We start from the raw sequence: 140,783 nt of genomic DNA, 5'->3' as shown, positions 1-140,783 counted from the left end.
AGGCACATATATCTTTACCCGTCTGGTCTCACAGCATCCCATGTCCTTCCACCCCGGCAGAGGATGCAACAGGCAAATGGTGGAAGGTGAACCTCGCGGCCAGGAAAATAAGTCTGATTGTTGTGTGATTAGGATCTCTGGGGTTCGGGGGTCAACGGGGTGTGGTGATCCATGCGTTACAGAGAGCAACACTATCAGCTGTAAATCTGAATGTTTGACATCAGTAGACACACTGAGGCGACGGGTGTGGCCTTACACCGCTAAGTACTTTTATTACAACTCACCTCAGCCTGGGATTACTCCCTTAAATTGCAGCCTGATGCCCATATTTTAACGTAGCCAAATTCTATGTTAAATAAGGAATCTGAGCCTGAGGAATGTATTCCTGAGCAGTATAAAAGCACTTATGGGTATACACACACTTCTTCAGTCCTTTAAAGACAAACACCTGTTGGCAGTTTTAAAAGCCCCCCCCAACTAAAATTTGAGTGGGATGCCCTTGTCTGAAATTTGTTGTATGCTGTTGCTGTATGTCCTTAACATTTGAACCAACTCCATTTGTTGATGCCCTATTATGTGTAAAAATATCCTATATTTATCATGAAGAAGCAGTCCGTTGATGATTTGAGCTGACGTGAAGGTTAAATCTTTGTTAAATACATGGAATTTCTTGCTGCCGCACAAAGATAATGCATTTGTTTATAGAAGGACAATCGTGCCACCAAATCGTATTTTCAAACCATCTAATATGACCCAGAGGAACACTTGACACATTAGCGCCCCTAGTGGCCGGAGATGTCACACAGCTGTAATATATTATCTCTAAACTTCTAATCAGTCTCCAATTCACCCAACACCAATTTATTTACCATTAACAGTCACATATAAAGATATTTTCACCCTGAACAGTTCCCCTATGTTTATTCACAAATATCCTCATGGTTTTTAGAAACCCCTAGTTCACTACATATACCAGCACCAATAATGATTTTTGTTTTAAAAAGCTAACCGTAGCTTCAATAAGCTGCTTGCAAGACAGTGGGATCATTTCTGTGTTGGACCGTCTCACACAACTCCATACTTCTCAAATCAGCCCAGACCGTTCCATTAGTGTGGGAAGAGAGGAGGGTGGGGTGACCTCACCGGTGTGTTTCTAATATCTCCCTCAGAATCCCTGCGGGCAGAATCGTCTTGTGTGTTCCAGGGTGGACTCCGGTGTTGTTATATTTAACAGGTTCCCAGAGCAGAGAGCGGCGAGAGGAAAGAAGAGAAAAAGAGAGGAGGACAGAAAACTGGGAGAGACACTACCGAGTATCTGCCCAGCCTGGAATGAGAAACACCTTCAGTGAGAGGCTGTGGGTAAGATTCTCGCTCTTTTTTCTCTCTCTTGGTGGGAGGAGAGATGTAGGTAATGAAGCTTAAGTGAGCCTGGTGTCTGGTAATGTAATATACACACAGCCCTTGTCAGGTCTGGATCCAATAATGTGTCATTTACCACGTCTGGAACAGATTGGCCCAGATGATCGGAGTGAACCTTTGCCCGGGTGAAGAGTATTCAGCATCCCTCGGCCTAGAGGCCTTACACATAGGTCACTGCCACACCCGTTCTTACAATCTTTCCCTCTCCAAACACATTGCTTCTTTTAAAATATTTCTTATTTGAATTGTAAGAAATGTCTATTCTTACAAAATAAAGTTCTGTTTTTGCCAGTGAACTCTAATCTGTTTTCTGATGACTCGGATGACAGTTTGTTCACAACTTTTAAAATCATTTTCACCAGACTGCATCTGGGTCTTAAATTTGGCTGAAATCAGAGCAGATGCCCTGGAAAATGGTTGTAAATGCAAAATCTGCTTACAGGTAAAAGGACTATTCTCTGGTTGTGGCCGATCACATTTCAACACACAAGTTCCACAAATTCTGCCTTTGGGGTAACTCAGGGCTCTATTCTTGGTCCCTTTTGTCAACATTTCAATCCAGCTATCTCCAAACAAGTTTTAAATTGATATTTAGAAGTTTGTCATCTATTATATTATATCATATCGCAGGCACCAGAGACAAAACACTTGCCTCTTTTTCCTTTCATGTAGTTCTTTTTCCACCAAATATGCATGTGGTAAATTCGGTCAAACGAAGACAAACAATGTTCAGATTAATAGCAATATAAACCCCAATGGATCGGACTTGAAGAGCAGCATTAAGGCAATCATGGCCAAGTATCCTGCAGTTAGTTCAGTGTTTTCACAGGCTCCGGGGGTTGGCACAACGTAGGAGATCATGTTTCTAATGACTGGTAGTGGTCTGTGTTGTAGAAAAGCAACTTATCAGCAAATTGTGGCTCAAGTAGAGTGCATGTGCTTACAGTGGTAATTAGAAAAGCAGGGGCAAATGGAGTTCCATGAGAGCAGCAAGCAAAGCGCTACAAGGGCATGCATGTGAATTTACCACTTTACTCCCCAGTCACCCCGGTCCCGGGCCCAGCCCCGGCCCACACAGAGAGCAGGGGAGGTCCACAGCTGGGGATGCTGAGCAGAGATGTGGGGGTCCAAGACGGAAGAGTGATAATTTCAATCTGTTCTTGTTTGTCAAATTTTAATGCTGTAATAAAAAATATGTGCTAACTTTTATGAAAATGAAGGAGAGAAAAATGTTTGGCTGCTAACAGAGAATTCCAAACATGAATGTGTTAAGCAAGGGGGAAAAAAATGGGAGAAAAGATTTCTGTCTTTAATATTCCCACACCTCACATTACATGCTCAAAATGTGCAATGCTGTGTCCACCCGGGTGGAGTCATTCTGGGAGCTTCTCAGGAGTATTGTAGGTCCCCTCTGCAGCACAGTCTGATTTAGTACTGTTAATAAAAATGATGTAGTGTTTATCACGATTGCTCAGACAGAACTTTTTTTTTTTCACCCCCCCCTTTTATTTTTGTATGCACAGTTTCATGCGTGTGCATGTGGCACTGTGATGCAGCACTGCACTATTGAGTTCAGCCCCTCCTGGCTTAAATGATTAAGCAGAGGACAGTGAAATTCTTATAAGACAGGTTTAGAACTGGTAAATTCCACCTCATTATCCAGAATTATGACGTAGCTGCATCTGAACCTGCTGCTTTTTGGAGGATGTCCACCAAAATCATTAGTTTAGAAGCTTGAGATAAGAGAACTCTGACTCGAGTTATATTTCATGTAATTAGCTTTCAAGATTATCATATAAATGCAAGCGCAATATAATAATATTAGTAAAATGGTTATTCTAATTCACTGTTCTGTATGTCATTCATAAAGGCAAACTCCTCCAGCATGCTGACAACACAGAGCCTATGGCCAGCCACAGCTGGCTCTCATTACATTCCCATACAGTAGCCATTCTTTTCCACCTACAGCCCCCCCCCCCCCAGCCCCCCTCCCTGTTTGGTGATGCTTATTAGAAATGTAACATACTGATCCAGCAGTTTGTTGCAGACTTGTGTTACAGGTGCCCCTTTAATCAGTGTCAGAGCTGGGCTGTTAACAAAGGGCTGGTTAATCTGTTTGTTTTTATCCAACTGTTTAGGGTTATTTTTGTCACCTAATATTATTGGGTTCTTTATCTGGGTGTGTTGTAGTCATCCAAGTTACTTGAAGGTTTCCTCCACCAGTCCCTGACAGGACACACGCATCATTCACACCTAGTGGTAATTTAGAGTCTGCAAATGTGTACGTTCAATGTTTTTGGTTTGTGGGAGGAAACCAGAATTACCTGGAGAAAACCCACATAGGAAAGGGGAAAACATGCAAACTCCCTATAGAGTTTCTCAGTGTTGGAATCGAACCCATAACCTTCCTGCTATATTCACCTCTTTTTTCATTCACTAAGATTATTAATAGGGATAATAGTTCCAAATATTCAAACATACACTATTTGAAACAATTACATTTGGTTAGATTTTTTTCATTATGGTTTTTCAGGAATATTATTGTCAAAAATAATTTAATTTGCACTATTCTTATTTCCTGTGACATAAGTGAGATTAAAGAAAATTGCCGACATACAGAATCTCACTCCTTGCAACGATAGGTGAATGATTTTCCAGAGCTGCCTCTCGAAGGGCCCTGACTGGTACCTGGTGTGTCTGCTGCCCATCTGTCAACACCAGATACCCTGAGCGTGAGGCTGTGCGCTGGCAGACTCTTTCACCCTGGATCTGCAGCAGTTGCCATGTGTGATCACACTGCAGCTCAGCGTGCATAACGAGGTCCTGAGTGACTCCTGACTCGGAGCAAAGGCTGACAAACTCAAGAAAGCCCTCTTGTCCGAGTTACACAACACGTGACCCAAAGGTGATGAGTTCACGGACTGACGTCTGGGCTGTAATCCCGTGTTCTGACGATGTCAGTGTTCTGTCTTTGCATGTGTCTTCAGGTTTCACGGGCTGTCCTACAAAAGTGTCCCTACCCTGCCCCTGTCTGGACTCCTCACTTTGTCTCCACGTTCAACTACACCTCTCCGGTTACTCGGCACCACACCTCCTGGTTGTTATCCCCTCAGCCGCTTTCCTTTGACTTCATCCCAACCCTCTCATGCTGAGGGACGGGACACCCAATGCCTTTAATGTAGCCTTGGCCCCATGTCTCCCTCCCGATGGCTGAACTGGGAGCATTGGTTCCCAGCTCCAGCCTGGGTGATTGATAGCAGGGATGCACTCTCCTCACACCCTCCACACCGCAAACCCATCTAGGAGGACAGCATAGCGTTTCATAAGCTCATCTGCGTGGCGCCCAGGAGCTGCAGCGCTCCTGTCTCGTTTTGCATGACTCCCTGGGGGACACAAAGCATGTGTGTCTGACCTGCCTTTACCCAGCCTGCAACCTCATCTGCACATAACCCTCCAGCACCCTCACCGCGCCGCAACTGTCTCCACGTTCAATCCCTCTGCTCAATTTAGTAAATTCCACGAGCCAGACCGTGTTTTACATTTTTAACAATGGTTTTTCTGCTAGCGTTGCTGTTTCAAGCTTTGTAAAACTACTGTGTAATCGGAGAGTTTGTATTTTGATGTTAGTGCCTTTATTAAGATGTGTTTTTGATGCAAAGATATAATAGTTCAGAGCTGATATCCAGTAGTAACACACCTCTGTTGACACCTGGGGGGGGGGGGGTCAGTGGAACACTTATGCATATATCAACACTATGTACAATATTTATATGCTGTACCTAGTTTTCTTCCTCAAACAATTTAGTTTTGTTTTTAGTTTCAAGTTTTCACTTTTGTTTGATCGTGTTTAATGGGTGGTGAAGATGCTTTAATGGATTTTTTTTTTTTTACGAGAAACACTGGCGATAAACCCAACTACCTTCACGTTGCCCACAGGAGGCCGAGAAAGACTGTTCCACTTATCTATCATTCCAAGAGGGAAGAAATCTGAGGACACGGTTCACCTAACCCCTCTAACTGAAGCAGCACCTGTCGGGCAGCCTCGCAGCACAGGGGGACTAGATCCAGATCGATTATTCCTCCGACGTCTCTCTCTCGGGCTGCTACGGAACAACCACTGGTCAGCTCACACAGACAAGCCAAGCGACAGCATTCAAGGCAAATTTATGTCCAAATCTCACAAGAAGTTACTGTCAGATGTTTGACTTGACTATGACTCTCCATGTCGTCACTCCATCAATATTATTACAAGTTTCTTGTTCTGAACAAATATGACAGTTTCCTGAAATCGCTGCCACGGCCTCGTTTGTGTGAGGGCACTGGCGAAGGAGCCACGTGACCCAAAGTGAAACAAGATCATTCGAGCAAGAAGAGAAGGACGTAAAACACAGTTTATGAAACCCGCCTGACAACCAATCAAATATCTCCGCCAGCTGTTCGCGAGGTGACCAAGGAGCATGCGGCGAGACTGAGAATGGGACGTAAATCATGCAGGAGGACGCTGCAGTTGCTGCCTGTGTCTGCATGTGGTAAAGACATTGAGATTTTTGCCATAGCTTCTTTCGAGAGCTTGGCTGTGATACATGCTGCTATTATTCTGTTTGCTCTTGGGTTTTGTAAACGTGTCTCTCAGTGTTAAAGAGCTCGCTACTGTACCTACAAGTCCTGATAGGAAAGAATAAAAAAAAAAAAATGCAAATATTGGTTCCAGACTGACCTGCTGGGTTTAACATTGACAGTATGTACACCAAATAGGCTGGTTTTAAACTGCTTATGCATTGCTTGGTTTCCTCTTGATAAATTATCTGCATTGCTGGAGGAATGAGATTGTTAATGTGGCCAGAGCAGGCCTATATTTTCCCCTCTTCCAAGGTTACTGAAACTAAACCAACCATTCCTTTAAATGTCTCAGATCCCTTACAGCATGGGCCGCAGCCGAATGCCTGACAGAAGAACACTGCTTTGCATGTAGCGTGATTATTATCTGCTACCCAAATTGCTAGCAGCTGGGTTGACAGTTCCATAGTTTATGTGTTGAAAATTGTTGGAATGTGGACAATTACCACTTTTACTTTCTCACCGAAAAAAAAAAACAACAATCCAGTTTACATAACTATTCTCTGGAAAATCCTAGTTTAAACAGCCCCGTGAGTTTTCATGGCTGTTTCAGGCTGATAAAGTATTTGCTTCCATTTCAAAGAGCTCTCTGGTAGCAAGGACAAACAAAGAAGACTTTTCACATAATAAGATGATCCCTATTCCCCACCAAATTTCAGACAGATCTTTTACAGAACTTCATGGAAGTTAAATGGGAAAGGGTTGGATTTTCTGTACCCGGATATAAATATTGGTCAAAACCCAACTGGACTCAAAGCTTCACGTGTTGTTTCTATGATGTAGCACACCGATAGACAAATGCACAAGTTCTACTGGTTTCAGTTAAATAAACCTGCCCTGCATGTGGAAAAAGTCCTTTTATTTGGACTCTTTCCTTCCACGGAGGTACGAACTGAAAGGAGTCAAGTTGTCGTGTTGTCTAAAGCCGGTGAGCACTTTTGGAGTGGCCGAACAGTTTAACCTATAATTACCACAATTAAAATAAGACCCATATTAACAAAGAAAAATTGCTTCCAAATGGTCTTCCACATGCACAAGAGAAGAAAAACAGGATTTTTGCAGCAGAGCATGACACGTCAGATCTGAATAATCGTGTATATAAATGATCGACTGCCTGATTTTTTGATACCTGCGACTGGACCAATTGCTACAATATGACAGATTTGCATTAGCGATGTTACTTAAAATGCTCTGTTTACCCTCCTCTTGGAGGTATGTAGCTGTTTTGTTGCTGTACTCTGGAAGACTGGAATCCCCCCTGTTCTCTGCGGGATGTGACCCTAAAACTCGATGGCAGGAAAAACAATGTTAATGTTTCTTAAATCACTGAGAGGATTCAGAAAGTTGTTCACAGACCACATAAGTAAAAGGTCAAACAGGGGAGTGGAAGACAAGACGGGGTGTGAACACTTCCCAACGTGCGTGTTTGGATTGAGGAGCTTCACGATTCTTTTTCCTAGTCTATCCTTCAGTTGTAGCAGTCTCTTGAGACTCAGTTTGGCACAACACGGTAAATACGGCACATACTGCACATGCCACCCCGGCGTGTCACAACCTTTTTCTGCAGGCAAATTGCAGAGGTTAACTTCAAAGTCAAAAGTACACCGTCAAAATCAAACTGTCAGCCGCACGCCCAATAAAAATCACTGGACCCCTCACTCGTGTGATGAAGAGAAACAATTGAGACTCCAAAGTCAACATAATTTTCTCCCTTTTCACAGAAATAGAGCCCACTCGCAGGTTTTGCCCCTTTGCTGCTCGTAGACTGAGGAACGCCGTTAAAGAGACCTCCAGTGGTATTACAGCTTGAAGATGTTTTTTTTCATTCTGGCAGCGACGCTCTCGTGTCCAGTAAGAGCCCTCCCAGCGACGCAGTGATGTATAGAGGTCTGTTTTGCTGAGGAGTGCGAGGGAGCGATCAGAGGAATCCTGCAGACTGAAATCTCACTGCTGACCCTTGATGTGAGTGATTAATGTCAAATGTGACCATGAAGCTCAACAGGGGTTGTTGTACATTTGATTTTATTGGCCACCATGTCAGGCTGACTGTTCTGTGGTCAAAAGAGCTGCAATACTTGAGTCTTTGTGGACACACAATGTGGAGGCTCAGCTGAACAATATAATGATATTTATGGTTAGTCATTCATCTGTGCACCTACTTGCACAATATACAGTAGAATCCCCTGTGACTGCTCTAAATTTTCTGATATTGTGAATACTGCACACAGAGACATTCAAACTTATGGGAACAAAAGAAAAACATATTCCTTTTGGACATTTTCATGTTATCTTTTGAAACCCGATTTACTAAACTTTAGTATTTATGAATAAACTGTGTAAATAAAGGCCATTTTTAATAATAAAAGAATAAAAACATGTCTTCATAGGGCTTTTTTTTCTTTTTCTGAACCACCTTCTTATATAATTCCAGTACTTTGCAATGGACAGAGCTCTTAATATCTCTTGAGTAAAACTGAATAACATGAATAAAACTGTTGCAATAATAGATTGCATTTAATACATGTAGGAATTATAGTTCCTTGAGAGCTTCGCTGTCAGGTCAAGAGTGATATACAAAGATTTTCTAAAGTATTTCCATCCATCTCCCACTGTATGATGACAAGTAACATACATGTGGTTCAGTCACTGGTGCCTCACAAGAGCCAAAAGCAGAAGATAATCTGACCCGTGCAGATCCTGATCAAAACCTGTGACTCCCAGTCGGTTCCGTGTCCTTTTCCTCTTTACCCAAAAGTCCACCTCCACCTTTTTCTGTGGAAAATTTTGATAGTAAAATATGTTGCGAGAAATGTGATTTGCCATAATCAGCCAGACTTAAGGCTCCATTTTACTCTCCTTGCCTTATATGAGCTGGAAGAGACTCTGTGGAGGTAATGAATCTAAACTGATTGTTATTCAGCAGAAAAGGCCTCATTCATATATGCATGTGGGATTACTGCAGAGACTGTATGAGTAAGGTAATGATGTAGAACCCCCCTCCCCTCACCGCTCAGCCAGAGCAATGAGGGAGACGTAAAAACCTGAATGCATTTTACTCCACATTTATGCATACTCAGAAAGGAGAGAAATGGTCTGGTGCTCTGCAACTCCCCAATTTTGCTGGAACTTTCATTAAAATGCAAACAAGCACAATAAATTCATTTTTAACTGCCTGCCTGGGATTTTAACCACATGGTCTAGACTTGAGGAACTCTTGTACTTTCATTAAAAATCACATCATCCCTCGTGAAAGCAACAATGTCCTTCTGATTCAGGCCGAAGGTGCGTCTGTAGTGAAACAGACGTGCTGAGGTTCATACTTGAAGGTAACGGGCCTGTGGGGTTTTCACCAGTATCTCTTCACGCTTTCTAAAATGTAGCTTTTTATTGCCGTGACGTTAATTAGCCTGCATATGGCTTCTCGTGTAACGTGGTGCTGTTTTACTTGCTGAGAGCTGGTGACAACGGCTGAACTAAAGACTCCCACTAATGATATTTTAATGCGGATCTGAGGAGAGGTGGACTAAATGAATTCTGAGGTTAAATGTACATGACCTTCAGATCTTCAGCCCTCTGATAATCACAAGAAAATTCAGAGTCTGTGGCCAAACAAATGTCCGTGTTTGACTTGGATTTATGCAGCTATATATTCATCCATCCATGTAGATTTGATCTGCGCTTCCTCGGCCCATTGTTCATAACTTTGTGGGATTTTACCAACATCCGGAAAACCAAACAAAAAAAAAGGCTGGTTGTCACTTAACCTCCATGACGGAGGTAACAAAACCATCAAAGACACGGAAAAAACCTGCAAACTCCCGACAGAAAGACCCCAGGGCCAGAATACACACTGGGCAGGTCACCCCCCCCACCATGGGACGCAACCATCTTTCACTTACATTTGCACTCTGAAGAGCAAGAGGGGGAACATGCAAAGCACAACTTTAACCTAAGGCTTACGCACAAGAGGGACACAACTTATACAAAATGTACAAAACTCAAAACAGGAAACCACCACAAACTAGTAACCCTAAAGTACGGGCGAACTAGATGACAAGACAGATGGAAGTCTCTAATTTGAAAGCGCTGGTTGGAAAAGGGCTACCCTGGCTCTCTTCTCATCACCTACAATTTTGAACGCTCTATGGAATCCACTAATAAATAATAAAATAAAAATGTCTGCTGGTTGCCTGGCTACTGCGAGAAAATAAATATTTGCATGCAACCACTGTCACTGTCATCTTTTCCTTTTAGGCTGACTAGGCTAATGGTTTCCAGCTTTTTTTCAACCTGTGCTGAGCTAATTGGCCGCAGTTTTATATTTACTGTGCAAATGTGTGGCACGCAGCAATCTCCCCCGCTAACTTGGCAGGTTGATTGAAAGTCAATCCTCAAGGCATTCCTTTAAATCCTGAAGTCATTTACAATCCACAAAACAAACATTGTATTTGTTCTCTATTAGCAATTCACTACAGCTTGCAGCATATCAATCAGCAATCTAGTCTTTCAACATCTGTGGTCTCTCCAGAAAAACATGGCGCGGCGAGCCAGCTGCAGCCAGCAGGGATTGAGAGAGACAACAGACTGGATAAGTGTGTGCCGGGGAACTCGAGAGGCACTGGGCCGTAATTTAAACAGGCGACGGTTCTTGCGCAGACAGGAAATGAGAGAAAGGCTACTTCCTGAGATGGGACTGAAATGGCTGTTTCAGACCCAGGCGAGTATCAGAAAGAGGAGGCTTATGTGACGCTGTTAGGAGTAACAGTAAGGTCATTGAGAGCAGCATTTCCTTTTCTGATCGTCGGCCGAGCTTGTCAGCTGCACTATCTCGGTTCCCACATCCCTCTCAAATCATTTCAATGGGCCGAATTCAAAGTCTGAAACTCAGGCCGGAGCTGCGTGAGACCTCCTGCTGCTGCGCCTGTTTATAAGCCCCGCTCTGCTCTTCTATGCTGGCTGCTTTGATATCGACTTTTAGGGCAGCTTCATCCGATGGAAGGAAGTCAAGTCGGGGGGGAAAAAAATTCAATATTACATCAAAAAACAGAATTAAAATAATACACATAGGACCGGTACAAGAATATCCAATGCAACTCTGCCTTTTTTTTTTTCCAGAGTGTGGTTTTGATTTAAAACAGACACAATGCCGTAGTCAGAACCCAAACGTTCACATGTCAGTGTTCCAGAGGAGCGAGCTGGCCTGTGCTGCTCTGGACTGTGTTACATTCAGCCATCTTGTGAGTTCTCACTGCTCAGCCTCATGAAGGGCAGAGTCGGGTGCCAGCTCGCCAGATTACTGCCCCTAATCAATCTGATTACCCTGCGAGGGCGGACACCCCGGCCCACATCTGGGCCGCATGCTCCAACTCCCTCGCTAGATTAGGCCGACAGCAGCGGAGCCAAGGCTTTCAGCTACACAGGAAGTCGATCCTGAGCGGTGACGTTGGTGGCAGCAGTCCTCATCTGTGGGTTTAAGAGTCGATCGGCCCGTCGTAAATGAAGTGAGGTGTGTGTGCAATCAGTGGACGGACTTTTTACCTGCGTACAGTTTTAGGTTGGGGGTTGATAGGTTTTATTATGACAGATGGCATGCTGGGAATTTAGGGAACATGCAGAAATGAGGTATCAGCACATTTAATGTGATCCCAGTGTAGCTGTCTGAAATAATTCATTTCTACAGTAAAAATTCATAGCGCTCCCTCGTGAGCTCATTTCAGCCATGTTCTAATGACACTGAAACACAAGGCCACACGTACCACACCACCCCCCCCCCCCCCCCCCCACCCCCACCCCCACAGGCAAGAATAACAGGCACGTAAGTCATTCCAGGCCCTCTATTATAAACAGGTGTCGCTTTAGTGATAAAAAATGACATCTTAATTCAGAGGCGAGGTGCTTTGTCAGAGCGGATTAACACATCACCACGAGCAATTTATTTTTATTGTGCCAGCGTCGTTCGGTTGGAGGTCGAGCGTGTCAGCACTTCTGGCCCCTGCCTCTCCCGGGGGGCATGTTGGAGTGACACGTTCAGCCTTGATGTTTCGTTGTGGAAGAGAAATGTCCTGAGGTGAGATCCACACAGATGAGAGCGTTTACTGCGGTTCTAAATGACAGTCAGGCAGCGATGCTTCTAATCACTGAAATGCCATTATGGAACTCAGAAAACTGTCAGGACAGGAGTGAAAATGACAAAGGCTTGTTTGTTCTCCAAACGTCCACCTGGTATGCAGTTACATTCAAAGACCTCCAATCAGGTTGATTTGGGCTATATTTCTATCAAATAATTCACAACTAAATCCCCATAAAACGTATTTTTAAGTTTTGTTTTGTTATACCTTTTGTTATCCGTCATATTGACATTACTAATATTGCATAAATTCCACTAAAATAGACCAGTAGGTCAGTAATTTCATCCCAACTTGCTTTATTATTACTGCTACTTTTTAAATTGCACAGCCATTGTTTCTGAAAAATAAGTTTTGTTAGGTGATTCTCCAGGTCAAACAGACAAACTAAAGTTCTGTAATACTTTAAATAGGTGGATAAAAACCACACACTCATGTATCTGTGGATTAGCTCAGCTTTTTTCCCCCATCTTCTGTCATCATAAATGTTTTAGAACACTCCATCCTGCGCCGTCTTTTAGCGCAGGGGAGCTGACATGCAGCGGTCTCCACAGACTTTCGCTTGCTGTGTTTATGAACACGCCCGGCCCTTACCGTCTGTTTCTTATAAAGGATATCAAAAGGAGAGCGCTGCCTGAGCCATGGAGCACCTGTTTCCGACACTTCCACAACATGTGTTGCTGCTGTGTTCAAAGACTCTTCGGAGGACGGGGACAACATTCGTGCTGCCTTCAGAACCAGTTTACATCCAAGCTGAATAACCTGCCGACTGTGGACAGAGTCAACATTAGTTTGACTCCTTTCTATCGTTTTTAAAACCTGTCTGGTATGAATGTACAATGTTCAAAAACAGCAGAATCCGGAGAGACGAGCTCCTGACAAACAAACGGCTAAACGTGCTCATTGATCCGTGTTATGATGACCCGGATGGTGGAGGTACAGACAATATTGTGGCTGCCACAGAGAGTGAGGCGAGCATGATAAGGACAGAGGGAAAACATTTTCAGGAAGAAGGTGAGATTTGTGTTTCTCACAGCTCCTGCTGTATAGATAGATACTGCCTTTTATCAACACACGTGTGAAGTGATAAAGCTGAGCCCATGGGAAGGAGAGGAAACGTGTTATCTCCCATGTTGTTGGTAACAGCAGGGGGTTTCAGGTAGGATGTGATTGCTTCTCTTCCCTTCTCACCCCCACTGTGATCACACCTCATGTACCATAAAGACCACTTTAAGAAGTCATATTTACAGATTCTCCAGCAGTCAAATGAAATGGAGTTACATGCATACAGGTGAAAAGGTGTGTGTGATGGACAGGATTCTAGTGAAAAAGCTCAGTCCGACCATGAACTTGTCCACTACATCAGCGTGCTCAGCTGGGCAGACCCTGCGTCTGCCAGCAGAATGGTCTAGAACACATGCATGTGCACACAGTTGCGGTCTGGAGGCAATTCCAGTCACAAATTTGCGGACCACATTACCACGGCGATCAAGCAACGTGCTGATCTGATGCAGAAACCCAACTGGACAGTTATTACCGTCGTGTCCGCTCGGCCGGGATCTTTGACGACAGATAGCTCTGAACTGCAGGAGATGTTTGTCATCTGGATGTCATCAGCTCTTTATTGGTTTGTCTCTGTCCACACGGACCCTGAACCATCTTCCCGCAGGCCTGGTGGTAGTTGTTCTGCGGAGACATTTACACACGCGTGCACACATGCAGCATGCATTTAATGCACATGTCTGTACACAGAACCATTCAGACAAACACACCCTGTTAAACAGCTACCTCCACTCATTTTCTCATTCCCTCTGCCCCCACCCCCCAACCCCTGAAACCCCAGTAATGAAAACAAGATGTTACTATTCTCCCAGGACAGAGGGTAGCAGCAGTGCAACTCAACTTAGTGCTCTTTCTCCCCTCCTCACCATGGAAGCTCCATAAATACTCTTACGACTTTTTTAAATATGTGACAAAAATACATTAACAGAGAGTTTATGGGTACAGGTTTGGCCAGTGAAGGTGAAAAGAATTGCGTAAGGCCAATTTCCACCAGCTTAGCAGAGGGGAGGAAATGGCTGAACGTTGCGGTTTTGCACCAGGAGATAGGAATAAAAAAGAGCTTGTGTTTCAATTTGAGTCAAATCGGTCAGAGGCGCCTTCAGCTGCAAAACTATACTTATAAGGTTGCACGCGGGTTGTATAGCAAAGAGTCACATTTCTGTTGTATTTTTCTTCTACCAATAGTAAGTTTTGGATTTAACACAATCGGACCATTATTTTCATGCAATTATGAAGTGCGACATTGCATTAAAATTTGCAGGGCTCTTTTATTTTGTAAAAGAACTAAATTGGAGTTGAGATGAAAACCTCCTCTCAGGTTTCAGAGCAGATTTGACCACCAACCTTCATTTCAGAGAAGAATCAGTGTGTAAAATGGCTGCAAATTGCTTCAGAGTCTAATATTCCTAAATTGCTGGTTGGTAAACGAGAAAGTGGTCCGCTAGGCCTGAGCCATGTCGTCCAGAGGAAGAGCCTGTTTATGAACAGCAGGCTTTGCTTTGTAACAGGCAGACCACCACCAATGGACTCCACCTGTTTTGGAAACCGAACACTGATACGATACAAAATTGGTGCAAATTTGTACCCATTAATCTTTCAAGAGGGGTCCATGTGTGCTCAATGAAGAACTGTAATGAGTACTTTTTTTCCCCCAACCAAGGTGAGTATTTCTACCAGACTCTGCATCTGATCATTTTAAATCTGATAATTGGACCAAATGCAAACGTAAACATGTCAGATATTCATCTTGTTAACATCAAAAGTTCCTAAACACGACTGTAAACACCTTGCTCGACCTTCCTCTCGAGCCCCCACACAGGGTCCCAACCAGGCTCAATTTGGCCTTGATCTGCTTCTTTTTCTGCTCTACATTAGTCCTAATCAAAGTCAATGCCTTGTTACAGTCACGCTGTTTGAAGCTAGCTATCTGACATCTCCCTGCATTGATTGTGTGATGAGGATGGATGGGAACTGCTGAGTGGAGCAATTTTATCAAAACCATATAGGATGTGGCCAGAATCTGTGACAGCCTAAACTGGATTTTCCCCAAACATGAGTGTGCAATTTAAATCGAGTGCATTTGCGCAAATTAAACGAGCAAATAAAGGGCTTTTCATGAAATGCTCGACAGTAGTGCTTCAGCGGCTATTATAGCCATTATAGGGGGAAAAGGAGGTAAAATTAGGTATAATAATATCCAGGCAAAGTATTTCTGTGATACATTTGCATTAAGGGTCTCTGTTTATTCACACTGGCTCCTCTAGACCCTCCATGTGAGAACACTTTAAACAGAGTTCATGTCAATGCATTGCTTTACTTTTTATGTCCTCCCACCAATCTGCCAAAGTGAAACTTTTTCCATCAGTGTCTCAGTGAAATCAATTGTTTAATCTCCCTCTATACAATGACAAAATGGCTTATCGATCTCCTTGTCCCATCTTGTTTAGGAAGTTTCAAGTGAAAGAATGTAAATGTGTGTTGTGATTGACATCTGTGTTTACATGGTTGTCGATCGAAGCACTTAAGGGCATCCCAGTTCCTCCAGGAAGGCTATTGTTTGGCGCTCCTACACATTTAAGCCTTGGTTTAATACAAGACACGATTTCTGTGTTTGGGAAAGCCATGATCTCAATCAGCAGTTCATTATCTTCACCAGGCAATTATCCACGCAGGCACTTTCGTATTTAGCCCTGTGAGTCTGGGGTCAAGGGTGACTGGTGTGTAACCCAAACCGCACTGTGGATGACTCCCTGGCCACTAATCTAAGATTCTTCCCAGTAACGCCCCCTCATGAGGGCTTTCCACAGCAGCCACTGGTTTATTGAGCTTTCATCAAGGAATTTGTTAAAAATATGAATTGTCATCATAAACTTGCAGTGCTGACATGAACAAGAAAACAGACCCAAACGCACAATTCTCACACTAACAGGCTTTCAAAAATAAATCTGCAGAGAAGGCCAAAATCAAACCCAATGGTAAAAAAAAAAACCCCATTAGAAACTACCAAAATAAGGCACTCAACAAATAGACCGACACAAATTGAACCGGAGTGCAGGGAGCACACAGACTATATATCCTGGGAGACAATTAGACACAGGTGCACCACATTAAGGTGTGGCCCGTAATCACACAGATGGGAAACCTGACTGGAAGTGGTCTGAATTAAGAGGAGTTTAGGCAAACTAAATCAGAAAAAAAAATCAGCAAATTTGTCTGAGCACAAATGTTTCATTAGGATTAGCAGGATTGGAATGAAGTGACATAAGGAGCCATCCTTGTTAGTGTAAAGTTTCTTTTTAAGTAACAAAGAGACAAAAGTTAAGGATCCATTGCAATCGAAAGACCAAGAGCTCAATAATGTTGCAGGTTGATGCAGTCACTTATATAATAAACTGCTCAAAAGAATTAGAGGAACACTTTTTAATCAGAGTATAGCAACCTATCAGTCAAACCTTTGGGATATTGATCTGGTCAGTTAAGTAGCAGAGGGGGTTGTCAATCAGTTTCTGCTGCTTTGTTGTTAATGAAATCAACAACAGGTGCATCAGAGGGGCAACAATGAGACAGCCCCCAAAACAGGAATGGCTTTCCAGGTTGAGGCCACTGATACCTTTTTCTCTCTTCATCTCTTTTGGCTGATTTTTTCCTGACTGACTTTCTACTGCTGTAGTTATTCATTTGGCTTGGATCAACATCTCTGTTGATAGCATGGTGCGGTACCTGGACGCTACAGGGGTTGCACAAGTAGTCCAACTCCTCCAGGATGGCACATCGATACCTGCCATTGCAAGAAGGTTTGCTGTGTCTCCCAGCACAGTCTCAAGAGCATGGAGGAGATTCCAGGAGACAGGTAGTTACTCCAGGAGAGCTGGAAAGGGCCCTAGAAGGTCCTTAAACCCTCAGCAGGATCGGTATCTGCTCCTTTGTGCAAGGAGGAACAGGATGAGCACTGCCAGAGCCCTAGAAAATGACCTCCAGCAGGCCACTGGTGTGAATGGTTCTGACCAAACAATCAGAAACAGGCTCCATGAGGGTGGCCTGAGGGCCCGACGTCCTGTAGTGGGCCCCGTGCTCACTGCCCAGCACCATAGAGCTCAATTGGCATTTGCCATAGACCACCAGAATTGGCAACTATGCCACTGGCGCCCTGTGCTCTTCACCGATGAGAGCAGGATCAACCTGAGCACATGCGACAGACAGTGAAGGGTCTGGAGATGCCGTGGAGACCATTATGCTGCCTGCAACATCATTCAGCATGACCGGTTTGGTGGTGGGTCAGTGATGGTCCTGGGAGGCATATCCCTGGAAGGATGCACAGACCTCTACAGGTTAGATAATGGCACCCTGACTGCTATTAGGTATCGGGATGAAATCCTTGGACCCATTGTCAGAACCTACGCTGGTGCAGTGGGACCTGGGTTCTTTCTGGTCCACGACAATGCCTGACCTCATGTGGCTAGAGTATGCAGGCAGTTCCTGGAGGATGAAGGAATTGATACCATTGACTGGCCCCCACGTTCACCTGTCCTAAACCCAATAGAACAACTCTGGGACATTATGTTTAGGTCCATCCGGCACCGCCAGGTTGATCCTCAGACTGTCCAGGAGTTCAGTGATGCCCTGGTCCAGATCTGGGAGGAGATCCCCCAGGACACCATTTGTCGTCTCATTAGGAGCATGTCCTGACATTGTCAGGCACGTGGGGCCACACAAACTACTGAGAATCATTTTAAGTTGCTACAATGACATTTTAGCAAAATGGACCAGTCTGCTGCATCATTTTTTCACTTTCATTTTTGGGGTGTCTTTGAGTTCCCCCCTCTGTAGGGTGAACATTTTCATTTCTATCAAATTATGTGGCATCATTTTGTTACTAATACATCACCAGTTTATATATTACTTATAGAAAAGTATATTTTAAATGGAAATACAGGCACTCAAAGAGATCAGCAGACTCAGAGGTCAGGTGTTATTACCCATTAGAGAACAGTTGCTAAAACAGAGTGGGAACTAAATATTGCAGTTGTGGTGGTGATGGTGCATGATGGGAAGTCCTGTCGCAGCTCACTCCCAGTTAACCCCACTGGCTTCATTTCTTCATGAAAATTTCAAGGTAATATTTAAGATAGACAAACGACAATCCGGCACAAATTTAAATGGCTGACTTCAAATACCTTAAGGGCTCTCATACTACAACTTGGCAGTTGCCACAGTCGGGGTTAATATCCGACTGCAGGCAGAAAGACCAACAATAAATAGCTCAAGAAGGGAAGAGGAACGCAGGTGGATTTAAACAAGGTACACGTGTTTCCATTTCCTCTGTTATTCAGTTCATGAATGAGGAGGATGAATTCAAATGTGTTCCAGTATGTTGTAATTGCACGTTTACATTCATACAGTGCATCGATGCATTCTTTTTTAGGCTTTTCTAGCTAAATGGGTGAATTCTTCAGGGACACAACTTTAAACCAGTTCCTATTAAACCCTACAAAAAGACATGTTTCCTATTTTAAGTCAATCCTTATGTTTCTCAGGCAGTGCATGTCCCAACCTTGGGAAAAAGCCCATTTCCTCCCAGTTCCAAATTCTCCTACTGCGGGACGACGTGTCCCTAAGTTCACTCTGCACCTCAGGCAAAATGAGGGGTGAAAAGAACAAGAGGTGGACCAGTACGAGAGCAACACTGAGCAGTGTGTGGGAGAAAATTGCAGGGTTAGTGACCTTACACGGAAATAAGGAAGGCTTGAGAAAATACTCAACAAGCAGGAGACTCAGTTGTCAGAAGATCAGTCATCTTCAGGTCACAGGGCCCTAAATATTATCTGAGTAATATGAAAGGCAGACTTACATCTTGCTTTTTTTGGGAAGGGTGGGGGGGGGTGACAACAGCAGTCCAGGCTTGGGTATGAGTGGTACTAATAAGGCACAGTATATTATTTTAATGATTTCTTTAGCATAGTTCTTGTAGATATATGGACTGAGGTTGCCTTTATAATGAGTAGTCACAGTTACACCCTAACCAGGGGTCTTCCCTAGAGAGCTATTTTTGTGTCGGGCAGGTTACAATCGCACCACCTATGATGACCATATAAGTACGTAATGTTCCTGAACTTTGCATTTTTATGAATACAGTGGTCTTGTACACTTATTATACGTTCAGAATACAAGCTTAATCCATGAGGTGGAGCACCCCACAGAGAAAGACAAAAATCTCTAGAGGAGATTTTGTCTGTATTTGTGTACTTGACCAAAAGCCTCCCTTGGTTCATATATGTGTAGAACTGCCTGAACTCTGCTGTTGGCCCACATATCTCTATGCTCTATTTCCATTTTCGTGAGTCAGTATGGACTGTGAATTTTTATAGCTTTCAAAAACAGCAGATGCCGGAGTTTTGCATGGCATTCCGCCAGCAAATGCGACTTTATATCGCATGTAGTAAATCATGTACCCGTTTAGACCAAACCCTCCAAAAAAATGCACCTTTTGCTGAAATTATTCCTGGCTCTTGCTAACACGCCAAGAAGGGTATCTACGGAGTAATTACAGTCTGTATGACACAGTGGGTATGATTAACAACTGCTGTGACATGTGAAACGGTTCCTGTTGGCTTCAGCTTTCAGGGAAGAACATTCCTTAGTCGCCAGACATTGATGAATAAATCCTTTTATATTGGAAACTGTGTGAACGAGACACTTGCGCCATCACTTAGGCGTATACCAACAGATGTGTGGTTGGCACCTCTGCCCAGAAACTGATTAGTAAAGGAGATTACAACAGCGTCTGGGCACATAGTGTGAACGAGCAGGACAGGAATGACAGACTTTGCCAAAGGCTGAGATAAAACACTCATGTGATTGATGGTTCTCCTTCTTCTAATGAAGCTCCTGTCTCATATTAGTCCAGACTGGGGGAAGCGAAAAGGGAGGGGAAGAAAAGAGGCTGCATTTGGAGCAGAGAGAGTTATCTCATGCTAACTTAGTTAGTTGATAGGCTCCAGGGATACAGGAGGAGAAGGGTCAAGACCCCTACCAACGTGCCCCAGGGGACCGTGGCAGAGAGAAGTCAACATTCCTGAGAAACTCTGAGACCTTTCTTCCCTGGAGAGATGGCGAGATGAGGGAAAAGAGCAATGAAAGAAGAAGGAGATGCAGAGAGAAAAGCCACAACAAAAGTTCGCCTTTACAACACGCAAATGCAAAAATGTTAACTTTTCTATCAATCACATCCATTTTTCCAGGCCTGGGGCAATCTCAGACAATATTAGAGACTCATAAAATCACACTGACCCCAATGCACTCATTGCTGTCATTATTTATGAAACATTTTTAGGCAAAGTCCTAAAATAATCTTGCTTTCCTCCTCTCTCCTCCCCTTAGCTAAGTCATTTACAGTGCAGTGGAGGTTGGCGCCTGCAGAAGTCTGAATAGCGAGAGGAATTCTTACAGCAGTCTGGCAGAGAGCCATTATTAGAATGATATAGAACACCGACTTTATCACTAAGATGTGCATGCAGAAATATTTTGGCATTTTAACATATCTTCACGTCTTTATGAGGTGCAGCTGACAGATAGTGTGCACGTGCAGACAGCAGATCTAGTTGGTTTTAGATAGACAGGGTGGCAGTTGAAGTTGAGATAAAATAAGGGGAGAAGCCATGAGAAGTGCATGAGATCCGCTTCTTGACAATTTCCCATTTATTACTCGTTATAGTAAAGTTATTACTAGGATTTTTGACATATTTCATTCCATTATATTTTAACTGTTTCTCATCTCACACCTATAAGCTTTGGCTGCATTGCTTGTGTATGGAGTAGCAATGAGGAACGCAATGAAACACTGAGGTTTCCAAATCATCTTAAGTCAAAGTGAATGCGACACTTCCGGCACTTCTCAGTTGAGCTGACATTATTTTTTCCCGTGTTCAGGCCCTCAGCTTTTTCCCAATTCATCGAGTACAGCAGAGCTTTGACAGCCCCCATTCTGCCCTCAATCCCGACTTGTTATCCTGATGTCGCTCCTGACAGCCCACACTGCAGAGACCCCATCAAAACATGTAAGAACATATGGGAAGTAAGGCTTCCTGGAATGCAACTGGAAATCGTTGCAAGTCAACAAAGGAACAAGAGAGCAGTCAGGAGCTTTTATGAAGGCATTCGACCAACCCGACAGCGTTCTTGATCACTCATCAATGGGCCTCTAAAGCATTAAGGCTCGCTGATGTGCAGTGAGAAAAACGTGAATGTAGCATTGCCAGTAATGACACCGTCTGTCTCTAAATAGGATCAGTCCCCCTAGACAACCCTCGTCTGGGCTGGAACCCGGCGATATCTGACAATCTCTGGAGCGCTGGTGTGGGACAGGATGGATATTTTAACTTTCGTCGCTGGTTATAAATAGTCTGCCCTCTACCAAAAAATGATGGCCCTGCTAAAAATCACAGCTTTGTACGGGCTGTTTGAAGCATCTGGTCTGAGAATGTGTCATTTTTTAGGAGGGGCCTGGGAAACTGTAGACACCACGCTTGGAGCTCACAAAAAAGAAGCCTGGGAATGATTGAAGGGGGTCTTTGTGTTTGTGTGTGTGTGTGCGTGTGTGTGTGTGTGTGTGTGTGTGTGTGTGTGTGTGTGTGTGTGTGTGGCGGCCACTGAACTAGAACTAGCCTGACTCCAGAATTGGACTCCCTTCCTCGCAGGCGAGCCAAGCATAAGTCACTCAGTCGCCGGTTTGCCAGAAACAGATGATTTTATGTTAACACATAAATGGTGGGGGACATGATGAGGTCAAGGAAATCGTGCACTTGGGAGGGATGTCATCTCTCAAGGGTCAGACTAAAGTCTGCTCCAGTGAGAAACTGCTTGAGTGTTTTGAGACATACCCATGCAACTAGATTAAAAATTACTCAATTACTAGATACCCGCATGACTCTTGGCCTATTTTTACTTATCTCGAATGGCCCCCCTGAAGGAAAAGTTGCACATTTTGGGAAAATTCTTACACAAAGATAAATGTGGACATTCACTCGCACATTTGTTTGCTATAACTTGGCAAACGATTAAATCTTATTTGTTTCTTTAAAACAGTCTTTCAACACTTTAAGGCTCTTACAGAGAACATCAGCAAGATGTTAAAACCACACATCTACACGAGCGCTCACTATTACTAGTTACTGGGGGTAATTTGTCCAAACAGCCTTGTGTTATAGATGTTACACTAATTAGGGCTATGTGGAGAAATAATTGGGGAGGACGAGTGTTGCTACTAGTGTGTAGGCCAGTTAAAGCAATAACAATATATGGCAGGGATATTTTTGTGATCTTCAGAGGGCTTTAATGCCATTTTAATACATTCTTTATAATTTTTGGTTTGCTATTGTCACATTAATATTGAAGCTGAAATCGTTCCGATTTTAAAAAATATTTTTACATTTTCAGTAATATCAAGTGCGGATGCTGCTGAAGTGGGGGTGGGTTGTATGTTCTGGTGACAGGACATAGATGTGTAACATGTGCAAACGCCCTCCTGCTGACAGTGACTTAGTGTGACTTAATGTGATGATATAAAATTATTTGAGGTACTTAAACTAGAATGTTGTCAGATCACACTGTCACACAGTTGAGACTCAACAGATACCTTGTTTTCACATATTTACTTGATACCAAGTTTACGTTGTTTCGTGTTGATATATTGCCTCGAATGACACAGCAATGAAAGTGTCAAAGTGCACATAAAGTATCACCCCCACGCTGCTATTTCTATATTATACAGAATGTGACAGGTGCACTGGTGTGAATTGCGAAGAATGTCGGCGGCTCTTAAACGAGACAGGAAGTGAAGACATGGCTGCTGTTAACTTGGCTAACAATTAGCCTTTATAACAGACAGAGGAGACAAAATGGTTAATGAGTGCCACCTGATGACTAGTGATGGTAAGTCAAAAGGAAGCCTTGAAATGGTAATGTGCACCTTTGCATGAGTTCTACATTACTAATCTGGTTCACCTTGTTGTAAAAATATTAATAAATTAATAACAGAATGGAAACATTTCAAGTGACTCACAAGTTGCTGCTCAATAAATCAGTTTATTATGGTCTTTACCAACTTTGACTTGCAACTATCTGACAAAAAAAACTTTTAACCTGTCAGTTATCGCTGGAGTTCCACAAGGCCAGCTCCTCAGAGTTATGCTGCTTCTAAATTGCGACAGTTTATCTTAAACAGAAAACACGGAGGATGTTTAGTCCATTCCAGCAGACACTGTCACAGAATTCCTGAAGACTCACAAGGGAAATAAATCACTCCATCTAAATATAGTTACCCAACCACTTTCAAATGGGAATATTAGCTGTAATTTTCTGTTATTTACACTATAAAGAGATTCTGTAAACTGGTGTGGTTTAACAGAGAGCCCAAATATTAGAAATATGTTTGAACTTTTGGAATTAATGCAAGTATAGTTTTAAAAACACAATATGTTTTTGCTACCTTGTCCTTTTTTAAGGCACTTATATAGTCTGCAGGGATTAATGCTTTATTATTGACAAATAGTTCCTTGAAAATATTTCCTACTTTAACATACAGACGAGTTTGGCGCTGAGTGTGTGCTCAAGCACGAGCATGAAGCAAGTGTGACCTTTATTGCAATAAAAATAAATTACATATAAAGTCTAAATGTGTTACTCCAAAGTTAGTGTATAACACCCAAAAGAGAGTAGAGAATAAAGTAGCAACTGAAATGAACACCTGATGAAATGCAAACTATATTCTGATGATTTCTTCTTCAAGAAACACATGTTTAAGTGACTTTTACTGCAGTTTTGTATTTTTATTTTCATTTTATTTGTTTTATTTCAGCACCAATGTCTGTGGCCAGAGGAGCTTCTGAAGACTGTGGTACAGTGAGGGAGCTCCATATTTGTCTTGGTAATCCTGTATCCACTTACTACCAATCACAGCTCCATTACTACTGTGTTTTAAGGCATTAGAGATGTCAACATTGTTAAGGCATGTGTATTGTTTTCACAGTCAACGAAAATTAGAAAATGAATTCCTCGGGGCTGAAGTGGAGCGTGCTCGTAAGGGACACGAGCGAGGGTGACGTGCGTGTGTGTGTGTGTGTGTGTGAAAGCAGGTCACAGGGTCCGTATGGTGAAGGGCGAGCCGGTGGGGTCGCCAAATTGTGCTCTCTCACCGGCAGATGATTTTAAACTGAGACAGCTGAATTGTGGGACGGCAGGACGTGTGGTACCATTTGCTTGAGCGTGCCACCGGCTTCACACCCCAAGGTGCTGAGGGAGGATGCAAACACACCACATTCTCTGGAAAACCCAGAATGCACAGAGGATCTCGTAGGACAAGTCATTTTTGCATCATGCAAAAATACTGGCATTGTATTTTAGGCTGTCGTCATGTGATGTATGATGTGATACTGATGCTTTGCCGAAAGCTCTGACCTGGTCTCTGAATAGGAAATGGCAGCTGGGGGGGGGGGGGGGGGGGGGGGGGGCAGTTGAGAGCAGCTAGGATAATGTGGTAACAGATGCATGTCTGGACCCTAAATGAGTGGACAAATTGTCGTGCAAGGAGTTGGGAGGGGCAGCAGCGGTGGCACATGTGAGGTGGCCCCTGCGCCGCCAGGCCTCCCTGTCATGCGAACAGGAAAGGTGTGTGAACTTTTGCCTCGTCCCACTCAGTCCATCATCCAGCAAATGGAGCACATCAACTGCAGGGAGAGAGAGAGAGAGAGAGAGCCCGCCAGAGGTGGGAGCAGGGAGGTGGGTGGCGGGGGTAGGTGAACACCTCACACAGACTCTCTTTGTGCTCTGGGCAGGAGTGCACATTACTGTGAAGGTGTGTGTATTGGGGGGGGCAAACTAAGGTGAGCGAGCCGGGGTATGAATACAAGAAGGAGACCTCACTGTTCCCACTTAGAAATGGTAATTGCCCCTCGCTCATTAGCATTCTCAAACGGATCATCATTTATCTTCTCATTTTGAGGTGTCACCTGCTCTTCAGTCTCCACCCAATCGTCATTCATCGAGCTGGGAGCTGCCACCAACAGAATTCAAGTACTTATCTCAGCAATAACTGCATTTCATGAGTTACTGATCCAGCTAACCAAACTTATCATTGGTTTTAAAATTCTAGGTTGGATGATTCCTGTCAGATGATTCTTCAATTTTACATCTTTCCTTTCATTTACTATTCTTTTTTGTTAAAACCATCAGGTTAGGTTTAGGTAATTGTGCCAATATTTTCCCATTTGCATTGTTTTGAATCTTTGTAATATCTATTTATTTTACATATACGATATATCAATTGAGACCATTAGATCGTGCAGTACCCAAAACGGCCACTAGGAAACATGGAAGCATGTCTTTGTCATGGGCAGCAGTTGTCATGGCTTCCGTGTAGCAAAAATAAAGTTGGATGATTAATTATGTACAGATGTGACACTGTTCATGATGAACATGAATCAGTTGTGTGGTACAAATAATATTAAAGTTTTCTTCTTTGCCTACATGTGGCGATCTGCCCTCCACCTCCTCTTGAGATTGTGGAGTCTTGTTACGACCTTTGGAAAAATGCTGCTTCCCCAGCGACTGGAATCCCGACTCTGACTCTAACTCCATTGTCGCTCTGGCTGGTCCCTCGTACACACAACCAAAACAGAACTTTTCCTATGAAGTGCAGAGGGTGGAGCCTCCGTCGGACGCAACACTTTTCATTGTCCTCGTATCCACCCGCCTGTTTACGTTCAGGCATCACATAAATGTCCTGCAAACCCAAATTTAACCAAACTCTTCGGAGATTTGGACAAATAAAATTGGCCTGACTGCTGTACTTCCTCTCAATGGGGGCTTCAAAAAGATTAATATTTTCGGATATGTTTATTTTTCCAGAATAGACCTCGGGATATTTCAGAGAATTCCCTAGAATGTGGGCTGTTGTTCCACTATCCTTCCTGTTTTCTCCTCTGGCAGAGCGTTTGTGACATTAATAGAGGATGTATCAATTATCAGTTCAATATTATGACTATAGATATTCATTTACCTTTTCATATGCAGCCTTACCTCAGTTAAGAGTAAGCCCAGGAGTTAGAAATTATAATAACCTTCTTTAAAATTTTTGTATTGCAAAAGAATGTTCTTTTCAAAGCTCACAGTCAAAAAAGGGACACAATCTCAGCACACAAACAAAAACCTGACTGAAATTTGGACATGTAATCTAATTAAGATGTCACTAAGTGGACAGAATATTGAAATGAAAAGCCACAGATTTTGTCAATCTCTCCCATTGATTTAATTAACTGCAAATCTCTCGCTGTGACCCCTATAATCCCATCATTTTTTTCTTTTTGCCTTTTTTCACCCGGTAAAAATTAAACTTTAACTATAAATAGAGGTGGATAATGCAGTTGACCCGAGGGGTTAATTCTCAGGCTTTGGGATGCTTTCATCCCCTGGAGGCCCTCAGTCTGCGCTCTCCTCAGGTTACATTGCCGTGAACTCAGCAACCACCACGAGGAAATGAGTTCATATGGAGAAACGAAGCTAGGATTTGATCTGCTCGGGCACCTTTGCAGGCACTCCTGAGATGAGAGGCGGGGAACAGGCTGGGCTTAAGTCCTCATTAATACCCTGAATCTACGCTACGTCATGAGATTCGGTGGGAATTCTTGCAATCAGGGAAATAGTGGAGCGAAGAGACGTGCTAGCTTTGTTAGCACAGCGGCTTCCATTTTCAACACTTGTCAGCAAAAGAGGCAAACTTACAAATTTGTGAGAAACTTGAAAATGTTCCAATTAATACCAGATGAAAGAGTTTGTTGAGTACAGCTACTCGGGGTCGATGAAAGCAGCTGACTAATTGTTCCTTTACAGAATTCTAAAATGTTTTAAAATAAACTCAAATGCTGTTTGCACGCAAAAAGAGTTTTACACTTTTCTAAATGACTTTATGGTGCCAGCAATAATATACACCCTTTGCAGGAGAACTAACTGTTGCAGCATTCTGTTTGCTCACTTAATCAAAATAGCGTTTAAATAAATAGATAAATGTGGCCTTAGCACACAGAGGTCAAACAGCGTCAACACATCCGTCAGTGTTTCTTTCATTTATTTGCCCGCTTTGGTGACACTTTGGACCTGAGGCTGTGGGATTTATGTCACGTTAATATATGCACCGTATTGCAACACTTCCAGAAGAAGAAGGTGGGGGGGGAATGCTCTGATTGCCTGAGCAGCTGAGCTAATCTGAGGTCTGGAAGCTCCATTTAAAAGGCTACTGTGGTGCAGCTCGAGGTAAAAGTGCCTCCTGGGGTGTTGATGTCTGCTTAAGAAAATACTAGACTTGTTACTGGATGCATTAAGTCACACATGTCTTCTTTGGCATTTCGCTTTCTAAAAATCCAGCTTATTATGTGTTCCATATAATATATTATTGCACTAAAATCATTACTGAACTCTCATGGAGGCGATCAAACTATAATGAACACATACAAATGTTTTTTTTTCCTCACTCATGACTGGTATCAGATCTCCCTTTACAAATGGACCAAAAATAGCTTGAGTTATGATATACCTGTATATGAGGCAGAGAAGAAGAATTTATTATTTCATTTGGTTGGAAGTTGGAAAAATGAAGATGGAATAAGAAGCCACAAGGTGGCAGAAGCCACAGGCAGGTTTTTTTTATTTAGAATAATGAATATTGTAAATGTGAAACTAACAAACTTTGTTGTTGATGCCAAATTAAACTGGTTGCAGCAGGGAGGTCACATGACCAGCCAGCACAAACGCGCCATCTCCATCTCCACAAGTTACCACATAAACACACTGATTTGTGGTTTGATTCAGTGATTAATGTGAAACCAGTTCTTTTTAGAAACAATTATTTTTCACTTTTATTGTATTTTTGCTGTTTATAAAACATAATGGATTAATTTATTTTTTTAAATTTATTCTGAGCTGCAGCCGTCAGTGATCCAAAATTTCATCAGAGACAAGAAGCCAGACCCTTTAGATGGTGTCTCCAGAAAAAATAATTCATTCTTTTTTCTTTTCTTTTTTTTAAAAAAAAGGAAAATTACAAAGTAAAAACTGACGGGTTGACTGTTGATTACCATGGTAGTTCCAATGGTTGTTCACGCAATAACACTCTGAACGTACACGGTTTTGGCACCGGTTTATGGTGGTTAATATTAAACGAATGCTTACTCATTTCCCTCCACTTTGTGCCTACCTTTCGACCCTGATAACGACGTAATGATGCGTCATGTTCTGAGATTCTGCTCGAGTGAAACCTTTTAGTCCCGCTCGCTCCACACTTTTGTACAGAACAGAAAAGGTGTTGAAACGATGCCTTCCTTGTCCTGGTCACAAACGAAACGCTCAGACTAATAAATGGGAACTCCTGTCAACAGCATGAACTTTGCTGCAGTGGAATGTTAGAACCAGAAGGTCTTGTGGCATTAGCATATAGCTCTCACAGAGCATTCAAAACAAAGAATAAATGAATGGGAATGTATCCACCTCCCACCTCAGGTGTGAGAATTCATTAAAATCGCTATATTAGATTAATTCAGTCCTTTTACTGACATGTTGCTCGTACGGTACGACAAATTTAAAGGTCTGGAAAAGTAGACGAGGGAAGAGTGATGTGAGCAACACCCAGTCCTCCGTGCAGGTTGGTGCGGTGGGATCCTGACAGTGGGAGATGAATGGGAGGGAATTATCTACTCACTGGGCCAGATAATTGCTCCATTTGGTCCCGAGTTAGAGAATAGCTTCTAATTAGCTCCCTGCAGTCTCCTAGGCCTTCACTCCTCCCCCAAAAGAAAACACTCTCACACATGTTGCAAGGTTCAACCAACTGGGTGACTTTGATGACACCTGAAATGCAGCAAACTCTTGGGCCACATGGCAGCAGCTCTGATTTCATTGATTTAACATTTTAAAGGACAGAAACACTAAACCCCGATTATCAATTTGGTGCTAGTTTACCTTCACACTCTTGTGTCATGTGAAGGCGTGGCTGGCTGGCCTCTGCATGAGGCTCTTTGGACAGTGTTTGTAGTGTGCTAATGAGTGAGGTGTGATTTAAAAGTGTGAGAAAATGAAACTAACTTCTTATTTAATAGAGATTAGGACGAGACAATCTGCCTTACACCATCGTGATGCCAAACAGGAAGCTCTAGGCAACAGATTCCAAAGTTTATCAATCACTCAGATGGTCAAACAGTTACAGACGCAGCATTCCAACATCCAAACGGTTAAAATCAACCTATAATACAGATAGTTTTTAACATAGTCTGCTGGGTAACTATTGACCCAAACACCCACTGTGAACCAACACAAGATGAGCTGTTTAACCTGGCAGCATGCTGCTTCGTTGGCTAAGTTTCTGGAAAAAGCAAGAACATTCAAGTTGGTTAACGTTGAGCATTTTTGGTTTGAACTCCAGGAATGGTGTCATTCTCCCCTTAGTGTCATAAAGAAGAAATTATTCATGATCAAAAATAATCACCAGTCATTTGGGGGAAAACAAATCCTCATTTTTACACCTCGTGCGATCATTCTACACCTTTAGTGCAATGTTCACGATGTGACTTTGGCTGTTTCGGTTTTTGGAGTTTTTGCAATTGTTTTTCAACATTTTTCAGCATTAAGCGTTAAAGAACATCTTCAGTGGGCCATAAGGTGGAGACCGCTTCAGAGCACACGCTCCCATCCCTGGTTGTGGACTTTACAGGGCGAGTGGCCCAGTACTGGTCTGCCCTCACGGTTGAGTGGGGACAAAGTGGGTGATGATGTCTGGAAAAGGACCAAAGGCTTGGTCAGCAACCGAGACAGCTACGGCTCCTTTAGCCTCAGATGTGACAGCCGACCAGGAGTGGCAGCGCGTTGCTATGAAGATTCAAGTATTGAAGCATCAGAGCGTTAACTCCCGCCCATCCCAACTTAGCATTCAGGGATTTTTCATGCTGGAGTCGAGCTCAGGTTCATATTTTCATAAACCAGGAATTCCATCTCATCTGTCAGCTGTTTGTTTGAAGTGATTTGAGATATCCCCATGTAACCACAGGAACTATGGGTAGTGGAGGTTTCATTCGCAAACGGGTGGGAATGTGGACAGCACCCTGGGAAAATAAATCACAGCCGCTGATCCCTGTGTGCAACCTAATCCTCCCTCAAACTCCATTGTTTATGGATATTGGGATGTCTCTCTTCAAATGTGTCATAGCTTTCACCCGCGGCTGCACATTCGCATCTTTTGCAGACTCTAGTGAGCAACAAGACAATTTGTACTCTGGCAAAAGAAATCTTACAATTCTCTGACAGGAAGGATGCACCCAAGTGCAGGCAAACACTTAAACCCAGGCGCGGCGGTATCGCTAACTGATGGAGGTTCAGCAGCGGCCCTCAGAGACAGCAGTATATCATTAAGTGATTAGTCATTTGCTTTGTTTGACAAGCAGGGATTTATCACTTCTGCTTTAGAGGAAAGTCAAGAAAATAAGGAGGGAGTGACTTTAAGATGCCTGTCAGGATAGGAAAAAACCTAATTACCACCACTAAGTCTATGGCTTTATGTAAATATATTAGCTTTCTTGGTTTTATATAAAAGTAATCAATAATTCTCCGACAGTAAATTACGCAGATTTGTAGAGTTCACTGTCGAATAAATCAGCCGGTAAACGGCAGTTCTGGTGAGTGGAGAATGCGTCACACATCACCTCTGAGAGAGCTAGCGCGGCAGAGCCCGGCGAGGTGCGCGGGGCTGATAAAGCTGGATTGTCTGGGCTTAATCAGAGCCAGATGCGGTCAGGCCCTCGCCATGGTGGTCCGACCACATCTGCATTGTCGGGGGTGGGTGGGGAGGAAGGGGCGGTGGGGGAGGAGGGGCCCACAGCTGGTTGACCTCTGACCCAGAGCAGGGAAGAACCACGAGCCAATGCTGACAGCTGCCATGGACGCGGCAGGCGACCTGCTATCATCTCTCTCGCTCACATGGTTTACGAGCTTTGAGACGCTGCCTTTTAAACGGAACCTTTAAACCACTTGTTGCATTTATTCAGCGTTTTAAAGTGGTTGCTGCACTCTCGCCATCTGACTTTTATTCATTTTTATTCACGTTCCTTTTCTGCAGCTTTGCCCATTCGTATTATGGGATAATAGCTCCCTATGATAGCGTCGATTGCACCAACCTCTAATCTGAAAAGATTTGAAGTTAGAGACAGAGGAAAGCTGTCATTGCACGGAATGAACGGACTGAAATGATCGGCCCAGTCACCGTTAATCCAGAGTCAGGAACTGCAGCATAATGATGGACAGCTCTGGTGTTGAAACATGCCCGGGGCTGTTAGCAGATCTTTGGGGAAGTGACTTTTCCCTTTGCTCTCCTTGAGAGAGGGAAAAAAAAGGGGGGGTATTGATGTGATGCAGCCGTCAAACAGGAAAAATATGATCGCTGCTGAGGTTAGATTCCTTTTTTTTTTAACCTTGATGGAATGTGAAGTCCCAGAAATGTAAACTCTGGATAGAATATTGAGCATTTCAGACAACTCTGACACTTTTATTGGGCGGTCACTTTTGATCTGTCTGATTCTATATCTGTAAACACTGAAATTGCAATAATTTTAACATTTGAAATACGATTCGCTCCACTCCGTTTGTCATTAACCCACACGCTACCACCAAATATTCTTCATCACAAATGGTCCTGTCACATGCTGCACGTGAAAGACAGGCAGCGAAGCGTAACCCGCTGGACCTCAGGCCTGTGCGATCCTGCGATAGGAGTGACTCTTCATCGTCATGGCAGCAGGTGCTCTATCTCCTGCTCCCGATGATTGAACAGCCATTTAAAAAAGTGATTTATCTGTCCTCACATGGCCGGAGATGAACGAGGAGCTGCATTAAGCACAGCCACGACGACTTTTCTTCTTAGTTTCACTGCTCCGGGTGCCTCATATTTCCTTTCCCTCGTTTTATTACAGTGAAGGTATGCGTTTATCAAGGGGAAACGGCCTAAATCATCCCTTGCACCCAAGCTAAAGGTTGGAATGCCTGAACACATTTCTGCGTTAGCATGCAGGCTGCCTTGCATGCATGTCTGTGCTCATGTGCAGTTTGTCTTGTTCTTAAACTCTGCCTTAAGCTTGGTACGAGCGATGGATCCTAACAAAGCTGCAGACGCCTCGACGACCCCGTCCCCCAGATCTTATTCATGCTGTATGGTTTCCCTCTGAAGCTATCTGAGGAGTCTGCGTGCTTGCCGTGACTTGTGCACCAACAGCATAAATGCTGTTAGATTGAGATTGCCCAACTTTAGACAATGTTCACAGTTCTGTTACACACGTGTTTGCATGTTTGTATGAAATGTCAACACTATTTTTAAACAAAGGCTGGTTTATTCAGGGAAAAGGTTTAAATCCTGGACCGTCACATTAACACTTCTGATTGTGGGAGCCTAAATCCATTTTCTTAGCTCTGCAGGCTGCTTCCTGTGTTTGATTGTAAAAATTACAACAATGTGTTAAATACACAAGTCACAACAAGCACACCGGATTGTTTACTTTTTACAGGGGAAAATTTATCCGATGACTGTCTGCTGAGCAGCCGTAGCTATGCTAAGCTAATAAGCATTAGGTGATTTTCTTTTCATATGTCTTTCACACACGTCGAAACAAGAGATCTATGTTCTTGTCTGGAGCAGGGGGGTACGGGAATAACTAAAGCCAAATATTGGTTTATCCTGTTATGTGTTTTATGATGTTTCGGAGGGAAATAAAACAGCCCAAACAAAATCCAATCCAACCTCTTAAAACACTAATTATTAATTTGGGAGGGAAGTTATGGCGTAGGAAAAAACATTATTGTAACCACAAATGAACTCATCAACCTTTCATGTGTCAAATTATAAATTGTCTTTCCCAAAGTTCTGATGCTGATTTTTTGTGAAGCATTCAAAACCACAGGGATATCCAGGGTGACACGTGTATCCTGGAAACAGTTCCAAAACAGTCAGCAGAGAACACAAACAGAGATATTCCTCAGCAAATAATTAAAGTAAACAACAATTTAAAAACCGGGCAAGTGATTATGGAAAAAGTTACATTTTTCTCTCAAATGCTTTTCTGCTTTTTCTTTTTTCCCCCACCCTCACTGGAGGGTTATGGTGCATCTGTCTCTAAGATGCCCCACTGGTGCCAGGAAAACAAAGCTCAGTTTGAGGAGGCACTTCATCTAATTCCTTCTGAGTTCCTGTTATCAGCACACAGCACTCCATTACATAAGGACGATAAGGCCCAGGACTGCTTGCTTAAAGCAACCAGGGGGAAAGTTGGAGAGTGCAGACACCTCCTTCAGAGCTCAGGCATTTCCTTCTGGGATATTCCCCTCTGGTGACCTCTGAGAGGAAAGGAAGGAGGAAAGAGTGAGCGTAAAAGATGAGCTGGACCCATTGGGCGTGTCCTCCTGAGCCTTGAAAGGTAACGGGCTACGCTGACCTTTAATGGGTTTGAGTGACAAGCGGTCGGCTCTGGACCAGGCGGCAAGGAGTGGCTGGAAAGAGGCCCTCTCGCTATTGTTCTCTCTGTGACGTCCTCTGCCACGCTTCACCGAGGGCAGGTGCTTTAGGGTGTCAAAATAGGAAGACGCGCTGGACAGGCTTGGCTGATGTCCATGCTGCTCTGACATTTGACAAAAGCTCCGCTCCCGTCGCAAATAACAAAAGGAGACTAGAAGTGAGAGCAGGTCACTTACAAAGAGTGTCTGGAGACTCTTTACGAAACGGGAACTAACCTTTGGACCCATGAGAGAGTGTGCTGGAAAATGTGGATCATATCCTGTGTCTTCTTTTGTGATATGGATATCAGAGCGATAACCGTCCACAGAAGGAGGAGACATGATTACCATCAACCATGCGTACTTGAACTCTGTGTCTCTCCCAACTCAGGGTGATAAAGATTCAGGCTTCACTTTAAAGGCATTTCTACTGCAATTTCAAAGGAACAGCGGGTTTAATGCCTGATAAATTAATGAAGTTACTGATAATGAATGGTGAATCATGGCAGGACGCCATCCAAATGAGGAGTAAAAGAAGCGTCCAAGCTGTTATCAAAGCCCCAGTGATTATTTTCCACAAGATTTTCCTGTCAGGATGTTATGAATGTCTCCGTGCTCAGTGGCCGGTGATAAATCGTGTCAGTTTTGCTGTGCTGATGTCATACAACAGCCTCAAGGCTTGACTTCCCCTCCAGTAAGTGTCAGCAGAAAGATGCATTCCCCGCGTCCTGTCCTGGACAAAAGCCGGCACATGTGTGCGGGTGTGTGCGGGTCTGAGTGTGTGCACAGGCGTGGATTCATTTTCCATATTTTGCATCGATGTGAGAGTTGTGTTTGTACTTTTAAAACAGAAGGCTGCGCATGTTTCTGCACAGAAGCCATCAGGTAGTTCAGACTGTTTTTTGCATGTAGAATGTGTAAAATAAGTGGACAAAAAATGTCATTAGAGCCACGTGGATGTTATGAGCCTCCCAAAATTGTGTTGGGCTGAAAGCAACACATCTCATCACACATCGTTTGCAGCAGATACCGTATGACTACGTGCATGCAAGTAAATACTTCAGCTCATTTTCCCCTTAACTTTATCTGCTCTGTCAGTTTTAGTGAGATTGCAGCCTAACTGCACTTTCCTGATGCCAGCGGAGTCTGCAGCCATTGTTCTGGCCTGTGACAACACCGCTGATTCCTTTGTGCTTCCTGTACAGACCCAGACGGAGCTCACAATTGGCCTCACCGCTCTTATCATGCATGTCACTGTGCCAGGAGGGAGGAAAAAGAAGAGAAAGCCAAGGGAGCTTTAAGAACAACAACAGGGGTTTTCCCCTCTCCTGCTCTCTCGCTTGAAAAGGCCAATATTTAATCTGAGCTGATGACAGACAAAGCAGAGTATTTGTTGCAGGTTGCTCAGTGTTCCTGTTGGAGGTGGAAACAAGTGACCACTTTGTCATTAAGGACAACAAGTTGCTAGATAGTTGCTATGGACACGACTGTTGCAGGTTTTAGCTGTGCAAAATAATAATAATAATAATAATAATAAGCTTTATGATGGCTTGCGGGCCCTTTATATGTTGGGTTTTTGACAGTCTGGAGACATCATTTGTCTTATTTGTTTCTTCCTGTTAAAAGGGAGTCTTTCCTGCCTCTGCTGCCTGGTCAGGCAATGCGTTTCTGTAAATCACCTAGAGACAGTTTTGATCAGAACAGGCGCTACGTAAATAGAGATGAGCTGAACCGAATTGAAGCAAGGGTTCAGTAGAGGCCAGAATCCTTCACGGCAGCATTATCCATCAGTATATGCAATGATCAGAAGTTTTGAACTATTTTCAACTTGGGAACTGTTTGGATGAATGCGATGCTCCAGAATAACAGATAGCCGAAGCAAACTTGGAGATGGTGGGAAACTTCACTTGTGATATTCCCCAGGTGATGACAGCACCGTGCAAAACCGTCAACTCACAAAGAATTCAGTTTAATATCAACACTCTTTAGAATTCATTTTTCATTGTGTATTCATATACATTAAATTAATGCTTTGGGCTGTTTTCCCTTCTAAAACCTCGTCTCACCTGTGACAGCCACTGGAATATTCAGCTGGGGCCTTTGTATACTTCAGAGCAGCCGGCTGTTCTGGCCCTTCAGTCTGAAGGAGGCGCTTCAGCCAAGTGGCTGTTTATTTCTGTGAACTGCTGACGACTGCAGCGCTGCACAGAGTCACACCGCTTTCATGTCCCCCATACGCCGAGCCCGACGTAATCGGCCCCCCCTCCCTGTTATGAGCATGAAGTAAACAAAACATTAGGTCATCGTAAATCACGGGCCAGTGACATGTCTGGAGCTGAGATCAGTCTGCACCAGCGGCGGAGTGTCGAGCATGGAAGCCGTGTCTCGCGCCCCGCAGCCCTGCAGCTCCTGCTTCCCTCCCAGGTCCCAATGTGTAAGATCATTATTAAAATTGGAGCCCAATTAAGATAAGGCAAAATTGCTTTTTCTGTCTCCCGCTTTGATGTTTGGGGGATTTTTCTACTTTCTACAGTTGAAAAAAGAGGCAATTTGAAGGAAACGCGAAGGGGGAGCTGGTCGGCGTGGGCACGCTTTGAAGTTGGAGCTGCAGCTTTGTGTGGGGTTTGTGTTGAAGACGTGCAGCCAAAGCTGCGTTTTCAAAGGTTTGAGCTCGAGTTCATCTCATTTGGTCAAATGCAGCAACCATTTGACTTTATGGCAGAATTAATTGGTATTTATATGCTCTGTAACTGCCCTTTTCCAGTGTGCACCGGTGTGCGTGCATGTACCGACTGAATGCTGCTAAAATCCCTGTATGACTGTATAAAAGGAAACAATCTGACTCTCAATCAGATCCTTCCCTTGAAGCATTGGAAATTTAACATAAGGTCCATTTCTTTTGATCTTCGGAGGCTCAAAACATTCGTTCTGACCATGCCGAGGAGTCAGACTCATAACCCATTGTTAATTCCCGCTCTCTTTGTCCTGAAGTTCACATATTTGCCTGACTTCTCGCTGTAAACACAATGGTAAAAACATCAGAGGGCCATGGGCTGGGGATGTTTATATGAGCTGGAGAGCCTGGAGATGGAACAGAGATATGAGTGCTGATCTGTGAAAGGAACCACCGCTGTATCGCCGCTGCTCGCCATCACACACAAACACCATCTGGCTGCCTCTCACCAGAAGGAGAAGACCTCACACCTGCACGGCTCAGCAAAACACGTGAAGACACTGTGTGAAATTGTCTTAAACCAAAGTATTTGGGTTGGATTTGGGTTCTTCTGATGCTTCGAACAATGCACTTATTGAAGTTCTATTTTGCAGATTTTACTGTTTTGTAACAAACATTTTTCAAATTTAGGAGTCTCACATGCTGCTTTGATGGATTGTTTGAAACCTTTAATTTTAGCGCATTATAATGTGCAGTTGGAGGGATTCCCTGATCCTCTTCATAACTTAACATCAGATCCTACTAACCCGTATTTTTCCCCATCCTTTCTTTCCACCCTTTTCCACTTTCTCCTCCTCTGTTTGGCCGTTCTTTGCCGTGCAGCCGAGCATGAAAACACATTGAAAGACGGCTTCAAGAAAATTAGTTAACTGCGTGAAGAGTAAACAAAGGATCTCTGAGAAAATAGACCGCTGGGAGGGATGGTTTTCCTTTCTGGGGTCAAAGGTTAGATTGTCCATTGACACAAGCTCAGACAGCTGATATTTCAGATCCATGTTGGATCGCTGCAGAGAGCTGCGTTCTGCCCCTCACGTGCCTGCAGACGGATTCTGATCGTTTTCAGATTTCATTTGTGTTACACCCTACGTCAGATCACAGGAAAAGTGACGCTCCAAATAGGGTCCATGTGCGTGGAAAACAACAATTAATCAGTATAATCCTCAGTGGTGTTACATGCCTTCATGTGTCATACAGGAAATGAAAGATTGTGTTGGTAATAAAAGAAAAGGATAATCAACAGTTACCGGTAATCCAAAGAGTTATAGTTTACAGATTTATAGCATGTGATTTACTCTGACTATTTAAAGCGCATTCAGTTGTTAAAATGTTCCCACCAAGCGAATACTGGATTATTTCTCCTAGGAGGGTTGATGCAGCGGTGACACTGTTGGCCAATCAGTTGTCTGCGATGGTTTACGTCAGATTTTAAAGCGGCCTCTACTCGCTTGGAGCTTCCACCCAGGAGCTACCGGAAAGTACTAGGTACTAGAATTTCACCCATATGAGACGAGAGGGGTGAGTTCAGCTCAGCGGAAGGGACGGGTCAGTTCAGCCCCTCCTGTGATAAGGACTAAAGATCCCCCAGACCTGGAGCACATGTGTGATGTGGGGACAAATCCGTCTATTTAGTAAAGATCAATTCATTTTAATTTAAACACACGTATAGTCCTAGTTTTATTTTATTACCGTGAGTGTTTGCCAAAGTTTTTAAACAGTTTTCAGCCAAGACAAAATAAAAAAGCAATAAAGCTGATATTTTAGAGAGCTTGTATCTGCCGTACGTTGATTTTCCACCCTAAAAATCCTCCCTAACTTTAAACCAATCCTCTCCACGGAAGCCTGAGTCTGCAGTTTTCACTGCCCAGTTGCCGCCTTGCACCATAAAATAAGATGAGACCCGCGAAAGACACAGACAACTGCTACTGTGGCTCAGATAGCAGAGTTGGACGGCTCTGAAGCAGTCACAAGCTGCGCACTTTGATCCCTTCTATCGGGAGAAATCTGCAACAGTTCTGCACGTGAAGCATTATTATTATTATTATTATTATTATTATTATTATTATTGGTGTTGTTGTCTAAGTCTCGGTGCTTTTTTTAGACTGTAGTAAAAATAAAACGCATGGATGTCTGTTAAATATTGATTAAATTTAATATTTGCAGTCGCCCTGTCAGAAACTATAAATAACCATAAATGTGTCTGGATATGATGTGTCGGCTTTTTATATAATCTAGCTTCTAGCTTTGCGACCCCAATTCACAATTGTCTTTGAGTGTGTGAAGTCTAGAAATGTGACCTTCAAGATTGTATTGATAAAATTAATCCGAATTTAACGCATATTATTGTATCCCTGGCTGCATAGTTGGGGAATTGTAGTGCTCGGTGCGCAAAAAGCAGCTATAATTAGTAACCGCAGATCGTAGCAGCAGAAAAGTGGCTTCTGTGCGAGTTGAAGGCAACTCTGTTCGCTTTTTAGATATCTCGCCAAGCCTTTCGGGTTATCCGTAGGTCGGCCGTTTCCCCCCGGGCCGAATTCACAGTAACACATTATCCCACCGTCCCAGGTTTGCGCCAGTTCAGTGCGTCTGATGTTAAGAAGCTGCGCAAGCTCCAGCTCATTATTTAACCCAGAAGCCTTGTTTATGCCTCATCGCTCTACCTGCTTTGACAAAAGCCCGGTGAATCATTTCATTGAAAATGATCATTTGTCTTTAAAATAGGACACGCAGGATAAGAGGCTACACGCCGTGGTTATTTTTGCCCTGTGGGAGACAAGTGTTGGACCTCCAACCTCTCACTCGTTTGGCCGCGTAGCAGAAACATTCTGCGTCCATATACTCTTAATTAGAAACAGATGGCGCTGAGCTCCGGTTGTGCACTCTAACAGTGAGGTGAAGCACAGTATTTTCCATTGTGGTCACTCAGACACACAGGTGCACCCAATCTGCACTGCCAGAAGCGTGAGACGTTTCCAGGTAGGCGCGCAGCCTATAGGAGAGTTCGACTTTACGCGCAGTCGCATGCGTTTTTACGCATGGCTTCCATTTACGATCTGTAAAATGGAAAAAATATTCTTAGATTACCAAAGATGGCGAGCATTATAAGCCCACGGTGACTGTTTTAAATCAACCTCTTACACTACGAGGGAAAAAAAACTCTTCTGTGTAGAAACTAAAAGTTTTACATGCTTGGATTTAATTTCAATCGAATCATCGTGAAGGACAGATTTATCATTATAAATATAGTTCCATACATTATCTGTACATGCTAATCATTATGTCACGAAAGCTCTAAAAGGATATATGTTTTAGGAAAATAATAATACAAAGGGCTACTTGAAATATACATTAATTTAAAAAATGTTTCTTATTTTTTTTATGTAAATCAATAATTACGCCATGTTATTTTTTGTTTGTTTTTAATATTTGAGCCTTTCAGCAAATATTTTCTGCCACACACTTTTTGCACATTATATCTAATTAGCAAGACAGGAGAAACAAAAGCAGAATTGTTACTATAGATTTTTTTAAAAACGGAGAAAATTTTCTGAATCAAAAGTGGTAAAAATTTGCTGATGTGTTTAATCAGGGTCTCGGGCAGCGTTCGGGTTTCGATGGGGTGAAGCCTCACACAGGCACAAAAAGGGGTCCCCAAATGTTTTAGGGGGCCTCAAACAGACACGGAGCCGAGATCGAGAAAGATTTATCAGTAATCACGATTGTTGTTGTTGTTGTTTACCGTGATCTGCGCCCGTCCATTGACATTATAAAAGCAAACTACTGAATTATTCTCTTTTATTTGTTTAATTTTTTATGAGAAGGGAAATGAAATGAAATTGGTATTTGTTTTGCTCTGGGACCCTTTGGGACGGGAAAAGGCTTCATGTTGGCTGCACCACCGCTCCAACCCCACTGCCAAGAGAACATATTTGCTTAATATTGCGCAACGGTTGTCGTTTTTAATTGCCCGTTATTTGCAATTTTTCATAATCTCTTTCTCTCTTTTCCCCCTCTCCCTCTCGCTCTCCCTCTCGCTCTCTCTCTCTTCACCCCCACCCCCCACTATATCCTGTTATACTGTTGATGGTGCTTGGGCGGCCGACATCCTCCTCGTTGACCTCCGTCTCCCTCTCTGCCTTTTCCGTCTCATGAAAAACGATTCCAGCTCTCTGATTGAATTTTATTCCTTCCTGACCTGCTCTATTCTGCGAGGGCGCCATCAATCTTTTGACTAACACGACGTTTGTTTATTAGACCTAAACTTGGAAAAGCGAGCGTGCCTCCACAGTCGCTGCCCTCGCTGTGTTCCACTGGAATTCAGCCGCACTTCTTTGCTGCCTTGTTCCTGAACACACACACTCACGCAGCATAAGAAAGGAGCTTCCTTGAGAAGACTTTAGATCTGTTTGTAATCTGCAGCTTTTTAATTTGGATTTCCGTGCACATGTGTAATAAATAGCCCGTTATTTCCGGCGCTTTGTATTACAAAGGCCCAAATGTGGAGAAAATGCCAACGGTGCATTTTTTTTTAAAATATTTAAAATGTACAGTCATGTTTTCGCAATGGCTGCAACGAGTGGCTGTCTGACGTCTGCCCCCTGTGAAGGAAGTTCTGGAAAATGAGGTTATTGCCGCAGAACATTGTTAAAATATTTCAAACTGTTATTACAGCTCGTTTGTTTTTTTCTGAATCATCACCACATAATATTGTTAGCCTTTATTTTCTAAAGAAATCTGTTATTTAAACCAGTTATTATTATTGTTATTATTATTGTTGTTGTTGTTGCTGCTGCTGATGTTGATATTGGGCAGCCGCGTTACGCATGCGGTCGGTTTGCATAATTGCAATTGAAATCGGGTTAATATTTTTAAATGTATATTAATGGTTTATAAAATATGAGGAATTGTCCCCAAGTTCAAAGAAAAACACAGATACTGGCTAAATAAATAATTGTTTACAACCGTTGACGTAACATAAACCCGTAATAAGTGTTTTTTATGAGCTGCAGATTGTGACGAATTGAATTTATTACCCAGTTAGAAATGTTGAGAGGCAACATCGATTACTTTTTTTTTTTTTTTTTTAGAAAATATAACAAAAACTATCACAACAAACCAATACTATTACATTTTAAATATATCCTGGATTAAATCTGTTTACCTACGCTCGTAAAATCAGCTTTTACTCTAATGGCTGTAAAAAAAAAAAAAAAACAACCCCCAGCCAAACGGTGTTGATCGCATGTTTGATGTGTTCAGAATGGTGAGAGTTCGGCCATCGGGGCCGAGGTGACAACGACGCACTCTTTGGCATGCGTGGCATGATATTAAGTAAGCGGTGGAATGCGTCAGTAAACACAACACAATCCAAAACAAAGTGGAGCAGGTCACAAGCTGGTCCCCGGGTCTGTAGGCCCCGGGTCAGCACCACCACTGCCTGTTTCTCCCCCAATAAAGGTGGAATAACTACGATGACGATTAATCCATTGGGGGTGGGGGGGCATGCGCTTTGTCAGATTTTTACTTATATTTCTGTAATTTAGTGGTGGAGAACCTCCATCTTTAGAACGAACCATATATAAACGATTTCAAGTCATTATATTTTTTTTCTGATAGCACAAATATTTAAGATCCGAAGCCGTGCAGCAGATTAGAATCTAAACATCCTTAATTCATTTTAAACACACGTGATGCATTCAAGGAAATGAATCTCAGGGGTCCAATCTGATAAATGACGGAGGCTTAAACCTCCAACAAAACAGCTAACACGGCGCTGACAGCCTGTAAAATGTCTGCATTCAGGTCTGCAAGAAACGAGGCGTTAAATTTAACTCACATAAAATGACAAATTTATTAACAAACAAACAAATCCTTCAAAATACTTTTCAACAAAAGAAGAAGCTTTGAAATAGTACGACGATATACACGTTCCTCTTTGTTGTTTTTATAATGGAACTTTTTTTGGAACAATTAAGGCAATTGATTTTAGAAACACTTTTTTCTGGTGTTTGGTCCATAATATCCGGCTACATTTTAGAAATAAATTACTATATGCAATTTACACGTCCGTGGAAAACTGACATATCTTAAATCATATAAAGCCACAAAAGCAAAGAGACTTACGTGTTATTTGCAGTAACACTGTTCTTTAGAAAAAGTCTTTTCTGATTGTGTTTCATTTTAGTCCATTTTGACGTGAGCATGGGAGGGGGGGGGGGGGGGTGTTATTGGATGATTCAAACACCGTGTGGGAAATTCTGAGCGGTTTCCTTCTTTTTCCTTTGGTCAGAACTTGCTGCAGTCATACACGAAAGCTCCCGAAGTGCGATAGATGGACTGGCTCGGTGGGAATGACATCTGACAGCTGTTATTCCCGTTCACCGGCGAGTTATTCAAGCCGATCCTCTGGGATTCGAACATCTCTCGGACCGAGTGGAAGTTCTGCTGCTGAGCTGGGTACGTTGCGCCCAGATGACTCAAGTCTCCAGCCTGGTTGAGGTACCATGAGGTCAGCCTGCCTTGGTGGGGATGATGGCCATCCTGCCCAGAGTTCAGATTAGCGTGGGTGAGGGACGATGAGGTGGTTGTGACGGAGTAATCTGGCAACGTTTCGTCCACGGTGGTGCTCGGGGCCAGATGGCCCGTTCTGTCCCCCGCGTATAAGCTCATGGCTTGCATGTTACAATGGTAGGTGGCGTTGGAGGTAGTAGAGTTTTGGTTACAAGTTGAGCTATAGACAGAGGTCTGACTCGGAGAATAGTTCAAGGACAACGACGGTGTTATACCTGTCCTGGTGGAGGCAGGAAGGCCGGAGGTTAACTCAGTGGCCCCTTGTGGAGACCCCCGGAGAGAGGTCATAATGTTGTCTACGCTGAAGCCCTGCGCCGAGGCCTGGCCGTGGTGCTGGTGGTGCTCAGAGTTTTCCATGCCTATGGACCGATTGGAGGGGATGCTGTGAGGGCTCCCGCTGGACATGCTGCTGCTGTCCGGGCTCTCAATTTTCGGCACGGCGTTTAAAGACGGGGAGTCGGCCTGTGGCGGCGTCACCGTCCCGTTCTCCGTCTTAATATCCTGGATCCTCACGGGCTTCGAGCCCTGCAACGGCTGCTCCTGCTCTCGGCCCGGCTGCCTCTGCAGGACATCCTTCTGCAGCCGCTCTTCCTTCTCTTTCAGCGCGTCCTTCTTTTTGAACCGTCGCCTCCTTCTCAAGAAGCTCCCGTTTTCGAACATGTTGTAAGAGTCCGGGTCCAGGGTCCAGTAGCTGCCCTTGCCAGGTTTTTTATCATCGCGGGGCACTTTGACAAAGCACTCATTCAGAGACAGATTGTGCCTGATGCTGTTCTGCCAGCCCTGCTTGTTGTCACGATAAAATGGAAACCTCTCCATGATAAACTGGTAAATCCCATTCAGGGTCACCTTCTTGTCGGGCGAGTTTTGGATAGCCATGGTGATGAGAGCGATGTAACTGTAAGGAGGTTTGACCATATCCTTGGGCTGAGGTTGCGGGGTGTACGGTCCATACGCACGCGCCATGCTGGCGGGGTATTGATCGTGCGCCGCATGAGAGTACATGTTCATGGGTGCTGGCATCCCGGTGTATCCGCCACCGGCTGCGGCCCGGTAGTAGCTCGGGTCGCTGCTGATGTACGGCACGACACCCAGAGAGTTGGGACTGGAGACGGAGTAGCGAGCCTGCATGTCTTCACTCTGATCCGGTTGCAATTAATGTTCCAAAATACGCAAGACGGAGAGCCCCGCTTCTCCTTCGCCTGAAGCCTGGGGCGCGCAAATCACAGCTCCTTCACTGCTGCTCTCTGTCCAAAAGTCAAAAGAAGAGGGGGACGTCTTGTGAGCGGTGCGGCGGTGCTGGCTCTCAGCAGTGCTTCCCCATCTCTCCGCGTTTCTGAGGAACTCACATTGAAAACGCTCTGAACTTTGAACATCCGTCACCACGCACAAGTTTTGCGCAGTTAAATTCTTTCCAGCTTTTTGCTGCCTGTGGGGCTCCTCCCTGAATGTGCAACAGTTGTCCAATAGGAAGTTAGGCCGCACAGGGGGGAGCGCAGGACTCCCTGCCGCACTCTGAAAAAGCGAGAGGAGGTGTCGGTAAATGCCAGCCCACTGCAGGCTCCAGACGTGACAGAGCAAGCCACCACAGAGAAGCTGCTTTCCCATCACACATCCTCAGGAGAACCAGATATATCATCTGCATATCCAAGTTTGGTTCACCGGAACATAGCAGAAAGCAAAACTCGCGCCTCATTACTTTAAACAATAATCAGGATATAATACTTTTACATTTCTATTCTTATTTGTGCCACCTTTGATAGATTATGCAATCAATTCAGTTATATTCCATAAAGTATTAGAAATAAACCACGTCTCAATTTACACGTTTTCGTCCGATTTATTGATCTATTTTACAATATTCTAAAAGATACTGATTGGTAGAAACGGATGAAAAGGGATCGAATGGGGCGGTGGGAGGTTAAAGCCAAATCTCACTACAGCGGGAATTAAAAGCAGTTTGGCCTAAAAAGGTGTGAGAAAAGCGTCTGCAGATCGGGGACCAAACGGGGGTCACACCTGGCATTTGGATGCGTGTCGCGACGCAGAAGACACATTTAATCGTCCTTAGTTTAGCCAAATAAAGTTAAAAAATAAGTTACATGCCTCAAGTTAATGTCCATCCCAATAATTTCTTAAATTTCCCTTTGGGTTTACACTGCGACTACTAAGACATCGCGTGAGATTTCTTGTGCTGTCATGGAATTTAAGGCTGAAGCTCGAAATAAATGATTTTTTCAGCAAAGAGAGAAGTTAAATGATCCAACCTTGAAGGCCTGCGAGCGCTCCTGCTGTCAGAGGCGACTGCGCATGCAATCATAAATGATCAACGTGAGGCAAAGTTACAGTTGCAATATCGCTGTAATCCTTTGCAGGTCGCCTTAATTAAATGTCCGTGCAGCAGCCTGGTGCTACGCCGGTTTCTCCTTACATGGACCCGGGCATGAACTTTTTCCACCACCCAGGGCTGTTTGTACAACTTACGACGGCGTTTTTTCCTACTTAATACCGCGGTCTGCCCCGGCAGCCCTCCTCAACGCGCAACTATTCAAGTTAAACCATTAATGGAAATCAAAACGATAAACACCAGGCAGATGACCGCTGCTGTCACTATTAAAAAATAATGGGTTTTATAAAAATATTTTTTTTATGTTTCAGTTGTGTTTCAGCATTCGTTTAACCTCTTTCTCAAATGAATGAGATAAAATCATTAGAATAAATCATAGAAAGAAAGAAAGGCAGAGAAAAGGAGAAGATAAGAGAAAATAGAAAGAGTTTTTTGAGGCAAAAACGTCATCACTGTGCTTGTAGCGCCCTCTATTGTTTAAATACAGCTACTGTTTTTAGCTTCAATTTAATTCCCCTCAACCCATTATTTCTCAAACAATTATATCTGGAGACAAAGAAACGCTTGTGGATTTACTAGAGAAGGTAAGAATCGTACTTAAACCCGTTATTGCTGCACTGACAGAGGAAAGTGAGGAGCCATAACGAGCTCACGTCCAACTATGTCCTCAGTCCTTAAAACAAAACTGAGGCAAAGCACATTTTTTATGAATGCATAGATTTAACTCAGTTTTAACCCCGGAAGTATTGTTTTTACTGAAGTGAGAAGAGTGAGAGTGAGAAGCTGCCCTTTCTGTGTCGTCATTGTTGTTGGTAGGTGTGAATGATCAACCACTAGAGGGAGCCAAATACCACTTTAAACCCCATGAAATAAAAACTGACGAAAGCGGCAACCAAAAGGCAATTTACAGTATCTAAGGTTACTCTTATTTAAAAAGAGATTAAACCTCTACAGCCAAATAGAGACAATGTCGGAGTCATTAAAGAAGCATTATTTATATTTTTCGAAGCCTTTGGAAGAGTTCAAAGAAATAAAAAGCTGGCAGGACCATGAAAAATGTTGATTGGATTTTGAAAGGGATAATCTGTCCTAGAAAGAACACTATGGTGTAATAAACTGATGGCAAAAACAAGTGAAAGCATCCCTGCAATTACCATTTTAAAAAAGCTGGTTTAGACCAAACTGTCCAGGATGAAGTTGACTTCAGTGACCGGCCTCACTGACAGCACTCATCAATAAGTGGGCATTTGTCAGTTCATTCATATTTAGAAACAATTACAGGAATGTATTTACTTTTAAAAACATAGAGTCAGTGTGCAACTACTCAAAAACGATGTCGGACTCTGTAGCATTCTCTGGTCCCCTCCCCAATCTGGCCAGCGATGAGATGTTTTGCCTCATGTCATCGCTCCGTCGCTGGCTGTCACGGTGGTGCCCCGAAAACCAGGTGGCCTTTGTAGACAATTGGAGCACTTTTTGGGGGAAAACCTGGTCTGATTAGGAGAGACGGTGTCCATCCCAGACGGGATGGTGCCTCTCTCATTTCTAGTAATTTGGCTAATTTTATTAGACCCAAAGTGATCTCAGAATCCAGGGTCCAGACCAGGATGCAGAGTTGTAGTCTTACACACCTCTCTGCTGCTTCCATAGAACCCTCATCCACCAACAATAACATATTTAACACTATAGAGGTAGTCTCTGTTCCACGGTTAAAAGTTCACCAAGCACAGAGCAGGGGAGCGGTCAATCACCATAATCTTATTAAAATTAATACCAAAGCACAAGTTGGGGAAACTAATATCCCAATTAAGTGTGGACTGTTAAATATTAGATCTCTTTTGTGTAAATCCCTGTTCGTGCACGACCTGATAGCGGATCATCACATTGATTTATTCTGTCTTACTGAGACCTGGCTTCAGGAGGAGGAGTGTCATGACCACTTGGCTCCGAATGACCACAACATAAACGGGAAGACCACTCTCTTTTAGGGATTTTAACAAAAAGGGATTTATTGAAAAAGTAAAGTGAAAAGTCAGTGGTAAAGGTGAAAGCGTGAGGTGCAACAAGGTATCACAGAATCCAACAAGGGTAATCCCAACGAGGCTTTAGCAACAGGACTGGCACTCTCAAGTGGACGCGTTCAGCAGGGTTTCCAATTTCGTCCGGCAGCAGCTGACCCTCAGCCCGATCAGACCCATCTCCTTCCTGAACACGGGTTTTTAACCATCACCTGGCTCATCAGGTTAATGAGCCCCACCTGGAGCGGTGGCCTCCCAAACAGCTCCAGACAGCTCCATCTGCAGACCAAGCACAGCCTAAGACACCATGTCCCACATATTGAACCCAGACGTGAGGCCACCTAGTGGGCCGTCACAGGAGTATGTTATCTTAAATGAACCTACTCCTCCTACCCATCTTAATGATCCCATTCCTCGTGTTACTGGTCGAGGAGGGGGAGTGGCAGCAATCTATCACTCCAAGTTATTAATTAATCCCAGACCAAAACATGGCTCCAGTTCATTTGAAAGCCTGACTCTTGGCATCACCCATCTGAACTGGAGGACAGAAAAGCCACTTTTGTTTGTAGTTGTATATCGGCCCCCTGCTGGGCCACATTCAGAGTTCCTGTCTGAGTTCTCTGACTTCTTATCTGACTTGGTCCTTAGATCAGATAAAGTCATTATTATTGGAGACTTTAATATGCATGTACACGTTGTAAATGGCAGCTTTAGAAATGACTTTTATTGACATTTTATTACTTGAGTCAGTTGGTTTAAACAGTTGGCATTTTTCTCTTTGATCTTAAGTTGGCCTTTTAGTCTTTGATCTCCTTTGTATCAAACACATCAGATCTATCTCTTTAAGCACATGCCTGAGGAGCTCAACACTCTTGTACCACACTGGTGACCAGCAGACGCATCGATGGCACAGCGAGGAACCCAGCAGCTGAAGGCAGAGCAAGAACCACTGGAATCATCAATGGAGACTTGGAGGGAAGAGGTCCAGCACCTTAGAGAAGCCCTGGCAGAGAAGGAGGAGCAGCTCAGCAGGGCAGTGAAGAGGCGGCACATGAGGACTGTGGCCCATATGGAGACCCTGACCCAGCTGAACACCTCACAAGCTGCTCTGAAGGAGAGCAACCTCAAATGTGCTTCTCTGGAGGAAACCCTCCACAGTCAGCAGCAGGAGAAAGAGGAGCGACACAAGAGAGAGCTGATGGAGCAGGAGGAAGGCCTGAATCAGAAGCTCCTTGTGAATGAGGAGGAGTTTGAGAGGAAGCTGGAGGAGGAGAAACATAGATTTGATGAAGAGAAAGAGGCCTTGAGGCAGCAGCTCTTTCTAAAAGAAAAAAAGTTCAACAAACTGCTGGAAGAAGAGCAAAATAAATATAACGAGATGATCGTTGATAAAGAGGAGTCAATGAAGCAGCAGCTGTTGACTCAAGAGGAGACGTATAACAAGATGCTGGCTGATGTTTGTCAGCGGTGGGAGACGACATCTCAAAAATGGGTCCAGATGAGGGAAGAGCTGGAGCAGAAGATCCTTGAGAGCCAACGGTTGAGGCAAGATGAGCAGGATAAGACCAAAGAGGATCTCCAGAGGCTCTCTGAAGCGATCCTCCAACTTGAGGTGAGATGCTTTCGCCTTTGTTCCTCTTCCAGAAGATTTCAGATGATGTTCAGTGAAATCTAAAACACAATCTCTCTTTTCTGCAGCTTCAAGTTTTAAAGAAAAAGAAGAAGAAAAGCTTCTGGAGATGGATCTCCAAAAAGATGAACTTCTGGAAAAGATGAAGTAAAGAACAATTCCGGAGCTCCCAAAGCCCTCCTCCTCCTCCTCCTCCTCTTTCTCTACATCCTGACTTCCACAGCGTCACATCCTGTCTTCATCAGTTTTATTTTAAAGTATAATCATTGTTTATATTCTATGTTTGGATCTGTGATGTCGAAACAATAAAACTCAAAGTAAACCACCAGATTGTAGATGTTGTCAATGGCAGCTTTAGAAATGGCTTCATTTCATTACTTGAGTCAGTTGGTTTCCTCCAGCAGATGAACCAACCAACTCATGGCTTCAACCACACCTTAGATCTAGTCCTGACTTATGGTGTTGAGGTAGAACATGTGTCAGTGTTCCCTCAGAACCCCCTCCTGTCAGACCATTCTTTGATCACTTTTACATTTATGATTAAGGATTCTTCTATCCTCAGAGCTCAGTCTGACTATAGCAGATGTCTCTCAGACAATGTTGTAGCTAAGTTTAAGGAAGTGATCTCGGTGGGTCAGGCCGTGGGATTCTGGAAAGTGCCTTGAAACAATTTTGATTGTAAAAGACGCTATATAAATTAAATTGAATTTGATTTGATTTGGGAAAAAAATTCTTACAAGTAGAAATGATTTTTATAGTCTTAACATCCAGCCTGAAAAGTTCTGATTATTGTCCATGTCTCCAGCTTGTCTCGTCTTTGGGAGGCTGTTCGAGCAGGTGCTTCAACTGACGCGCGGGTCGTGTCTACTGACCCCTGTCTGAAGTGATGGAACTCATCACTAATAAGCTTCTGGTATTTCAGTGTGAGCTGATAAAAGAGGACTGAAATGATTGATTGAGTTATGGAATTCCATCTTCTTAATAATCTCCAGTGAGATTTCAAACCACAAAAGAAGTTGTGCGTTTCACACCCAGTGGTCAGTATCGGTATTACACATTTAAACTAAGACTCAAGGCATTGAACTGCTTCGTTTCTGATTTATTTTTTACGTTATTTTCCTTTTTACTCGTCTTAATGTTGAGCAAAAGAGAACACAGCGTTCCAGGACAGGGGCCATTGGGGAACACTGCTTTTTAAATTGTGTAATAAAATTATTTAGATTATTAAATGCACAGACGTCCTGTCTCACGTCTAAGCTCTGTTTCCAATTGAATCATTTCTTTAAATTCTATTTTTCGATAACTGCAACCTTTCATCATTTAACTCTTGTTTTTTATGCACATCATCCTCATTAATATTATTAGGGGTATTGTTGATATCGTTGCTATTATTGTTAGTGGTTATTTGGAAACAACTATTTCTACTATTACAAGTAGTGCTTGTGATATCAGCTGTATTTGTCATTAGCACCAATCTACCAATAGATGGCAGCAGTGTCGCATGATATTTTATGCACTCCCGACCTAAAACATCTTTAAAATCGTGTTTTTCCTCAAATTGTTTGAAAGAAACACGTTAAACCAATAAAACAAGGGGGCAACTACTCATTTGAATTGTGTAGAATTTATATTATTATCTTCAATGTAGAGATTTCTGTTGATTTTTTTTTCTTACAATAGAATCAAGCATTTTGGGGGAGAAATAAACACATAAAATAAATAAAATAAAATACAAATAATATTTTGGTGTCGTAGTGGAATAATGATGTGCAAATATGAATGCAGTTGCAATTTTGTCGAAGAAAATCTGAACTTTTTAAGCATCAGTAATTCTCTTAATTCTTTTAATGTTTTACACAGAAAATCGGCAACAGTTTCATAAATTTCAGGAAAGAAAATTAGCTGGATAAAGCTTATTAATTCAAGCACCTCAATATGGGGATAATGTTTGATGTAATCAGGCAAAAAGCCTTATCTCCACTGGGGGAATAAAAGAATTGAAGTGTCTTGGCTTGTAAGGAAAACTTGTCTCAGAAATGTTGAAATCCTCCCGGATGAGGCTCGATTTGTCGCCGCTGTTGTCACATGACGCACGGCTTCACGTCCTGATAGACGCCCTGGTGACGGTGATGAAGCTGGTGGTAGTAAGACCCCCCGCTGCTGGCGTGAAGAGAGGCGATTCCGTTGAAATTCAGGAGGAATTCTTTCCGGTCACATGCGGGAACTGCGTGGCTGGAATATCGAGACAGTCCCACTGAAAGAAAATGACAAATAGTGTTGGTAGATTGATCCTGCAATAAATAATCCAATCCAATAAATAATAAATAGTATTGTTATTTTTCAAACTCTGATGAACGTGTCCAGCGTGTATTATTATTATTATTATTATTATTATTATTATTATTATTATTATTATTATTATGTTGTTGTTGTTGTTGTTGTGTCAGTCAAGCAACTCAATTCTAGGAACGTTTTATAGGAAGGGAAAAATCAGAAGGAAACATTTTCATAGAGTGAATTAAAATATAATCAATGATTGATCATATTATTAATAATCAGATCCACACAATGTGCATCAACGAAAAGCGCACAAACAAATTTAATAAAGAAAATAATCACAACAAAATTGGAGATTTTCAGAATGATGTAGTTTTCCTGTATTTTTTTAAGTTCTAGGATAAGGTTATGAAATTCCAGGCCTTGAATCCATGACGAACTTCGGACTGTTTTTAATGCTGGCACCACTTTTGACGCTGAACCTTCTTTTTTAAATGAATGTTTCTACAAATGTGTCTTTTCCTGTACAGCATGTGCACTGCAAAAGCAAGAAAATACACCAATGCCAGGAAATATGGACACATCTTTTTGACTTTTGCATGAGTTAGGCTGAAGCTGCCAGGCCCACATTTCTGGGCCTGCAGTTATCGCAAACACATGGGTGCAGCTTTGACGGGCATTTTCTCTCTTCCTGTTATGGTGCAATCGCGAAGACAAATATTCAAGTAACATATTGAGTCTTGCATACAATTCAATTCCTACCTGAGATGTCTGAACCTGAGTCCCTTGCGCTGTGGTGCAGGTAGCCCTGGTCCAGACAGTAGGATGACACCCCGCTGTGCGCAGCAGCAGAAGCGGGGCTGTTTGCTGACAGCGACTGCTGTTTAATGTAAGATGACATCCCAGGTGAGCTCCAGTGGGAGGCTGCATTTGCATACGGACTCTGGCAGTCCAACGTGCCCGCCATCGCTGGAGAGGATTGCAGGGGGCTGTTGCTGCTACTGTCCGGGCAATAATCCGCATTAGGGGCTATCTGACCGGCGGTCGCGTACGGTGGCCCGGAGCCCGTTGGCATATGTGTTACGTGATGTCCATCGAAGCCCCCTGCCATAGTATTCCCCATCAAATCTATGTTGTAGCTGTTGTGACACGACGGGGCCTGGAAGTCGAAGTTTTGCGGCAACATGGAAGTTCCGAATCCAATCCCGCTCATCATCCCGTAGAGAGGCTTCAGAGCCTGGCATTTTCTGCGGAACCCCCGCGGTCTGCGGCGAAATGAGCCCTCCTCGAACATGAACTCACTGCTTGGATCGATGGTCCAGTAGTGTCCCTTGCCTGGTCTCCCGAGGCCCTTGGGGAGCTTTATGAAACACTCGTTGAGAGACAGGTTGTGCCTGACCGAGTTCTTCCATCCTTGATACGAGCCCCTGAAGAATGGGAAGCGGGCCTGCAGGAAATGATAGATTTCACTCAAAGTCAGCCTTTTACTCGGCGAACTCTGTATCGCCATCACAATCAGGGCGATGTATGAGTATGGAGGCTTTTCGGGGCGTCTCAAGCCGGAATTTCCTTTTTTCCACTGAGTCGATGAGCCCTGTGTGTTCTCCATCACCGGCTGCGCGCTCTGCAGAGCAGCAGTCAGGACACCGGCCGCTGGACTGGAGTGCAAAGGATTATCCAGATGTTGCTTGGTGCTCGCCGTCGCCATGGCTGCGCCTCTGCTGTAAGAACTGTAGCAATTTTCTATTTCTGTTAATCACTAGTACAGATTCCCTGATAGCTAAAACACAACGAGACTATCTGCGATGCTGGTCGCGCCTGAAACCACGAAGATCAAGAAAAACACCAGCCGCTGCTCCTCTTTTCCTCTCTCTGTCCATTGCTGGCAATACTCCCACAAGAAAGGGGAAATAAACGTCTTGCAGTTTGCTTGCGCATATCCCACCGGCCAAGCAAAACGCGACCACCTATCAATTCTCAAATCTTTGTCTCTGCCCCCGGATCCCCCCCCTAAATCCCACCAAGAAATCGCCAGGAACTATAATTCCCTCCCCATCTGGTCCGGGTCCAGACTAGAAGCCGGACAGGGCGCAGCGGAGTAAGATAAATCTCCTCCCACGGCTCACTTTCCAAAACAATTGGGGAAAAGCCGAGACGCGCTCGAGGAGGAGAACTTTCGAAATCCGCGTTGAACAACTGACAGCTGCGCATGCGTCACAGAGCAGGTGTTATTTAAAAGGTTAATTCCTGCAGTGATAATTTGTTGGAATCTGGATTGGAAAGGATCGTGCCAGCCATCTGTGTCTCTTGTGTCTTAAATGGACCCTTAAAGCCCCCCCAAACCGAAAAAAAAAAATCGAACAACTGCCGTGCGTAATTTTGCGCATAAATAGGCATATCATCATGAAGGGCGTGAAATACTTTCTCATAGAATGTTGGAACACGTTCTATTCCGACATCAAACTAGTGAACCCGCTGCGTTCAGGATGCGCAGCTGCTTTAAAGGAAATTTACTTTCTAGCCCCAGAAGAATGGGGCTCGCATGGAAGACGTTTCTTCCTATTGTGGCTTCCAGTTGGCTTCTCTCGGGATATTTTGTACAAACCCCTTCCTCCGCGTTTGTGGTGACTGAGGCGGCAGCTATTTGCAGAGCCAGACACAAAACATAAATATCGGTTGCCTGTCCGGCTTTTCAGGAATACTGGAAAGTAAACACTGCATGTAAGTATGGGATGATTCCTGCGTCATTTATTAAATCAGAAAAAAAAGGTTACGGTGGCCTTTTTTCATCCAAAGCTAAATAATAAGACGAAGAGAGTTAGCAATAGTTTTTATTTTCTTGACAAGTCATGTTTGCGGTGACAGGAGTTAAAGTGCATGTCAACGAGTTCAGTAACATTTAGAGCATAAATTAATCAAACTTTGGTGACCGGAAATGGGTAGAGGTACGGAAGACAATTACGCATTCCCAACGCCTGCATTTCCATCAGTGCTCCGACTTCAGGTTAAAACATCGGAATAAAGAGTCTCAGTTCATTTCTGATGCGGTGACGTTGTGTACGTGAGGAGGCCACTGTTGCGAAGGTCTGACACACGCACGTCGTCAATTGCACGCGTTGGTTTGACGTTTGAAAAAGAGGCGTGCGCGCCGGAAGAGTTCATCATCGGTTCAAAGTGGCACCGCCAGGTGAAGGCAGATCGGGCTGACAAATGGCGTCCTAGTGGGTCTCTCTTGAAGGGCTTGCTGAGGATGCTGTCTATCGTGAATGAACTCGTAAACTTGCCGCACGCGTCAGTCTCTGGAGCAGGCGAAGAAGGCGGCGCAGCCTGCTGCTCTGCGCGCGACGACTCCGTCTTGAGTTTCTTGTCAATGCGCTTTCTCCTGCGCCGGAACACTCCATCAGCAAAGGTGTACTCACTGTTGGGATTCAGCATCCAGTAATTGTCCTTTCCCCAAGGTCTGGACGGGTCGCGCAGCACTTTGATGAAGCAGTCGTTGAGAGACAGGTTGTGTCGAACAGAGTTCCTCCAGCCCGTGTAGCTGCCTCTGAAAAAAGGAAACTTCTGCATAAGGTAGTTGTTGATCTCCGCCAGAGTCAGGCGTCCAGAGCCGGAGTCCCGGATTGCCATGGCGATGAGGGCGATGTACGAGAGAGGAGGTTTGGGTCTCCGTGTGTACGGTTTAGACTTGGTGTCCACGGTGCACGGAGTCACGAGCGACGGGCTGTGCGCCACGCAGTCCCACTCTGACACCAGGTCCTCATCGGCAGAGAGAGGAGAGCGCGCGCTCCCCCGCGCATCTGCGCTCACCTGGTGTTTTTTATTGTAGTGGCCGCCGCACAACACCTCCAGCTTCATGTTTAAGGACGATGTCCTCCTCTTTGGTGACGGCCCGCACAGTAGATCTGCGCTTACAAGGGTGGACCTGAAGTGCGCGTCAAGACTGCGCGAATCCTGCGACGCGCTTGTTCGGGAACATACCTGTGCAGTCACCTGAACCTGGCTCACCTACAGACGTGTGTCAGCAGATTTTTATAGCCGTCTCACCTCGGGACCAACCCCGGAGGGCGGAGTAACACTACTGTAACAGATCCAAAGCGTTTAGATCGCATCGAATCGAACACAATTAATTAAAAAAAAACAACAACAACACACATTCTTTTTCTAGACCTATTCAAAACTACATGGCGCTAGTTATATCTAGCTTCCAGATGTTTACCCGTGACTCCCTGCTAACATCTGGTAAACAACCGTTTCACCTGACACAACCAGATGGCGCAGGTTTGCTTTTTTACCAGGTGCGTGCGTGAGTGGATGGGTTATACGTGGGTACTGGTGCAGTGTGCGGGAAAAGATATTCTTATTGTAGTTTAGCTACACTTTTGTTTTGTAAATTCGACTCGAGCTACACATCTAAAGGCGTTTCTGTTATTAATAGTCAAGTATTCGAGCGTCTTATGGTAGATTATCCTCCATCTCCAAACCATCTGGTTCATTAAATTGTTATCTTAAATGACTCAAATATGGGCGCTTAATATTGTTATTTTCTCCTCCTTCTGTTGTTGATTGATTGTGTTACATCAGTGTCAAATAATGGGCTGTTAAAAACGTTCAAACTCCACCTGAAAACCAATTTAAATATAATTGTGGGGTGCTGCTGTGTAATGGTGGTTGAAATGGCTCTTAAGCTCTTCGTACCTTCTACTGTGCTGTCTCTGAATATGATATGAATATCTCAAACACACAAAAACAACACAGAGGTTAAATAAAATGCTCAGAGCACTGAAACATCTTAATAAAACTATATCTGTCAAGGCCTCACAGATTTTACGACCTGTGTCTAGAACTTTCCTAAAAGGAATATTAAGACGTGAAAGGCCTAATCAAAACTATGCGTTTTCATAAATATTATTGAATCTGGTAAAATTCCACGCTTAACATTCAATTATTATTAATTGTTGGGCAATCTCTGGAGTTATGCACATCTTAAAGAACATTCTTATCAAATAAAATCAACCACTTTGACATGAGTCAGTTAGTTATAAGTTATTAAGGCTGTAAAGTCTTCAGAAATGGAGTTAAGAATTAATATCCTGTTTAATGATTTACAGCTAAAGTTACTTTTCCTTCCCGAATTCTTTTATTCTGTCTAGTTATATAAAAACAAGCTGACCTTGAAGGTACCGGGTGACAGATGTTAACATCGAGTGACCTGAAGTCATTCAAGTGCTCCTGCCTTTGATTTCATCTCCACGTTGCTTTTCTGCAGCCGTGATCAGATTAAAACCGAACCCATCACCTCTGTAAGAGCCTAAGAATGTGGCAGCGCTGCAGTGATGCGGGAATCATCAGCTGTCAAGCACAGGAATCTTTAATCCTGACGTCCCCGAGTGGCTGCAGTCTCAATAATGTCAATCACGAAGTCCAACTAGGTTTAATCTCAAAACTACAAAAAGGAAAACCCAAAACAAAACCTCCCAATGGTCATCTGCTCATCCAAGGGGTTGATGTGCAGCAACAACAGGAATGTGTATCTTAGTAGTATTTTTGATATATTATATTATATAATGCTGAGCCTTCTTCCCCACTGAAGCAGTCGAGCTACAGGATTTATTCTCTATTTTGATGGAAGTTTTAGACGTGCTGCTGTATTTTGAGGGATCTGCATTAAAAGTAGGTCGTTTGGAGTGGATGTTTATATTTAAGACTCATGCAGAATTTCAGAAATGTAAACTGTTTCCACATACACACTGTGAACGCTCCGAGAAAAGCTTCTGCGTAAAGCAGTGAAGAACTCAAGCCGTTCCCTTTTTTTTTGCGCATGTGAGATTAACTTGAGGAGTGTGTGAAGGTCTTTAGTGGCGAATCCAGAGGTCAAGAATAGAATCAAAATTTCAGGTTGATTCCAACATTACATCAAACTTTTAATGACAACCATGTGTTTATTATTGCTTTGCTAGCAGCTAATTATAGTGCATTGTGCTCAAACAGCCTCTCAGGTTAATTATGGTTTTGCACCAACATGTGTGTCATCAAGAGTCTGAATAATTACTTAAAGGCTTCGCTTGTTGTGTCATGTGTATCTGCTCGGTGCTGAACGCGGCGTTCTCCTCATCTGAATGTGTTTCTGCTCATCTTGGCGTTTTCATTTCATCTCTGCAGACTCAGGATTTCACATACATGAGATGCAAATTAAAACATCGTAATCATCGTAATAAACAGGTTCTCATGTTCTTCATAAGGGGGAAAAGCGGCATTGGAAGGAGGAATGAAAGCAGGTCCTGGCATGTTCCTGTGTGGAAAGTTTCTATTTTTGTCTTGTATGTTCAGATTTAATAAAAAAACAAACCCCAAAAAAACACAATAACGTCCGAATACATGAGCAGAAACATACAGTTTTTGATATTTAAACTATATTTAAGTCAGGACCATAAAAAAAACAGGCAGTGTTTAAATGTTCTATTGTTTTTTCCATCCCTAACTTTTAAATATATCCCCATTTAGAGCAGAGAAAGTGACCATAAAGAATAATTCAATTTAAAAAAACAAAGACACAGCAACTGTAATAGTTATTTGTAAAAAACTGTCCTACCTTGAACAAACTCAAACATATATATATATTTTAAGGGAATTATGTGGAGTAATGAATAAATATATACTTAAAGGTACCCTTAAATAAAAAATATAAAATAGGAACTTTAATTTCATGGTTCAGTTGGGATCACTGTTGGTTATGAGACATCAGATAGTGAATATACATATATTCGTGTGTGTGTGTGTGTGTGTGGGCGCGTGCTTTATAAAAGCCACCTGTGTGAGGACAGGATAAAGAGAGGGAAACTGAGATGTTCTCCTCTTAGTGAAGCAGCTCTATATTTTTGGGATTAATTAAATCAACGACTTAATTCTTTATCTCATTTTGAGGCGGTAACTCAACATTTATGTTCACTGATGGTTTCAGAGAAAAAAAAACTGTGTTTTCTTCAATGATTCTAAATTTAAGGTTTTGAAACAATATTGGCGTTTGGGCATGATTCAAGAACTGATTGTCTGGAAAAACAGAATCATCAAAGTATGTTACTTAAATTTTATTATAATCGTAAGTGATGCATTGATTCAACATGAAATGTCGTTTAATACATGCATGTTCTTATTTTAAAGTCTGCCATCATGTTGGTGAACACCAGGCTCATCATGGCCTGCCCTTGTTCCCCAGTGGACCTCACAGTCGGTGCCTCCAGAACACGGCCACACTAAAGCAGAAGAAAAAAGAAGCCAAAGCTGTAAATAAACAAGTCGTGTTCTCTCTTGTCTCCTTCTGTGAGCAGCTTTTGTTGCCACAACAAAGACGTCTGTCAAATTTGATTCGCACGACATGCAGAAGTTCAAAAAGCACGCTCAGGCCGCAGTAATCAACGCTGGGGCGCAGGACGGGCTTAAAATACCAAGAAAACAGGGCGGTCTGCACACTGACTGAGCACCTTCTGTAAACTGAAACACGATATTTCACATTTATAGACGTATTTGCTAAGAATGTAGTGTAATTCTGCAGCTCTGCACCCTGATATTATGCCCTATATTATATCCCAAACATCTCCTCACTGGTCTCCGGTGGACCTGGTTGGCTTTATCGTTCCTCTCGTGTGACTTGAAAAGCTGGTTTTAATCAGACTGACACCCAAACTACCCAGGAGGACACATGTAAATCAGACAGCATAAACATTATGACATTACCCATAAGTCACTTCTTTAATCTGGGGCTGGGGGGGGGGCGTCCTCCCTGATTTTGGTTAGTTTAGACACTTTTGAACTATCCATTTCTCCAGGGCGACACAAGTTCAGCCCTTTTTCTTTATTAATGCTTGTTTTTTTTTGCTGAAACCTAAATACAAGAGAACCTCTTTCGATATTTTATGCGTCACAATGTCAGAAGCTGTTTTTCATACTTGTCTCTAACTCATATTTAGCAGAGGTGCAGATCTGCTGCCTCTGTCTAAACAACAGCATCCTTAAACACGTTGATGCGACCTACAACAGCCCGTTGGAGTTGAATATTCTGGGCCGCCGCTGCTCTGAGCATGCTCGACTCGTTTTTCCTGCCTTCACGCCTACATGCTTCATTTGTGGAGGGTTCAAAAAAAAAGAAAAAGGCCAAGCGTTCTCCGATAATATCTCTGTCAGCATGTCGGCTGGACCTGTTTGGGTTATGTTGAAATGGCAAAGAGAGTGAGAAAGATGACAAAGGGGCGTGCGTGCGGATGGGAGAAATACCTCCAGGTGGGTGCATGTGCAGTGCTGGCTTTGCACAAACACCACACAGGTTAATCAGTACACGCCTTTATTTCCACAAAGCCCTCAAAGAACACCTTGTCAGGGAGATTTAATGCGCTCCAGATAATGCTCATAATCTTTATCTCAGCTGGTGTAATAGGTTTTACCACTGTCGGCCTTATCGGTAAAACTCGGATGGAGCTGCCGGCCAATAACCTTACCATAACTCCGACATACATTTATAATTGTTTACACCCGCGGGAACTTTATAACCTTTGTTTCTGGACAGTAAAACTTTTGGGAGATAAATCAATGGAGTTATTGAGAAGTTTTCAGGGTTCTCTTCATTTTTTTGTGTGGTCTCAGTCAAATTCCATAAACACGTCTCCCAGGTGGTCCATGTGTGTGTGTGTGTGTGTGTGTCTTGGTGAGTGGCGGTTTAAGCCTGTGAACGTGTGGGTGCTTTCAAGAAGAGAGAGAGTGCACGAAGGCAGCCACCGACGTGTCCCACAAGACAAAATGCAATTTGACAGCTGAGTTACACCATATTTATTTCCCAGCCATGTGCTCCTGGTCAGAGCTCCTCTGAGCTGTGGCTCACACACCGGAGCTCTGGTTGGCTCACACCACGACTGGTGGGAGAAGAATCTGATGAAAACGGTCACACAAACTCATATTCATGAATAGCTGACACAACCCCCCCAGAGAGAATAACGCTTTATTGGCTTTGTTGATTAAAACTTATCTTAAGATGTTTCAGCTAATTTCCAATCTGCTGTTCTATTATTTATTGCACCCTTCAACGTATTATGTAACAGCCTGATATCCAGTGCCTGTTGACCTGTCAACCGCTGATCTTGCATATGTTAACGGAGATCAAGTTGAGCCTGTATTTCATTTCGGAATGTGCTGCGCTCACTGTGGTCACCATCTTTTTTTAGTGCGAGCTCCCAGTGGTCCAACCAATGTCGCGGTGATGTTCAAGTCAAGAAAAACACACGAATCACAACAGAAAAGCAGTTACCAAGTTGTGGGTTTGTGATCCAGTGCGTATCCGATGGCCTACATTAGTGCAATTAAACCGTTATATCCTGATTTTACAACATTATATGATCCTGATTTCCAAGTCAAAGTTTGAAACCATCACAACACAACAACAGTTGTTTCACTACAGCAGTAAAAGTTGGGGGTGTGCCACCGTGCCGGGGCCAGATCCTGATAGTGAGTCTGTGTCAAGGGTAAGGTAGCTGGTTGTTTTTATGGTCTGGGACACCACGGCATCCACAGGAGGTGGCCCAGATCCCAGAGAGCCCCCACAGTCCATTTTGTAAAGAAAAATAATAAATTTGCCATTTATCAATAATAAATTAACAGTACAGCAGCGTGTGTTAGTGGTGCGTTTATGACCGTGCTGAATGAGTAAACTCATAATGAAACTAAAATAACAGTGTTAATTATTAATATGCAGATAAATGCATTCAGTTTCTGACATATTTGTCCTTGGTACAGTCCAAGTTACTGTAGATATTACAGCCATTAAAAAGGTCAAAAGTTCAGGAAAACATCGGAAAGTTGCACGAGATTCCTGATCGAGCAGCTCTCAACCAAATGTTCACCTCCAAATAAAAACATTCTGGGAGTTTCTGCCTTGATTGACAGGAAAATAACTCTACCAGCAGCTCTGAGATGTTTGCATAAACCAGAATATGCTGAAAAGTCGATCTGAGCCAGCAGATTTTGACCAGGAGAGGCCAGAAAGACTGCAGCAGCACATTGTGAAGCTGCTTTTGTGCAGCGTTACGACGAGCGTTCTCACCAGCAGCTGCCTGTGGAGGAGCTTTCCCACATCTCCAACGTGCCCTGTAATTTCAGCCACTTTGACGTGTGACGGCGTCAGACGTATTGACACATGTCACTTAGAAGAATGTGGCCGGGCCACACGTCTCGCCCATTTTGAGGATGCGCCTAAACACGAGGGGGAGAAAGTCGCTCGACCGCTCGTCCTCTTGTAGGGACAGGCAGCTTTAGCTCGATCACGTAAGGAGCAGCGGTGGTGCATGAAGAATCGGCCACCTTTCCTCCGCTCACACATCTGCTCGCAGGGCATTTCTGGGGACGTCTGCAGCAAAGCACGTTCAGAATGTCTCTGTGTGGGGTGTGTGTGTATGAGGGGAATGTACACTGCATGAAATGTGATCTCAGAATTTTCCCTCCATTCCTCTGAGGTTAGGAGAAGGATTAGAACCACATGCGGCACTTCAGGTTAAATCAGAACATGAGAACACATCCTGAGAATCAGGACGATGGCAAAGTCACAATTCCATCCGAAATGCTTTGAGATTAAAAACAGTCCTGTGCAATTACACCAAATGAGTGAGGGAATTTGTAAAATGTCTCAGCATCATTCGTGTTCTTTGATTACAAGCTGTCACCAACATGTTTCTCGCACTAAAAAGTCCCCATAAGGCACATTACAGTGACAGATCACACCGTGCCAGTGCGTGCGAGACTGTGCTTCACCCTGTGTAATGAATCACTTAAGATCCATCTAATCAGCAGCCCATAATGCCACAAATCCCATCATAAAGATGCTAGTCAGACGTCTCTCTAAACAGTTCTGATAATACGGTCTAAGCAAGGTTCATGTGGGCGACGCTGAAGTCCGATGATGGGTGATTTATTTATATTTTGCACTCATAATTACAATCCAGTAAAGTAAGTTGACGTATCAAGTCGCCGAAGAGACTGAAACAAGCAGACGTGAGAGTTTAATCTGCGGGATATGACTAAAAGCACAATAATTTCTTTAGTATGCTTTCAATAAAGCACAAAAATTCCCAAGTGATTAAATAAAATCCTTCTCCAATCACACCAAAGGCACGTTTAATTCTTCCCCGTAAATGCAGACTTACTAAATTTGCTTTATGTAAACACAACGTGCTGCTGGGGAGAAAAAAAACCCTGAGAAACACTATTGTTTTCTGCAGAACAGCCTTATTTTCAGTTTGTAATCTGCAGAATCTCTCAGCCCACTTCAGTGACTCGCCCATCAGTTGTTTCAACACAGGGAAGGTCAGGATCGGAGACGCTCTGCGGAGGACCGAGTTTACCTTCGTCAGGAAACTGGCAGTGGGACAACTGGTGAAGGGATGTTTTCTTTACTACACCCAGGGTTTGTCGGGAGAAAAGAAAAGGCGGGTCGGGGCGAGGTCAAAGTTGAGATGGGTGAATTTCGACTTGGGTCCGGCTCAGGGTGGTTTGTGGTTTGTCTTTTACTTTCAGCCAAAACTGGGCGATGACAGAAGTCACGATTCCCTCGTAATTTCTGTGTTTTATGTATAGTTAGCAAAAAAATATATAGTTTTATATAGTTGGCCAAAAAATATCTTTTTTGCAGGTTCACGTGCTTTTCAGAGACTTATAAAGTCAGTGAATGGAAATAATTACAACTGTATAATTGTAACACAACGTATAACATCTGTGATCCTGATGATTTGGTTGAAACATTTGATTATTTATTCAGTCTTTCTGTTGTTTTTCTGATGAAACGTGGCATTTTTAGGCATCATTGAAACTATTCCGTGATCATAAATGACACCAAAATCACCAGAATTTGCTGACGGGTCGTGTTTATTCCTGTGGATCTGGCAGGGACTTCTTTAATAAAGGTTAACGGAGATCATGATCTTCTGGGAACTCCAACGAGGAGCGTGAACTTGTCCCTTCCACACAATGGAGGTCCGGAGCGAGGCGAGATGAAAGCGTTTCCCATCCCCTGACCTCCCGTCAGACCACATCTGCTGCATTACTGAGCGGGAACAAAACAGAGGCTTTTGTAATCTGATCCCGCTGCAGCATCAAACAACTGGTACCAACAAAGCAACAAGCCACGAGGTGGAGCGCCACAAAAAGAGCAGGAAAAGAGGCCAGACTCACGCTGCGGGGCCATTTTCTCTGTTCCATTTTTTAAAATTGACCTTCGGGCCAGTTCATCACAAGGAATGGAAACATGGATTCTCCCTTTTTGGCACAATATTTTTGTCTGGAATGAAACTCTTGTTGCTTTTGTTCTGGTGAATGAATGCAGAAATTGTTTAACGTGTGTGGGAGGACGCCGTAAACATGCTACATGAAGCAACGTGACACATGAAGCCTCTAAGAAAACACTTTTGTAAATCCTGGGCTGTTTGGACACAATAAACAAGCTGTTCAGTAATGAGAGAGGACGGCCGGAGGGGAAAAAACAGGGCGCACGTTGCACTGACTAAAAGCTGTTTTCGGCTGTGTTAAAAATAGCAGCAGGTGTGTTGTTATGTCTTTTTACTCTCTGCACCTGAAATAGACATAAAGCTTAGACAAAGTATTGAGCACAACCCAATGGTGAGGTGATGTAATCTCTTTATGACCTTTGGTAAATGAAAGATGATCCTTTAAACCTGTTAATCGTGCAGAGATTTACGCAAACCTGAATGTTTTTTTTCCCAGGAAAACTGTAATAACTGTGGCTGGAGAACTTTTAATCATCATTTAAACACATGCTGAGCAGCTTCTCGTGAGTTTAAACAAGAAAATGTTGTAATATTGTTTCAGAGCTATTCAAATGTCTAATTTTAATCAAAACAACTCCTTAAAACCTGTTTGACATATATTTAAAAGCGGCAGAGTTTGTCAGGGCAGCGCTAGAGCAATAAAAGCTGCTGGTTAGGGAGAGGCTCATATCCAAACACTCCAGCAGTAACATTTAGGCATTTACACACGGCCCAGGAATTCCTGGTCTTGGTGCATTCTTATGGGGATTTCGGAGGCTCACTTAATACACTGACTGATGAGTAAAACACAATGTCATGACAGGGCCCATAGTTAACAGTAATAATGACTAATGTCTCAGTGGAAGGGAATTCTGCGCTTTAGAATCTGTGTTGACGTGGGTGATTCCTGTCTGGCACGCGATGTGGGCTTAGGTACATAAACAAGCCCGCGCCTGGCTCTGCCCGAGGATCGCCTGCACTCCTTCTGAATCAAGAATCCAAAAACTCGGTGCAGGTGAAGACCGGCTCCATGTACCTGAGTCTGCAGACCTTTGACCTTTTTCCTGAACATGCCCCGAATTAGCAGGGAGGTCTGATATATTAGTCATTAACGAACATAAAGAAAATGCAGTCATCAGCCTTTCTGCAGCTCTCTGCTCATTCTCAGGTCTTGTGTAACAGCTCAGATAAGTACTGAAACCATTCATAAGAACTTTTGTCTCCCTCTTTTACTACAGTACTGAGGTCAAGAGGTCGCATTAGAGCATAAAAAAAATCACCTGACGTTGGCAGCCTGTCATAGAGTATTTAGAGATAAGATTAGAATCCACAATAAGTCATTTATTTTCCTTCGTCCTGTTTATCTGCTCGTAAGACTGGATTCATATCAAGCCTGCCTAGGTTAACCTTTAATTTCTATTTATTTTAACATGCGGGGCTTTTCCGTAAATGATGATTTAATATCTGCTTTACAGCCCGGAACACAAAATCACTGTGGATCCTGAAACAGATCTCACCTGGCTGTTCCCTGCAGCCTCTGATGAACCACACAAAGTAGAAGCAGCTGCTGTGAACTCGTAACAATAATCTACTGATTTAAGGTGTAGTTTCATCAATAACAAGTCGTCTTTGACAGTGGAAAAGTGGAAAGAGCTAACTATTAAATACAGCTAAGCATGCCTTATTAGGGCATGACTCGGACTTTAGTGAAATCAAATATTATTGACAGCAATTGATTATTTTATCCTTTATTATGTCCGTCTTAACATAATTGCTTCATTGATTAAATCATGTAAATCTGTCTCTCACAGTGAGTGTGCCTGTCTGTGTGTGTGAGAGAGAGAGTGAGAGAGCAAGAGTGAGAGAAATAGACAGATAGAGAGAGAGAGAGGGTCTCTTGGTAACTATTTTCACAGCTGAGAGCAACAGAGAGGCCTTTCCACACCTCCCAGCAGCTGTGTTCTGCACAGTCACACTGCAGAGGCGCAGCAGTGGTCCCCACCTCTGACTGTCGGGGCCACGCTGGGACGTAAAAATAAAGTCGGGAGGAATTCCCCACTTTCAAACTGAGACTCTTCTTATTTCAGCTTCCTCGGGCTTTTGTATTGACAGCAACACGTGTTATTTACTCCAGCCAGAGTTAAATGATAACATGTTTAATATTTGAATAGATGAGAAACATTCAAAGTGAAGTCAAAGTCAGTTTTCTGTAATGCTGATCGTTCCATGGACTCTTAATCAATATTGCCAAAGTCATAAGATGTGCTTTGAATTTAGTTCGATGATTGAAAAACTGGAAACATTTACTTCCAGTTTTACGCACACATTTGAGCTCAACACCGCCCCCTACTGAGCAAAGGGGAGGTCGTGAACATCAGTCACTAAAGAACCAAGAAAATTCTCCAAAAAGTGACATGCGCGGGTTATGTCATTAAACTCCGTTAAAGTGTTACAGAGGCCCCATAACACAAAAGCAGGGTGTATTTTTGTAGTGCTAAAGTTATCTCCATGGAAACCAAACACAAAACTATACAGACTTCTGGGAAAACTACATGTTGGTATTGGCCAACATGTGCATTTAAAGCAGTCTAGAAGAGTTATATAACGTATAGTTAGTAGAGTCATATCAAGAATAATATGAACATAACATGTAAGGGTGACGCTGCATACTTAATATCTTTAGTGTTTAAGATTCATCCCTTTAACTACGTAAGGTTTAAAAATTTTAATAATTTGCTCTTAAAATAAATATTTTCAAAACTGACAACTAACATTTTAAAATGCTTTTTATTAAGATTCATTCTGAAAGCATGAATCAAATATTTATTCACATATGGGAACACATTTGTGTTTTTGACCTTCCAGACAGGGGGGGTCACACATTAAGATGAATCCCTGCACAGTAGCTCTATTCTTCTCTATCTCACTGCCAATGAACATTCTTGGAGCAAATTCCTCCAGGTTGTTCCCACTGATGTTAACCAAGTCATTTAATCTCACACCTTGGTGTTTCCCTGCTCCGCCAGTCTGCAGCATGTTGCTCTAACCGAGGTTCTTAATAACAACACACCGCTGTTAAAAATACAGCCGGCTCGCAGGGGTCTTAACATTTGAGCAGGACAGAAAGCTCTAAGTCTCCTTTAATGGAAGGTCAATATTAGTGTAAAGTTCACAGTTAGTCCTTTTCATTTTACACCTTGAAGAGTGTAATTGCAGCGGTGCAAGAATTAATGCCCTGTTATTGTGTTTCAAATCTCGTCCAGCGGTCTGAATCCTCAACCGAGGAACATAAAATAGCAAACAGGCCTTGCACGGAGTTTGACCTTTGGCCCCTGGTTTACTTTGCAAATTCATAGATGACCCTCCATAGACACTGGGTCCGAATGGACTCGAGAGATAGCTAGATAGATAGCTAGATAGATAGATAGATAGATAGATAGATAGCTAGATAGCTAGATAGCTAGATAGATAGAGGGGCCGTGGACCGACGGGCGGGGCCGTGGACCGACGGGCGGGGCCGTGGACCGACGGGCGGGGCCGTGGACCGACGGACGGGTGTTCCAGACACTCCAGCAGCGACGTTTCGGGGCATCCGTGCCGGTTCCGCCCACAGACGCCCCGACCCAGAATGCCAGGTTTTGTTACGTTGTCCATGTTTCAGTCTCTAAGCGCTGAGAAATGTGAAGCTCTGGTCTGAAAGTCATTTTCATCCGGGAGTCCCTGAGTCTCCGGGGTAATTAAACCGGGCCCGATATGTGTTTACCTTTACTTCCAGGCCTTTTGATACTTGCCGAGTAACCACAGCTGACGAAGGGATCGATGGGCAGATAAGGGAGGCGAATGTGTGGAACTGTGATGCACCAGAGGAACCTGTGGTATCAAAGCACGGTATCTGCTTGGAGAAGGATTGAGCTTCTTATCACAACAAGGACCCTTCCTCTGCCTCGTACAGTCAAGCTTGTGGGTGGTCCCAGAGCTTAGCGCTGGAACAACAGTGCCAAGCTGTTCCAAGAAGACGTGGGATTCATTGAGAACGCCTCATTTCATCCAGATAGGAATCACCCGATTACCTCGATGGGACTGATAAGGCCAGCCGACACGAGGCTCGGTTCCTTAAAATGAAGTATATGAAATGTTTGTGGTGATTCTGGAGGGGCGGCATGCATTACCAAGATTTAAGTGATTTCAGAGATGTAAGTTTCAAATCCCGCTTATTCATTCCATGCCCATATCTGTATTTCACAGATGTGTGTGTGTCCCATCCTGGAGAGGTAACCAAGGGAGGATGCGCTTGCCTTAAGAGGGCAGAGGACGACGGCACGCTGCTCTCCATCCGACATGGCTGACTTGGACCCGGACCAGGACCTTTGCAGGAGTTCAGGAAAGAAGAAAAAGGGGTGTGGCCCCGTCTTGTCTACCCCATTTCCTGCCTTCCACACCAGCTCTAATTGGAAATTTGGGTGGCCGTGTTTATTTACACGGTTGAAATGCAGAAAGGTTGTATTTATATTTTCATGGTGTGTTCTCAGCAGTGCTGTGTTACATAGTCTTCCCCTGAGAACGCTCTGGGAGAGTTGGAGCAGTGACGGGGAGCCCGCTGGTTAGGGTGTGTGTGTGTGTGTGTGTGTGTGTGTTATCAGAATTGTGTCTCCGGTTATCAGAAGGAAAGAAACAAATAAATAAACACACACTATAAAAATCCGTCTGATTTGGAACCTTTTTTTTAATGCATCAAATGCAAAGTTAATATTCATTGAGGAAAAATGTATCTGCAGCTAATTGCTATTGTCATTTGCATGTTTGGGAACACACACACACACGCACACACACACACAGGCTCTGTTCAACCACATGGAAATGGTAGCATTTAAGCTCTACTGATACTTTAGATACAGGAGAGACATTTTATAAACACGTTTATTGGACTATAAAGCAGATCAATATAGAGCAGATGTGCTACTTCTGCAGGATGACCTGGTGTAAAATACACATTAAACAAACTTTGATCAATATTTCCGTGCGTATGCATTATCCCACAGGGTGAAAGTAGGATTACCTTGCAGAGGTGGACTAGTCTCCATAGCAACCAACAACACAAGCATTATTAAAATTGTCCATAGTCATTTTGTTATTGCAACATTGCGTAATATGAATGCACAGCATGCGTTTATGTCCGTATCAGGTAAATCTGGTCACATATGTGCATAAGCTTTTATATAGTGGGTCCCTCTTTTATAGGGCTGCTCCCTTGTTGGCCCCTACAGGCCTCTCAGGGCCCAAATGTATAAAAGTTGCCTTTGGATGAGCCGTGAGTGAGTGGCTGCTACGTGTGTTTAACATTCAGACCAGGAACTGTTGAGTGGCAGAAGGCAGAGCTTTCTAGTCAGGCCACGGGGACTAGACTCTGGATAAAGTAAACACACACACACACACACACACACACACAGGGATCTGTCCCTCTCCTCCCTGCCCGTCAGCTGCAGACCACACACCCAGACCACACAGAGACTGAGAAACAGCCTGAGTCACTCTCACGCAACGCAGACCAGTGGCTGTCACGCTGACCACCACTGCTTCTCTGTCAGCGCTGGATCGACGTGTCAATACACGCACAAAGCTTCAGACATCTGTGTTTGGAAAGACTCAAATGGAAAAGGTGCAAGACAGATTCCTCATCAGACTTCTGAGCATGAACACATAATTGGGTCTGGAGATAAAGTGTGTGCGTGTGTGTGTGTGTGTGTGTGTGTGTGATTGTATATCTGAGTAGTGGAAGCCACGTGAGTGACCAAAGGATTGGTGAAGGTTATGCAACCAAAGTCAACTCCCATAGGAAAAATCTGAGAATGTATGCAGAGAATCCATACAGTATTTCCAGTGGCTCAAACCCAGATGTAAACAGTGTTGTGCCTCCCCCTGCCGGTCATTTACTTAACTGCACATGCAGCGCGAACTTTGGCTGGAGTAATTTGTAATTATCTGGTATTAACGTCAATTAAGGCAACTTAGATTACATAGAGAAAGGTTGATGTTTACTGCTATGGATGCTTCAGTATAGTATTTAATTTGAATCTGATCATTTTCCAAAAACCTTGTTTACTTTTCTTATGGGAATTTTATGCTGTCCTTGGTAAAACAGAATGACTGTTTCCAGCTCATCATCAAGTGAAATTATAGGATAAATGTGTTCTAACAGCAGGATTACAAGGCAGAATCAGCATGACCTTGATCGATGAATCACACCATTTCCCCCTAATTTGCTTCTGCTTAAATAACAATAACAGATCATCAGTAGGTCTGAACATCTGCTGCCTGATCTGTAGCATTAAGGACAGGCAGGACATCCTGCCAATTATTCTTCTTTGTTTTGACCAATTGCTGTGTTTTTTCCCACAAAACTCAATCTTTTTTATCACAATATTAATTTTATGTCACCTACCACCTTACGTCTGTGCTTGATTCTTGTGTTTGTTGAAATATTTGGAACTCTTTCAAACACATCCCAAGATATTTAAATTGTAACATCAGTGTTGCATTTTAATGTTTGACTGGTTGAGTAATGTTCAGCATTATTATTTTCTAAAACCACATAAGCGTTACATTCAAATAAAGGTCCTGGCAGCGATGGCTTATTTACAGTAGATGGGGAAAAAATGAGAGGCCTGAAATATGATGTGGTTTCCTGCTGAGAGGGAAATGCCTCAGTGCTTTTGATTTATCCAAAAAAACCAAATCTGACTCATTTTGCTTCCTTTGAAGCTGAATTCGATTCTTTGTGTTTATAGTCGATCAGTTCAGCTTGAATTCGACCATGTAAACTCCTTCAGTTCAGCGGTAAAAAGCATAAAGTGTGGATTTGTTCAGACTATAAGATCTTTTTACATTCTTCTCTGTGTCCACTTTAAATGCAAAAGTTATTTTGAAACTTCTCTTTTCATTTGAAGCGCTGATGTAGGTGGGGGACTTTAGTTCCGTCCAGCGTCCACCCACCAACATGCAAGTGTAGCGTTTCTCACAGAAAAATCAACTGAAGGAAAGTTTCACACGTCGCTGACTGACGGCATTTTAGAGGAAAAGAAAAGGTCTGTGGAACAGAAACTACGGTACATATTAATCTGAAACCTAGAATGAAATGATCCAAATTGTCCTTTGGATCTGCTTTAAGTTGTGTTTTAAACCTAACGGTCATCTGGTGGTCAAAGACAACATGACTTTAAAAGCTTTGAATGGAAATTCCAATCAGAAACAGTCATTAAATAAAGATTGTATAGAAAAATGTAATTTTCTGTGGCAAAAACGTGCAGATTCCACAACACCAACACATGAAATATATCACTCAACTTTTTTTTTTAATTTAAGAAAAGGTATCAACATCAACAGCGACTGTTGCAAGTTTGTTAGCTTTAGAAAAGGTCTCATTTACAGAGGACAAGTAATGGATCCCGCCTAGCAATTCATTTTTCAAAGATTTAAGTGAATCCCTTTGACAAGTAACCGGGTATGTTTAAAGGATCTGTCCAGATCGAAACCATCCCACAACCTCTCATCACCACCAGACTGCTGAGAACAGCATCCCGTCTCATCTGCCCTTTACTTTTAACTTTAACTGTAATAAAAACAATATTTCTTCGTGCTCACTGACAGAATATTGTTTGTCTCAGGGGCCATTCTTCCTGTGCACCTGTTTGAGGCTACTTCCTGCCTCAGTCACCCGCCACTCACCATGTCCCCCTACCCTCAAACCGCATCCTTCGCAGTCTCACATACTTGTAGAGAGAAAAAAGAAAGAACTGTGACTGCAGTCACACTAAACCAGCTAAAACATACGTGTGAAAGTGAAAACATACTCTTTGCCTCCTCAACACACAGCCTTTGATACCCCCGATCACCAATAAACCTTCACAGCCCCCCTCTCATGCGCTGTCACTCCTGAATATGCTGCAGCGTTCTCTGCAGAGGGACTGTGAGGGACGTGTTCTGCTCCTGGACGGGGTCGTAACTGTGCAGATGGTGGCTCTGCTGATAATAGTACACCAGTTTTCTGGCAAACACCGGCTCCACCTAAAACACAAGGATTTATTTGTTTGAGCAAACTTTTCTTTGTCCTGGTCTGAAAAAGCAGACTGAACTCGCATGAGTTATATCAATTTCCTCTTCAATAACTGATATTGCAAATAAAATAATGCTACAAATGCCGTTACATAGAGCAGCAATTTAATTATTGTGCTGTCAGTTTCCCTTCTTTTGGTTTTTGTCTGTCTATTTTCTTATAAATTTGCTTTAAATTTAATCCAGAGAATAAAGTCAGTAAATCGGAATTGTCGGTATCACCGTCTCTACCCGGGGTTTCACCACAAACCTGCGCTGTGAACATCTTTCTTGGCCGCTGGGGGCCGAGGTGCTCGTCTCCGAAACACAGCGCCACCTGGTGTCTCGGTACGTGTCGGCCATGTTGGGCGAAGTCTTGAAGCTCTGAAGAGGGAGGATAAAGACGTAAGCCAGTTGTGCTTCTCATCACGCACTAAAGCATGCAACACACACACACACACACACACACACACACACACACACACACACACACACACACACTTTTCTGGACCAGTGTGTCTAAATCTGCTGGCGGGAACAAAGATCAGTGCTCACCAACAAGGAATTGCTGGGTGTCCAACAGTTTGCAGGGCTGCGCCTTCTCCAGTTTGTTGGGTTTGTCTGAGTACGGAGCCGTAGGCCCCTCCCAGTAAACTGGCCCCCGGCAGAGGCGTTTGGCGTATAATCCATCAGGTGTCACCCACAGGAGCACCCCTGTTTCCAGCACGCTGGGGAGCAGCTCCGCACCCTGCCGGTGAGACTCGGGGTATGGGTAAGGAAAGAGAATGACTTCTGCCTTGGTGTGAAACCTGTCCTCTGGGCAAGGGGACGGAGGGGAGGAAGAAGAGGAAGAGGATGGAGAGGAGGAGGAGGAGGAAGAAGAGGAGAAGGTGATCCTGCATCCCTCTGGGCTGGTGGTGGTAACTTCCTTCACCAAAGTTTCTCTGCAGTATAGCGACACATGGAGGCTGAAATCTAGATGGAAAAAGGAAACCCTTCAGCCGGGTGGCAACTTTTGCACGGCAGAATTTTGTCACATCGTCGCCAGAACGCCCTCAAATATAACTAGGAAACACAAATTCAGTGTGATCTTAAATCTATACCAGGATGAGCATTAATCTCTCATCGCCATTTCAAAAGAATCACAAAGATGGGGTGTCTGATCTCAGAATAAGGAAGTAAGACTAGTAATTTGCATGTCTTATCTGTGAGCGCATATATATATATAATATATATATATATATAATATATATATATATATAATATATATATATTTTATATATATATATATATATATATATATATATATATATAATATATAATATATATATATATATATATATATATATATATATATATATATATATATATATATATATATATATATATATATATTTAACAAAAAGTGAGCATCCGCGTGTCTTTAAAGCAGCCTGATTCTTTACCTGTCAAGCTGTTGTTTTGGTCCATTGTGTAAGAATGGGAGTCTGCAAAGTAGGTATGGAAGGACAGCTGAAACCCTGCACAGAGTGATTATTTATGTATGTCTGTATTGATTTAGGTGTTTATTTAGTGTGCAAAGTCGACATCTCACCATTTTCTGCATGCGATGTGGACCAGGGTCGGCTGAACGGCGGCAGGTAGTGGCACTGACCGTATTGTAGGTCTGCATGTGAGGCGTGGTGATGTGCAGGAGGGAGAGGCTGCTGTTCCGGTGGCGAGTAATCCCTCCACTCCCGTCTCTCCGGACTTAGCATATAACCCGGGACCTGCCAGGGACGCCGTTTCAGGCCCATTTTATATGCACATCCACGTGTGCCGACTCCAACTTGAAAGATATTGTTGGATGCAGGCAAAATGCAGGTGCTACGTAAGAGGGAGGGTTTCCACCGACCTGAGTGTGCAGAGACGTATATGGAGGAATATAGCCGAGCGGCGCTGACTGTGCGTCCTTCATGATGCTCATCTTCACGCCTGCTGATCCACAAAGGCAGAAACATTGGTCAGACGTTTTCCTCTGCCACGTCTTTTCACCCTAATAAAACCTTTTCTCATTCACACTGGCAGCGCCATCCCGGCCCGATCGCCAGCCTCGCTGAGCAGATTACAGGTTAGGTGTCGATCTTTGCGTGCACTCGAGTGGTGTAAGTCACAGTGGCATGTTTATTTTGAGTTATGAGCGCTAAAGTGCGAAATGAATCCTCTGGCACCGCGAGTGTGACCTCACGTGTGGCAAATGCTTTATGTTAGCAAAGACGTGGCTATGCAAGGCCGAAGGATATCTGGGTATGTTATATGCACTCTGTACACACTAAATGAAGCACACATGCACAGCGACACGGGCCTCTTGGTATTCTCTGGCTTCCTTTGAGCTTCCTGCCTCGTCAGAAACAAGTGCAGTGGTGCATATATGTGTGTGTGAAAAATGCCAGTGGTCTATAAACACTTTGCGATACTTTGCAGCAGCATGGCAATAAACCACAGCTAAGTTTCCACCATTTATCAGTTCAAATAATCATTCCAGTTAAATCCTTCACCACAAGCCACACGAATGCTCTCAGAAGAGGAATGATAGCTCCATGCATCTACCTTTTTTGGCTTCTTCTGGAATGATTCTGTAGACTTTATAGGGTTCAGAGATATCCAGCTGGCTTCTGTCGACTAACTCATCAAAGTCATTGCTCTTATTTAGAGCACAGCGTAATCTCGTCTTCCATGTAGGAGGATCCGGCTTGTCGACTCCTTCTTTAAATTTTCCTTTAAACATTGCCCATGCCTGAAACACAACAGATGAATTTACACGTATGGCAAAAGTGTCTTCAGCCATTTAGAGGGTGCAGACAGGTGGTTGGGTCCAACCTTGAAGAGTGCAGCATCCTCCTCTCTGTTATAGTCTTGTTTTCCAGCATGTTTCCATGGAATCCGGAAGATACTTTTATCTGCGTTTTCCCAAATCAGGCCGGGATACTTCCTGCTGTCAATCTGGTTGATCAGCCACTGCCTCAGTTTGCCGTTGCCGCAGCTGACCAACATCCCACCATCCTCATCCACACTCATCCTGAGAAAAAAATATTCGCTTAAAGTGACAGGATTCAATAGCATGGAAATATTCCCCTACTTGCTATTGTAATGTAATATTTTCACATTGTTGCGCATGTTCTGCAGCCATAAAGTTATTTTATCTAATCATGTTTAGATATCATACAAGTTTTTTAAGCTTAGTGGCAGAATGGAGGCAGAAGTACAGAAGGTACCACCTTATTTCTCTAAGAGAAAGGAGTAATTTTAGAAAAGTAGATCTTTTTTTTTTTTTTTTTTTAAAGGGAAAAAAACTCAAGTTAGATAGTTACATTACCATAAACCTAACCATTAAACGGAAATTTGTCACGTGTTCACTTTTCTGGACTTTGAATATAAATGTAGTACTTGAAAATATCACTTGAAGCCATTGCAAATACAGGAAATCGATCACATTTCTGTTTCTAGTCACTGACGGCTTAAAAACGCTGCAACAGCCGCTTACCTTTGATCGTGTCAGATCCTCGCTTAAATTCTCACGTTCGTGCGTCTGCAGTGACCTGCTCTTAATGACAGCAAGATTCGTGCAGCAGAGGAGGAGCCTCGGAGGTACCAGAGGAGAGATGCAGCCAAAAGACGCGCGGCGTCGTGCGACCACGCTGCTGCGCGCTGCTCTGGGGAATCCCTAAACTCAGTGACACCCCAGCAAAGAGCAAAGAGTCAGTGACATCCCAGAAAAGAGCAAAGCAGAAGGAACATCTGCCTGTAGCAACAGCAAAAGATCACCCAAATATTGCTGCTCCCTGAAGGAGAGATTAGTATTCCTAATTTCCTTAGTATATAATACGAGACAGACAGACAGACAGACAGACAGACAGACAGACAGATAGATAGATAGATAGACAGACAGATAGATAGACAGATAGATAGACAGATAGATAGATAGATATGGATATTTACTGCCCTCCAGTGGTTGGCCATGAGGCTGTATGCAAAGACCAAAGTCATGTAATATTTTACTGGTGTAGTATTTTTTATTGGTCATAGTATCTAAAGTCAAGGAGAACATGAGATTGTACTGACATCCGTCATACAAAAGACAAACAGGAAACGGAGATGGATACTCACATCACGTGTGTGTGTGTGTGTGTGTCTGCGTGTGTGTGTAAGAGGCTGCCATCCATCCCAAAGTTTGAAATGATCATCACACAGTCCATAAAACAGGCGACAGTATTCATCTCAGCATTCTCCACTTATATCCACATTATAAATATGTTGCATCAACACTGCAGGAGAGGACGGTTCTGGTTGTGATGGACGTTCTGGCCCCAGGGATATAAGAGAAGAGTGAATGTCCAGCTGAAACGTGTCAGGGGTGAAAGGTCAGATTCCTCATGGCTGGCTGGAGCTCTCCTTTTTGGTCTCCTCAGCGTCACTGTTGGCTTTTGGCACCTTGACAAGCAGGTCGCGTATCTGGGCCTCGTCGTTGAAGGGGTTGTCCTTGTACTCCATCTGCAGCCATTCTCGGAACTGCTGGAACACAGAAGAATGTCACACCGTGCAACAGCCTGAGTGATCCACTCCCCCCCCCCCACCCCCCCCCCCCCACCCCCACCTTATCTGCCTGGGTGCTCTCAAACTCCTGGAGCTGGCGCTGGAAGCCCACATTGGGGGCGGCACAGGGCCGGGCGGCCTTCACCGCCGCCAGCGCGTCGCTCCAGCCCAGCCTCGTCACCGTCATGATGTAGGCGACCACTAGGGTGACGCTCCGGGAGACACCTGCCAGACTGCAGGATGCAGAATATTAGCCAATGCAGGGTTTCACCGGTAGATTTAGTGTCAATAAGGAACAGATTCTGTAAAACAAGCAACATTATAAAGAAATGAGCTGGAAAACCAGAATCGTGCTTGCAAAAAAGCTGCACGGCCGCAGCAGATGCAAAAAAAAATGCAGCCCTTAAATAAATACCCTCTTGTTCCTCTGTGCTTCTGAGAACAACTAAGCAAATATGCCCCCCCCCCCCCACCACCCTCCCCTGACACCTGATTAGCTACACTACTGCGAGCTAAAAACGTTGCTGCTGCCTGTTGCTGGACTGTTTTGGGAAGTTCCAGAATAGGTTTTTTGGTTATTGTGTATCTGTTCTGTGCAGCAGTTACATGAGACTCGGCTGGCTGATGGAACACAAAATGTCTATAAATGTGTTATAAAAAAACCTGTCAAGTGCAGAACTTAAAAAAGCCACTCTGACATTGAGATGAGAATTACTGCTCTCACCAGTGGACGAGGCAGCCTTCTCCTTTCAGGCGGGATTCGTGCATGAACATTATGCTTTGTTTAAAGTGCTGCGTCCTGCGGAGGCGAGAGACAAACCGTCGCGTCTTAACGAACTTGACTTTTGGAAGAAAAAAAAAACACTTTTGTTCATTAATCTTCCTCGGCTGTGCTCGTTTGTGGCTTAAGAGACCCGGTGTCACATTTCTCAAACCCACGTCCACACGGTTCACACTCTCAACTCGTGGGGAATATGAGACAACCACAGCATGCTTAATGCGAGCGTTTGGGGGGGGGGTGTTATTGTCACGAGTGGTGAGACTTCCTTCCTGCATAGAAAAAAAAGAACCTGAAATTGCAAACCGGACCACATTTATACGTGTGCCTTTGTGATCGAACTGTTTTGCCTCTGCTCTCAGAGCCAATAACCAGTCGAGCTCATATCTGAAGGCGAAGGCGGCCGAGGCGGTGCACAATAAGTTGGCAGTTTGTGAATTTGCATCACTGACACCAGAGGAAGCTGAACCCACAGACGCCCACGCAGCAGCCAGCGGCTCAGCCTCGCACAGGTCTGAGCTGCAGGTTACCGAGTACTCACAGGTTCTGTGTGGGCAGGTCAGCTGCCGGGATACAGAGATAGGTCATCTCCTGAGGGACAGAGCAGGCTGGTTACCAGGCAGCAGCCGTGTCCACTTGCATGCATTTAATGAAGAAACAGCAGTTACACAATAATGCGCCAGTCGTGCAGTTTGCTGCCGGTGGTCAATGTGTGTCTTTGACCCGTTTTGCTCAAAACAAGAGTCCATTTTTGCATCTTGCTGCAGGTTAAATGAGGAAATTTAAATCAGAAAACAGAAGAAGAAATGAGCCCGCTGAGAGTGACTGACTCCAGAACCCACCACCACCACCACCTACTCACACCCACAGTTGCACAACGCAGCACACTGAGCTATCGGTGCATTGTTGACAGGCATGTTTTTATACTCGGTAGTCACGAGGAAGAGGTTCCCCTTGTTGAGTCACTCACTCCAGAGGCAGAAGTGGCTCCTTTTTCCTGGTTTAACCTGCCACACTGGCTTATAAACTGTCACCTTTCGCTCAGACGTTTAAAGATTAAATAGGTTGTAGGAGGGGAACCCTGAGTGTTCGGTGCAAGTGTAAATCTCTCACCTTTAGAATAGGTGCAGCACTGTCATGAATAGAGAGAATGTGTGTAATATTGTTTCTGGCTAACTGTTCTCGATCTCTTGCATCTGGCAAAATAAATAAATAAATAAAACAAGCAAACAACTATGTCAGACATGTACAATGGTTCAAGGCAAAAATGCACCAAAACAAACCTTTGAAATTTCCTAGGTACAGATCAGGAAGGACCTGTCACGGACAAAAGTGCACATTTATTAGTTTGGCTCATACCTGACCAGTGCAACATCAGATTTTACATTAAACCAGGTGTCAGGAGGAAACTTTTTATTGGTCACATCTCAAAGACTACTGCGGGCGTCGAGCAGTCTCCTCGGACCCTCTCACGGCGGAGCAGCATCCGCGCGGCAGTGAAACGGAGGAAACACGTCCGGTTCGTACCTTGTTGATGCCATTCCCCATGCTGAGAGTCCGTCTGCAGACAAACTTGGGAAATGGCACGCAGTCTTCCTTCGCTGGGCAGACACGTTTCCCAACGCCGCTGCTGAAGGGGCGCCAATGCTGCAGCTCTGCGTCCCCATGCGCGATAGCAGAGTACCACCCACTGCATCGTGGTGACTGCTGGGAGATGTAGTTCTTTGAGTTACGGCCCCAGGAGAAAACAGCTTGTTATCCGTCCGTTTCTTTAGTATGAGCGAAGACCTGTACCTTTATTATTATTATTAGCATTCTGATTATCATCATCATTATTATTAAGGATATTATTAAGTTGTTATTATTATAATCATCAGTAGTAGTAATATTATTATACAGTTTGCTGTCAGTACAGTCATTCGAGGTTCGAAAGGGGATCTGCTAAAATGTACTGCAACAGATTATGTGTATATGCAGCAACTATAATACCCATACAGGTGTAAAGATCATCTTAACCTGTACTTTTTATATTCCTTGCCAGCAGAGGGCGACAAGGACACGTGTCAATATTTACAATTATGATATTTTAGAGTTGTTTTGTATCCCATAATCGTTAAAAAGAAATCAGTGGGGGATACTGTTTTATGTCCGAATCATTAGAATTATTTACTCTTAAATGCATGTTTGAGGCGTTTTCATCAAAAATGATCAATCGTCCCGCTCTGCGATCGACTCGTTGGGCTTTTTGTAGTTTTTACGTCGCTGTCCGGTTTCGCTGCTGAACAAGAAGCAGAAGGAATTCCATCCAGTTTCCGGAACTCTACCGAAAGTGCCGAACCGATAACGGCATTTATGAAGTGAATATATTGTTAGAAAATCAGCTGGAACATTTTTAATTTTATGGCCTAGAGTTCGGTCCGTGTTACGAGAGCAAAAAGTTTTTCCTCCTGCCGAAACTCACCAAGGAGTTTGTGGGTACTTTCGATTACCGAGGTAAATCCGAACCCAGGGATTATAGAACCAGGGCCCGTCAGGGAGCTGCCTCCCTCATCTGTCGACAGTACCATGTTCGAGGCTCTTTAGTGGCGATTTGACTGACTGGTGATCTATTTCATTGTGACTTTATCCAGCAGGGATGGCCGCCGCGCCGCAGCTGTCTCTGCACATGAGATCCACTGATCTCATCAGGAAAGAACCGCTGGACTACGGGGGGTTCGGGGACGTTTACCTGTGCCTACATGTGACCCTCGGACAGGTGGTGATGAAGACCATATACACGGGCCCTCTTCACAGCAAGTAGGTCGTTGTGATTGTGGACACCATGCGGGGTATTTCCCGTCGTGACGTTGGAGCCGAGTCATGTGTCCCCGGCTGGAGACATGAGAAAGACGGGCAATGCAGATCTACCCGGTCCCTTTACTGGGTCCTGATGTCTGATTATACAACAGGATCATAACAGTAGTATTGATGGAAACTCTTGACTTCATGGTTTTAATAATACAATTTTGTTATCCCTTTAAATAACCCTTAACGTCGATCCACGAGTTGATCGATCAACTTAAAGGTTAAAAATAAAACTCTAGATACGTTGTTTCCGAGTTTTCAACCTATGAAAGGTCCATTTTGGTAAAACTGTGGGTTTTACAATTGATATCAGATTTGAGTGCTTGTTCTTTTAGCCTTAAATCCTCTGGCTCCCTCTATTACAGTATTTCTATTATATTCAGAGCCGTAATACTTTCACCAGCTTCTGCCTGAGATCCTCTGGCAGCGCCCTATTGATGGGTCCAAAGTCCTTTTTGTTCATGTTCCAACACTTCCGGGAGGTGGAATTTAACGATTCAGGACCGGTGACAAATGCTCTCCATTTGGGCGATGTTGCCATTTATTACAACGACAAAAACACCTGTCGTTACACAAATGAAGCTGGATGTCGTTAAGAGCTGCTGTGCTCCCCACACCATAATGTCTATCACACACCCGCTGCTGGGAGGTGACCAATGAAAACACACTCAAATAAGATACTCAGAAATTAAGAACGGCTCCTACACGTACAAATGTATTTCAGTGATAGTTGCATTGACTGGACCACACGTTTACTTATTTTAGTCTCACTTTGAGCCCAGTCGATAGTCGACACGGGTGATTTCTCCAGAGTGTTTGAACCTCTGGACTTTTCCAGGGAGAAGAAGAAGCTGCTGATAGACGAAGGCAGCATCATGGCCAGTCTGAACCATGAGCGTGTGGTCAAGCTGCTGGGGGTGATCTTGGAGGACAGAGACTGCTCCTTGGTCATGGAACTCATCCCCCGGGGCAACCTTCTGGTGATGTTACAGACGGTGAGTCGGCTCTATATCTACAAGGAAAATATCCATCTCACAATTTCATCCCTTGGAAGCTTATTGTTGCTGTTTTTAGGATTAATATCCCCCTTCTTGCTTGTTTCCAGGTCTCTGTGCCTCTGTCTGTCAAAGGGAGAGTTACTTTAGAGATCCTGGAAGCCATGGTTTACCTTTCAGAGAATGACATCATACACAAGGACATCAAGCCAGAAAACATTTTAGTGGACCAAGATTTCCACATCAAGGTATGTTCGGCTTGTTAGGTCGCGCAACGTGCACCTTCACAGCAGTCACCTCTCTCCTAGATCGCAGACCTCGGATTGGCCGTATCTCAGGCTTGGAGCAAACTCACAAAGGAGGAGTCTCGCAGGAAGAGTCGGCAGACGACCGGGGAGAGAGGCGCCGGCACCCTGAGCTACATGGCGCCCGAGCACCTGGAGAGCATACACGCCGCCTCCATGGAGAAGTCCGACGTCTACAGCTTCGCCATCGTGCTGTGGGTCATCCTGGCGGGGGTGGAGCCGTATGCCAGTGAGTTGGAACGCTGAAGGGCGACGAGCTTTTCATCTTCTCGCCGCAGCCGCGGTCACCTCGTGTCTGTGTTCAGATGCCAGGAGCGAAGACCAAATCTGTCAGTGCGTCAGGAAGGGCGACCGACCAGCAGAGGACCTCATTCCTAAGGACACCCCCGGGAAGCTGATTCATCTGATGAAGTGGTCCTGGCAACAAGACCCACGCTGTCGACCGACTTTTAAAGGTACGGCGCTCTAGCGTGTTCCACCTCGTCATAATACGCTTAAAAAACGTCCTGTTATTGCAGGTATGCAAGGTTTTGCTAGTTTATTCGAGCTTCTTCTGTGGATCTTCTCATCCTTTTCTCTTTTTTTGACGCTCTTATAGAGGCCTACGACTTCTTGTTTCCTTTTTACATGGAAACGCTTGCACCCTGCGTCGAGGAAGACTTGCTCAAGCTGAGGGTGAGGAGACATCGAAAGCGAACACATGGGGGGAACCACAAAAATGGCATTTTTCACTTTTTTTTTGGTTTTCTTTTTTAATGCAGATGATGTATGAAGGCCCAGAGTACCTTGTTGAGAAGATGAAATCTCTGTCGCTGAGCTGTTCTTTGGGAGGTGAGATCAGATTCAGGGTTGAACCTCCTCGACTCAACACCGATGGGTCAGCAGGTCGCCGTGGTAAACATCAATCTTTCGGGCTCGGCCCGGATCTGTGCTGCGGCACAAACCGGTCCCTGAGCTCTGGATTCGGTTCTTTTGCTCTTGTCTCTGGATTTTTATCTGGTAAACATCATCAGCCACGAGAACTTGGATTTAGACTTTACAAATTGTTTCCAGTTAAATTTATCACAGATGAACTCCAATTAAAGTGTAGAAACATCTCAGAGGCCATCAAATATCAAGTGTCGTTGAAAAGGGTGCAAGTAAACTCCAACATCCAGTTGATATTTTGTCATTTTGCCGTCTTGAGGTTGGATTGATGAGAGAATATTTACTTTTATTTGCTACGAGGCTGCCACATAACAAACACGAGAGGGTCCGTGAAGTTTCCTGCGGCGCAGTATTCACTTTTACGTGAGCATGAAACGGAAATTTGAATAAAATGTCACTTTTCTCCCCGACTTGCAGATTGTCCGGCTCCGTTGGTGAGTTCGGACAGCGTCTCGGTGCCGGTCGAAGCCAGTATTGAGGATCTGCACGATATCCAGTCCTCACAGCGGTATATCCAGAGTGATGCTCGGGCCGCTAGCGTTCCTCAAGCCTTGGAGGAAAAACTGAATCAGGAGCTCCAGTACCACCAAGGTGGCAACTACAACAGCGCCACCCAGGCTGACGCTGCTAAAGGCTACCTTCACAGCAGCACCAATCCTTTCCTGCCAAACCTGCCCGATCTTACAACCTCGGGCCAAGACAGGCCCTACACCTCATCCGTTCAGTCCTTTACCAAAGCTGCGCCCGTGCACCCAACCAGCCAGGAGGATCACCCGTCTGCTGATCCCTCTCAGTCCATGAACTCGACCGTACCTTCGAAGCCGCACTTGTCGTCGTCCGTTACCATGCCTCTTCTGCCACAGCTCAACCAGGAACATCCTCATTCTCTCTACAGCCGCCAACAGTCGTGGCCAACCTTCCCAGCGACAGACACAGCCACCCGTGAATACAGCCTGGGGAGTCTGCTGGCGCCCTCCAAGAGCCGACTACAAGACCCAGGTGCGTAGGCGAAGCTGTGCATGTGCCACACACGTGCGTACTCCTGTAGGCTTTGACACGTATCAACGATGGTTCTTGTGCCTGGTTTCTCTGCGCAGGGTCCCTTTTCATTCAGAACGCTAGTGGGATCCAGATCGGAAGCAACAACAAAATGAGCATCAAAAGTTGCCCTTCCTGGAGTTTGCCTCCATCTTCGAGTGACTCATTTCCCTTTTACGTCAAAGAAGGCGTTCAGAAATATGGTAAATTTCACACAACAGCTTCACCCATCTGACAAAATCAGCCTTTGCAAAGTTCTTTTCTGCTCAGCTATGATGCCGAGTTCTCATGCTTTGGTAAATGAGTTGCAAACGAATGAAGGCGACTGTTGTGTGTCATTGAGGGGACCATGCGGTGACCGAGGAGCACCTGGATCTGCTCAAAGAAAACATCGGGGCTAAATGGAAGCAGATTGCGCGACGCCTGGGCTTGACCGACACAGAAATAGAGACCATTGAACACGACTTTCACCGCGACGGCCTGACCGAGATGGTGCATCAGATGCTGGAGCGCTGGAAAATGAAGGAGGGAAGCATTGGCTACACGATCGGGAAGTTGTTAAGAGCTCTGGATGGCAACATAAATGTCGAGCTAATCAAGAAAATCCTGAACACCTGCGGTTAATCCTCCCTCATCTCAAACTCAGGTTTCCCGCGTGATGACTACTTTTTCTGCGATGTCTTGCAAAAGTTTGTAACGGATCTGGTTTGAAAGGGCAAAAGGTGGAATTTTATGGCTCGCTGGTGTTGAACGTTTAATTTTCTCTTAGAATTTTTTGGGATTGGGGAAAACAATGTTTGGGCTCAAACGTATGGTTTTCAGAATTGGTACAAAACAGAGTTTGACAGTAACCTTTGTAATACGTGTGAAATGGGAAACTGGAAACGTGTTGTTTGCTACATAGTTATACACAATGTAACCGTGCTGGTCCACTGGTTTGTAGCAGCTCAAACCAACCGTTTCTAATTTTGATACATTTGTTGACCTGGCAGAATGAGTAGATTAATGAGATCAAGCACCAACAAACGTTTATTTCAACACAAATGGTCTCGCAGTTTAATGTTCCATCACAGTTGTATTACTGTTACGTTACAGTAGGGGGCAGTAGAGTAACTGCATACTAAATCATAAACCATACCCCCCTCCCCTCCACAAAAGTGCCTTATGAACACTTTCTGAAATGTATGCAGCCATATTTATGGTTATCAAGAGCATGCTGCTTCTGTCTGGGGCCGAGTGTCAAATATGTTGTCTGAATATCAATGTTGCCGTGTGTCAAAAAGCTTAATCATGATCAGCCTGCTCCTTTATCTGCTGCAAACGCCATTAAAGCCACTGATTAAGCTGCTTTTTAAATTCCAAAGCTGTTCTGTTCTTCATGTACTGTAATCCAAAGACTTCGCTGTACGTGTTTTATCAATGTCTTCTGGGCCAGTTGATAAAGATGTTGAAATGTGAGTGATGTATTTTAATGATATTTGTAATCAGCTGTTGGATTTAGAGTTTCTTTAAGGATTATGCAGCATGGTTGAGGACGTTTTCCCCGTTGAGATGAACACATAAGACGAGTTAATATGGAAATGTAATTTTTTCCTGAGTGTCACAGGTTAAATCAATTACATCTCTCATCCATGACCCAGAAGAGGCTTTTTGCAGCAGTTTCAGGCACCTGCTCAGAGTTCTGGAGCAATTTTGGGTCAGAAGACAGATATTTCTCACGATTTCTTGAATTCAACACTTGCAGCGGGGCATGTACTGTGCACTAAAGATATAATCTGCACCAAAGTGCCCTAAATTGGCCTGTAATTAATAAAGACAATTAGAGAGAATCTTTACAAAGAGATAAGTAGTATATTGCGGAAGCGTACAGGGGGGGGGGGGGCAGCTGTCTCAGTTGTTACAAAATCAATGGAAATCCTTGTCATAGACCAGCCGGAGGAACGTACTTGCCACAGGGTGTCATTGCTGGGCTTTAACTTTAGGGTCGCTGGGATGTGATCCCGTCACCTTTGACTGCATGACTGTTATTCTGGGTCTTCAAGTCAGTTTTCTGGACTCAATGTCTTAAAAGTATGTGACGTGTGTGTCTCGTGCCCGACACAGATTATGGCGAGTGTCAGGGCCAGGCCACTTTTGCGGTCCCTGGGACCATCTCCAGGTTAATATGCAGGTTGTCTATTTCTGAGGTCCTTTTTGCCCACACGGTGGCCAGCAGGGACTTCTTGCGGCTCCCCCTTTGTGCTTTTCCCCAAAGTGTTTTGGGTTCTGGAGACCCATCCGGGCCTTTAGACAACTCTCTGCGTGAGGTGGGGACGGAGACGCTGCACATTTGAGGGATCTTCGCATCCTCGTCACAGCTGGGGGCTTTCAGCGTGACTATGGGAGGCTGTCCTGGAGGGGGTACAGGGAACCCGCTGGTATGTCTGTGGACTGTGCCGAGTCTCACCCTGACCGGCCCCTCGGAGCAGCAGCAGCAGCACTTCACACAGGCCCGGTACACGGTGCCCAGGTCCCTGCACATCACCCGGCGGATGTTCGGCCTCAGCGTCAGGTAGATGATGGGGTTGTAGATGGTGGAGGACTTGGCAAACATGGCAGGCATGGCAAACGCAAGAGGAGGGATGCTGTCGACGGGTCCGAAAGCAGCCCACATGGACACCACAGCGTAGGGGCTCCAGGCCGCCAGGAAGCCGATGCAGATGGCAACGCTGAGCTTCCAGGAGCAAAAGTGAACGAGGAGAAAAGACCACATGAGTGTTTGGAGCTCCTGTTAGTTCTGTTGCTCTTCTATCTATAAAAATAAGACAAATATAGTTTTTCTGATGTAATAACTAAAATATGCCAGTCTGTCTTCATCATATGGAGATTACGGTAAATCTGCCTGCATATGAAGAGCGGTGTGGCTAAAATGACAAAATCTGTAGTAAACTATTAAACATGCACATTTCACCAGGGTGAACAACAACATTTAAAACAAAAACATTTTGTCTTAAGAATATTTGTGCTTTATCGACCGACATGAATCCGAGAAGGTGGCGCGTTGAGCGTCTCCATACCGTTTACAGTGTTATGATTGGATTTTTGTGGGAATGAGAATGAATGTTTATAGAAAACAACATCAAACGATGACCATTTATCAGCGTAGCATCCGTCACTGTTCATCCAGAGCCAATTCCTGGTAATGAGAAGCTGCATCGCTTGAGGAACCATTGAGGTCAGAGCTGCTGTTTGGAGGACCGATAAAGCCTCCAGAAGATCTTATGCTTTTGATCTTTCACCTCTGAAACATTGTATCGCTGCATCCTTCTAACAATGTGGCGCTGGTTTGATGCTAACACGCCGGCAGCTCTTTCTTCTGTCTCCATTGATCTTGGGGACACCTGGATCTCTTGAGGCTTTTTAAAGGTATACTTAGAGCATCCCTGATGGTGCAACCTTCTCCAGATAAACTGAAGTTCAATTAGCAGCATTTGGGCTCTGCTTAAAGGGATTAAGGAGTCATCATGTGAGGGCACACATGGAAAGGTCAGACTGGATTAAGAGAGCGTATGGTGTCAAAGAAATACCTCAGTATCTGTGAGTAAAAACTGCACTTTTGCCCCTCTCACCTTCACTATAATCGTCTGGATGCTGGTCATGTGCGCCTGCCTTGACGAGTGCCGCTCCATGTGCTTGCGTGAAGAATGCACCCTCATCAGAATGTTGGAATAAGACGCGACGATGATACAGCAGGGCAGGATGTAGCAGAAGATGAAGAGCGCCACAGTGTAGGAGCGCGCTGTGCTGTGCTGATTGGACAGGCGCCAGTCGATACAACAGGCGGTGCCGTAAGGCTCGGGTCCGTACTTCCCCCAGTCGGCCAGCGGCGAGCCGGCAAACAGCAGGGCATAGACCCAAGCGCAGGCGATGAGCAGGCAGCCGTGAACAGAGTTGAACCTGTTCCCTGAGAGACAAACCAAGTCCTGCTTTCATTGATATTACAGATGAGAAATCGCTGCGTTCCCAGGCGGCCAACTGCGTCTTTACACCAACCTTCAGCATCTTTATGTCTGTCTTGAAACCACGTCTGAGGTATTTTACCCTTTATTAACGGCCTCCCAGGCCAATTAAGCCTGGATCCTAATTAGTATAACACATAATGGTGCAATAAGAGTGATTAATAATGCTTTGTCCCTAGTTACGATATTAGGCATTTGTACCTTTCCTTTTGTTAATTTGCCCTCTCACAGCTGTTATTGGTGGATCAAGCACACTTATAGAATGAAAAGCGTGGAGTTTCTTTAAGGATGTCTACATTTTATCACTACAATTCTGTCTGTCGAGGACAATGTGAGGTTTTGGAGTTTATTTGTTTAAGGCAGGCTGATCTGTGCCAGCGTGTCCTCGTTTCCATGGTGAGACACAGCTCAGCAACTGTTGCCAAGCTGGACGTTGTAGAGGAACAGTGTTGCTGTCCAGATTGGTTAATGTCCATGTAGACGGCGCGGAAGAGCGATCCAGAGAGATGATGTGAGAGAAACTCGAATGTTTGATGTTTCGAGCAGATTTATTTTTTTTAAATTTAAACCCTTCAGTTTACCTCTCGCGGCCAAATCAAAGGCCTGGATGAGCTGCATTAACTGACTTCACAAGTAATTCTTATTGAGTGCAGCCTCTCCACCTGTCAGTAATCAATTGAAAGGCTAATGTGCTGGGATCATTTGGTTTACTTCCACTCAGAAAAACAGCTAGCAGCCGTTTAAGGATGCAGCGGCTAATCTATGTGTCGTTTCACAGGCAGAAAAAAAAAAGCGTCTTTGAAGACTTACCATAAAACGGATAACATACTTTCACAAAGCAGACTGTGCTTAGCAGGGTGAGAGTGGTCAGGCTGCAGATGCCAAACAACATCCCGCAGAAGGCATAGAGGTAGCACATGGTTTTCCCATAGAGCCACCTGTGTAGGTGGGCGGAGGGGGTGTGAGGAAGAGCGAGAAGAAAAAGGAAAAGTCAGATCAAAGCAGGTGATGACCATATATGTGCAGGCAACAATGCAGCGCATGTGTTGAGGATGGCTACTTTATATTTTAGTGTCTTGGCTTTGATTTATGCTAATGCTAACTTTGCTGGTGTACCTGTGGTAAAAGCTGGAAGCTATGGCCATGGGGTAGAGGGACACGGTCAGGCCCAGGTCGCTAACAGCCAGGTTGACGATAAAGTACTCGGCCGGTTTGAGGAGGTGCTTCTTCTTGTAGGAGACATAGAGCAGCGTGCTGTTCCCAAGCACCGAACACACCCCTGGAAAAGCAGATCAAAACCTGAAGGTGAGACGGATGTTGGATTTACAGGACAGACCCGGGGCGTGAAGGCCGGTATCGTTTAAATTAAGAATGAAAGCCATGACCTCTGCCCCTCCTAATTAATGTGTAAATTGGTTCAGAAAGTGGGGATTTATTCATCAAAATGCACTTACATTCTGCGATATTTAAATTAAAACACATCATTTTCCTGAATAAAGCTTCGCATTAAAAACAACCGCTTTTTGTTGTGTTCTGAAAACATCACATCCAGGACGGGAGTTTATCGCTAAAATCCCTCAATTAAAAATCAAACCTCACTTTCCCCTCAGACACTGTGGCTTCATGTGTTCTGTAGATTGATGGAGGACAAACAGACCCGTTTGGGCAGAGAACACAGAAACTCAGAGACGGAGGGAGAAGATCCAGGAAAGCTGAAAGTGGAGAGGGTTTATTTATTTCTGTGGTTATTTTTTCACGTCATCTCACCAAAAATGGAATAGACCACAGCCACCATGATGTCCACTGGGGCAGGTATGTTGGAGCGGAATGCAATATCTTCATCTGACGGCGCCATCTGCAAACAAAGGACCCGTCCAGGGACAATTACAGCACAATATTGCAACTATATTCAGGTTGTTAGTAGGAATTTGGAAAAAAAAAAAAAAAAAGAACTTTAGCTTTTTCCTGTAGGAAAATAGGAAATAGACTGGTATTGATGTACAATCTTGTGGAAAATTATTCTTTGCATTCACAAGAAACTATGAATATATGATCTCTTTTATGGGGGATAAAAGGCCTGTTGTGACGGTGTCCTGATAATTGTCCATTTCCATGCCTTCATTCTGCCCAGCAGTCTAGCTGAGTGACTGTTGATCCACAAGGATCAATGAAGGACATGAGCATCGATTAAACAGGTACTTATTGCAGGAAACAGGGAAGCACTTCTTTAAAAAAAAAACAAAAAAAAACCTCTTAATAGACTCATCTAAAGTGCGATGGGCGTTTGCTGCGATGCTACAACAACGATTACGTCACCTGTCCCAAAGTTAAGATTTTGAGGAGCGGCATTTTTGTGGACAGTCTGTCATTCTTCAGTGTATCCCAGCTCTGATCTCACCAGGATCTGCCCTAATCTGTGTGTCTGCTCAGGCTGCAGATCCACACCAGTGTGGACCTTTTTTCCAAACAGGGAGAGGCATGCACGGGCTGTGCACGCGCTAGCAGGAGGGAAGCAATTACTTTATGTTAAGTCCGGTCTGCAGCGGTCCCAGTTCGGATACAGACAGAATAAAGGTTTGTTTGAAAAACCTCACACATCAGATTTCTTCCCGAGCCGTTTAGTCCATTGTCCATTTCACCAGCGGGCATCATTAGTTTGGGCTCACTGAGCGTTAGATTTAAGCCATCTGTGCAATCACAGAATTATACGCTGAACATCCTCTCATTTCTCCCCGAAATGTTCTCCTTTGAAGTAAATAATAGTGCCCCCCCCCCCCCCCCACACACACACACACACACCTCCCCAGATCTCAAGCATAAAGGGATTAATATACACATCAAATAAAATGTAAACAACTTGAAGATCACATATGTTTGTGATGACACATTTCCAGCCGTCCAAAGGAGACGTTGAAGCTTCAGATCAAGAAATAAAAAATGACCTTGGGCTGAAAGTCACATATTTTGTGACTGTAGCTGCTTTCATGCTCAAACTGAGCAGAAAAGGAAACAATTCCATCATTAAAATGCTGTCATGCTAGTTCCACTCCTGGTTTTCACCATAGTGTCAAAGACAACGCACACCAAAGGCTGAAGGGGAAGCTGCTAGATTAGGTAACCTCACTCATCCTGATGCGTGTTAACATTGAACTGCCGAGCATCCTTAGGCACCAGGAAGTCTGTTTTGTCCATGGCTCAGTCACCAGGACCCAAACACAAAGCTACGTCTGTCCTGTGCCTCTCCCCGCTGCACCCTGGACCAGTCCCACCGGGCCATTTTAAAGCAAAGCTCTCCAATCTAGATCTCAGTTTGATGCCCTCTAGCGTGAGGCTGCAGTGGACAATGACCCCCCCTCCCCCCATACCCACCCTGAGTGGACATCAAAATGATATCTGTAGAAATGTTGAGCACTTTCCGTTTGATTGATCCGTTAACCGTGTCCACAGAAGAGTGAAACGTTCGGAACTTTGCTTGCGCCCACTTCAGGTGTGTCTCCACCCGACCGGTGCAAGACACTTGTTGCTAAGCACCCTGTATCCCTGACTCCCGCTTCATCAGGGTCCAGTTCCGCATGATGCGTCGTTACTGGCGGATTAAAAGCAGCCATTTAGTGCCGTCAGGTGCATCCAAGATGCAGTCACTGATTCAAAGTTGAAATGCTAACTTTCAGTTTTGGGTCCGAAGTTAAACGATATTCGGTTTGGTTTCAAAGACAGCAAAAGTAAAAATAATATATAAATGTATTTCATGATCATATTAGAGCCGATATCACATTCACGGGACCAGATGTGGCTGTCTTTGCCCTAATTTTAAAAAAGGGAGAATCGGATGACTCCTTTTTTCATCTTTATTTTACACATTTTAAATGGATTAAATGTGTTGTTTAGACAGTTTCAATGAGCGACTGAAATCTCTCAGCTTTTCTTCTTTTATTTCCTCTAAGATCAATTAAAACAAACCATTCGCCACATTTTGAAGCAGTTTTCTGCCCCTAAAATGTTTAGATATATTTTACTATCCAGAACTTCACACAAAGAAGCAAATCACTTCACAAATGAGCCGCTTCGAAGTGCAAAAGTCTCCATCTGAGTTCTAAACAAAGACTCAATACCTCGAGTGATCAGCTGGATCGCGCACTCTGACGACGGTCTTGATCCGATTACGGTCCCATTAGTGTCCAAAATGACTTCCCCGTCGGCGTCCCTCGGCTGCGAGGTTCCTTCAGCAGATGCGAGCGTGTGGACACCCAGAGGATGCGCAGTTATCGCGGACGCGCCGGCAGGCTCCACTGGAGACATCCGCCAAACACGCTGCGCTCATCAATGGATGACGTCAATTACCTTACAATTCATTAGGCGCGCTCGTGCGTGGCAAACCCCAGATATCAAAATCAATCGTCATGCGTGAAATGAAGTCATAGTCAGGCTGTGTTGATGAAATCGTTGCTGCTGTAAGCTTCTTTGTCTTGGCACTCAAAACCTCCCATCTCATCCGAGTCCCTGGGAACCATCCTTTAACACTGGCCGCCCGTTGCGCCAGCCAACACTCGGGTGTCGATTGCTGCTGCAACTTATTACGGCACTTTCTGCACAAAAGCTTGAATGGATTCAATCACAATCAGCCAGAGGCTCATTTGGCGGCGACCAACATTTAATTAAGTTTGTCGCGGGAAGAAAGCGGAGCTGGAGGAACGTGATTTGTCACACCTTGAGAGCAGGAATAAACCAGCATCAGAAGAATTACAGGAAAATAGAGCCTTCAAGTGCTTCTTCTTCCCTTTTCTAATCACCAGTGAACTCTCAACACGGACGTTTGTGAGGAAAAAAGCTTTTTCAAGGTTTCAATGTCAAAGTGTTAATTGTGTTGCAGGAGACAAAGTGAAAAAGTGTTTTAGACGCACAAACGATCGGACTGAATATTAAATCATTCAAAAATGAAACAGTATAACAATCAGTATATTTTCCTAAATTTAAGGACAAACCTGTCCAAACGTTTCCTTATTTCTTGTCATTTACTACTTGCGAAAACGATATGGTTCGTTAGCTTTGAATTAAAGATTGGAAGTCTTGCAAAATCCATTCTTTTATTCATCCTTTTAATCCAATGAGAATTATTACCACTAGGGAGAGACATTTTATCCCGTCGATAGGGGGCGGCACTTTGGGGTAACTTGTGTTTTTAAATATTAACATTTCTGCTTGATCATCACGGATTTCCACTATAATAGCAATTTCTGTGAAGGCTGACAGCACATGTACTGTGTTGTATGTATGCTTTGAAAGCAGATGGTGCTTTCCTACTCTGAAGCTGCTGAAAAGGTTTATTAAAAGACATGCAACTTTTAAAGAAAGCCTGATTTATTTTACAAACCAAATCAGTAAAAACAATCACAAGGCTTGTGTTCAATGATGATCAGAGCATGAGCAAGAACCATCCTTCAGTAGGAAATCTAAATCTACATCCGAGATCTTCCTGGACCGCAGAGCACTTCTACTGAAGAACATGGTGACATGAGAGAGAGCTTCATTTTCTTATCTCACCACTGAGAGCGATCTGACAGCAGGAGGAACCCATCTTCTGTATGGAAGATCACCAGGGAGATAAACCTGTTAATGTGGCGGTTCAAAAGCCTGGCTGTGCAGAATCTGCTCACAGCAGGACGGAACCACAGGAGCTGCAGCGCCACTAAACGATGATATTCAAGACGACAAGAGAGTTTTGAGCTTTAAAAGGTTAGGTTAAATTGATTGGAGGGTGTAAAGATAATCCCCTTCCATTTTGAAGAGAATTGTCTTGTTACTATGTGTTCTACCATATGTTCCTGTCTTCTCTTAGAAGTAATTTAGAAGTTAGGTATGGTAGAATCTTTAGCAAGTGTAATAAAGATCAGAGACATTCCTTTGACAGGATTGTTGTTTAGACAACAATCCAGGATCCTCCAGCCAACAATCATTAAACATACATCGTAAAAAGGGACAGCATTGTGGTGATAAACTGATGTGCATGAAGAATGTGAACTTTGATCTGGCCATCTGGGAAGACAATGGAGAAGATGGACTGTACCAACATCAAATGGGACGAGGTCATCCAAGCAGAGGGACTGGATTTGACTGTATGAGCATTGATAATTTGCATCTGTGTTTCTATAAAAGACTGGGCCAAGGGATAGTTAGGTTGTCAGACTTCATGCCCTGGCAATGGACTCTGTTATTGTAGGGTTATGAACTGGCCCAGAGCTCTGTAATATTTGTATCTTGAATTGGTTCTGTTGCTAAATACATTTTGAAATTGCCATTTTTCTTCTTGAAGTCTTCATTTAAAGAACACGCGGATTAGCAGTGACACACGAGAGGTATTGCGATCCAACAATTTCTTAAAGACCTCAGATCAGCACATTGACGCGTGATTTCATGATTTATTTTGAAATCTTGTGTGTAAGAGGCTGGCGCTGCAGACAAAGGGTCTCGTGGTGTAAAATTCCGATAAGGTCTGGGTTTCCAACGTATGCTATCTACCACACTGAATTCACTCGCTTCAGAAGGCACAACCCCGAAAGGCTGTGACCCAAAAGGATTTTAAAAAGCAGGCCGGTACGCAGAAGGTCAGGCAGCAACTGCACGAGTACAAAAACCAGCAGACGTGTCAAATTTATGGGCACAAACAGTCCAAACCCCCCCCCCCAAGATCACGCTGGAACTAAACTCAGACACTGGCACAGGGACAAGAACAACGTGCAACTGCAGAGGCCAAAACTGGGGCTTAAATACAAAAGAGGGGTGGAGCCAATGAGAAGCAGGTGCAAACAATCAGGGCTGCAGAACTAATCACAAAGGACAAGAAGTGACAGAAAAACCAAAGGAAAACAGAGCAAAAACAGATCAGAACTAGATAAACATGTCTCACCCTCAAAGAATTTAGCTGTCTGGAAATTTAAAAAATCTGTCTCTGAACTTTTGTTTGCTCGATATATTGTGGGCAATCTCGCTGTGAGCTCGTCTTCTCATTCCACATTCCCTTGAAAAGGTGCCACAATTTTGTTGTTTAAGTTATATTTTTAGGTATTTTGGTTTAGATCAGGGGTGGGCAAACATTTTGATTCGTGGGCCACAATGGGTTCTAACATTTGACAAAGGGGCCGGACCAGGAGCAGATGGATGGATGGAGTGCTTTGGTAACCTCACCTCATTGGAGAAAAAATACACATCTTGGGATATGGAGAAAACATGTGCTTTAATTTCAAATGAAAATGAAGAGGAGCATTACAACAAAATATCTGACTTTGGAATGAGTCTTAAAACACTTAAAATCAAATGAATAAAATGTGCCTTTTTAAAAAAAATTAAGAACCATTTCTATTTTCAAGCACTGAAAGTTCTGTTATCCTTCAGGATATCACCATCACTCTCCTCCTGACTGTCTTTTTTCTAGTGGGAAAACACCAGAATTGCAGTGAAAATTTAACATTAACAAGGTTTATTCATTTAATTTTTCAAGTTTGGCGGGCCGGATTAAAACGTTTAACGTGCCGCGTGTGGCCCCCGGGCCTTAGTTTGCCCATGCCTGGTTTAGATCATATTTATCATGTAGATACCAGTTTGCTCATGTCCATGGCTGTTGGGGTCCAGGGTTCTGGGTTGTGTTTGGTTTTTCCTGCAGGGGGCGTGGAGGAGTCAATTGGCAACAGCTGGCGCTGCAGGCAGGCGCACCTGTCGGCAATCTCCATCAGGTCGCCTATTTAAGGACAGAGCGGCTGTCTATCAGAATGTTTTGGTGTCGTCCCTGCTTATTGTGGTCTCCATGCTGTCCTGCTGAACTTGTGAACAGAACCTGACTCACGTGTTGGCTCCGCGCAGGAGCTCTCGAATGCCAGACGAGTGCTTCCCTGCAGTCCGGAAGGACCGCCAGTTTGATTTTGATAAATAAAAACTAGTTTTTGGACTTTTTATCACTGCATTCTTGCCTGTTTTCGGGTCCTGTAAAAACCCAACCATAACAACGGCAGTCCCTCTTCATAGAGTAGAGGGTTAGCCATGGTGTTCCACAAGGTTCTGTACATGGACCAGTCCTTTCACCTTGTACATGCTTCCCTTAGGAAACATTATTCAGCAGCATGGAATAAATTTTCATTGTTATGCTGATGACACTCAGCTATATTTATCCATGAAACCAGAGACAGAGCAGTTAGTGAAGCTTCAGACCTGTCTTAAAGACATAAAGTCTTGGATTGTTCCTTATTGTCAGGAACAGAAGGCAGGCAGGTTTTACCAGGGAGCAGGCAGGATAGAATCGTCGGGGACAGGCAGGGTCGAGACCAGGCAGGCAGACAGGCAGGCAGGAAAACACTGGAGAGTCATGTGAGGACAATCTGTCAGGGAGGCGCAGGGAACTAAAAGGGGCTCGTGATGGCGCTCCAGAAGACCGAGGAGAACTGCGGACCCCTGTCGGATACCGCGTGGCTGTTTCTGTTGGTTGCAGATGGGGCAGGCGTTGATGAATTCCTGGACATCCTCCTCCATGGCCAGCCACCAAAACCTCTGCCTCAGCAGACCCGCCGCTCCAGGTGGCAGGTCAGCCGAGACGCATGGGCCCACTCTAGGACCTCCGCCCTGACTGGGTCAGGCAAAAAGAGTCGGTTGCTGGGGCAGGCGCTTGGTCGGCTGACTGGAGGCCGCCCTCCAGACCTTCTCCTCGATTCCCCAGGTGACTGCCATCACAACACATGGAAAAGGGAGAATATTCTCCAGGGTCCTCCCAGGGCTCTCGTCCTCCTCCCCCGCGAACTGCTGAGAGAGGGTATCTGCCTTGCCGTTGCGCGACCCTGGGCGGTAGAAAAGGGAAAAATTAAAACGTGTGGAAAAACAGTGACCACTGAGCCTGCCGGGAGTTCAGCCTCTTGGCCGTTCGGATATATTCCAAGTTGCGATGGTTGCTCCACAGGATGAACGGCAGCTCAACTCCCTCCAGCCAGTGCCGCCATTCTTCTAATGCCAGCTTGACGGCCAGCAGCTCCTGGTTCCCAACATCGTAGTTCCTCTCCGTTGATGTCAACTGGTGGGAGAACGGGTACGGGTGCAGCTTCTGGTCCCCCTGAGCCTTCTGAGATAGCACTGCCCCTACACCCGTGTTGGAGACGTCCACCTCGACCACGAACTAGCAACTGGGGTCTGGTAGTTGCAGGATGGGAGCGGTCGCGAACCGCCTTTTGAGCTCCTGAAACATCGCGTCCTCCGCCGGTGTCCATACAAACCCCCTCTTGGAGCTCGTGAGCGACGTGAGTGGGACTGCCACGGTGCTATAATTCCAGATGAAGCGCCAGTAGAAGTTTGCAAACCCCAGGAATTGCTGTAGCTGCTTTGGGACTCAGGGCGCGGCCAGTCCACAACCGCCGAGACCTTCACAGGATCCATCTGAATGTTCCCTGGGGCAATGACGAATCCCAGGAAGGAAACCAACGGGGCGTGGAACTGGCATTTCTCGGCCCTCACATAAAGTTGGTCCTCCTGTAGCCGCTGCAGCACCGCCCGTACATGCTGCACGTGTTCCTTGATACCCTTGGAGAAGATTAGGATGTCATCCAGGTAGACGAAGACAAACCAGTCTGACATGTCCCGGAGAATATCATTGACCAACACGTGAAAGACAGCCAGCGCATTGGTCAATCCAAATGGCATCACCAAGTACTCATAGTGGCCGGCCGGGGTGTTGAACGCCGTCTTCCACTACTAACTTTTCAGCATCATGCCGCGTCATTAGTTTCCTTATCCTTGTAATGTTCCTTAGGTGAAAAAAGGCACTTCGAGAGACTGTTTTAATGTGTGAGTTGAAGGAGAGATTTTGATCAAAAGTTACTCCAAGATTCCTCACAGAGACTAGATGTTAATGAGATACCATCTAGAGTGATCATGTGATTTAATCTATCCCTGAGAGGTTCAGGACCAAACACCATGACCTCAGAGGAAATTTGAAGACATCCAGGACTTTATGTCTTTAAGACAGGTCTGAAGCTTCACTAACTTCTCTGTCTCCTCTGGTTTCATGGATAAATATAGCTGAGTGTCATCAGCATAACAATGAACATTTATTCTATGCTGCCGAATAATGTTCCCTAAGGGAAGCATGTACAAGGTGAAGAGGATTGGTCCAAGTACAGAACCTTGAGGAACTCCATGGCTAACCCTACTGTATGAAGAGGGAACACCATGGACATGAACAAACTTGTATCTATCGGATAAATCTGATCTAAACCAGTCTAGTGCTGTCCCTTTAATCCCAATCACATGTTCCAGTCTCTGTAACAGGATGCTGTGATCAACTGTATCAAAAGCAGCACTGAGGTCCAGCAGAACCAGCATAGAGACCAGTCCATGATCTGAAGCTATGAGAAGATCATTAGTAACCCACTGCTGTTTCTGTGCTGTGATGAGCTCTAAAGCCTGACTGAAACATCTCATAACAGGCTGTTCCTCTGCAGGTGCTCCAGTAACTGAGTCACCACCACCTTCTCAAGAACTTTAGAGATAAAAGGAAGGTTGGATATCGGCCTATAATTTGCTCATACATCAGGATCCAGTGATGTTTTTTTAAGCAACGGCTTAATCACTGCCACCTTGTAGGACCGGGGTCCATAACCTGTCACTAAAAAACCATTGATCTGGTCCAGGATAGAGCTGCCTATCAATGGTAAAACATCCTTCAAAAGGTGTGTTGGGATGGGATCTAAAGGACACGTGGTGGACTGGGATTTCTGAATTAGCGATGACGCCTCAGAAAAATATATAGGGCTGAAGCAGTTTAAGGGCTTGTTGGAGACCCTGCATGTTCCCACAGTCAGCACATCTGGTGATGGTCCAGTTGTTGGGATGGCCTGGTTAGCTTTTTCTCTGATAGCTAGAACTTTATCAGTGAAGAAGCTCATGAAGTCTTCACCACTAAGGGAAGAAGGGATACATGGATCTAAAACACTGACTCTTGGTTAATTTGGCCACAGTGCTGAAAAGAAAACCTGGGGTTGTTCTTGTTTTCTCCTGTTCAAGGTCAAGCTGTTCTAGCCTTACGGAGGGCCTTTTTGTAAACTAATAGACAGTCTTTCCAGGCTACATGATAGCTGTCTATTTTACAAGAATGCCACTTCCTTTCTAGTCTTCACACTTTCTGCTTGAGGGTCCTAATGTATGAATTATACTAGGGAGCACACCTCCTCTGATTTACTATTTTCTTTTTCAGGGGGGCAACAGAATCAAGCGTGATTCTCAGCGAGGTTGCTGCACCTTCTGCAATAGAGTCGACCTCAGCAGGGCTAAGATTATAATGATTGATCCCTGGGGAAACACACGGTGGTCCTGGGATCAGCACAGGGATCACTTCCTTAAACTTAGCTACAGCATTATCTGAGAGACATCTGCTATAGTCAGACTGTGCTCTGAGGATAGAAGAATCCTTAATCATAAATGTAAAAGTGATCAAAGAATGGTCTGACAGGAGGGGGTTCTGAGGGAACACTGACACATGTTCTACCTCAACACCATAAGTCAGGACTAGATCTAAGGTGTGGTTGAAGCTATGAGTTGGTTGGTTTATCTGCTGCAGGAAACCAACTGACTAAAGTAATGAAATGAAGCCATTTCTAAAGCTGCCATTGACAACATCTACAATCTGGTGGTTTACTTTGAGTTTTATTGTTTCGACATCACAGATCCAAACATAGAATATGAACAATGATTATATTTTAAAATAAAACTGAAGACAGGATGTGATGCTGTGGAAGTCAGGATGTAGAGAAGGAAGAGGAGGAGGGCTTTGGGAGCTCTGGAATTGTTCTTTACTTCATCTTTTCCAGAAGTTCATCTTTTTGGAGATCCATCTCCAGAAGCTTTTCTTCTTCTTTTTCTTTAATACTTGAAGCTGCAGAAAAGAGAGATTGTGTTTTAGATTTCACTGAACATCATCTGAAATCTTCTGGAAGAGGAACAAAGGCGAAAGCATCTCACCTCAAGCTGGAGGATCGCTTCAGAGAGCCTCTGGAGCTCCTCTTTGGTCCTCTCCTGCTCCTCTTGCCTCAACCGTTGGCTCTCCAGGACCTTCTGCTCTAGCTCTTCCCTCATCTGGACCCATTTTTGAGATGTCCTCTCCCACCGCTGACAAACATCAGCCAGCATCTTGTTATACGTCTCCTCTTGAGTCAACAGCTGCTGCTTTATTGACTCTTCTTTATCAACGATCATCTCGTTATATTTATTTTGCTCTTCTTCCAGCAGTTTGTTGAACTTTGTTTCTTTTAGAAAGAGCTGCTGCCTCAAGGCCTCTTTCTCTTCATCAAACCTTTGTTTCTCTTCCTCCAGCTTCCTCACAAATTCCTCCTCAATCACAAGGAGCTTCTGATTCAGGCCTTCCTCCTGCTCCATCAGCTTTCTCTTGTGTTGCTCCTCTTTCTCCTGCTGCTGACTGTGGAGGGTTTCCTCCAGAGAAGCACATTTGAGGTTGCTCTCCTTCAGAGCAGCTTGTGAGGTGTTCAGCTGGGTCAGGGTCTCCACATCGGCCACAGTCCTCATGTGTCGCCTCTTCACTGCCCTGCTGAGCTGCTCCTCCTTCTCTGCCAGGACTTCTCTGAGGTGCTGGACCCTCTCTTCCCTCCAAGTCTCCATTGATGATTCCAGTGGTTCTTGGTCTGCCTTCAGCTGCTGGGTTCCTCGCTGTGCCATCGATGCGTCTGCTGGTCACCAGTGTGGTACAAGAGTGTTGAGCTCCTCAGGCGTGTGCTTAAAGAGATAGAGCTGAGGTGTTTGATACAAAGGAGATCAAAGACTAAAAGGCCAACTTAAGATCAAAGAGAAAAATGCCAACTGACTAAACCAACTGACCCAAGTAATGAAATGAAGCCATTTCTAAAGCTGTCATTTACAATGTGTAAAGTCTCTAATAATAATGGCTTTATCTGATCTAAGGACCAGGAACTCTGAATGTGGCCCAGCAGGGGGCCGATATACAACTACAAACAAAAGTGGCTTTTCTGTCCTCCAGTTCAGATGGGTGATGCCAAGACTCAGGCTTTCAAATGAACTGGAGCCATGTTTTGGTCTAGGATTAATTAATAACTTGGAGTGATAGATTGCTGCCACTCCCCCTCCTCGACAATGAACACGAGGAATATGATTAAGATTGGTTGGAGTAGATTCATTTAAGCCAGGGGTCGGCAACCTGCGGCTCTTTCATCCTTATGTTGCGGCTCTGAATGGCTTGGGAAAATTAATTAAAAAGTGTCCGATTAAAGTGTATGTTGTCTCAAAAACGTCTGTCATGTCTTCTTATTAAGCTAAAGTTTGTAACTTCTTTCTTCAGAACTTGTGCAATTTCAGTGATCAGCATTCGCCTTCTTCAGATACGTTTGACAGCACCCGACGTGGCAGCAGGCAGATTTGTCAGCCGGCATGTGCGGAAAAATCTGCGTATTATTCGTTCACTCGAAGGCATTTTTAACTTTAATACAATAGCGATAGCTTTCATCAAATTTAGCTTACTAATCTTTTATAAACAAACATAACTTTAACGATCACTTGCGTATGAACGTAAACGTCTCAGGCGCAGACAGCTGACATCTTCCCCTCCTTTAGCCTCTCAGTGCAGCCTCCACACCAGAGTGAGCGAGTCACAGACCTTTATTTCTGCAGATTCGGGCTGATTTTTTTGTTCTGATGCTCCTTAGTTTGTCTGAGTGCAGAGCAGACTGTTCACTGACTAACGCTGTCTGATAAAAACACAGGAGTGCGCAAATGCGCATGGATGAGATGGACAGCAGTCAATCATCTGCGATGTCACTTATAAAAAGCTGAGGAACACATTTGTAGGAATCTTTAGGAAAGTTCAAAGACCACGCATCTTTCGCCAAACGAAAAATCTAACACAGATAAAACCGTTGTTATCCATTTATCCAATTTTCCATTAGAGCAACAACAATCGGAAAAGGAATCGTTATCCGTGTTTTCATTTTTATCTTTGAGACGAATATTGAAAAAATAATTCCCTTGTTGGATTCTGTGATACCTTGTTGCACCTCACGCTTTCACCTTTACCACTGACTTTTCACTTTACTTTTTCAATAAATCCCTTTTTGTTAAAATCCCTAAAAGAGAGTGGTCTTCCCGTTTATGTTGTGGTCATTCGGAGCCAAGTGGTCATGACACTCCTCCTCCTGAAGCCAGGTCTCATTAAGACAGAATAAATCAATGTGATGATCTGCTATCAGGTCGGGCACGAACAGGGATTTACACAAAAGAGATCTAATATTTAACAGTCCACACTTAATTGGGATATTAGTTTCCCCAACTTGTGCTTTGGTATTAATTTTAATAAGATTATGGTGATTGACCGCTCCCCTGCTCTGTGCCTGGTGAACTTTTAACCGTGGAACAGACACTACCTCTATAGTGTTAAATATGTTATTGTTGGTGGATGAGGGTTCTATGGAAGCAGCAGAGAGGTGTGTAAGACTACAACTCTGCATCCTGGTCTGGACCCTGGATTGTCAGGTCACTTTGGGTCTAATAAAATTAGCCAAATTACTAGAAATGAGAGAGGCGCCATCCCGTGTGGGATGGACACCGTCTCTCCTAATCAGACCAGGTTTTCCCTAAAAAGTGCTCCAATTGTCTACAAAGGCCACCTGGTTTTCGGGGCACCACCGTGACAGCCAGCGACGGAGCGACGACATGCGGCTAAACATCTCATCGCTGGCCGGATTGTACTGTCAGGGACCAGACGAGAACCCAAGACCGACACCAGAGTTCAGTTGAACACCGCTTTATTGTCAGGAAGAGAAGGCAGGCAGGTTTTACCAGGCAGGAGAGAACCGTCGGGGACAGGCAGGGTCGAGACCAGGCAGGCAGGCAGGAAAACACTGGAGTCATGTGAACCACGGAGGACAATCTGGCAGGGAGGCAGCGTAGCACAGGGAACTAAAAGGGGCTCGTGATGGCGCTGATTCGCCACAGGTGCGCGGGGTGAAAGAGGACTCGAGGGCGGGGTCGCCCGCAGCTGTGCCACATGACAGTGTTTGGGAATGCTATTTAAGCTCTATTAGAGATGGGAAATTTCAGACTTTCCAAGTGTGTTTAGCCGATTGTGTATGTATATTAAGTGAGGATCGCTGTACTCTAGGTCCCTATGTGGTGCACTCGGTGTGTATCCCACAATGCATTGCAAAAAGTGGTGAACCAATGATGCTCCCTAACTAAGCAATATATCCCATCATAATTATGAAATTAAATGTTAATGACATAAGAGTACATCAAAAAATGACCTGTGAATGTTTTCAATTTTTTAAGCAGTCGCAAAAAATAAATTTAACCGAGCTGAACTGACGTCAGTCTGGCATGTGTTTATAATACGACACTATAATTAAGTCTAAAGTGCTACGGCTGAGTGTCCGAAAGTTGCACTAAGTTATTTAATCAAGCTAACTAGCTATGCAGTGAACAGGTAGAAAGCTGCTTAAAATGCTGGGAAACGACCATCTGGAGGCCTTCAAAGGAACCAAGGAACAAAATTAGAGAACAACTGTTCTGTTTTCCTTCAGCACGGTTCCTGAAATAAAAACACACTCCAACATTAAACTAATGCGTCCTAATAACGCAGCAGAAATGTTCTTAGGGGTGAAAAATCACCTTCTCTATCAGATGGTTTGATGTAGTTTGAACGCTAAAAGAACCAACCAGCTGGAATTACGTGCAGAAGTGTGGTCAAATATGCAGTTGGGTAGGAGAGGGAATGTCAAACCCTGGGGTCAATGTCAACAAGAATGCATTTATATGGTTAAGGTAACTTGACTGTTTTCAACACGTCAAAGCACAACTTGTAAAAAGTTTGCAACTTGGAATTTTTAAAAAAATCTAAGTCGGTTGCATCGAGCACCTCGGGTCCTCAGTTGCTTTTTAGCGCCCATGAGGAGGAGCTAAGTTGTGCTCATAGTCGTCTTTGAAGCACATTATGATGGAGAAGCGGAAGAAATAAAATGAGAATTTCTAAGCTCACAGGCAAATTTCAGCGCATACATTTAACAACCCAAAGAGGTTGTGGGTGGCTGGAATGGCCGATAAGGTCACATCTCCAGGTGAAGGTCGTGGCCCATCCAGACATGAGCTGAGCAGCAGAAACATCATCTGTTACCACTACTTATGAAGGAATCGCTGTCTTGGGAACACATAAGTGAATATTTAGTTGAAAACACAAACCACGTGTCCACTCCTCCTCCCACCACATTGTCCAGCTGGTTCCCCCTCACCTGTCTTACTGTCTCTGGACGTCCCACATGGTCCACCCTGGTCGTGCCCTACCATATTTGGAGAGGTGTCCCATTCGCACCGCCAGGCGACGTCAGATTCAGGTATCAAAAGGTGCCACAATATAACAGGAAAACTTTGACCAGCGCCTGGGCTGCATCAGTTCAGCACCATTGGCTTCCATCTATTTTATAAGTGATATAAAGTAGATGTCGGGAGATATCAATAGGTAATTACCAAAGAGTAAAGTACAACCACGGAACCTCCTCGAGATTACATTAGTGGGACAGTTGCCCCCCACCCCACCCTTTAGAAACCATTATTTCTATGAAAAGGATGTTATTAAAGACACATTATCGCAATCTTCTGCTTTTACACATCTGCTTTTTACATGTGGCAACCAGACAGCCTGAACAAAGCGTTTCTTCCGGTCCACATATTCAGTGTTAATCAAAAACAGTCAGTGAAGATGTTGAGATATATGTTTTTGCTCTAGATGCTGTGGGAAACAGCATTATGGATGAACTGGTGAAGACGTGCTGCCTGCTGACGTGCAGTTAAGCTCCAAATGTGTAATGATGTTTAACAGATAGCAGACAGATCAGTTGTTGAATAACGCCTTCTGTCAATCATCAGCCTGCAATCACATGTATTTTATTGGTTTTCCCTGAGCCGTGTGCAGAAACTCTGGCCGAGTCGTCCTGCTCACAGGTTCAGAGATGGCGAAAAGAAATCCACCTGCTCTACTTCTTTATTGGCTTTTGTGTGGTTCTGCTCTTTGTTTGGTAAGAAACCACTTTGATTTCTTTAAAGACACTTTTGCAAAAAAAAAAAAAAAAAAGTGACAATTTCATTTTTCTTTTTCAGCCCGCAGCTAAATTTCCAGGTAAGTGGGGTTTCTTTTCCACACAAGACAGGCACAAACATACCATCACCTTTCTTAAAAAAAAGATTCTTGTTATTTTTCTCAGACCATGATGTGGACGGTGGACGGGATCTGGACATTTTTGACATAAACGAAGGTATGAGAAGAGAAAAAAGCTGCAGATTTGGGGCCTGGAAGTCTAGAGCTTATTACAGATTGTCTTTGTGTGTTGTCTCCACAGCGGAAGGGTTGGATCTCGTGGAAGGAGACATCGTGGTTGACGAGGTGCAGCAGACGAGCTGCTTTCTTTGCTGATTTTTTGTTTGTGTGGGATATAACTCACCCCATCTTTATTTAATTCCTTTACGACAGTGGCAAACTCGAAATTCCATAATAGGGGATGAGTACAGGTGGCCCAAGACGATCCCGTATTATATGGAGGATGACTTGGGTAGGATGGCCTTAAACCTTGTACTGTGCTTTACATCACTTTATACTCACATGCAACTGAGTATTTACATTTTCTTGTCAAGTATTAAATAATGCCAGTGTATATTAAATTCGTCATGTAGCTGAATTTGTTACGTTAGCATACCCTAACCCTATTGCTAATCCATGCTAATTGCCTTTCAAGATGAAATATATGTTCTTGGTCTTGGATTTTATCAGATATATTTTCCCCCAAAATGCGACTTATAGTCCAGTGCGACTTCTATTCTATTTTTCTTCTTTATTATGCCTTTTTTGGCTAGTGCGACTTAAACTCTGGAGCGACATTTAGTCCAGAAAATACGGTAGTTGATAAATGTAGTTTATTTTGAAGCCTTAACTTTATAGCTCCACTGAGGAGCCGTTAAAAATACTGTCCAACTGCTACAAAGTTAACCGAAGTCGAATTTAATTGGTCTTTTATTTTGTCTTCTCTGCAGAGGTTAACGCAAAGGGTGTGATCATGAAGGCCTTTGAGCAGTATCGTCTCAAGAGCTGCATCGACTTCAAACCCTGGAGCGGAGAAGCAAATTATATTTCCATTTTCAAAGGCAGTGGGTGAGACCATAAATATCTTTTTTTTTGTCTTTGTAGCTCACAGGAAGCTAAAGTTAATTGCTGGGTTTTATTATAACTCTTAACATTGTGGGTGTCTTTCCCCTCCGGGTGAAGCTGCTTCTCCTCTGTGGGAAACCGGCACGTGGGGAAGCAGAGGCTGTCCATTGGTAGCAACTGCGACCGCATCGCCACCATCGAACACGAGTTCCTCCACGCTCTGGGTTTCTGGCACGAGCAGTCGAGAGCCGATCGGGACGATTACGTCAAAATCATGTGGGACCGCATCACAGAGGGTAGGGAACGTCTCAGGGCTCCATGAAGCCGAGCCAGGATAATTGATCTCCACACTGCTCGTGCACGCATGCATATATTTACATCATGAAAACCCAGAAACTCATCATAACGCAAAGCTTTTGAGTGGTTTGGGATGCAAAGGCAATGATAGCACTTCAGGCTAAAGGTGATTTAGAGATATGTGATAAGCATGCACATGTGTTGATTTCCTGCCCGTGTTATCTTCTGTACGCAGCACGTGGAGGAACATCAGACCTTCGCTAAGCTGCCCTGTCTGCTTTCAATGTTACAATTGCCATGAAATCAAACTTATCTTGGCAACTGAGGAGCTGTTAACAAGCTGTCAACTGTGGGAAGCCACATTTCCACCATAATCACAGGAAATTCAACGTATCTGATCTTCTGTCCCATCTTCAGATAAACAGCACAACTTCAACACCTACAACGACACCACCTCCAGCTCCCTGGGAGTACCGTACGACTATGGCTCCATGATGCACTACAGTAAAACCGCCTTCAGCAAAGAAGGGGAGCCCACCATCGTCACCAACATCCCGGCCTTCAGCGACGTCATCGGCCAGCGGATGGAGTTCAGCGACAGTGACCTGCTCAAGCTCCACCGCCTCTATAATTGCAGTAAGAAGTGTTGGATCAACGTGATCACATGTTTTTCACACACACATCAGCTGTAATTTCATTATCTTATCTCCTCATGGAAAGACGACAACCAATGAAGCAGATAAGCAAAACCTTCCCCTGATGTGCAGCTAATTTATGGCGTTCCAAAGGGCGACACTTGTTTGTCTCTCTGTCTTCCAGCCGGAGGCTCGACATTCCTGGACTCATGCGACTTTGAGCGTGAAAACATCTGCGGGATGATCCAGGGACAAGGGGACAAGGCAGACTGGGTGAGGGTGGCTTCAGCCCCTGGAGGACCCCACACAGACTACTCCAATTTGGGCAAATGTTCTGGTGAATACACACACACAACTGTCTAAATATCAGCCAACACAGGCTTCTCCAAACATGTTGAGATGATGCTTGAGGATCTTTTAATTGAAGTGGAATCCTGATCTTTAGGTTCAGGGTATTTCATGCACTTCGACACTGGCACAGCCAACAGCGGGGACACGGCTCAGCTGGAGAGCAGGCTTCTATATCCCAAAAGAGGACAACAGTGTCTGCAGTTCTACTACTACAACACTGGCGGCACCAATGACACCCTGAAGATCCACGTCCGCGAGTACGACAGCGCTAACCCTGCTGGAAAGCTCCGCTTTGTAGAGACCATAAATGGTGAGTGTCGCCATCCCAAATTCTCCAGAACGATTCAAATTGTGATTTGTGACCGAGTGAAATCGTGTGTTTTGTGAACAGCTTCTCCTCAGAAGATGTGGCAACTGCACCATGTGAGCTTAGACGCCAAAAAGAAGTTCCGGGTTGTCTTCGAAGGGACAAAAGAAGGGTCTGGGCCGGCCGCGGGGGGACTGTCGCTGGACGACATCAACATTTCTGAGACAATGTGCCCAGAATTTATTTGGCGGGTGAAAAACTTCAGCCAAGTCATGGAAAACACCCCCAACAACCAGTCCATTTTCAGCCCTCCGTTTAAATCCAAAGAAGGTTACACCTTCCAAATGCAGCTGTATCCGAACGGCACCGACAGGTACCCGGGTCAGCTGTCGGCGTTTGCTCATTTGGTTGCACGTGAAGGAGACGCTGGACAGAAATGGCCGTGCCCCTGGAAGCAGATGACCATGATGCTGATGGACCAGCACCCACACATCCAGAAACGCATGTCCAACCAGCGCAGCGTCACCACCGACCCCAACATGAAGGCAGCAGGTGGGGTCGCTTTTGATGACGCAACCTTTTAGGACATCGACGAGATTTTCTCACAATTTTTTGCCCCCCCCCGTTTCACAGACTCGGACCAGTTTTTCTGGGATGATCCTCGCAAGGTCGGCACGGAGGTCACCGACACAAACGGCTCCACGTATTTCCGAGGTCCAGGCGCCGGGACCGCCGTGTATCTGACCCATCTCAGAGCTAAGAGCCGGGACTTCATCAAGGACGGAGACGCCATCTTCCTCCTCACTATGGAGGGTAATCAGATCATCTTAAAGTCTCCCCATGTAGAATAATCTATGTATTCATCCTCTTCACTCATCATATTAGAGCATCATGTTGTTGCCTTGTTGACATCCATTTTCACTCCCCTGCTTCCTCTCTGTCTTCAGACATCTCTCATCTAACGATCAGCCAGCCTATTCCCAACGCCTGCCAAAACGTGGAGTGTCTGAACGATGGCGTCTGTGTGGTGGATGAAGGGGAGGCAACCTGCAGGTGTGTGCATATTACATCAATGTGCAAGGACATAAATAAAGACCACCTGCCTGCCTTAAACCTTGACCTGTCTTCCATCTTTGTCCTGCAGGTGCTCTGTGGGAGGTGACTGGTGGTACTACGGAGACCGCTGTCAGTTCAGCGGCTCCGTCAGTGAGAAAACCACCCTTGCACTTGCCTCTTCTCTGTCCGTGCTGGGAGCAATGGTGATAATCACCGTGGTCAGTGTCCTCTGTGTGAAGAGGAAGTACAGGAAACAAAGCAATAGCGACACCAACATTGACCTGGGAGCCCAAAGACTGTAATTGGAGATGATGAAGTTTAAAATGACAGTGGAAGGAAAAGATCATCTTCAGAAAAATGTTTTGTTTTTTTAGATAAAGATATGTATTGCCGAACATGCATTGAATTATAGTGGAATGGGAGATGGTCTTAAGCTATTAGCAGTACAGCGCATTGTATCATACTGCCCCCTACTGGTCATGTAATATAAAAACAAAAAGAAAAAGCACTGCTATTGTATGCTGTAAATAATATAAATAATTAATATTTTTATCATTAATAAAACAATCTATTGAAATAAAATCTTTTTTGACTTTTGACTTTTTTGACTTTTTTTAATCAAAAAAAATCCTGGACAACATAACTTGTATTCACAAATTTAAAATTTATTATACCAAAGACAGGAACATCACATCTGTGTTGCCTCTTTTCCATGTGGATATATTGTATGTCTGCAGTACTGAACTTGACACAGTCATGCCGGTGATAACAGTTACTGTTGTTGGGAGGTGGGATTAATAATTTGTGTGCATGTATGGCATGTTTGTGTGTTTCCGTGCATGCATGGTCCGTGTTCATTAGATCACAATGATGACTGCAGGATGTCACAATCCACGTGGAGCAGGTCATAGCGTCTCTGTGTACCTACAGTAAATTGTATGGAATGTTGAACTGCATAAGAGTGTGTGTGCGTGCGCGTGTGTGTGTGCCTGTGTGTAGGGTGACACCTCTATAAGAGCAGACTCTACTCCTTCCTTCACCAACATACAAGTATGCAGTTCCTTTAAAAAGCATCAGTATACAACATTTCTCTTATTTACAATAATTGGGAAAAAAATCATTTCTCTCAGAGAAGATTAGTAGAAGTGACTGAGTCACCAAGACGAGTATGCAACTCCTAGGAGTTAGTATTTGAAATTCCTACAAAACAAACATAAAGAATCTATGCCAGTTTACAGGCTAAGAGCCATGATTTACTGAAGAAATACAGTATTTTTAAGTGCTCTACAACAGTTAAGTGTGGTGTAATTGGTGTACCATTCCATAGAGTTCACTGATAATAAAAAGATTATGTGTCTGTTGTTTCGCTGTCGCTGTTTTTTTTGTTTGTTTTTTTAAAAAAAAGATCTCCCAGCAATGTCACTGCTTTCACATTAAAAGATATGGTAAGTTTCTTTTACAAAACAATAAAATCATAGAACTGTTGCCCATCTTGACAAGTGTAGTGGAAAGCTAACGCTATTAGCAAAAATAGACTAGTGTTGATTACATATTAGCTGGTTCTCTAATGAAAGAAAAACAAAAAGTTCCACAGTCTGTGAAAGAGATCGTTAAAGGGCTCGTTTGCGTCTCTCGTTCTGTAAATAGTTTATGTCTAATGGGAGGAGCAGTTGACAGTGCACGAGGCTGAGTGGAGCATTGTAAAGCCTCTTGAGGAAACTTGTATGCATCCTTCTGATTAAAGAAAAAAGATGATGTGCATGCTACAGCCGGGAGGGACGCGATGCTGTAGTGGGTGCTGTTGACATTTAAAGAGGGGTGTCGTAGTAATCAGAGGGCTGCTCGCTTCCCGCGGGCTTCTGCTGCCTCTGCTGATGCTGCTTCATGATTTCCTTTACCTCCTCCTCCAGCTCTGGTGGGATGATGAACTGGTCGTCGGGGTCTGGCTGGGCCGGAGCGGTGAAGTATCCTCCAGGCTTTTTCGACGGCGCGTCGGCGGCCACCTCGATAAGGTTGTGGCTCTGCTCCTGCTGCGCCACCGATCCGTTGACCCTCCTTTTACCCGCCAACCTTCCTCCATCCGCGGCTCCAGCTCCGACTCCCTGCCAACTCTCGTCTCTCTCCAGCCCGTTCTCGGCCTCGCCGAAGTTCAAGTTGATCCCCTCCTCCGGGGGCTCTGGGGTGCACGGTGGTGGTGGTGGTGGCGGGGGTAGTGTTAACAGTGCTGGCTCCTGGGTGGAGGACGAGGGTGGCGATGTTTGGGGAGAGCACTCGGCTTTAAGGCAGTGGACATCTGCTTCTACTTCCACACGGCTTCCATTCGAGAAAACGCCTGCGATGGGCTCCTCGTCCTCGCTGTCCAGCCCATTGTCAGACAGTGCGCTGGAGAAGGTTGCGCTAGACAGCTGCCTCTGAAAGGATCCCGCTAAGCAGACAGGGTGGAGGGCACAGCAGCTGCGCGCGGAGGGCAGCTCTGAGCTCGGGAACAGGTACTGGCAGGGCTGGGTGGTAGCGTGGGCCTGCTGGTGTGTCGACAGTGGGTGGGTCTGGTGGTGCATGTGGAGGTGGGGGTGATGGGCCTGCTCGTGCAGGAGCACCAAGGAGCTCTGCGGGGGTTCGTCGGACGACGCTGTGGAGCCCACTTCGCTGCTCATTTCACTCGTGCTGATCTCGCTGCTGATTTCACTGCAGGAAGAAGGCGGGACAGGGAGAGAGCCATCCGACGGCCTCTCTTTGATGGCAGAGGAGGATGAGGGATAGGGGCCCAGGCCTGGGCTCGGAGGTGGCTGGGCTGGCTCAGAACAGCAGCAGGAGCAGCAGTCTTCGCTCACACTCAGCTGGACCACAACAGCGCTGATGCTGTCTGTGCAGCCGTAACCCTGCGCCAGCGTGCACAGTTTCTTAGCAGCGGCCAAGCCGTCGGGGACGTTTCGGACGGCCTCCACGGCCTCGGCAGGGGACACGGCGTCCCATAGGCCCCGGCTACCCAGAATGAAGAATTCATCCTGAGAGGTGAGAGTGATTGTCTGCACGTGCGGACAGGGAAGGACGGCCGGGTAGAGGAAGGAGTAGCCCATGATACGTGTGGAATCGGTCACACCATTGACCTTGTTATCCTGACGGAATAAAAATCCATTAGTGACAAACGCCATGGAAATATCAATGTGCTTTGTGAGTTTCAGGTTTTTTACCTCTGTAATGATGGCCCTGTGCTGTCTGATCCTCCTGTACTCCTCCTCGAGCCCGATATTGTGAAGCAGCGACATCGGCAACGGTTTCCCATCACGGCACAGGATGGCCTGGCACTTGCCCACATTAGCAGCAGTGAGTGTGAAGCACCCTCCGGGATCAGTCGGGTCATGGCGGATGTGACACAGAGCTGCTGAGCCGCCCAGTTTCTGTCCTGCAGTTCCAAGTTTTCTAGAATGGTTTAAAAAAAAAAAAAAAAAAAAAAAAAAAGAACCCATTAAGCAACAGGATAAGAATAATTTGTGACAGGAGTGAAATTGAGGCTGTTGTGTACCTTTGCATGACAAGGAAGGTGTTGGTCATGTAGTCCTCTTCGCTCTTGGTCTTGTGTATTTCTTCTGCCAACACGTCATTCATGGTGCACTGCAAAAGGTAGGGAACCTCCACGTTCCTGTCTCCATCGAACACGCCGTACAGAGCCTCCCGGCTGCCGCAGAAGCTGTTCACAGACAGAGCTGCCACGCACAACCTAAAGAAAGAGGGTCGTCAGGAAGAAAGGGCAGCTGAAAAGACACAGTCATTCCTCTCACTACTCAACAGAGAAGACATAGGCAGCAAAAATTGCTTAAGCATCACTTGGATATTAAGTGGAGACAACGAAATATTGAAAACTTGACTCAGCCCATACAGATATATTCCTATTTTAAATGAACACCGTACTGATATCGTCCTCTAACAGCACATTCTCTCGACTCTGAGTTCATCGGGGCTTCGCTGTGACGCTGGCCTGTTGGCTGTTTTTCTGTTTTCTCCATTGACTACTATCAAACCCACTTGTTCTTGACGCCCGAGGCCTCCGTGTAGCCGTGGCTCCACACAGCGGGCCCACCAGTTGTCTCGTTCGATGAAAAGGTTGGTGGTGGATCAATACGGAAGCAGCGAATATTACTGGGGAAAAAAGGTCAAATTCACTGAATATGTAGAGAAAAACAACCGAAAGCTTGGCCCTTTATGACACAGTGACACATGCGATATTATTGCCTGATCTGTACCTTAAAGCTAATATACTAATTACATACTTGAGTTGCTCAAGGGTCTTGTGGTCCAGATTCAGACGAGGATTTCCTGTCAGGTCCAGCTCCTGGAGCTTGGGAGGCAGATTTTCAGGCAGGCTGATCTCGCTCAGTTCATTGCAGCTCAGATCTACACACTGACAACAGAGGCCCAGATGTAAGCTCCCGGGGGCTCGTGCAGCGCATAACAACGGAGATGCATGTGCGATGCTGCTGCTGCTGCTCTCTTACTTTCATCTCCATCAGCTGCATGACTTCTGGAAAGACCTCGATGGAGTTGGAGTGGGCGATGAGCGTGTGCATCCGCCGACAGTTCATGATGGTGGTGGGCACGGTCTTCAGCATGTTCCCGCTCAGGTCCACCTCCTCCAACTCCTCCAACTTTGCCATTTTACTATGAGGAATAAATGCAAATTTGAACAGAAAATCTGCTCATTAATCATCCTTAGTTCATTTAATGAACATGGTTTTGTTCCAGCATGTCATATTAACTGACAGATTCTGAGATCAATTTTATATTTTGTAGCACCTTAATAATTGTTTTTCTCCACGGAAACATTCAATAAACAAGTCAGCCAAATGTTTTTCCATCCATAATATTGATAAAATCAAATCCTGTAACATAATTGCCCTCAACAGTCCATTATCACTCTGACTTTTACTGACAGGAAAGCAGCTCTAAATAGATTTATAACGATAAGAACTTTTGAGTGAACGTGAATGTAAAAAGGTTTTACCTGGCTGGGAAAGTCTGGAGATGATTGTAAGCCATGTGCAGAACGCGCAGGTGTGTGTGGCCGGTCAGCATGGGCACACACTTGTCCGTGAGCCGGTTATTGGTGAGGTAGAGTTCCTGCAGAACACTGTGGCTGTCCTCCGACAGGCTGGATGGCGGCATGTGCTCCAGCTTATTTGCTGAAGCGTTGACGCATCTTAAGCTGAAATAAAAAGTGCAGATTCACCTTTTTGCCTCTCCAGAACGTGGACGAGTGGCTTCATTTTCAAATTGTCATGACCTCAATGCATTTTCATTCATCTTTGCGCCATTGTTTTTTCTGTAAAGGCCTCAACTAAAATCCTATCCATCATTTCTGTCCTTCCCCTTCGTCATCCTCATCTGCATTGTCCCCCTCAATCTTCTGCTCAAATTTCTGTACATGAAACTACTCAACAGTTTCAGCTGATGATTAATGTTACCTGTCACATTTGAGGAACAGGTTGCAGGGCAGCTCCAATAGTTGATTGTGCTGTACGTCTAAAACCTCCAGCAGGGGGCGCTCCACCCTTTCAGGCAGTTTCTGCAGCTGGTTGTATCCAACGCTCAGCTTCCTCAGACTGTTGCTGCAGAGCAACCTGCAGCAAAAATAACATTACAGACACAAATGCTTCAGGCTTCTGGAGAGGAAAACAGGTGGTATGGTGATAACATTACAAGGAGAAAAGGATGCTGTGAAATAGCTGTCGCCTACAAGTGAAATACATCACTGTGACACATTTTCAATAATAATTACAAATAGAGACACTGGGGACACAAGAGTAAAAGATGGATAGCTATGATGGCCAAGAAGTTAAGCAGCAAACTGTATGAAGGAGAATGAAGAGGAAGAGAAAGTCCCCAAATTGACCTTCTAAAAGCACATAAAGTGGAGGGAAATGGATGGCACGTTTGGAGGTCTCAGGCTGTCCGTGTGATGTATGAGGCTCTATTAAGAACAGATGACTGGTCACCAGAGGGCCAGGGAGGGAAAACACAGCACTTTACTCAGCATTGCAGGCCGGGATGAACTCACCGTGCTGGGAGTTCAGCGATTAGGTTATGGCTCACATCCAGAACTTCGAGTTTCTTAGCTTCACACAGCCAGTCTGGCAAGGCCTCCATATGATTCCTGCAGGAGGAGAGTGGGTGAATGTGATGCTGGTGCTGGTGCTGTGATGTATGTGCAGTTAGAAAAGTGTGATAACCACCATGGAATCTAAATTACGAGGACACGGAACTGGAATTGGAATCAGCTCTGCTCTACAAAAGACATAATCTTCTGCTCTGTTTAGAACTGTTTGGTGTTACTATATTACATTGTCTTATCCCAGATTAACTTTAATTAGCTGACTGAGCTCACATTTGTGTTGTGAACCCCATTTTCAGAAGTGTCACGGACATAATCAAAGATCTCATTAACGCTGTAATGGAGATCCAGTGAGGTTTGACTGGGAATGAGATTTCTTAAATACGTTTTTTACAATTAGAGCTACGTTCCTTTGTGTGTGTAAAGTGTGATTTGTCTCACCTCGAAATGTCCATGTAAGTGAGATTGGAGGGCACGGGGCTGATAACCAGTTGCTGCAGCTCTGTGGGGAGACATGCAAACGCATTAACCTACAGCAAGGACAGATAGTCAATTACAAGAGCAGGTAAATGAGAAATACAGTCATGTTCGGGAGGTGACTGCTGGCAAGAAACACCAAGATGATGGAGGAGAACGATGCAAATGCATTCAGTTAATGAATTCACGGGAGAGCATGAGGAAATTAAAACCATGTGTGCACAGGAAAAAAAAACCCAGGATTAAACGGAATGGATATCATACATTCAGATCAGATAGGCAGAAATCAGAGAGGTGGTGAGGATGAGAGGAGAGTCAGTGCGTCTTTGCTAACCACACACGTCCCTCGTGGGGGAAAAAACCCACCGTTGCTGGAGGCGTAGATGCCTTTAAGAAAGGAACCTTTGGCCTTGAGGCAGGCGATGCGGTTCCTCTCGCAGTGGAGCATCTCCAGCTTGGGGAAGACGCAGGCGTCGAGCTCCGTCAGCCTGTTGTCCCGTACGTCCAGCTGGGTCACGTGTCTGAGCAGGTCGGGCTCATCTGGGACCACGCTGGAGATCTTATTCAACCTGACGGGGGGGAGCAAAGGTTGAGCTGCACAGGTGGAGACCTTTGTAGTGTTTCAAGAAGCGTGCCCCAGGATATGGATATATTTCACTCTCTCCACACTTTTATGTTCCAAACAACAGATGGAGACAATTTCTTTCTTTCTGTTCACTCAAATAAAACACGTGCTCTTTATTCAAACCAGTCGTCATATCTGATGACGGGTTTACATGATGAAAATCATTTAAATTCCAGTAGAACTGAAAACAGACAACAGCAAGAATTATGTTGATCTTCAGCCCCCCCCCCAAAAAACCTGCTTTGAATTTCTCAAAAGTAAATCAACAATTAAGGCCGCAGCACCGACGCAGAGTGACCTTTGCACGTCAGGTGAGAACGTCTGGAAACACACTTGGTGAACCTGTCTGAGTAACCTCATGCGGGGTGAAGTATTAACTTGGGAAATAGTGCAAGTCACTTCTGCTGTGTGCTTTAACCCAAAGTGGTGGAGGCACAGCAGCTGGTGGTCTCCTCTATGTGCTTCTGTTTCCATCATTAGAAAGGTGACATCTGCGATCAACTACATGTCCGGGGACAAGCATGACTATGGATTCTGTTGGTGTTTGATGCTGGAAACCCCAATATTCAACACCAAGTTAAGTGCAGCAACATTTACACAATATGGCTGCGCTTTCATACCTCAGATCGATGTGTTTGACACGAAGCAGTCGGAAATTCTGCAGGGTGAGTGTTTCCAGGCTGTTTCCAGCCATGCACAACTTCTCCATGGAGGGTAACTGCTCCAGGATTTGGGGCACGTGGTTGAAGTGGTTGAAAGAAAGGCCCAAGTAGCTCAGCCTCTGGAGGGATCCAAGCTCCCCAGGCAGCTCATTTAGGTTGTTACCATCCAACAGGAACGTCTGCAAACTGAGAACACAAATTACATTTCATCCAAGCAAAATCTCATCTTGTTTGCACTGTCTACCTTTTTACAGCGCACATAAACACACATCAGCCAGCAGATGGCAGCAGCAGCTCACACGCCCTACTGGCCACTTCAGGAATTTACAGATGCAAATGATCATTCTGCATAATTCTCATCTAATTTCACTGAAACCCAAATATCATATATTAAAAGGACACATTTGTTAATTACACATTTGTTAAAACTCCCTAATCGAATTACACTCATTTCTGGAGTTCCACTTTTAGGGTAACATGAGTAGTTGACTCATGGAGGATTTATCACATTTATAAATGTTGCTGATAAAGTTTAATATAATTGTCAGATTAGCTGAAGGTTATCTCAACCCCCTTTAATAGAAGATTTTCATTAAACTAAATAGCCTGTAAATGATTATAACCTGAAAATAAACTACTTGTATCGGCCTTTAAAAGGGGAGGCCACAACTGTGGCAAAATGTCACCGGAGCTCACACGCGATCTGCACATGGCGTGTTGTTGTTTGCTAATGTGTTGAAACCAGCAAAGTACATCCGAGGAGTTGTTCTGCCACTTGCTTGTTGCTAGGTAACGCCCACATTTGACTATGTAAACTTCTGATACTCTTCTGATATGCACACTGGTTTTCTGCCCCCCTCAAAGGGCAGAGGTACAAATATAAACCAGACGACTGGAATTAGCAAATATGTCAGCTACGCGTTAGCGATTCTCCTCATCTGCAATAACGCCCTCTTCTCATGACTCACTTTGTCATCGCTCCCACAGAACACGGGACAGAGACCAGGTAGTTGCAGCTCAGGTTGACCTCTGTCAGTGTGGGAATGTCACAAATGGCCAGAGGAAACTGACTCAGGTGGTTGTTGGACAGGTTGAGGCTCCGCAGACGAGAAAACCTGGAAAAAAAATAAAACGAGCTTATTAACTCCTGTGAAGTGAGAGACGTTTGCACCAAAGTAAACACACACACACACACACACACACACACACACACGCGCACTGTTGTCATGCTTTTTATAGCGTCCTGTTGAGCAAACAATGGCAGCGTCGATGTCGGTGTTGTTCAATGAAACACCAGCAACCAGTGGCATTTGGAGCGGTGTCCTATGGCACAGTTTTGACCTTCAGAGGGGCGAGTCCCCTTGAGGGACAGGTGAGGCACTCTGAGCTCTGTCTTTATCGATCCGTGCCGACACATGGGGACACTCCAGTACAGCTGTGTCAGAGATGGGCAAGAGGCCATGTAGGATGAGGCTCAGAGGCTGAAGTGGCTGCTTGAGCTGCCGATGCTTAATTTCCTTTTAATGTGGACACACTGGTTACACTCAGAATGGCTGCATATCACGGCAAACCATTTATCAGGGTTATTGATTAGGGTGGAATGGTAATTCAGGCTGAGGGTGACTCCTCTGTGGTGGGATGGGGTGTGCAGGCAAATGTCATTCCCCTATTAAATCAGCCTGCAATCTGCTGAGTAACACTCACACCCCCTCCCCACAATCTCCCTTTGTCTGTGTCATACTGCTCCCATCACTTCAGTCTTCTTCTTTGCAAATGACCTTTGGAAATCAAAGCTGTTCTCATTATTGTATAATTAATAGCAGGTGAAATGACAGTGTGGTGCACTTAACGGCTGCATTCATAATCAATAATGTCTCTTCGAGGTCGTTATTTAGATCCAACCTCATCCTTCTTTCATTCTATGAGAAACCACCAACAGTAGTTACTTAAGGCAAAGATATTAGTGAGCACAACAAAGCGAGCCACACTTCTATAGATTTTTTATGTGGTAGTTATGTTATTCTGTCCCAACAGTGCTCCATTATCAACACTGTTTCCAGCCATATACTGGGATCTCGCAGCTCAGTGGCAGTGATAAACCCGGTGGAATCGCCAACTGTAACAGATAATGGATAACGTGAACTAGCTATCGTCAACGCAGTGACGCTTCAACTCATCTCACGGTCCCTGGGGCTGAATAAACCGGTCGTGTTGGGGGCTATTTGATTGAACTGTGTGAAAATCAAAACTACAATGTACATCAAGAAGAGCATTCCCAATGTTTTTACTGCTAAAATGATTTTTATTGTTTGAATCAGATTATTCTGCCGTCGCCTAATGAAAGATCAAACTCAAAAACCAAAAAAGCTCATCATAATTCAGTCCAGTAATTTTCAATTTGAGTCCTTCACAAAGCAACGTCACACACTCTGTAAAGGAATAATCCAATCGCTATTCCCATGGTGAACAGTGAACTGTGTCTTACAGTGAAGTGCATGCTGGGAAGAGCGTTCCATGCCAAGGGAAAGAGCTGATATCCCAGACTAGTGATTGTGCTTATCTGAGGGGCAGATCACCGACCAGATTGAAAGGCAAAGGTATGAGGCAAGTGACTTTCGAACCACTATACCCCGTGTTGAAAAACTATTATTTACAGTTAAGCAAAAACACACTCCCAAAACTGCAGTTTACACTTAAACATAGACACCAACCGTAACAGAGCTCACACGCAGTATTATTGTACTTTAATCTGGCTCTTTAGACTTTGGTCTCACGGGGCTAGAGTGAGTACTCACTACACGCCTCTGTCAAAATGCCTCCACTTTCATATTCTTTCTCAGTTTTGACCTCTTTCTGTCATAGTGGGTCAAACGCGGATGAGCCTGCTTAGAGGTTGGCAGAACAAAATAGATATTATCTTGCTTGGCCAGCAGGGGGGCTGTGTAGCGCCAACGATTAAAGGACTGGTAATTTTAGATTTATTTTTATTTCTGTAGTTTTTATAGAGACGGCCGATATTCTCAGGAATGCTGTCACTGAAGAGGAACATTGATTCCTCGCATGCTTTATTTCCCCACGGTTTCTTTTTCTACTGTAAACAAGAAAACAGGACTCTCTCCACCTCAAAAATGTAGAAACTACTAAACAAACACACACTCAAATTCACACCGTTTGCTAACGTAAACAACATTCTTCAAAACGAAAGTTTGCAACACAGTTTAAGTGTACACACACCCACACACACACACGTGCACACATGTCTTGGCTATGGGCTTTAATCTGGGACCATGATAAGCATGCAGCAGATGGTGCCCACAGAGAGAGAGAGAGAGTGAGAGAGAGCGAGAGGGAGAGAGAGAGAGACACATTAAAAGCTTCCCATGTAGTCACATCAACCCTTCTGTGCTCTGGACTCTTTTAGCCTAGCCTGGCACAGAATAAAGCTCTGGCTAGCTTCTCCGGTCCCAGTGTGCCCGTGGCCCCAGTCCTAAAATGCTCAGGTTGATTGCTTGCAAATTGCAGGCAACAGATAAAGCTGTTCAAACCAGGCGGCCATGACCTGCTGTGTCCAATGAAGCCTCGCTCTGTGAGCGTCTCATCTCGCCTCTTCCTGAACGACAGCCCATGTCATCTCCTGTTGTGTTGCAATTACGCTCATCTTTGTTAAACCTTCTCAAGAATAATCTGGCCTGATCTAGCTCATCCGGAGCGGACACGTCCCTTCGACCTGCGTGTCCCTGCTCTGCATCCTTCCACCTCTCAGGTGTGTGTACCATAGACTGATGGTGCAATTATTTACCTCTGCAACTGCTGCAGCCGCTGATCAGCAGACAGGAAGTTGTGTTTAAGATTGAGGTGAGTGAGGTCCTGGCTGTAGAACAGATTGGGGGGGAGCTGCTCCAGGCTGCAGCAGGACAGATCCACCGAGTTGATCCTCTGAGACACCATCTAGATGGAGGTAGGAATGTTTCAGAGGGGGGAAAAAAAGAAAAACGTGAGGTAAGAAAGAGAAACAAGGAGTTAAATACGATTATCTCCACTACACACGGCTTCAGTAGTGAAGTGTAGCCAGCACCCGAGAGGTCAGATGTCATTCAGGAGCCAATCTTATTAGGATTAGGCCGTCCAGCAGGTTGGTGGCTGAACATTACATTATTGTCTAATCCAGTTAACTGCATGTTTGAAGGGCGGTTAACACGTGACCATGCCTTGCTCAAATTTACAGAAATAAGCAAGCTGTCATTCGACAGACGCGTCAGCTGGGTCCACAAGAAAGAAATATGCGGTTGGTAAATTTCAGCTTTCAGTCTGGAGCTAGCTAGAGGCTCAGGAGTTGTTAGTGGGTCACGTGCCGCCTCTATCCAGGCTTCTATTCTGAGTGGCCCTCTGGGTGCGGGTGACATGCACGTCCCTGTTAATATTTAGATAAGAGGTTTTCTGGCCGTGGCCCACTTGAGTTCAAATGAACAAAAGCCATGAGCGGGGTCTATTACTTTAAATACACCCAGAAACTTATTTTTAAATAGCATAGGGCGAAACAATGTGCTGGTGGGCAGTGAAATTTGGGCGGGAGCAGGGCCACCTTTGTGGAATTTCTTTCTCCTCACCTTCAACTTGCAGTCATGCATGTTCCGACTTATGTCCTGTACAACGCAGCTGACCATATGCTTGTGTTCTCCCTTTTTCTTTTGCTAACACTTGTGCACTATGCGCACGGTACCTTGGCAGCGTGTCGGTGCCAGCGCAGGTGCTCCGTGAAGCTGTCAAAGCTGACGTAGTAGGTCTGACTCTGAGGCCCCGCTGAGCTGAACGCCAAGCAGTGATTGTGCTTCTTCACCTCCTCCACCTACGAAGCATCACACAAACGGCGTTAAAGGCGAAGCTACGTCTGATCTCCCGCTGAACGTACACAGTGCCGAGTGGTGAAAGAAAAGGAGAGATGGGATAGTACAGCAGTACAGCAACCAGAACGCACCATAGCTGTGGGGGAGACAAATTCAGCCAAGCAGCTGCATGTTGAATCTGAGGCACGTTTAATCATATGACGCAGGCATGTGCGTGACTCAAGCGAGAGCAAATGTATGTACAATGGCTGCTTTAGGCAGGCAGAGTCAGGCACACTTAAGCACGAGTTTCTGTGAATGGCTGACTAGTTACAGTCGGTAACGAAATATTGGCACGCAAACACACAAACACACACAGGCACATTTAGGGCCCCTGCATGGATGACTGGAGGTCATGTGTTGTGTTTAAGAACTGGGTGCGGTTGAGTGCGATGTGGTTTTGTGTCAGGAAGGACCGCGAAACAATAACTGAACAAAAACGTGTTTCTACAAAAACATGAAGAGAAACTGTCCGTCAATATCGCGTTTCAGGATCCTAAACGGTTCGAGTATGTCTTGGCTCCAGATGTGACAGTTCCAAAATGTTGCTGAAAACTCTTTGACGATGAAAGATTATGAAAGATTTGGCTCGCACCCTTCCTGTGTGACCTTGGGCTAAAACAAACCAAGCAGGAAGTATTATTGATGCAATGTAAACAGACAAACGTCTCTGCAGGGAGACACGTTTAAAGGACCGTAGAAGTGGCCTCGTCAGGTGGTATAATGACAGTTTATAAATCCAGTCCTCGAGGGCCGTATCCAAGCCAGACTTTCTGTCCTACAGGTCAACACCTTCACCTGGGGCTCCATTTACCTTGGTGAAAGCATTCCCTGCCTGGTAGGATGTAAATCCCGGCTTGAATTCAACCCTCGAGGAATGGATTTGACCTCCTGATGGGCAAGTCCAATCCATAAAGGCTAGAATCCAGCCAGGTTTTGCATCCTACCAGGGAGAAACCGCTTTCACCCAGGTAAATGGAACCCAGGTGAGCGTGTTTACCTGTAGGACAGAAAGTCTGGCTTGGATACGGCCCTCGAGGACTGGATTTGCCCACCCCTGGTTTATACAATGGCCTTTTTTAAGCGATATCGCTGCCCGCGGGGGATAAATACACCACGTGATATGATCCATGGCCTACTTTTCCTCCGATGAGTGGCAAGATGTGCATCTTCCCCGTTTGGCTCTCCTTGACGGAGGAGACGATGAGACAGGTGCCGCACAGAATGACCTGACGTCTGGTCCAGCGGTTCACCGGCAGCTGGAGTTTCCCTTTCCGAACATTATAAGTGCCCGACAGCTGGACCCGCTCTGAGCTCTCGATGCTTTGGGGCTTCCCTGCAAGAAAGTGGGAAAAATGTGTTTAACTATGGCAGTGAAAGCGGCAAAGACTTGCGCAAGACGCTTCGATCGGCTAATTCAAAGTAAACACTCCTTTGGCTTTACACAGTCTAAAGACAAAGACGTGGATGAATTATTTTTGAGAAAGTTAAATATTGACTCATGACAATCGATCCAGTGGCTGTTATAGTTCGGCTCAGGCAGCCAATCAAACCAACCCCAATCTCGGGGTAGTTCTGGGTACAGTAACGCTGCCCAAAACATAATGGAATCTACGCTGAATAATATTTTTACACATCTGACATGTCTGTTTTTTTAGCGAGTCCCATCTGTTCACCTGTCGGCCATGCCCCAACCTGGCAATTCATCGCCACGCCGTCAAACCTGACAGACGGGGTGGCTTATCAGGCGTTCTGTTATCGTTCTGTTGAAGCATCCACCTGCTTTCTGTCTACTCCCACCTACGCGAAAGCCTCCCGAGGTTGGCGCGCACCGGCCTCCCCCGGTCTGTAAATCCTCTGCTGTCCGTGCGGGCTGCAGATCCCCCCATTACGATCATGAGTTCACATTTTTGCTTGAAGCGATCCCGTCCTCCTTATTTTCCCATTTGGCTGAGACACTTCTTTCCAAGTGACAGATGGCTTTAGAAGTGTCTCCGATACAACAGCCTGGCATAAACTAGCATCATAGATCACAAACAGTCTCCTTCTTACATCTTTCGCCTCACCCCGAACAAGCAGAATAAAATGAGCCAGTGAAACAGGGCAGGAAAGAGTCAGTGGGATAAACATGTGTGAACACGCACGTGCTGGCAGAGCTATAAATAATTTAGGCCTTTCACATTTCCACTGAAGCTCAGGCATTAGTACTACGCCACATATTGCTCACATCTGACACACTCAGCTGTTTATTAAGCCGAAATAGGACGGAAAGATCACATACATATTTCATTTTTGCTGACATCCGTGAACATTTCAACTGCAGAATTCACCGTAATCTTTTAGAGCAGCAGCGCAGCCTCGGGGCTCCGGTTCCGACTGCTCGGGTTCACCTGGTTTGCGCGGGGATATTTGCTTTGACTAAACGCTGAGTGTGTAACGTAATAACACCACTATTGACCATGACTCATGTTTAAGTGCCACAGAGAGTCAGACAACTAAAACTACGTGAAATGTCCACCCACCCAAAACGCGTTTTATGGACGTGTCAAGCTTGTATAACTCAAGACTATAGCATCACATTAATATTTGATGCTACCTACACACAATAGGCAATAACAAATCTATTACAAAGGTGTGAAGACCACCTACGCAAACATTCTCAGCAATGATGATGTGAGTCATGGAGGTCATCCTATAATCTTATCAGGACATAAAATATGATATGAATATAAAAATAACACACAGGACCTGCAAGGTGGGTGTGTTCATGTGCCGAAGTCTATTCCAAGACATAGTGTATGTGGGAGCAACGGTACTCCAGTGTGTGCTGGTTACTGGAGATGCTTTCCTTCCTTCCAAGCTCAGGAAATTAGAATTTCCCTTCCAACACCGCGTATGTAAACGCACTCAAACACTGTTCACTAAAATTAAAAGATGCATTGAGAAAATAATGCTTTAAACACTAGTAATGAGCAGAGCTCTATCATCGTGTGCCATGACAACATGTTCTGAACATAACAGCACATCTCTAAAGTAATGAATGCCTACACAGCTTTATTAATTGGCCATAATTAAGCCATGAGGTATAGTGAGCAAGCTAGCTTTAGCCAGCATCAATGAAAGCTCTTGTTTTGTCTGATCTGTCTACAAGTGACCTCCCAGATGTTTTGCTGTGTCATTACTCTTGACAGTTAATGATCTCTAACGGCCTCTCCGCCCTGCCGGCTACCTATCAGGCCAACTCATATTGCTAGTGCCTCTTCTCAGTAATAAGAAAAGGGAATTATCTGCCCAAACCGTAAAAGCGTTACCAGTAATGATGTGTGAGCCATTTTCCTCCCTATTACTCAAGTCTTCAAAATGACTTCACATTACATCTAGAGGATTGGTTAATCCTCTAGTCCTGCTAAACACAACACGACACCACTAACACACCTCTACCACAAGAGCGGGCATGCCGTTCCGTAGGGCACCGATGACCCACATAAGTCACAAAGACGCACTTCCTTGTGCTGTAGGTGATGACAGATGTGACGGGCTGAATGGCATAATTCATAAATGTGTGTGTCTTTATGGCAGGCGGTGAGGAAATCTATGGGAACTAAAAAACATCCTTACAAGAATAAACCAGGTCCGTGTAATAATGGCTGTTTATTGGGTGCTACATACATCTGCACGGCTAAGCCCAAAACAGCCCCCCCCTCCTTCATTGTCAGTGGATGCCTTGAGATGATTACTCTGATCGAATGGGACAAGTTGTGTTCAGCAAACTGTCTGCTCAAGCTGTGGTCAACAACCCCTGCTGGGAGGTGGCAAAGACCATCGTGAGTTGCATCAACCTCAGCGGAGGTTTTGTGAGGTTTTCCACACATACTGACACTAATGTCTCCACAGAGAGGGAGGTGCTGATATGTCAAGTTCTTCCTTGTGCAGGCGTGATAAGATGAGGGTCAAATGGGAAGTATGTGAAACATTCAGGCATTATCTAGCTGTCACATTGCATTTACACATTAGCTACAGATTATGTCGTAAAATGGGTCTCGGCAGAAATGATGAATAATAACAACCAACAGTAAAAAGCAGAAGATGCTTAAGGAAGCATGAGTATATAGAAACACCAGAAATGTGGACATAATCCATGGAATATGTATGAACAAATGGTCCCTCCTCTGTCTAGTTTCTAGCTGTCAGTTTTGCCGTTATGCTATATGACATGACCTTGAACCAGAACCATATTTATTCTAATGTAAACAGCGTGTGGTCAACAGCAAAATCAAAATCAACACGTTAAAGCCTCAAAAACGTGAGCGGCTGCTAGCGAACGGGGGAGCGAATGGCGCGTCACAGCCCGCGCTTAATATCACATTAATTAACAAAAGAATTTAACATGATTAACCTGTTAAGGGATTAAGCCTCAATTATAGATGACGGTTATAAAATAAACACATGTGATTTATTTAAAACCATTAAGAATGGATCCACCGCCGTTTCTTCTCAAGTGTTGAGGAGATGATTGACGGATCAAAAAGAAGAGTCATTTAGCATTTTGGTGTCTTTTGTCAGAAAATGAACGGTCCTGAACAAGTACAAGTTGGTCGAGTGTGACGCTTTTACTTCCGCGTGCTTGTAATGATGCAGTCAGTCGAGACGGGACGTGCGAGACTGTGTGGTCGAGGTGCAGAGGCCCAGGGGTCGACTGTCCAGTGCCGCAGCAGACAGGGTGGAGCGGATTAAAAAAAAAGGTGATGCATGGCCACAAATTCTGATAGCTCATCTCTCTTAAGCATGTCACCAGGAAGGACAGACACACACGCACAGACACACACCACAGAGGTCCTCTATTAGTCCAGTGGAATACATCCTGACTCCAAATGAGGTCACAGCCTGCAATATCTTCCCCCATTACACCATTATTACCCTTATGCCCTGGGGACAAGGAAACTAAACAGTGCACCGTTAGCGACTGTGCTCCAGCTAGCAGGTCCATGCATTACCTCCGCCCACCAGAGGAGGAGGTATGGAGCTACATTACGGCAAGGGTAAAAGGATGGAATTAGTAACGCGGGCTGAAACGTCGCCTCGTCTACATTTTACCAGCCATCACGCTGCTTACACAGCGTGTACTTTATATGCATCCCTCCTGATGTGATGCCCATTTTGGGTGGAGGCCGAAAATTATGTGTAAATACGCAAACCTAATTCACCCGTGCCTGACAGCTGGAATGAGGAATGGTGATGAGAGAGAGAGAAAGAGAGAGAGTTTCATAAATCACAATTTCTTAGATGGATGACCTGTCGCCCCCCCCCCCGAAGTGACAGAGATGACAGGGTTTTCCTCCAGCCGCACCGCGGACATGCCTCATCACGTATTCCAATCAATACGCGCTAAAAATAGAACTAAACACAGAGCGCCGGGCAGAATGGCACCGTGGACGTCACGTCACAGGTCTCGCCGTCCATTCCACATGACGATTTTCCCGAGTGATTCCCTGCGTCGGTGGGATGGATGCTGACGTACATACAGTAGAGGAGCGCCCCCCCCTTCTCCTCAGCCCCTCTTCACAGCTACGCTCCTGCTGCTGTTATGTAACGAGCGTGTTACGAAACCTACGCTGGAACACATGAGGCTGCTGATCATCTAGAGCGTAGTGTGAATGCAGCCACACACACACACACACGCGAGCTCTGGAGATTGGTTTCACTCCCTCATCTGTGTGTGAGTACACGCAAATGTTGCCAACTGTACTGGACAAAAGTGTCTGTCTGCTCATGCATACAACGTGCGTGTAGTGAGTATGCATGCAGATTTGTTAAATACATGGCTATTTATGACGAGAGCGTGACTGTCGGGCTCTGAGCATCTGAAGAGCTTTCACATTTAATTATGTCGCATGTGGGTGAATGGGTGTGTTGGTAAATGCTACAAATTTAATACCTTTCTAGGGGGAATCTACCCAGCAAGGGAGGTTTTCTGCAACCAGCTTGAATCATTTATTCTGCTCATCTTTAACCCTCCATTAGCTCGGTAAATGCACCCTGGCCTCTCTCACTCTCAGCAAGCGAAGGTCGGGACTTTCCCTCAAACCCGCAACATGTTTTACGTAAAGAGTCTTCATGTAGGTGAGAAACTACATAGAGTGTAAACTTTGCGAGAGCTGCGTTCAGCGGCGTGGAAGCGAGCGGCCGTTTCATGTAAGGAATTCATAAATTATGACTGGATGGCGAAGGCGTGAGAACCCAATGAGGAGGCCGCACTTCCACAAACAAAAAAAAAAGAAGCAGCAAGCCTGCACACGTGAGAGCGGAGTTACTGTTCTGTGATAATAAATTGGCATGAGATCTGTTACGTAACGTGTCTGCATCTCGCTGGCGTGCACACACTCACATCCAGGTTATGACGGCCACGGTTAGCAGCACATATCCTGTATAAATTCACACTTTCATCTCGGACCCGTAAAGAGTCTGGCCGTAGTATCTGCAACCCTGGACTGTCTGACGCTCTCTCCACGTGCACGCGTCTGTGTATTAGCAGGGCGTATTAGGGCGTCTCTAAAGCGGGCCCTTGTTGGTGTGGGGTAACAGCTCCACAGGCAGTCTTGGATCGACTGGCCAGAATCTAAAATACCTGCATCATTTTGGGGCTATAATCAAGCCTTGTTCCAAATTGTTAAGAATTTAAGTCCTGGCAGTACAGCACAGCTTACTCTCTGGTCAATCGGACTTAGCGCTGAGCATCCCGTTTAGCGCGCACACTTTAGCATGTACAAAAAATACCAACGTCAGCATTATGGGGGTTTCTCTTCAAGGCACTGAATAGGTCTAAGGAGGTGTCATTTCCTTTTTCTAGTGTTTGAACGTGTATTTCCTTTGAAGGTCTGATTATAACTTAGCGTGCTGTGTGGAAGTGAAAAAGAGAACTACAAAAAGTCCTCTACTCTCCTTTATGTTTTTATTAGTTATCATTTCCAGTCTCCTTCTGCATTCAAATTCCCCATCAGTCTTCCCCAAAGCCAGCCCCACTGTCCCGTGGCCCCGCCCACAGCCCAGCGCACGCCAGCAGACCTTGCGGTGTGTCCTCGCCACAGCCTGAGCTGTCACGCTCAAGGATACGCTGCTGACAGCTACGGGTCACTGCAGCCAGGCACAGGGTGGCACACACTTATGAATGATGCAGCGCTCACCATCACCGGGCTCTCTCGCTAACACACCAGGACACAGAATCGGGCCTGATCACCAGCAAGCCCCGGCACGCTGGCACAAAGGCAGCTGACAGCGTGCACTCAATGTGCCATTAAGGCAGATTTAAAAAGAGACCAAAATCACCAAACGCGGTCTGAGCCTGGGGTGTCTTTGAAGGGGGATGAACATACAATGTCTGTGATTCTCGATGTGGTCCTTGTGTTCGTGGCTACTGAAGCTGCTGGCCATAAACTGTTTGGTATAATGAAAACCATAAAACCGCACCAATAAAGGGCTACTTGGACAGCGGAATGTGCTGGTCCCTTTAATAAAACTCCAAATGCATTAGCAATATAGCCCCAAACCAATCGCAATGGCTATTTAATGTAATTATCTAAATTACCGGGGGAAAACAGAGCAAAATTAAAGCTAAAAAGGTTGAAACAAAATAGTGCACATGCATTGTTGTTTGCACTAGCAATGCACAATAATCATCACACAATAAATCGGAGTTATTGGACAACACAATTTCAGCTGACAAGAGCAGCCCCAGGGGGCTGGTCATCACCGGTCGTCAGCTTAGAACAGACCGCCTTATCGTGCATTTCTAATTTACACACAATGTTCAAATTGGGTCATTTTCTCAGGTCATAATTCAGGACATTGTCACAGCCACGTACTGTAGGGGGCGGGGGGGGGGGGGGGGGGGGGGGGGGGGGGGGGGGGGGGGGGGGGGGGCTTAAAGAGAGCCCCAAAAAAGGAAAACACACAGGCGAGTGCGTTATTGTCATCTTAAGCACCAGCACAATAACCCCTCCCAGACACAGAGGTTTAAGCTTACCCACCAAGCATTCAACCCCCCTGGGAAGCACAACAGAGGAGGGTGAAATGTGAGAGCTGGGGATGAAGGGAGGATAGCGATAGAGGAGTGAGCTGACAACACCTCGCGCTAATGCTGAGGCTGAGGTGGCGAGACGAGGACGCTCATCAGTGCAGCAGTTTGATGTTGTGCATAAACAGGCCAACGTGGCGGAGCGTCCGTGCGTGAGCGCTTGTGCATGTTTACGTTTGCGACTGTGTTCATGTCAGTGATTAATTAGCTTGTAGGGGCTCCCGCCTGTTTGTTGCCCTGGGTTTCCCTGTTCATTTGTACCCCTGCATTAATAATGGCCGTCGCTGAAAGAGAAGAAGCAGAGGCATTTTAATTCCTCTTCGTTCCTCTTTAGGCTTATCCTCGTCCGTCTTATTGGTCGTTTTAACAGGATCACAGTCACGATGACCAAGCATCGAACGCTACAAATGATGAAAGCGTCTTGATAATATCTACCATATCGAGACCCAGCGGGCAGAATCTTTCCAATGTCATCATCTCACAACGGCTACAATTTCCACATTTAAACAATTCAAAGCTCGATATAAACTTCCATGAAAACACGGAACTTTTATTATTACTTTACGTGAGATTTGTCAGTGCAACAAAGCAGATTTCGTTATGGGGCAGCGTCATTTGCACGGGTGAAGATGAGCATTGTACTTGACTGTGTGTGCAGGTTGGAAACCCGCCGCCTGCCCGAGGCTCCTGTCGGAAATGGTAAACGCGCACGTGAAAGTGATGCGTTTGTACCATTTCGTGTCATGAGAGCACCAAAGCTGACACACTTTTCCACAGCAACATCCACTGGAGCCAATCAGGCAACGAATACAGTGATTCATACAAAATAATGTACAAAATGTGCAGCAAAATAACAACACTGATCACAGTTTGCCAACAAATTTTAGCGTCACATTCATTTAATGCGTTATTTACGCTTTCATTAAAGCATCCGCATGTGGTGGCGCATGTAGTCGTTTGTAGCGATGTTTGGAATTATTAACCGCTAATCTGAAATTAAGGCAGACTCTGCTTCCACTTCAAGGGCTTTCCCTGGAGGTTAGCCCAGTGACACGCACATAAACACCACAATGTTATTAGCAATTACCCAGTGCTATTCATTATCGGGAGCCGTGCGAGACGACAAGGCAGTGCAGGCACGTAAGCTTCTGTAGACAACTATATTAAATGTTAGCATTCCTTAAATAGCAAGAGTTCATACAGGTGAAGAGGAGAAGCAATAACATAAGGTAAACAGTGAATGCTATTAGCTCTACTCCAGGTTTGTTGGACCTGGAATGGATCTGGGTGGACTGAAGAGCGAGGTTAAAGCTACAATCCCGCTCTTTCGGGAGCAGAGCGATGGCAGCGAGGGACGGGACGGCTTCTACACGTCAGAAAGTGGAGGACAAACAGCAGCGCTGCTCTCCCCAGATGATGCACTGGAGCCAGTGAATGAACGGGATTGTGATGTTGTTGCACATTCCCCTGGCACCACGTGGCTCCCCACCAACACCACCCTTTCCCCCTCCAAACCCCACCATCACCTCCCTCTCTCCTTTTGTTTTGTTTAAAGTTTAACAAGGGCTGGAAGAGTGGAGGGTTGAAGAGGGCATCCGGGGTGTTCTGGCACAGCTTCATGTCACATGCAGGGGCCATGTGAAAGCGGTGGCATTGGGGGTGTGGCGGGGGGGGGGGGGGGTAGTGAGAGAGGGACAGTGGGAAAAAAAGAACTAAAGAGGGAAAGTTTGGAACAAGAGGGACTGGGAAACGGCGAGTGCTACAGAAGAACGGCTGAGACAAACATGTGCAGGACACCAGTGAAACAGGAAGTACTGACTGGGCAGCGTGTGAATGAGAAAACATTGAAAAGCAAAGGTGCCGTAAGTAAGGCTACTTCCTGGTGCAGTAGGTGAAAGCTCGTCTTATCCCCCCCAGGCAGCATATACCAGGCAGCGTTCAGTATTCATGCATCAAGCAAGTCAGGTTATTGTCCACCTGATAAAGTTTTATATTAACGTTTCTTATCGCTTAAACACCAGTTGATAAATGCTCTTTTGTAGTTTACATTTATTATTGTCACTAAATTAGGCTAGATATTAGATTAGATAGGATTATTGTTAGTGAAATCTGGAGGGAAAGCACCTTTCAGAACATATTCTGGTACCAGCACCACCAGCATGGCTTGCTCTCAAAGGTGAGGAAGTATCAGGTGCTTCAGCAGGTTTTTTTTTGGGAGAGATAAACTTTTAACTAGGTCATTTCATATCAATAGCTTGGTCTCTTTTTTTCTATTGGGCCAGAGTCCACAGAAAAGAAATCCAGCTCCACCCAAACAAAACTTATCTGGCTGCGTCCAGATGACACCAACGGAGATTAAGGGACTGTTTGCTCACATTCTGTAGAACTCTGGGCCAAACCCGGCTACGTTTGCCGCGGGAGAAGCTGCATCTGTTAAAACAAAATCTCGAATAAAGCGTTACGATATGCCGCCTCCTCCTCACCGTGGCACGCGTCACAAACGAAATCAAATGCTCGGATTAAGTTGCAATGCAGAATAACCTCCCTAAAGACTTTACGATTGCGAAATCAATAAAAGCATGGCGGCATCTGAACGCCTCCCACCGCTCCTGCAGCCTGTAGATCCCCTGCTCGGAATTTTTTGGTTCTACTGCTCAGGGCTACAGATGTTGTCTGGTATTAGGGAATGCTGCCCCTGATCAAAGCCCTAGAAAGTGAGCCCCCGCTGGACTGCCTCTAATCCCCACCCCCCCGGACTCAGGCATGTGGTCAATCCAGGCAGGAACTGGAGCTCCACTCAGGGAAAGGCAGCAATACTCGGTAACCCTGCCGAGGGGAAAATATCCACCACTGTCTGTAGCCTGTACAGGCCCTGGTGATTCCCATAAGGCCCTTTCATGAAGTACACCAAAGTCATTGCATTCGAGGCCCCTTTCAACTCTTATTAAGAGACGTTAAGATCATACAGCAATCTGATTTCATTCCTTCAGCAAATACTCTCCTCTTTCTCTTAAAAGGCACCAATTTGGCTGGACTCTTTGAATCTGACGGGGAGGAAACCATCTCCAGGAGGCTACATATTAATAATTTAAAGTCATCTTGGTTGTGCATTCCCACTGACTAGGGAGCTGGATATGTGCACTGATTCACACTTTGCTGTGGGCATCATATAAGCGACACAAGTGGCAGCGTGGATTGCAATCTGTCCTGATTGCATTTTGAGCGCATCCATGCCTTTAATTTCACGCGGTCAAGCACCATCTGATTGCAATCTGATCATTTTAATGCCACGTGTCTAAGGGGCCAGAATGAGAGAGCGGCGGGAAATCAACGTGACTTTGCTTCACTTACTGTGGATTTATCCGTGCAACGCTAAACTGTGAGACGGTCGTCCTGCCCGTCTCCCAGAGGCAGACGCATCGACGTGCGCTTTTTCGTTAACGTGTGAGAATGACCAGTAATTCTCAGAACGGAAAAAAACAATAAGCTGGGGACAGATAAAGAGATATGGGCAGATAAACACAAAGTGTCAGATGGTGTGAGGGAGGAGGAGAAGACGCGAGGAGAGATTGCCAAGGCAAAAAGGGGGTGGGGGGGTGGGGGTCGATCATGAGAGAAATTGAGAAAGAGGAAGATTCAGCGGGGAGGGTGACAGGATGTCAGCCAAGAATGCAATCTATACCGGGCAGAATCAAAGAGACTGTACGACATTCGAAGGGCTACAAACCGACGCCAGAATATTCCGCACGTCCAGACGCGGCCACGGAGAGATCCACGATATACAATATGTATACGTGCGGGTGGAGCACAGCCACATTTATGATGCTACAATCAGCACAGACGCGAAGTGTGAATTTGATTTGAGCTGCGACTTGAAATCTGATCACAACAACAGCCTGACTCAGCAAACGGCCACTTCAACGGCGTTAACGGTCGCGATGAGGAGGGATCTGGAGCGAAGACAACGCAGCAGGCCGCTAATTCGCTCGCCATTATTGTGCTGGGAAGTATCCGCTCTGCATTTTGGTCATTATTCCTTTAGATAATTATTAATACAAGCAGATGGCCTGATCATCCAAACATAAGAGCCCCTTAATTATTACAAAGCCTCAGCGAAGGATAACGAAAATAGAAATTAATTTGCATTTTCCAGACAGCTGAACTCAATTGCACCCGTTTCGTGCTGCGTTTACTTTTTTAGTAAATAAAGAGGTGAGTGTGGGAGTGGTCTGTGGAAAGCGGGAGCGATGTGGCGCAGACGAGGCCACGAGAGCGCTTCTCTGCTGCGTAGCTGTCACAGCCTGCTGGAGAAAGCTGGGGGCTTCATTAAGCCTTTAAACCCTGCAGAGTCTGCTAAGTCATGGCGTCAGCATCAACCGCCTCCTCGGAGAAGGCCTGAGGTTAGAGCGGAAAGCCTTGGCGCTATACTCGGATTCCTGAGCACTTTGGGTGTGATTCAAATATACTGAAATATATATAAGTGCTTCAAGTCTAAACCACTGGAGAAGGATGTTGACGATGGAGCGAGAGAGGGGAGCAGACCGACATTTGACTTCAGCACTTTTACATTAGTTACCAAATATGTTTACATGGAGTTTTTAGGGGGGGGGGGGGCATCTTTCAGCATTTTCTAGTTCACTCAAGGACGTCTGCGCGATCTCAATCTGTCAAAAATAATTAATTCACCTTCTCCCTCTCTCTGTCTGTCGCCCACCCTTCTATATTACTGTTATTCTGATTAACACTGTACACAAAGTCGCTATGATTCTGTCTCCATGGTCTTCACTGCAGAGGGAACCAGAGAACCAAAAAAGCCACACAGGAATGGGGAGAACATGGAAACTCTGCTTGGAATAGCTAGCCCCAAAAATGATCATAACTCTATAAAATGTAGGATGAATCCAACATGCATATGAGGTGAATGTGTGGCATCACTAACAAAAGCTGGGTGTTGTCAGGTTATCACCCTCCACTGGTAAATATGAGCTTTAATCCAGGTGATGGGAAGATGTGTGTTGAATCCGTGCGTCCGGGACACAAAGCAATAAAAAAGCCCCAGTATTTTTGGGGAATTTTGCCAAATAAACACCTCAATGAGACAAAAGCAATTTGACCCAAAATCAAAATATGTTTCTTCTGCCGAGAAAACTTTATATCAAAAAGTATACAGAATAAATATAATATGCTATATTGAGAGAGTGAGGAATGAATCCAATCATCGGGATAACATTATCTTTTACCACATAAAAACACAGTTGTCTGGTTCTTGCATTATCTCCAGCACTTATTATTACTACTGTTCTTCCTCCGGAGCTGAGAGAACCTGGCGTTATTCCCCTGAAACCAATTGATCTCAACCTACTGGTATTAATAATGGCACCATTTTACGCCACTATATGACAGCAAGCCATAAAAACACCCATGGATCCGAGCACAACTTGAGTTTGCATAAACCATCTCAGTTTTAATAGGGCAATGGGAACACGGGTGGAAATGTTCATCCATGCACTCCAGCATACTTCAGTGCATGGATGTGAGTGGTTGCACAGCTAAGCAGCTAAGCAGCTAAGCAGGCTAATGAAACTAAATAATTTAGTGTGCTGGTTTGGTTTGGTTAAGGATGTGCTCACTATGCTACTCCCTTTTTAATAGGAGTCTAAATCTGCACGGTTAGGGGGCGTTCCAAGCGGGGGGGGGGGGGGGGGGGCTTTATGCTTGAGTCCACACAGCAAAGGCCCTTTAAACTCAGTGTTACTGACCTGAATATAACAGGTTTATTGGGATTTTTGGCTAAATCATGACTCCAAGTATGCACCGAAGCTTTTGTACTTTTATTTAAAGGGATGGCTTTTTTTGGGGGCTCCACGGCAATAAAATAAGCAAGTATTGATTATCTGCCTGTGTGTGCCTTTCTTTAGAGAAAAAACTATTTTCCCTTGTCTGCAAAACTCTAATAAAGCTGGCTCAGCATGACAAGAGGCTCCTGTGTGGGCAGCTCTGAAAGGATCACTCCTCGGCCTGCCAAAGAGGACAGCGGCCCTTTGATCTGAGAAGCCTTATGTACATGTGCACGTGCATGCGTGTGTGTGTGTGTACAAATGTTTGTGTGTCTAGAGGGGCAAAGTGAGCTCTCTCATCTGGGCACTACTGCTGACTCCATGCACGACCCGACCCCCTTCCGAGTCAAAGTGGCCCCTGCTTTTCCAGAGGACATGGTCACCAGCTCCAGCCCCACTGGACCACACATCTGCCACCTGCTTCCTTCATCCTGAGGTGCCAGATGCCTCATACTCTTTTAACACTGATTTCAGCGCCGCTTGTGGTCGTTCATACAGGTAAAATATAGCACTACAGTTGTGCAGTAAGGGTGAAAACATAGGTGTTGCGTGCACCGACGTGGGACGGTGGACAACAGCCAACCTCTATTTCCACCATCCAGTCAGACAGCCTTCCGACGGCAGCTCTCCGTGAGTCAGTGGCATTCCCCCTCCTTTCCCCGACCCCGCTCCACACACTCGTTTCCTCTCGAGCCTACGTGCCTGACATTCTGAACGAGCCAGAGTGCATTCCTCGCATTCTTCTGTCTCGTATTAAGGAATGGGAAGGAAAGCGGGCCAGATATTCCAATATCATCAGCCTTCTGGTGGCAGCAAAGACATCGATGACAACTGGACCCTCGGTGCAAAGCCCGGTCTTGGTTCTGACTGCTGTCATTGGCTAAGGGTGGGGGGTGGGGGGGGGGCTAAAGAGAGCTGAGTGACCAGGGTTAAGCTGTCTCACATGGGAAGTGTGGATATGGCTACTTTTAGCTTGTTTAGCTCAGTTAATTGCAAAGCCTACACAGTCCACAATGTGATGCCGCCCAAATTAAAAATCATTCCACCTCGAGCATCAGGTGCACGTGACTGCGCGACGGCACACGCAAACATTTTCAGATCCATACTGGTGACCTCTGATTCAACAGCCTCATGAGTCAGGGGGCAGGAGAGCCCTCGTGTCTCATGTCCACATTTCAGGCCCACTCGATAGTTTATCGTCCACTGTCCCCGGCAGACACTCACTCTCCCTCTTTAACTTCTCTGCAACAAAAGCAACAGTGTGGCAGGATGAAAAAAGGGGTTTCCTGAGCCGTGGAAGAGCACGTTACCCTTTCTTGGCAGGCAGTTACTCAGCGTGCTGCAGTGGATGCCAATGGGACGGACTCTCTGCGGAATCTCAATGACTAGAACTCGCTGGGTCTGCACAGGAAGGGCCCACAGTCCTCCCAGCCAGAAGGGGTGGGAACAGTCTCCCTCTTTTACTCTTCATCCAACCACAAAGGCATTTCGCCGGTTCATTTGGATGACAATGGGGCGAGAGGCGTAGAGGGCCTCATGTCCGAGCACCATAAGTTGTGGCGATGGCACGCACGACCACGGAAGCGTTAAATTCTGCAACATCGCCAGACAAAACCAGTTGCGGACGGCAGAAGCGTAGGGAGGGAGATCTGGGAAATTTAAAGTGTCTCCCAGGGCAGGTGATGCTAGCAAATCAGTAATTGGACCCGCTCCTCGCTGTCAACCATTTGTTAGTACAGCACAGGTTGTTTAGAACTGTTCCGTACAATCCAATTAGAGTCACAATTGAGAACTTTTGGAGCTTCACACGATACACGCTTGTGTGAACATATCTGGCGTACTTTTACAACGGTGTTATGAAAACTTCAAAGGCTTTATTAGGCGTCCACACTAGGCGCGACCTGCTGAGGAGGGGATGAAATCATGTCCAAATTAGATATTTAACTTACCTGCATAGAAACGGAGCAAGGAACCAATTTCTGTGTTAAGGCCTTCCTCTTGAACTCTCCAGGGGTCCTTAAATCCAAGCTTAAAGAGAAAGTCGCTTTGGATCTGCAGAGGCCTCTCATCTGGACTAAGTCTCCTGACGGCTTCGCCGTGCAGCTGTACATACAGTGTGGGGTTGGACTCACCGGCTTCTTCACCTCCGTTTGCTCTTAGCCCTGAATTTAAAAGACTCTGACCAGAGTCTGGGTCTTGGATGTCAGGTGTATTTGCTACAGAACAGACTCTTGACAATGACTCGTCACAGCTGCTGGGTGTTAAGCTGCTCAGACTGTGTGGGAGTCTGCTGTTCGGCTCCATACCGTTGGCCATGTTGTTTAAATGGTCCATGCTGCACTGCTGGTAGTTGGCGTTGACGGCACTGATTCCATTAGAGTGATGCTGGGAGATGGGATCCATGCTGGCCTCCGAAGCAGGACCATCGAGCTCCAGCTCATCCGAAGAACTGAGATACATGTCCTGCCCCTCCGTGGCGCTGTCGAACGAGGGGCTGAGGATGGAGGCCTCCGTGCCCAGGACCATGTAATCGCTGAGAGAGTCCCGGTGCTCGCTGAGCCGGGCTCCAGAGCTCAGGTCATCAAAAGCACTGCTCTCTACATCCGAGCCAGAGTTTAATCCGGAGCTATCCACGCCATTCCGGTTCTCCGAATCGTCCTCGTTCTGCGTGTCCATGTTGGAATTCAGATCTGACATTGAGCAACTTATATTTTCATGTGAATCCGGTTCAGGGGTGAAAAGTTTTTCCTCGACGTACTGTTGCTTCTGCCTCTCGTCGGAATTGTCCCCCAGCAGCAGCCTCAACCTGTCACCCGGACGGTCCCTCAAATCGGCGGGCTCCAGGGGAGACAGCATGCGCTTCAGGCTCGCGTCGGCGCCCACCTTGCACGGTTTGTCGTCGAATTCATATTTGTTGTGGCAGTTGCCATTTTGGTCAATCTTGGGGCTATCTTTAGAGAAAATGCGCATAACGGTACTTGACTTACTGCAGAGTTTGCTCAGACGGAGCGCCACCTCGCCGGCCGTGGTGTCCATCGTGCAAAGAACCGGTCTGGGATATGAAGGCGTCAGTCTGTCGTGGACATGGATGGAACCCCGATGGAGGTCCGATCTCACCCACTCGCGGTCGGTGGGCTGCAGCTGCATGTTCTGTCGGTGTTTCAGCAGGGTCTTCCGGTCCAAACTCCGAGTATGCAAAGACGCAGAGGACAGGGCCGAGTTCATCTTGGCGCTACAGGCGGCGGGGACAGCTGAGGTGGCGGCGGCGGTGGCTGCAGCTGCGGCGGAGAGGTTCCTCTTCAGGCGCCTCCGTCGCAACAGGAGAGAGCTGGAGTTGCTGGACGACCCGCGGCCATTAGCCGCGCCGGCACCGTTTGACGCACTGCTTCTCGCGGCGGAGGCGGAATGACAGGGGCTATTCCCGTTCTTTGCTTCTAAGCGGGAAGATGCCAGATATCCACCGCCATCATCCGCCGGAGTCCCCCGGGCGACAGACAGTCCGCTTGGCTTCTTCATTAACTTGATCGCGCCTCCTTCCGACGCCCCATCCTCAACGCCAGCTTGCATACTTTCCATCTCGGCCAATGAAAAGTCCCCCCACTCTAAATAACGGTGCGCACTTCTTTAGGCGTGCGATCACGACATTTAAAAGCCTGAATACTTGCCCGCCGCGGTGAATGTCCTCCGACTGGGCGGTGTTGTTGGCTTAAACTGGTAGTCATTCAATACTTGTCTTCCCTTCCCTGTCGGAGTCTCCTCCGCGGCTCCAGAAAATACATTTTCCCGATTCAGCTCGCTGGAATGGGTCCGTGCGTGCGAGGACAGATCAGGGCGGAGACGTGACCGCGCGTCCCATTTAGACTAAAATAAGGAGCCGGAATATGAAATGAACGTCGGGCGACCTCCTACGCAAATATTCGCTTTTATATATTCATGAGGAGACAAGATGGGGTCGCCACAACAGCGCAAAGGACGTTGGGAAATGTAGTATTACTGGCAACACCGCTCCAGCCCGCCTAAACTGCCGAGTCGGAGTGTTGGGAATACATAACCCATGATGCATTTCGTCAGGTTCATTCAAGTGATGGGACGGACAAATGAGAGGCGTAAACATAGCTCATATAAAATGTTGAGTGCGCAACTTCTGGGGTTTCAAACTTCCCCGGGGTGTTTTCGCGATTGGAGTGCCCCTACCGAGTCCCCGAGGGCCGCAATCCAACCGGGTTTTCTGTTTTACCGGGCAAACCAAGGAAAGTAGGATCCCAGGTGAAAGCGTTGTCTACCTGGTAGGACCAAAAGCCCGGATGGATTGTGCCCCTCGAGGACTGGGTCCGGACACCCCTCGAGTAGAAAAACAATCAAACAATTTTTAGTTACAGCACAGCAAATATTGACTTATCAGTTTGTGCACCGCAAACTTCCTTAAACAACAAAAAATACGTTGCTTTTTGTTGTATTTTAAATGATGAAGTGGCGTAAAAGAGATAACAAATAAGGGCTTTTGACATGACGCCATTTCAGAGGGTGAAACAGGCTTCGTCATAATGTTGCATCTGTCGCCATCTAGTGGACGAAAACAGCAGCAACATTTTGTTGAAACGTACTTCGAGTAGGCTCGTTTTACTGATAATAAAAATTTGTCAAGAATTGGTCCTTTCATCCTGCTTTCTAAAATGATTTGTGTAAACGAAATTAAATAATATAAAATGAAAATCGATTAATGTGGGGTCGATTCAGTCCATTAAAGACAGAACGTATAAGGGAGCACATTCACCTTGTTTTCCACATTTTTCTTTAATTCGCTTTGCAAGTTTCTGTTCGATAATGTGATAATCACTTTAACGATTTCCAGTTCAAATCATAATTAATTAAACGGGATGTTTATCTGGGAATCTGTTTTTGTTGTTTAATCCAATCAATTTCACGGAAGGTATTAAATTAAAAACTAATTACATTAATTAAATTATGTCATTAATTAAACATTAATGGTGAGATTTTTTGTAAAATGGTTTTGTATCACATAAACATAAGTTTATTCCCCAGTAATGGCTCATCATTTGTTTGATTTGAATCAGGCACACAGACTGGTTGGAATTCATGATGCATATTTATCCCCTGCAGCCTCATCATCCCTCCAAAAGCTGATTGCCATAGCAACATGTGAGTATAGACAGTGACTGGGATTTTTTCTCAGGGAAAAAACCCATAGAAAAGAATATGTCTCACTGTCAGCTGACAGAAGATGGAAAAAGAAAAACTTTTGTTAGTGGATGTAATGGTTTGCCATTTTTTAATTATTTATTTATGTTTTACATCAAGTCACGGCACCACACAAGCAAAACATTAAATTAAACAGCACTGCACTGCTTTTTTTTGTTGAGCCACTAGATGGAAGGTTCTCCCGTCACTCCCGGTCATGGAATGACCTTCAGACCACCCTGCAGCTGGCTGATTTATCTCATGTGGAGATTCAAAACTCTTTAAAACCAAACAAACCAATGTTTAACTGAGAGGTGCCTTTGCTTTAGAATGTTGGATGCTGTGCTGGCATGGCTGGCTCTACCTTGAATAACACATTTAATCTGAAGGGACTTAGCAGAGATATTACGGATTTTTACTGATGTAAAGTCACACACAGACACAGACACAGACACCCACAGACACAGACACACACACTCATGCCATGATCTGAGCAAACACCTTCAATCTTTCCAGACATTGATCAGTGGTGCTGTTTCACACTAAGAAGGGCAATGTGTCTTTTCAGAGTGGGAACCGAACACTCATGGTAGTCATTACACAACTTCCACTTCTACTAGCCAGTGAAAAAGAAACCAAAAAGGGCCATTTGATAATAGATTGTATTTTTATTATTTGACAAAACACAAAGTACCGACTATGGCAGCCAGGACTGACGAATTAACATCTGATATGCATGTGTAAACCAGGAAGGAAGAATTTCAGATCCTCTCAATCACTGTCATTTGGACTTTTTCAGTGCTCTGCGTCTCCGTCTGGCTCCTGAGCAGAATAAGTCATATGATTGCATTTATTTTGCATTTTAGTGTCAAATGTGAGGACTTCACTGTC

General features: G+C 44.8%; 11 protein-coding genes and 1 long non-coding RNA gene across 23 annotated transcripts in view; 3 read left to right on the top strand and 9 right to left on the bottom strand.

Annotated features, from left to right (window-relative positions):
• The first annotated feature begins 1,209 nt into the window (after positions 1-1,209).
• LOC115247947 (uncharacterized) lies at positions 1,210-6,112 on the top strand. The gene is made up of 2 exons (XR_003887000.1): positions 1,210-1,359; positions 5,356-6,112. It is a non-coding gene; the product is annotated as an uncharacterized lncRNA (long non-coding RNA).
• A 36,236-nt stretch (positions 6,113-42,348) lies between these two features.
• On the bottom strand, positions 42,349-44,512 carry foxc1a (forkhead box C1a). The gene has a single exon (XM_003975293.3). The coding sequence runs from the start codon at positions 44,218-44,220 to the stop codon at positions 42,808-42,810; it is 1,413 nt and encodes a 470-aa protein (XP_003975342.3). The 5' UTR covers positions 44,221-44,512; the 3' UTR covers positions 42,349-42,807.
• A 6,401-nt stretch (positions 44,513-50,913) lies between these two features.
• On the bottom strand, positions 50,914-53,397 carry foxf2a (forkhead box F2a). Its single transcript, XM_003975271.3, has 2 exons — positions 52,124-53,397; positions 50,914-51,338 (listed from the first exon to the last, which is right to left on the bottom strand). The coding sequence occupies exons 1-2, from the start codon at positions 53,067-53,069 to the stop codon at positions 51,166-51,168; spliced, it is 1,119 nt and encodes a 372-aa protein (XP_003975320.1). The 5' UTR covers positions 53,070-53,397; the 3' UTR covers positions 50,914-51,165.
• Positions 53,398-54,175: 778 nt separating this feature from the next.
• Positions 54,176-55,383, bottom strand: foxq1a (forkhead box Q1a). The gene has a single exon (XM_011616115.2). It carries the CDS (start codon positions 55,217-55,219, stop codon positions 54,395-54,397), a length of 825 nt encoding a protein of 274 aa, XP_011614417.1. The 5' UTR covers positions 55,220-55,383; the 3' UTR covers positions 54,176-54,394.
• Positions 55,384-70,555: 15,172 nt separating this feature from the next.
• On the bottom strand, positions 70,556-75,478 carry irf4a (interferon regulatory factor 4a). 3 transcript variants are annotated; one of them, XM_029831019.1, is made up of 9 exons: positions 75,272-75,478; positions 74,608-74,806; positions 74,338-74,524; positions 73,643-73,725; positions 73,343-73,517; positions 73,194-73,235; positions 72,304-72,723; positions 72,020-72,132; positions 70,556-71,721 (listed from the first exon to the last, which is right to left on the bottom strand). In XM_029831019.1, the coding sequence occupies exons 2-9, from the start codon at positions 74,803-74,805 to the stop codon at positions 71,584-71,586; spliced, it is 1,356 nt and encodes a 451-aa protein (XP_029686879.1). In that variant the 5' UTR covers position 74,806; positions 75,272-75,478; the 3' UTR covers positions 70,556-71,583. The 3 variants fall into 3 exon arrangements, with proteins under 3 accessions (XP_029686879.1, XP_011614418.2, XP_003975321.2); XM_011616116.2 differs by having other exon boundaries at positions 73,194-73,268; positions 75,272-75,469; XM_003975272.3 differs by having other exon boundaries at positions 73,194-73,268; positions 73,643-73,722; positions 75,272-75,467.
• Positions 75,479-75,778: 300 nt separating this feature from the next.
• On the bottom strand, positions 75,779-78,786 carry dusp22b (dual specificity phosphatase 22b). Of its 8 annotated transcripts, none has more exons than XM_029831044.1 (7): positions 78,626-78,786; positions 78,382-78,415; positions 78,212-78,294; positions 77,640-77,689; positions 77,045-77,119; positions 76,382-76,553; positions 75,779-76,299 (listed from the first exon to the last, which is right to left on the bottom strand). In XM_029831044.1, exons 1-7 carry the CDS (start codon positions 78,644-78,646, stop codon positions 76,159-76,161), a joined length of 576 nt encoding a protein of 191 aa, XP_029686904.1. In that variant the 5' UTR covers positions 78,647-78,786; the 3' UTR covers positions 75,779-76,158. The 8 variants fall into 8 exon arrangements, with proteins under 8 accessions (XP_029686904.1, XP_003975344.1, XP_011614420.1 ...); XM_003975295.3 differs by having other exon boundaries at positions 75,779-76,296; positions 78,626-78,785; XM_011616118.2 differs by lacking the exon at positions 77,045-77,119.
• Positions 78,787-79,352: 566 nt separating this feature from the next.
• ripk1l (receptor (TNFRSF)-interacting serine-threonine kinase 1, like) lies at positions 79,353-84,665 on the top strand. Of its 2 annotated transcripts, none has more exons than XM_011616119.2 (11): positions 79,353-79,591; positions 79,732-79,894; positions 80,781-80,937; positions 81,048-81,185; positions 81,246-81,471; positions 81,548-81,697; positions 81,841-81,917; positions 82,004-82,073; positions 82,587-83,168; positions 83,267-83,410; positions 83,551-84,665. In XM_011616119.2, exons 2-11 carry the CDS (start codon positions 79,734-79,736, stop codon positions 83,829-83,831), a joined length of 1,986 nt encoding a protein of 661 aa, XP_011614421.1. In that variant the 5' UTR covers positions 79,353-79,591; positions 79,732-79,733; the 3' UTR covers positions 83,832-84,665. The 2 variants fall into 2 exon arrangements, with proteins under 2 accessions (XP_011614421.1, XP_003975345.1); XM_003975296.3 differs by having other exon boundaries at positions 79,729-79,894.
• Positions 84,666-84,958: 293 nt separating this feature from the next.
• On the bottom strand, positions 84,959-91,737 carry opn7a (opsin 7, group member a). Its single transcript, XM_029831023.1, has 6 exons — positions 91,318-91,737; positions 88,973-89,060; positions 88,322-88,484; positions 88,016-88,143; positions 86,816-87,150; positions 84,959-85,920 (listed from the first exon to the last, which is right to left on the bottom strand). The coding sequence occupies exons 2-6, from the start codon at positions 89,058-89,060 to the stop codon at positions 85,324-85,326; spliced, it is 1,311 nt and encodes a 436-aa protein (XP_029686883.1). The 5' UTR covers positions 91,318-91,737; the 3' UTR covers positions 84,959-85,323.
• A 7,045-nt stretch (positions 91,738-98,782) lies between these two features.
• On the bottom strand, positions 98,783-99,585 carry LOC115247938 (CXXC-type zinc finger protein 1-like). The gene is made up of 2 exons (XM_029831048.1): positions 99,194-99,585; positions 98,783-99,107 (listed from the first exon to the last, which is right to left on the bottom strand). Exons 1-2 carry the CDS (start codon positions 99,425-99,427, stop codon positions 99,030-99,032), a joined length of 312 nt encoding a protein of 103 aa, XP_029686908.1. The 5' UTR covers positions 99,428-99,585; the 3' UTR covers positions 98,783-99,029.
• Positions 99,586-104,047: 4,462 nt separating this feature from the next.
• Positions 104,048-108,595, top strand: mep1bb (meprin A subunit beta b). Its single transcript, XM_029831010.1, has 14 exons — positions 104,048-104,262; positions 104,345-104,363; positions 104,449-104,499; positions 104,584-104,627; positions 104,715-104,793; positions 105,272-105,389; positions 105,504-105,682; positions 106,101-106,319; positions 106,503-106,655; positions 106,764-106,979; positions 107,061-107,528; positions 107,610-107,789; positions 107,924-108,029; positions 108,121-108,595. The coding sequence occupies exons 1-14, from the start codon at positions 104,197-104,199 to the stop codon at positions 108,332-108,334; spliced, it is 2,112 nt and encodes a 703-aa protein (XP_029686870.1). The 5' UTR covers positions 104,048-104,196; the 3' UTR covers positions 108,335-108,595.
• An 81-nt stretch (positions 108,596-108,676) lies between these two features.
• phlpp1 (PH domain and leucine rich repeat protein phosphatase 1) lies at positions 108,677-138,621 on the bottom strand. Its single transcript, XM_011616120.2, has 17 exons — positions 136,643-138,621; positions 121,925-122,121; positions 120,623-120,748; positions 119,702-119,850; positions 116,871-117,017; positions 115,861-116,088; positions 114,982-115,184; positions 114,580-114,640; positions 114,085-114,180; positions 113,492-113,647; positions 113,032-113,232; positions 112,526-112,688; positions 112,301-112,431; positions 112,056-112,169; positions 111,556-111,750; positions 111,224-111,452; positions 108,677-111,148 (listed from the first exon to the last, which is right to left on the bottom strand). Exons 1-17 carry the CDS (start codon positions 138,267-138,269, stop codon positions 109,841-109,843), a joined length of 5,331 nt encoding a protein of 1,776 aa, XP_011614422.2. The 5' UTR covers positions 138,270-138,621; the 3' UTR covers positions 108,677-109,840.
• Positions 138,622-140,540: 1,919 nt separating this feature from the next.
• The window catches only part of LOC101073994 (general transcription factor IIF subunit 1-like), a 3,047-nt gene continuing 2,804 nt past the window's right edge, over positions 140,541-140,783 (bottom strand). For both annotated transcript variants that reach the window (XM_029831032.1, XM_029831031.1), the window contains exon 11: positions 140,541-140,714. In XM_029831032.1, the coding sequence (XP_029686892.1) occupies positions 140,674-140,714 (41 nt within the window). In that variant the 3' untranslated portion in view covers positions 140,541-140,673. The remainder of the gene's footprint in view (positions 140,715-140,783) is intronic.

The sequence above is a fragment of the Takifugu rubripes genome, chromosome 22 (genome assembly GCF_901000725.2).
Source record: "Takifugu rubripes chromosome 22, fTakRub1.2, whole genome shotgun sequence".
NCBI lineage: Eukaryota > Metazoa > Chordata > Actinopteri > Tetraodontiformes > Tetraodontidae > Takifugu > Takifugu rubripes.
This window is presented reverse-complemented; position numbering and strand designations above follow the sequence as displayed.

Excerpts from the sequence above, each read along its gene's own strand:
- phlpp1 (XM_011616120.2), bottom strand. The coding sequence starts at position 138,269 with ATGGAAAGTATGCAAGCTGGCGTTGAGGATGGGGCGTCGGAAGGAGGC. Across the intron at positions 114,641-114,981 it reads CATCTACGCCTCCAGCAACG|AGCTGCAGCAACTGGTTATC; the intron begins GTGGGTTTTTTC and ends GTCTCCCCACAG. Across the intron at positions 112,432-112,525 it reads TGCAGCTGATGGAGATGAAA|TGTGTAGATCTGAGCTGCAA; the intron begins GTAAGAGAGCAG and ends CTCTGTTGTCAG.
- LOC115247938 (XM_029831048.1), bottom strand. The coding sequence starts at position 99,427 with ATGATCGTTGATAAAGAAGAGTCAATAAAGCAGCAGCTGTTGACTCAA. Across the intron at positions 99,108-99,193 it reads AAGCGATCCTCCAGCTTGAG|CTTCAAGTATTAAAGAAAAA; the intron begins GTGAGATGCTTT and ends TCTTTTCTGCAG.
- ripk1l (XM_011616119.2), top strand. The coding sequence starts at position 79,734 with ATGGCCGCCGCGCCGCAGCTGTCTCTGCACATGAGATCCACTGATCTC. Across the intron at positions 81,698-81,840 it reads CTGTCGACCGACTTTTAAAG|AGGCCTACGACTTCTTGTTT; the intron begins GTACGGCGCTCT and ends ACGCTCTTATAG. Across the intron at positions 81,918-82,003 it reads AAGACTTGCTCAAGCTGAGG|ATGATGTATGAAGGCCCAGA; the intron begins GTGAGGAGACAT and ends TTTTTAATGCAG.
- irf4a (XM_011616116.2), bottom strand. The coding sequence starts at position 74,805 with ATGAGTGTGGATGAGGATGGTGGGATGTTGGTCAGCTGCGGCAACGGC. Across the intron at positions 73,726-74,337 it reads TCCAGAAGAAGCCAAAAAAG|CAGGCGTGAAGATGAGCATC; the intron begins GTAGATGCATGG and ends TTTGTGGATCAG. Across the intron at positions 72,133-72,303 it reads CACCCAGCAATTCCTTGTTG|AGCTTCAAGACTTCGCCCAA; the intron begins GTGAGCACTGAT and ends CTCCCTCTTCAG.
- foxf2a (XM_003975271.3), bottom strand. The coding sequence starts at position 53,069 with ATGGCGACGGCGAGCACCAAGCAACATCTGGATAATCCTTTGCACTCC. Across the intron at positions 51,339-52,123 it reads CTCAGGTTCAGACATCTCAG|TGGGACTGTCTCGATATTCC; the intron begins GTAGGAATTGAA and ends ATTTTCTTTCAG.
- foxq1a (XM_011616115.2), bottom strand. The coding sequence starts at position 55,219 with ATGAAGCTGGAGGTGTTGTGCGGCGGCCACTACAATAAAAAACACCAG.
- foxc1a (XM_003975293.3), bottom strand. The coding sequence starts at position 44,220 with ATGCAGGCTCGCTACTCCGTCTCCAGTCCCAACTCTCTGGGTGTCGTG.
- dusp22b (XM_029831039.1), bottom strand. The coding sequence starts at position 77,376 with ATGCAGGAAGGAAGTCTCACCACTCGTGACAATAACACCCCCCCCCCA. Across the intron at positions 76,554-77,044 it reads GAAGGCTGCCTCGTCCACTG|TCTGGCAGGTGTCTCCCGGA; the intron begins GTGAGAGCAGTA and ends TGCATCCTGCAG. Across the intron at positions 76,300-76,381 it reads AGAGCACCCAGGCAGATAAG|CAGTTCCGAGAATGGCTGCA; the intron begins GTGGGGGTGGGG and ends TCTGTGTTCCAG.
- mep1bb (XM_029831010.1), top strand. The coding sequence starts at position 104,197 with ATGGCGAAAAGAAATCCACCTGCTCTACTTCTTTATTGGCTTTTGTGT. Across the intron at positions 104,628-104,714 it reads GAGACATCGTGGTTGACGAG|TGGCAAACTCGAAATTCCAT; the intron begins GTGCAGCAGACG and ends CCTTTACGACAG. Across the intron at positions 105,683-106,100 it reads GTGGGACCGCATCACAGAGG|ATAAACAGCACAACTTCAAC; the intron begins GTAGGGAACGTC and ends TCCCATCTTCAG.
- opn7a (XM_029831023.1), bottom strand. The coding sequence starts at position 89,060 with ATGGCGCCGTCAGATGAAGATATTGCATTCCGCTCCAACATACCTGCC. Across the intron at positions 87,151-88,015 it reads AGTATGTTATCCGTTTTATG|GGAACAGGTTCAACTCTGTT; the intron begins GTAAGTCTTCAA and ends TTTGTCTCTCAG. Across the intron at positions 85,921-86,815 it reads TCCAGACGATTATAGTGAAG|CTCAGCGTTGCCATCTGCAT; the intron begins GTGAGAGGGGCA and ends TGCTCCTGGAAG.